Source organism: Lactuca sativa, chromosome 1 (assembly GCF_002870075.4).
Source record: "Lactuca sativa cultivar Salinas chromosome 1, Lsat_Salinas_v11, whole genome shotgun sequence".
Taxonomy (NCBI): domain Eukaryota; kingdom Viridiplantae; phylum Streptophyta; class Magnoliopsida; order Asterales; family Asteraceae; genus Lactuca; species Lactuca sativa.
Genome location: NC_056623.2, coordinates 54,269,164 through 54,413,342, shown reverse-complemented (window position 1 = coordinate 54,413,342; position 144,179 = coordinate 54,269,164). Strand labels below are relative to the sequence as shown.

The 144,179-nt window shown below is 34.5% G+C and overlaps 4 protein-coding genes and 1 non-coding gene across 7 annotated transcripts; 4 read left to right on the top strand and 1 right to left on the bottom strand.

Annotated features, from left to right (window-relative positions):
- Nucleotides 1-84,331: 84,331 nt before the first annotated feature.
- On the bottom strand, nucleotides 84,332-84,706 carry LOC128127266 (uncharacterized). The gene has a single exon (XM_052765713.1). The coding sequence runs from the start codon at nucleotides 84,704-84,706 to the stop codon at nucleotides 84,332-84,334; it is 375 nt and encodes a 124-aa protein (XP_052621673.1).
- A 4,504-nt stretch (nucleotides 84,707-89,210) lies between these two features.
- On the top strand, nucleotides 89,211-89,317 carry LOC111915377 (small nucleolar RNA R71). The gene has a single exon (XR_002858156.2). It is a non-coding gene; the product is annotated as a small nucleolar RNA R71 (small nucleolar RNA).
- Nucleotides 89,318-99,806: 10,489 nt separating this feature from the next.
- Nucleotides 99,807-102,870, top strand: LOC111915365 (acetate--CoA ligase CCL3). Its single transcript, XM_023911025.3, has 3 exons — nucleotides 99,807-100,107; nucleotides 100,565-101,161; nucleotides 101,859-102,870. Exons 1-3 carry the CDS (start codon nucleotides 99,871-99,873, stop codon nucleotides 102,753-102,755), a joined length of 1,731 nt encoding a protein of 576 aa, XP_023766793.1. The 5' UTR covers nucleotides 99,807-99,870; the 3' UTR covers nucleotides 102,756-102,870.
- A 5,945-nt stretch (nucleotides 102,871-108,815) lies between these two features.
- LOC111915366 (receptor-like protein kinase FERONIA) lies at nucleotides 108,816-118,446 on the top strand. 2 transcript variants are annotated; one of them, XM_023911027.3, is made up of 6 exons: nucleotides 108,821-110,031; nucleotides 110,318-110,356; nucleotides 114,773-115,650; nucleotides 115,754-115,807; nucleotides 116,013-117,032; nucleotides 117,758-118,446. In XM_023911027.3, exons 3-6 carry the CDS (start codon nucleotides 115,480-115,482, stop codon nucleotides 118,436-118,438), a joined length of 1,926 nt encoding a protein of 641 aa, XP_023766795.1. In that variant the 5' UTR covers nucleotides 108,821-110,031; nucleotides 110,318-110,356; nucleotides 114,773-115,479; the 3' UTR covers nucleotides 118,439-118,446. The 2 variants fall into 2 exon arrangements, 1 of the variants encoding a protein (XP_023766795.1); XR_006189969.2 differs by lacking the exon at nucleotides 117,758-118,446 and having other exon boundaries at nucleotides 108,816-110,031; nucleotides 116,002-116,135.
- A 59-nt stretch (nucleotides 118,447-118,505) lies between these two features.
- On the top strand, nucleotides 118,506-132,099 carry LOC111915367 (F-box protein At2g02240). Of its 2 annotated transcripts, XM_023911028.2 has the most exons (7): nucleotides 118,506-118,655; nucleotides 119,331-119,480; nucleotides 121,427-121,533; nucleotides 130,588-130,954; nucleotides 131,040-131,180; nucleotides 131,276-131,391; nucleotides 131,576-132,099. In XM_023911028.2, exons 1-7 carry the CDS (start codon nucleotides 118,506-118,508, stop codon nucleotides 131,982-131,984), a joined length of 1,440 nt encoding a protein of 479 aa, XP_023766796.1. In that variant the 3' UTR covers nucleotides 131,985-132,099. The 2 variants fall into 2 exon arrangements, with proteins under 2 accessions (XP_023766796.1, XP_042756719.1); XM_042900785.2 differs by lacking the exons at nucleotides 118,506-118,655; nucleotides 130,588-130,954; nucleotides 131,040-131,180; nucleotides 131,276-131,391; nucleotides 131,576-132,099 and having other exon boundaries at nucleotides 119,427-119,480; nucleotides 121,440-130,579.
- Nucleotides 132,100-144,179: the final 12,080 nt, after the last annotated feature.

The following is a 144,179-nucleotide window of genomic DNA, read 5'->3' as shown; positions in this document are numbered from 1 at the left end:
CCTCAAACTACAAGAGCATCTATGGAAAGGACCAAAAACAAGAAGATGAAAGGTTAATGTATGAACTTTATGTTGGATTTGGTGTCTAAGCCCGTAACTATAACTAGTATGTACTTGACCCGTTAGTAACATGGTTCTTCTGGGTTGCCTTCACCAGTGCAATTTGATAGGATGGTTTTATGAGAATAAGGTTATTTACAATTTATTAATATATTATAAGTATAATATATATAAATATGGTTATTTAATTAGTATTGTCCAAGAATTAATTTTGTGGTCATAAGAGACTAATTAAACATGGAGGGATTGATGATGTAAATCAATGATACTTATAGTATGGGCTAAGTGATCCATGATTATGTATGTTGGGTTTTGAGCAATCTAACACTTCCTAAGTGTGCATGCAACCCTAATAAACCTTGGATCTATGTTTGTCTAAATACATGCAAAATAATAATTTTCCAAGGTTCATAACCTATCTAACATGGCATGGGGTACTTTTAAACATAAACGAATTAGATGAGATTACATACCTTTTGATGATGAGTTTGAATCCTAAGGAGTTTGAGGGCCAAGCACCAATAGTGTGAATGCCTCAAATGGAATCACAAATCACCACAAACTCTTGGAAAACTTTGAGAGAGTGTATACACACTTATAAAATCGGCCACACACCAAGTCTCACACAACTAGTGCCACTAGTGGCTATTTCATGCAACATAAGCATGCTTATATAGTGTACATGATTAGGGTGAAACCCTAATAACCCATGACCTTTCCTTTTCCAAGGATCCATGGGTTAAAAGCTCCATGGATCATCCATGGACTTCCATACAAGCATAGCCCATTAACAAATGAGTGTTAGCCCACACTATATAAAACCAATAGCCCATAATCTAATTAGTCTTCCTTTTAATCTCTAAATTAATTCATAATTAATTTAAGACTAAGACTAATTAAATAACATGACTTCATATTAATATATTATAACTTATAATATATTAATAAACATATGTGTATAACTCTCATAAAATTATCCATAAATAGTTTGGATGAAATGCAACCCAAATGGACCATGCCGGGTCGGGTCAAGTATATACCAAATAAGTTATGGACTTAGACACCTTATCCAACAGACTCCCACTTGGATAAGTATAATAACTATATTTGCGTATGTTACTTCAGGAACCAACCAGCAATCGTAGCTCTCAAAAACTCTGTTGAACTATGAAGCGCCATTTTAGATAAGTGATCGTATAATCCTCTGTTCTCATGATATCAGCCGGACAAATACATGGAACAACGTCGTACTTATTGTCTAGCAGTTTGTTTCCCGATTTCCGATTTGTTTGACAAAGAACTTAATCGAACACATCAATTTAGTTCTGACCGGCCGGTACATAGGTCACAACAAAATCATCGAGGGGCCCAGATATCGCTTCTATTTCTAGAAGGAACAGATAAACTTCGACTCATATGCTTGTTCTACTACTTGTTGAATTGTACACAAAGGCACGTTTTATAACATCAAGTTACTGATGCGTTTACGTGCAATCAATGCACAACCAACTCATAGGTAACAACTCATATCTATAGGTTTGAAGATTTATATGATATTATAGTCTCACGATCACTCGATATAAATTCCATGAAGTGATACAAGTGAGCGTGGGTTTATTCCAATACTCATAACTTATGAGCACTCATGAATGTTGTAGCAACCATTGCTATGACTAAACCCATTTAGCCATCTACAAACTCGATTCATGACAGTCTTGATTCATACCTACTTCCAACATATGAACGACTGTGGAGTGTTTAAATAACTTAGTCATTCGGAAAGAATAACCTAGCTATTTTGGAAGTCAAAACATGCAAAGTGAAACACAATAATAATCGAATCCAATATGGTCTCAGAACCCTTTTGAATATAAATAGAACCACCTTTTATTTATCACCATATTGATTACACATTATTCATTGTATAATGTTTCAAACAATCAACTTAAGACTTGAATAAAACAACAGTCGTCCCATGCTCCTAGCATGTACACTTTGTTTTCTAAACAATAGTTATGCCATACTCCTAGTATGCACACTATGTTTGTCTATGATCCTTACATTGTGATGTAGATCAATTGAACATGATTCCATTGATACTCATTTCACAATCCCAAATCCTTATTGTAAATGTGAGAATCCCCGATTCCTATCATTTACCAAAAACTGTTAGATTTTAAACTTTTATGCAATGTTCCTCTTGTAATGATTATGCACAAAGTCACCAAAACCTTGTCACCAGTCATTACAGAGTATTCCAAAGAAGGTCAACTTCTATGGAACGGAAGTCTCATATTCAAAGTACATTGCTTTGAACATCCTTCTTGCATTAAGGTTTTCTAATCTTACATAGATTGAATAACTTCCACCTATGGAGACATTTCCATAGTCCCATTTTGACTATCACTTCCGAACAAGAGTTACTTCTTTTTAGAATATGTCAATATGGTCCTTTCCGACAGCTTACATCATACTTCCAACTTTCCCTGAGCAACCAATCTTTGGCGAACCTCAGATTGTCCACGACAATTGCTTAATCACTTTAGTCATATCCAGTTCTAGACTTTTCCCTTCTCAATGCCTTAAGCATTTAGAAAATTTAGAAAAAATAAATATTATAGCACATGAAATCGATCCTATATCCGAAGCATATGGGACACGATTCATGATGTTTGACATAAAGACATGATACTAGACAAGTCTTTTGCTACAATATTTTTTATTTGCCATGTTTTCAAAATTTAACTATGAAGAGGGATGCCGTAGTCATAATTGAATTTTGAGAACGCAATATATATAGAATTTCCTTAACTCGAACCATTCAGACATAAAATTCATACATATATCCTTGACTAAAGATGATTAAAATCTCAATCTAAGCTTTAGAATTGAAACGAAGTATAATTTCCTCTCCCTTAATTATAGCAAAACACCTTTTCAACCCCTGCAACTTCACGAATTGAAACTTTGTTTTCTATAATTAACATTGCTAGCTTGCAATACTAATCATAATTATCATGCTCCCACTAACATGATGATTATTAGCATAACACTTATGCTCCCACTAGCTCTGACATATTTCCAGAAATCTGCTGGACTTCTGAAATTTAGATTCATACATCCTTTCTTAGATAGCTCACATGTGTGTCTAAACAATTTTCAGAACTGTGAAAAGGGATGCCATAATCATAGTCTCAATTGCTTAGGCATTTGCCATTTTTCATAAGTCCATGTTAGTGTGCCGGTTAACCACACGCGCTCCACTAACGACTTTTGAAAATGCAAATAACACAATTGATATCTACGTAAAATCTACTTAGTGAAAGCGTTTCCTCACCATCATTTTCATGAATCGGAGAGAAACCTTATGACACTTAGATTTTATATTTTATGAGTTCCTATCCATGTGAATTTGTCAAAACCATAATCACAAGATAAGGTTAGTGACAAATTCAACCTTACATGGATTAAACTTGTTCAGTCTTAGTTTCTTGTCACCTTGGTAGCACAAGGCCCACCAATGCTTCCAAGTTGAACTCTGATAACTCACATGCAAATTCAACTTATTTGAAGTAGGTATAGAAATAAGAATTATGTCAACACGATAGGTTGCAAACCTTAAGTCGTGTGCTAGTGATAAATTACAGGTTTTACTCTTGATTAAATCTTGTAACTCTTTCAGGATCTTTAAGGCTCCCACTGTCCCCTTGACATATAAGTTTCCCCAGTCAAGAACCATTCCTTGACAAAACAAATAGTCAAAGGATAGTGCGGATTCTTATCAAGACTAACACTTCACACAATTGATCTTAGTTGGTCTTTGTCTCATCCAAGACATCACAACTTACCAATCTCAAATGTACAAGAGTAGAAAACATTTTACTCTTACATTTGACTAGTGTTAATAAATTTTCCTTTATGTCACTCAAAGTTACAATCTTGGAGTACGACTCTAAGAATTGTTTTGGAACGAAGTATGACTCATCTTCTTGATTTTAACCAATCCAACAATTCATGACCTCTCTTCTTAGTCATAACAATGCACTAAGACGTCCTTAGAGTATGAATTTGTGATATGGTTTCATAATCATTAAGATGATCATGAAATATGATACTAAAGTACTCTCCCATCCTTTCAGATTTGAGAAACTTTTATCTTTCTGCCTAATTTGATTCTTCTTATTTGTTTTGTCATACATTGTAACCTTTCCAATGTTACAGAATTATACTTAACTTCATAAGTATAATCATATTTACTAATCTTTAGTAAATCATGACAAATCAATCTTTGTGGTGGACCTTGACCAGCGCACACCTAGTGTACCTAATTCCTTAGTCCTTCAATTGACTCACATATACATGTGATCAAAGAATTAGTCTTAATTTTTCAAAGATGAAAATTCTCATTCATCATACAATACAACTTGTATGATTCCAAGTTTCCGTCCAATTGAAACTTGGGTGATGAAAAACTTTTTTCATTTGGTAAATTCAGACACTTCCACAAATGAAAGAATCAAATCCACTTTCCAATATTGCTATTACTAGAAATATATAAGCAACAATTTTCCACAAATGTCATTGTAAGGATATTTTTAAAATAAATAAAATTAAAACCTTTTTTTTCTTTTATTTTAAAACTTTGCGGAAAAACTTATCCTTACAATCCACATGAAAACCTTGTTGTTATCTATTCGTAAGCAATATATTATAACTCTTAAGCAACAGCTCAAAATTCTGATTACCGAACCATGCGATCGAAACCCACCTTCGCAATCAGAATCAACATATACTTACTTTAAGCTTCCTATCTTTTCTTTGATTCTTAAAAACATCAACATGTGACCCATTCACATTATGTAATAAGAATCTCCAAATAAGAACTTAATAGAGTTAGATAGTGGACTTTACCCGAAGTAGAGTCAAACCTCTTGACTTGATCAACCTTATGACCTTTCAGGTGAATAGGGTAGCTTCGCAACCAATGCCCCTTCCTTTGGCAGCAAAACACATGGACCCTTTGGTAATGGCACATGAGACTATCTCAGACAACCTTTCTCTTTACCATTTGGTCAACCGAGTTGACTATGGCCGATCCCTTTCCATTGGGAAGAGAAATGCTTTTCTAGATATCCAATGCTACCATTGTCAATGTCCATTTAAGACTTGGGAAGTTGTTCTTTTAATCAAATTTGCTTTACCGGTGTTCTAAATCATTGCTGATTCCACAACACCAAGCAAATAGATAACATCATTAAGGGTCATGTCATAGTCTGTCTCATAGTAGTCCCAAAGAGACTCACTATGTTACTAAGAAAGTGATTGAACATCCAACTTTCACGAGACTTTGACACCCAACTCTCCCGGCTTGTCAATATGTGACTTTATCTCCAAGATGTGAGCACACATAGACTATGCTTGCCAATAGGGATTGAGTGACTTTAAACTTTTCAAGAACTTGTGGGTGAGGGAGAATAATTGGAGGAGGTGGAGGAAGTGAAGCATGATGTTGAGGGACACCATCTTCAAGAGATTTGGGAAGATCATAGTTGTCTGAACCAGACATCTATAATGGGAGAAAATCAAGTTAGCTGATTCAAAATCCTTAATATAACACACAATATGAAATATTAAGGCTAGGACCCAACACAATATTTTATAATTTGGAAGAGGGATGCCGTAATCCAAGCTATAAAATATTTGAAGGTAGGAGAATGACGATTCAACAATTTCCACCATGAAAAACGAAATAATTTATTAGGTTTTAATTGGATTTGAAATTCCTAGATCTTTTGAGATTCATTGAACTTTTCAATGGCATGTTTCAATCTCGAGTGTGCCCTCTCAAATTTTGTGACTGGGATGCCGAGGATCACAAAACAAGGTGTGAATAACCATACCAATTCACTTGGTACCCTTAATATTATCACCCAATCAATGTGCCGGTTAACCACACACGCTCCATTGATCTATGACAAACATTAAGTCACCCTTCGTGATCCTTACTAGTCCAAGTTAGTGTGCCGGTTAACCACACATGCTCCACCAACGACTTGGTAAGGTACAAAGTGTGAATTCCATGGGCTAGCACCAAATTCACATTTTTCCTAAAGTAACTAAGATTGGGAATTAAATAAAAAGAAATATTTAGTTACTTTATAATAATCATTATACTTTTAATGAGAATTTAAAGTCATTGTCCTACCCGTTCGGCTAACGACCCTCCACCAGTCAAGCAAGCGGTGGGTGAGAGTGGACACCCATTAAGTCGCCATTTTATAGGCAACAACCTTATACCCACCTTATAGACCGGATTCGTGAATGAGGCCTATTAACGGTAAAACGACTTGTTCTTATACATATATATATATATATATAATAATTAACCATTAATCTTATAATAGTATAAGGGTAGAATTTTAACTTTTAAAACTTCTAGGGTGTGGAATTAAAGTTTGTGTGAGACTTTACAAATTCCAAAACTTGAGGGCAAGTTTTGAACAATTCATAAACTTTTGGATATTCATAACTTATGAGTTTTAATCAAGTGTTTAATACTTTTAATGAAGAGTCTCTTGGAAATCCATAACTTGAGGACAAGTTATGGAGTCCATAAAAGCATTTATGGGAAAAACTCTTCAAGAAAATGTAACCTACAACTTCTTAAAAAAAACATTTAAAAGAAAACCTCTTGGAATTCCATAACTTGAGGACAAATTAAGAATTCCATTAAAACACATTAAGATCAAGAATTAACTAACAAACAATTTGCAAATAATTCCTATGATCTAACAAAACTCATATGAACATGAACATCCACATCAACAATTTCAAGAATCATATGAACACATACAAACTTGAAATTTTGATTATAACTTTGAAATTGGTCCACCATCATCATTACCACATCAAAAACAGGTTTTATGTGTCCAAAACAGTTTAAGGTAATGATTCTAGACCAATTCCATTACCAAAACTCGAAGATATGCTGTCTGGGGGTCCAACTCGTCGAATGCATGAACCAACTCGCCGAGTTGGATGAGTTTTGCCTTGGACTCGTCGAGTCCCTTCATGGACTCGGCGAGTCAGTTGTGCAGACAGCATAAAATCTTCAATTTTCAGCAATTTGCATCAAGTATTTAAACAAGCAAGCCTAGGCTCTGATACCACTGTTGGGTTTTAAGCAATCTAACACTTCCTAAGTGTGCATGCAACCCTAATAAACCTTGGATCTATGTTTGTCTAAATACATGCAAAATAATAATTTTCCAAGGTTCATAACCTATCTAACATGACATGGGGTACTTTTAAACATAAACGAATTAGATGAGATTACATACCTTTTGATGATGAGTTTGAATCCTAAGGAGTTTGAGGGCCAAGCACCAATAGTGTGAATGCCTCAAATGGAATCACAAATCACCACAAACTCTTGGAAAACTTTGAGAGAGTGTATACACACTTATAAAATCGGCCACACACCAAGTCTCACACAACTAGTGCCACTAGTGGCTATTTCATGCAACATAAGCATGCTTATATAGTGTACATGATTAGGGTGAAACCCTAATAACCCATGACCTTTCCTTTTCCAAGGATCCATGGGTTAAAAGCTCCATGGATCATCCATGGACTTCCATACAAGCATAGCCCATTAACAAATGAGTGTTAGCCCACACTATATAAAACCAATAGCCCATAATCTAATTAGTCTTCCTTTTAATCTCTAAATTAATTCATAATTAATTTAAGACTAAGACTAATTAAATAACATGACTTCATATTAATATATTATAACTTATAATATATTAATAAACATATGTGTATAACTCTCATAAAATTATCCATAAATAGTTTGGATGAAATGCAACCCAAATGGACCATGCCGGGTCGGGTCAAGTATATACCAAATAAGTTATGGACTTAGACACCTTATCCAACAGACTCCCACTTGGATAAGTATAATAACTATATTTGCGTATGTTACTTCAGGAACCAACCAGCAATCGTAGCTCTCAAAAACTCTGTTGAACTATGAAGCGCCATTTTAGATAAGTGATCGTATAATCCTCTGTTCTCATGATATCAGCCGGACAAATACATGGAACAACGTCGTACTTATTGTCTAGCAGTTTGTTTCCCGATTTCCGATTTGTTTGACAAAGAACTTAATCGAACACATCAATTTAGTTCTGACCGGCCGGTACATAGGTCACAACAAAATCATCGAGGGGCCCAGATATCGCTTCTATTTCTAGAAGGAACAGATAAACTTCGACTCATATGCTTGTTCTACTACTTGTTGAATTGTACACAAAGGCACGTTTTATAACATCAAGTTACTGATGCGTTTACGTGCAATCAATGCACAACCAACTCATAGGTAACAACTCATATCTATAGGTTTGAAGATTTATATGATATTATAGTCTCACGATCACTCGATATAAATTCCATGAAGTGATACAAGTGAGCGTGGGTTTATTCCAATACTCATAACTTATGAGCACTCATGAATGTTGTAGCAACCATTGCTATGACTAAACCCATTTAGCCATCTACAAACTCGATTCATGACAGTCTTGATTCATACCTACTTCCAACATATGAACGACTGTGGAGTGTTTAAATAACTTAGTCATTCGGAAAGAATAACCTAGCTATTTTGGAAGTCAAAACATGCAAAGTGAAACACAATAATAATCGAATCCAATATGGTCTCAGAACCCTTTTGAATATAAATAGAACCACCTTTTATTTATCACCATATTGATTACACATTATTCATTGTATAATGTTTCAAACAATCAACTTAAGACTTGAATAAAACAACAGTCGTCCCATGCTCCTAGCATGTACACTTTGTTTTCTAAACAATAGTTATGCCATACTCCTAGTATGCACACTATGTTTGTCTATGATCCTTACATTGTGATGTAGATCAATTGAACATGATTCCATTGATACTCATTTCACAATCCCAAATCCTTATTGTAAATGTGAGAATCCCCGATTCCTATCATTTACCAAAAACTGTTAGATTTTAAACTTTTATGCAATGTTCCTCTTGTAATGATTATGCACAAAGTCACCAAAACCTTGTCACCAGTCATTACAGAGTATTCCAAAGAAGGTCAACTTCTATGGAACGGAAGTCTCATATTCAAAGTACATTGCTTTGAACATCCTTCTTGCATTAAGGTTTTCTAATCTTACATAGATTGAATAACTTCCACCTATGGAGACATTTCCATAGTCCCATTTTGACTATCACTTCCGAACAAGAGTTACTTCTTTTTAGAATATGTCAATATGGTCCTTTCCGACAGCTTACATCATACTTCCAACTTTCCCTGAGCAACCAATCTTTGGCGAACCTCAGATTGTCCACGACAATTGCTTAATCACTTTAGTCATATCCAGTTCTAGACTTTTCCCTTCTCAATGCCTTAAGCATTTAGAAAATTTAGAAAAAATAAATATTATAGCACATGAAATCGATCCTATATCCGAAGCATATGGGACACGATTCATGATGTTTGACATAAAGACATGATACTAGACAAGTCTTTTGCTACAATATTTTTTATTTGCCATGTTTTCAAAATTTAACTATGAAGAGGGATGCCGTAGTCATAATTGAATTTTGAGAACGCAATATATATAGAATTTCCTTAACTCGAACCATTCAGACATAAAATTCATACATATATCCTTGACTAAAGATGATTAAAATCTCAATCTAAGCTTTAGAATTGAAACGAAGTATAATTTCCTCTCCCTTAATTATAGCAAAACACCTTTTCAACCCCTGCAACTTCACGAATTGAAACTTTGTTTTCTATAATTAACATTGCTAGCTTGCAATACTAATCATAATTATCATGCTCCCACTAACATGATGATTATTAGCATAACACTTATGCTCCCACTAGCTCTGACATATTTCCAGAAATCTGCTGGACTTCTGAAATTTAGATTCATACATCCTTTCTTAGATAGCTCACATGTGTGTCTAAACAATTTTCAGAACTGTGAAAAGGGATGCCATAATCATAGTCTCAATTGCTTAGGCATTTGCCATTTTTCATAAGTCCATGTTAGTGTGCCGGTTAACCACACGCGCTCCACTAACGACTTTTGAAAATGCAAATAACACAATTGATATCTACGTAAAATCTACTTAGTGAAAGCGTTTCCTCACCATCATTTTCATGAATCGGAGAGAAACCTTATGACACTTAGATTTTATATTTTATGAGTTCCTATCCATGTGAATTTGTCAAAACCATAATCACAAGATAAGGTTAGTGACAAATTCAACCTTACATGGATTAAACTTGTTCAGTCTTAGTTTCTTGTCACCTTGGTAGCACAAGGCCCACCAATGCTTCCAAGTTGAACTCTGATAACTCACATGCAAATTCAACTTATTTGAAGTAGGTATAGAAATAAGAATTATGTCAACACGATAGGTTGCAAACCTTAAGTCGTGTGCTAGTGATAAATTACAGGTTTTACTCTTGATTAAATCTTGTAACTCTTTCAGGATCTTTAAGGCTCCCACTGTCCCCTTGACATATAAGTTTCCCCAGTCAAGAACCATTCCTTGACAAAACAAATAGTCAAAGGATAGTGTGGATTCTTATCAAGACTAACACTTCACACAATTGATCTTAGTTGGTCTTTGTCTCATCCAAGACATCACAACTTACCAATCTCAAATGTACAAGAGTAGAAAACATTTTACTCTTACATTTGACTAGTGTTAATAAATTTTCCTTTATGTCACTCAAAGTTACAATCTTGGAGTACGACTCTAAGAATTGTTTTGGAACGAAGTATGACTCATCTTCTTGATTTTAACCAATCCAACAATTCATGACCTCTCTTCTTAGTCATAACAATGCACTAAGACGTCCTTAGAGTATGAATTTGTGATATGGTTTCATAATCATTAAGATGATCATGAAATATGATACTAAAGTACTCTCCCATCCTTTCAGATTTGAGAAACTTTTATCTTTCTGCCTAATTTGATTCTTCTTATTTGTTTTGTCATACATTGTAACCTTTCCAATGTTACAGAATTATACTTAACTTCATAAGTATAATCATATTTACTAATCTTTAGTAAATCATGACAAATCAATCTTTGTGGTGGACCTTGACCAGCGCACACCTAGTGTACCTAATTCCTTAGTCCTTCAATTGACTCACATATACATGTGATCAAAGAATTAGTCTTAATTTTTCAAAGATGAAAATTCTCATTCATCATACAATACAACTTGTATGATTCCAAGTTTCCGTCCAATTGAAACTTGGGTGATGAAAAACTTTTTTCATTTGGTAAATTCAGACACTTCCACAAATGAAAGAATCAAATCCACTTTCCAATATTGCTATTACTAGAAATATATAAGCAACAATTTTCCACAAATGTCATTGTAAGGATATTTTTAAAATAAATAAAATTAAAACCTTTTTTTTCTTTTATTTTAAAACTTTGCGGAAAAACTTATCCTTACAATCCACATGAAAACCTTGTTGTTATCTATTCGTAAGCAATATATTATAACTCTTAAGCAACAGCTCAAAATTCTGATTACCGAACCATGCGATCGAAACCCACCTTCGCAATCAGAATCAACATATACTTACTTTAAGCTTCCTATCTTTTCTTTGATTCTTAAAAACATCAACATGTGACCCATTCACATTATGTAATAAGAATCTCCAAATAAGAACTTAATAGAGTTAGATAGTGGACTTTACCCGAAGTAGAGTCAAACCTCTTGACTTGATCAACCTTATGACCTTTCAGGTGAATAGGGTAGCTTCGCAACCAATGCCCCTTCCTTTGGCAGCAAAACACATGGACCCTTTGGTAATGGCACATGAGACTATCTCAGACAACCTTTCTCTTTACCATTTGGTCAACCGAGTTGACTATGGCCGATCCCTTTCCATTGGGAAGAGAAATGCTTTTCTAGATATCCAATGCTACCATTGTCAATGTCCATTTAAGACTTGGGAAGTTGTTCTTTTAATCAAATTTGCTTTACCGGTGTTCTAAATCATTGCTGATTCCACAACACCAAGCAAATAGATAACATCATTAAGGGTCATGTCATAGTCTGTCTCATAGTAGTCCCAAAGAGACTCACTATGTTACTAAGAAAGTGATTGAACATCCAACTTTCACGAGACTTTGACACCCAACTCTCCCGGCTTGTCAATATGTGACTTTATCTCCAAGATGTGAGCACACATAGACTATGCTTGCCAATAGGGATTGAGTGACTTTAAACTTTTCAAGAACTTGTGGGTGAGGGAGAATAATTGGAGGAGGTGGAGGAAGTGAAGCATGATGTTGAGGGACACCATCTTCAAGAGATTTGGGAAGATCATAGTTGTCTGAACCAGACATCTATAATGGGAGAAAATCAAGTTAGCTGATTCAAAATCCTTAATATAACACACAATATGAAATATTAAGGCTAGGACCCAACACAATATTTTATAATTTGGAAGAGGGATGCCGTAATCCAAGCTATAAAATATTTGAAGGTAGGAGAATGACGATTCAACAATTTCCACCATGAAAAACGAAATAATTTATTAGGTTTTAATTGGATTTGAAATTCCTAGATCTTTTGAGATTCATTGAACTTTTCAATGGCATGTTTCAATCTCGAGTGTGCCCTCTCAAATTTTGTGACTGGGATGCCGAGGATCACAAAACAAGGTGTGAATAACCATACCAATTCACTTGGTACCCTTAATATTATCACCCAATCAATGTGCCGGTTAACCACACACGCTCCATTGATCTATGACAAACATTAAGTCACCCTTCGTGATCCTTACTAGTCCAAGTTAGTGTGCCGGTTAACCACACATGCTCCACCAACGACTTGGTAAGGTACAAAGTGTGAATTCCATGGGCTAGCACCAAATTCACATTTTTCCTAAAGTAACTAAGATTGGGAATTAAATAAAAAGAAATATTTAGTTACTTTATAATAATCATTATACTTTTAATGAGAATTTAAAGTCATTGTCCTACCCGTTCGGCTAACGACCCTCCACCAGTCAAGCAAGCGGTGGGTGAGAGTGGACACCCATTAAGTCGCCATTTTATAGGCAACAACCTTATACCCACCTTATAGACCGGCTTCGTGAATGAGGCCTATTAACGGTAAAACGACTTGTTCTTATACATATATATATATATAATAATTAACCATTAATCTTATAATAGTATAAGGGTAGAATTTTAACTTTTAAAACTTCTAGGGTGTGGAATTAAAGTTTGTGTGAGACTTTACAAATTCCAAAACTTGAGGGCAAGTTTTGAACAATTCATAAACTTTTGGATATTCATAACTTATGAGTTTTAATCAAGTGTTTAATACTTTTAATGAAGAGTCTCTTGGAAATCCATAACTTGAGGACAAGTTATGGAGTCCATAAAAGCATTTATGGGAAAAACTCTTCAAGAAAATGTAACCTACAACTTCTTAAAAAAAACATTTAAAAGAAAACCTCTTGGAATTCCATAACTTGAGGACAAATTAAGAATTCCATTAAAACACATTAAGATCAAGAATTAACTAACAAACAATTTGCAAATAATTCCTATGATCTAACAAAACTCATATGAACATGAACATCCACATCAACAATTTCAAGAATCATATGAACACATACAAACTTGAAATTTTGATTATAACTTTGAAATTGGTCCACCATCATCATTACCACATCAAAAACAGGTTTTATGTGTCCAAAACAGTTTAAGGTAATGATTCTAGACCAATTCCATTACCAAAACTCGAAGATATGCTGTCTGGGGGTCCAACTCGTCGAATGCATGAACCAACTCGCCGAGTTGGATGAGTTTTGCCTTGGACTCGTCGAGTCCCTTCATGGACTCGGCGAGTCAGTTGTGCAGACAGCATAAAATCTTCAATTTTCAGCAATTTGCATCAAGTATTTAAACAAGCAAGCCTAGGCTCTGATACCACTGTTGGGTTTTAAGCAATCTAACACTTCCTAAGTGTGCATGTAACCCTAATAAACCTTGGATCTATGTTTGTCTAAATACATGCAAAATAATAATTTTCCAAGGTTCATAACCTATCTAACATGGCATGGGGTACTTTTAAACATAAACGAATTAGATGAGATTACATACCTTTTGATGATGAGTTTGAATCCTAAGGAGTTTGAGGGCCAAGCACCAATAGTGTGAATGCCTCAAATGGAATCACAAATCACCACAAACTCTTGGAAAACTTTGAGAGAGTGTATACACACTTATAAAATCGGCCACACACCAAGTCTCACACAACTAGTGCCACTAGTGGCTATTTCATGCAACATAAGCATGCTTATATAGTGTACATGATTAGGGTGAAACCCTAATAACCCATGACCTTTCCTTTTCCAAGGATCCATGGGTTAAAAGCTCCATGGATCATCCATGGACTTCCATACAAGCATAGCCCATTAACAAATGAGTGTTAGCCCACACTATATAAAACCAATAGCCCATAATCTAATTAGTCTTCCTTTTAATCTCTAAATTAATTCATAATTAATTTAAGACTAAGACTAATTAAATAACATGACTTCATATTAATATATTATAACTTATAATATATTAATAAACATATGTGTATAACTCTCATAAAATTATCCATAAATAGTTTGGATGAAATGCAACCCAAATGGACCATGCCGGGTCGGGTCAAGTATATACCAAATAAGTTATGGACTTAGACACCTTATCCAACAGACTCCCACTTGGATAAGTATAATAACTATATTTGCGTATGTTACTTCAGGAACCAACCAGCAATCGTAGCTCTCAAAAACTCTGTTGAACTATGAAGCGCCATTTTAGATAAGTGATCGTATAATCCTCTGTTCTCATGATATCAGCCGGACAAATACATGGAACAACGTCGTACTTATTGTCTAGCAGTTTGTTTCCCGATTTCCGATTTGTTTGACAAAGAACTTAATCGAACACATCAATTTAGTTCTGACCGGCCGGTACATAGGTCACAACAAAATCATCGAGGGGCCCAGATATCGCTTCTATTTCTAGAAGGAACAGATAAACTTCGACTCATATGCTTGTTCTACTACTTGTTGAATTGTACACAAAGGCACGTTTTATAACATCAAGTTACTGATGCGTTTACGTGCAATCAATGCACAACCAACTCATAGGTAACAACTCATATCTATAGGTTTGAAGATTTATATGATATTATAGTCTCACGATCACTCGATATAAATTCCATGAAGTGATACAAGTGAGCGTGGGTTTATTCCAATACTCATAACTTATGAGCACTCATGAATGTTGTAGCAACCATTGCTATGACTAAACCCATTTAGCCATCTACAAACTCGATTCATGACAGTCTTGATTCATACCTACTTCCAACATATGAACGACTGTGGAGTGTTTAAATAACTTAGTCATTCGGAAAGAATAACCTAGCTATTTTGGAAGTCAAAACATGCAAAGTGAAACACAATAATAATCGAATCCAATATGGTCTCAGAACCCTTTTGAATATAAATAGAACCACCTTTTATTTATCACCATATTGATTACACATTATTCATTGTATAATGTTTCAAACAATCAACTTAAGACTTGAATAAAACAACAGTCGTCCCATGCTCCTAGCATGTACACTTTGTTTTCTAAACAATAGTTATGCCATACTCCTAGTATGCACACTATGTTTGTCTATGATCCTTACATTGTGATGTAGATCAATTGAACATGATTCCATTGATACTCATTTCACAATCCCAAATCCTTATTGTAAATGTGAGAATCCCCGATTCCTATCATTTACCAAAAACTGTTAGATTTTAAACTTTTATGCAATGTTCCTCTTGTAATGATTATGCACAAAGTCACCAAAACCTTGTCACCAGTCATTACAGAGTATTCCAAAGAAGGTCAACTTCTATGGAACGAAAGTCTCATATTCAAAGTACATTGCTTTGAACATCCTTCTTGCATTAAGGTTTTCTAATCTTACATAGATTGAATAACTTCCACCTATGGAGACATTTCCATAGTCCCATTTTGACTATCACTTCCGAACAAGAGTTACTTCTTTTTAGAATATGTCAATATGGTCCTTTCCGACAGCTTACATCATACTTCCAACTTTCCCTGAGCAACCAATCTTTGGCGAACCTCAGATTGTCCACGACAATTGCTTAATCACTTTAGTCATATCCAGTTCTAGACTTTTCCCTTCTCAATGCCTTAAGCATTTAGAAAATTTAGAAAAAATAAATATTATAGCACATGAAATCGATCCTATATCCGAAGCATATGGGACACGATTCATGATGTTTGACATAAAGACATGATACTAGACAAGTCTTTTGCTACAATATTTTTTATTTGCCATGTTTTCAAAATTTAACTATGAAGAGGGATGCCGTAGTCATAATTGAATTTTGAGAACGCAATATATATAGAATTTCCTTAACTCGAACCATTCAGACATAAAATTCATACATATATCCTTGACTAAAGATGATTAAAATCTCAATCTAAGCTTTAGAATTGAAACGAAGTATAATTTCCTCTCCCTTAATTATAGCAAAACACCTTTTCAACCCCTGCAACTTCACGAATTGAAACTTTGTTTTCTATAATTAACATTGCTAGCTTGCAATACTAATCATAATTATCATGCTCCCACTAACATGATGATTATTAGCATAACACTTATGCTCCCACTAGCTCTGACATATTTCCAGAAATCTGCTGGACTTCTGAAATTTAGATTCATACATCCTTTCTTAGATAGCTCACATGTGTGTCTAAACAATTTTCAGAACTGTGAAAAGGGATGCCATAATCATAGTCTCAATTGCTTAGGCATTTGCCATTTTTCATAAGTCCATGTTAGTGTGCCGGTTAACCACACGCGCTCCACTAACGACTTTTGAAAATGCAAATAACACAATTGATATCTACGTAAAATCTACTTAGTGAAAGCGTTTCCTCACCATCATTTTCATGAATCGGAGAGAAACCTTATGACACTTAGATTTTATATTTTATGAGTTCCTATCCATGTGAATTTGTCAAAACCATAATCACAAGATAAGGTTAGTGACAAATTCAACCTTACATGGATTAAACTTGTTCAGTCTTAGTTTCTTGTCACCTTGGTAGCACAAGGCCCACCAATGCTTCCAAGTTGAACTCTGATAACTCACATGCAAATTCAACTTATTTGAAGTAGGTATAGAAATAAGAATTATGTCAACACGATAGGTTGCAAACCTTAAGTCGTGTGCTAGTGATAAATTACAGGTTTTACTCTTGATTAAATCTTGTAACTCTTTCAGGATCTTTAAGGCTCCCACTGTCCCCTTGACATATAAGTTTCCCCAGTCAAGAACCATTCCTTGACAAAACAAATAGTCAAAGGATAGTGCGGATTCTTATCAAGACTAACACTTCACACAATTGATCTTAGTTGGTCTTTGTCTCATCCAAGACATCACAACTTACCAATCTCAAATGTACAAGAGTAGAAAACATTTTACTCTTACATTTGACTAGTGTTAATAAATTTTCCTTTATGTCACTCAAAGTTACAATCTTGGAGTACGACTCTAAGAATTGTTTTGGAACGAAGTATGACTCATCTTCTTGATTTTAACCAATCCAACAATTCATGACCTCTCTTCTTAGTCATAACAATGCACTAAGACGTCCTTAGAGTATGAATTTGTGATATGGTTTCATAATCATTAAGATGATCATGAAATATGATACTAAAGTACTCTCCCATCCTTTCAGATTTGAGAAACTTTTATCTTTCTGCCTAATTTGATTCTTCTTATTTGTTTTGTCATACATTGTAACCTTTCCAATGTTACAGAATTATACTTAACTTCATAAGTATAATCATATTTACTAATCTTTAGTAAATCATGACAAATCAATCTTTGTGGTGGACCTTGACCAGCGCACACCTAGTGTACCTAATTCCTTAGTCCTTCAATTGACTCACATATACATGTGATCAAAGAATTAGTCTTAATTTTTCAAAGATGAAAATTCTCATTCATCATACAATACAACTTGTATGATTCCAAGTTTCCGTCCAATTGAAACTTGGGTGATGAAAAACTTTTTTCATTTGGTAAATTCAGACACTTCCACAAATGAAAGAATCAAATCCACTTTCCAATATTGCTATTACTAGAAATATATAAGCAACAATTTTCCACAAATGTCATTGTAAGGATATTTTTAAAATAAATAAAATTAAAACCTTTTTTTTCTTTTATTTTAAAACTTTGCGGAAAAACTTATCCTTACAATCCACATGAAAACCTTGTTGTTATCTATTCGTAAGCAATATATTATAACTCTTAAGCAACAGCTCAAAATTCTGATTACCGAACCATGCGATCGAAACCCACCTTCGCAATCAGAATCAACATATACTTACTTTAAGCTTCCTATCTTTTCTTTGATTCTTAAAAACATCAACATGTGACCCATTCACATTATGTAATAAGAATCTCCAAATAAGAACTTAATAGAGTTAGATAGTGGACTTTACCCGAAGTAGAGTCAAACCTCTTGACTTGATCAACCTTATGACCTTTCAGGTGAATAGGGTAGCTTCGCAACCAATGCCCCTTCCTTTGGCAGCAAAACACATGGACCCTTTGGTAATGGCACATGAGACTATCTCAGACAACCTTTCTCTTTACCATTTGGTCAACCGAGTTGACTATGGCCGATCCCTTTCCATTGGGAAGAGAAATGCTTTTCTAGATATCCAATGCTACCATTGTCAATGTCCATTTAAGACTTGGGAAGTTGTTCTTTTAATCAAATTTGCTTTACCGGTGTTCTAAATCATTGCTGATTCCACAACACCAAGCAAATAGATAACATCATTAAGGGTCATGTCATAGTCTGTCTCATAGTAGTCCCAAAGAGACTCACTATGTTACTAAGAAAGTGATTGAACATCCAACTTTCACGAGACTTTGACACCCAACTCTCCCGGCTTGTCAATATGTGACTTTATCTCCAAGATGTGAGCACACATAGACTATGCTTGCCAATAGGGATTGAGTGACTTTAAACTTTTCAAGAACTTGTGGGTGAGGGAGAATAATTGGAGGAGGTGGAGGAAGTGAAGCATGATGTTGAGGGACACCATCTTCAAGAGATTTGGGAAGATCATAGTTGTCTGAACCAGACATCTATAATGGGAGAAAATCAAGTTAGCTGATTCAAAATCCTTAATATAACACACAATATGAAATATTAAGGCTAGGACCCAACACAATATTTTATAATTTGGAAGAGGGATGCCGTAATCCAAGCTATAAAATATTTGAAGGTAGGAGAATGACGATTCAACAATTTCCACCATGAAAAACGAAATAATTTATTAGGTTTTAATTGGATTTGAAATTCCTAGATCTTTTGAGATTCATTGAACTTTTCAATGGCATGTTTCAATCTCGAGTGTGCCCTCTCAAATTTTGTGACTGGGATGCCGAGGATCACAAAACAAGGTGTGAATAACCATACCAATTCACTTGGTACCCTTAATATTATCACCCAATCAATGTGCCGGTTAACCACACACGCTCCATTGATCTATGACAAACATTAAGTCACCCTTCGTGATCCTTACTAGTCCAAGTTAGTGTGCCGGTTAACCACACATGCTCCACCAACGACTTGGTAAGGTACAAAGTGTGAATTCCATGGGCTAGCACCAAATTCACATTTTTCCTAAAGTAACTAAGATTGGGAATTAAATAAAAAGAAATATTTAGTTACTTTATAATAATCATTATACTTTTAATGAGAATTTAAAGTCATTGTCCTACCCGTTCGGCTAACGACCCTCCACCAGTCAAGCAAGCGGTGGGTGAGAGTGGACACCCATTAAGTCGCCATTTTATAGGCAACAACCTTATACCCACCTTATAGACCGGCTTCGTGAATGAGGCCTATTAACGGTAAAACGACTTGTTCTTATACATATATATATATAATAATTAACCATTAATCTTATAATAGTATAAGGGTAGAATTTTAACTTTTAAAACTTCTAGGGTGTGGAATTAAAGTTTGTGTGAGACTTTACAAATTCCAAAACTTGAGGGCAAGTTTTGAACAATTCATAAACTTTTGGATATTCATAACTTATGAGTTTTAATCAAGTGTTTAATACTTTTAATGAAGAGTCTCTTGGAAATCCATAACTTGAGGACAAGTTATGGAGTCCATAAAAGCATTTATGGGAAAAACTCTTCAAGAAAATGTAACCTACAACTTCTTAAAAAAAACATTTAAAAGAAAACCTCTTGGAATTCCATAACTTGAGGACAAATTAAGAATTCCATTAAAACACATTAAGATCAAGAATTAACTAACAAACAATTTGCAAATAATTCCTATGATCTAACAAAACTCATATGAACATGAACATCCACATCAACAATTTCAAGAATCATATGAACACATACAAACTTGAAATTTTGATTATAACTTTGAAATTGGTCCACCATCATCATTACCACATCAAAAACAGGTTTTATGTGTCCAAAACAGTTTAAGGTAATGATTCTAGACCAATTCCATTACCAAAACTCGAAGATATGCTGTCTGGGGGTCCAACTCGTCGAATGCATGAACCAACTCGCCGAGTTGGATGAGTTTTGCCTTGGACTCGTCGAGTCCCTTCATGGACTCGGCGAGTCAGCTGTGCAGACAGCATAAAATCTTCAATTTTCAGCAATTTGCATCAAGTATTTAAACAAGCAAGCCTAGGCTCTGATACCACTGTTGGGTTTTAAGCAATCTAACACTTCCTAAGTGTGCATGCAACCCTAATAAACCTTGGAACTATGTTTGTCTAAATACATGCAAAATAATAATTTTCCAAGGTTCATAACCTATCTAACATGACATGGGGTACTTTTAAACATAAACGAATTAGATGAGATTACATACCTTTTGATGATGAGTTTGAATCCTAAGGAGTTTGAGGGTCAAGCACCAATAGTGTGAATGCCTCAAATGGAATCACAAATCACCACAAACTCTTGGAAAACTTTGAGAGAGTGTATACACACTTATAAAATCGGCCACACACCAAGTCTCACACAACTAGTGCCACTAGTGGCTATTTCATGCAACATAAGCATGCTTATATAGTGTACATGATTAGGGTGAAACCCTAATAACCCATGACCTTTCCTTTTCCAAGGATCCATGGGTTAAAAGCTCCATGGATCATCCATGGACTTCCATACAAGCATAGCCCATTAACAAATGAGTGTTAGCCCACACTATATAAAACCAATAGCCCATAATCTAATTAGTCTTCCTTTTAATCTCTAAATTAATTCATAATTAATTTAAGACTAAGACTAATTAAATAACATGACTTCATATTAATATATTATAACTTATAATATATTAATAAACATATGTGTATAACTCTCATAAAATTATCCATAAATAGTTTGGATGAAATGCAACCCAAATGGACCATGCCGGGTCGGGTCAAGTATATACCAAATAAGTTATGGACTTAGACACCTTATCCAACAGACTCCCACTTGGATAAGTATAATAACTATATTTGCGTATGTTACTTCAGGAACCAACCAGCAATCGTAGCTCTCAAAAACTCTGTTGAACTATGAAGCGCCATTTTAGATAAGTGATCGTATAATCCTCTGTTCTCATGATATCAGCCGGACAAATACATGGAACAACGTCGTACTTATTGTCTAGCAGTTTGTTTCCCGATTTCCGATTTGTTTGACAAAGAACTTAATCGAACACATCAATTTAGTTCTGACCGGCCGGTACATAGGTCACAACAAAATCATCGAGGGGCCCAGATATCGCTTCTATTTCTAGAAGGAACAGATAAACTTCGACTCATATGCTTGTTCTACTACTTGTTGAATTGTACACAAAGGCACGTTTTATAACATCAAGTTACTGATGCGTTTACGTGCAATCAATGCACAACCAACTCATAGGTAACAACTCATATCTATAGGTTTGAAGATTTATATGATATTATAGTCTCACGATCACTCGATATAAATTCCATGAAGTGATACAAGTGAGCGTGGGTTTATTCCAATACTCATAACTTATGAGCACTCATGAATGTTGTAGCAACCATTGCTATGACTAAACCCATTTAGCCATCTACAAACTCGATTCATGACAGTCTTGATTCATACCTACTTCCAACATATGAACGACTGTGGAGTGTTTAAATAACTTAGTCATTCGGAAAGAATAACCTAGCTATTTTGGAAGTCAAAACATGCAAAGTGAAACACAATAATAATCGAATCCAATATGGTCTCAGAACCCTTTTGAATATAAATAGAACCACCTTTTATTTATCACCATATTGATTACACATTATTCATTGTATAATGTTTCAAACAATCAACTTAAGACTTGAATAAAACAACAGTCGTCCCATGCTCCTAGCATGTACACTTTGTTTTCTAAACAATAGTTATGCCATACTCCTAGTATGCACACTATGTTTGTCTATGATCCTTACATTGTGATGTAGATCAATTGAACATGATTCCATTGATACTCATTTCACAATCCCAAATCCTTATTGTAAATGTGAGAATCCCCGATTCCTATCATTTACCAAAAACTGTTAGATTTTAAACTTTTATGCAATGTTCCTCTTGTAATGATTATGCACAAAGTCACCAAAACCTTGTCACCAGTCATTACAGAGTATTCCAAAGAAGGTCAACTTCTATGGAACGGAAGTCTCATATTCAAAGTACATTGCTTTGAACATCCTTCTTGCATTAAGGTTTTCTAATCTTACATAGATTGAATAACTTCCACCTATGGAGACATTTCCATAGTCCCATTTTGACTATCACTTCCGAACAAGAGTTACTTCTTTTTAGAATATGTCAATATGGTCCTTTCCGACAGCTTACATCATACTTCCAACTTTCCCTGAGCAACCAATCTTTGGCGAACCTCAGATTGTCCACGACAATTGCTTAATCACTTTAGTCATATCCAGTTCTAGACTTTTCCCTTCTCAATGCCTTAAGCATTTAGAAAATTTAGAAAAAATAAATATTATAGCACATGAAATCGATCCTATATCCGAAGCATATGGGACACGATTCATGATGTTTGACATAAAGACATGATACTAGACAAGTCTTTTGCTACAATATTTTTTATTTGCCATGTTTTCAAAATTTAACTATGAAGAGGGATGCCGTAGTCATAATTGAATTTTGAGAACGCAATATATATAGAATTTCCTTAACTCGAACCATTCAGACATAAAATTCATACATATATCCTTGACTAAAGATGATTAAAATCTCAATCTAAGCTTTAGAATTGAAACGAAGTATAATTTCCTCTCCCTTAATTATAGCAAAACACCTTTTCAACCCCTGCAACTTCACGAATTGAAACTTTGTTTTCTATAATTAACATTGCTAGCTTGCAATACTAATCATAATTATCATGCTCCCACTAACATGATGATTATTAGCATAACACTTATGCTCCCACTAGCTCTGACATATTTCCAGAAATCTGCTGGACTTCTGAAATTTAGATTCATACATCCTTTCTTAGATAGCTCACATGTGTGTCTAAACAATTTTTAGAACTGTGAAAAGGGATGCCATAATCATAGTCTCAATTGCTTAGGCATTTGCCATTTTTCATAAGTCCATGTTAGTGTGCCGGTTAACCACACGCGCTCCACTAACGACTTTTGAAAATGCAAATAACACAATTGATATCTACGTAAAATCTACTTAGTGAAAGCGTTTCCTCACCATCATTTTCATGAATCGGAGAGAAACCTTATGACACTTAGATTTTATATTTTATGAGTTCCTATCCATGTGAATTTGTCAAAACCATAATCACAAGATAAGGTTAGTGACAAATTCAACCTTACATGGATTAAACTTGTTCAGTCTTAGTTTCTTGTCACCTTGGTAGCACAAGGCCCACCAATGCTTCCAAGTTGAACTCTGATAACTCACATGCAAATTCAACTTATTTGAAGTAGGTATAGAAATAAGAATTATGTCAACACGATAGGTTGCAAACCTTAAGTCGTGTGCTAGTGATAAATTACAGGTTTTACTCTTGATTAAATCTTGTAACTCTTTCAGGATCTTTAAGGCTCCCACTGTCCCCTTGACATATAAGTTTCCCCAGTCAAGAACCATTCCTTGACAAAACAAATAGTCAAAGGATAGTGCGGATTCTTATCAAGACTAACACTTCACACAATTGATCTTAGTTGGTCTTTGTCTCATCCAAGACATCACAACTTACCAATCTCAAATGTACAAGAGTAGAAAACATTTTACTCTTACATTTGACTAGTGTTAATAAATTTTCCTTTATGTCACTCAAAGTTACAATCTTGGAGTACGACTCTAAGAATTGTTTTGGAACGAAGTATGACTCATCTTCTTGATTTTAACCAATCCAACAATTCATGACCTCTCTTCTTAGTCATAACAATGCACTAAGACGTCCTTAGAGTATGAATTTGTGATATGGTTTCATAATCATTAAGATGATCATGAAATATGATACTAAAGTACTCTCCCATCCTTTCAGATTTGAGAAACTTTTATCTTTCTGCCTAATTTGATTCTTCTTATTTGTTTTGTCATACATTGTAACCTTTCCAATGTTACAGAATTATACTTAACTTCATAAGTATAATCATATTTACTAATCTTTAGTAAATCATGACAAATCAATCTTTGTGGTGGACCTTGACCAGCGCACACCTAGTGTACCTAATTCCTTAGTCCTTCAATTGACTCACATATACATGTGATCAAAGAATTAGTCTTAATTTTTCAAAGATGAAAATTCTCATTCATCATACAATACAACTTGTATGATTCCAAGTTTCCGTCCAATTGAAACTTGGGTGATGAAAAACTTTTTTCATTTGGTAAATTCAGACACTTCCACAAATGAAAGAATCAAATCCACTTTCCAATATTGCTATTACTAGAAATATATAAGCAACAATTTTCCACAAATGTCATTGTAAGGATATTTTTAAAATAAATAAAATTAAAACCTTTTTTTTCTTTTATTTTAAAACTTTGCGGAAAAACTTATCCTTACAATCCACATGAAAACCTTGTTGTTATCTATTCGTAAGCAATATATTATAACTCTTAAGCAACAGCTCAAAATTCTGATTACCGAACCATGCGATCGAAACCCACCTTCGCAATCAGAATCAACATATACTTACTTTAAGCTTCCTATCTTTTCTTTGATTCTTAAAAACATCAACATGTGACCCATTCACATTATGTAATAAGAATCTCCAAATAAGAACTTAATAGAGTTAGATAGTGGACTTTACCCGAAGTAGAGTCAAACCTCTTGACTTGATCAACCTTATGACCTTTCAGGTGAATAGGGTAGCTTCGCAACCAATGCCCCTTCCTTTGGCAGCAAAACACATGGACCCTTTGGTAATGGCACATGAGACTATCTCAGACAACCTTTCTCTTTACCATTTGGTCAACCGAGTTGACTATGGCCGATCCCTTTCCATTGGGAAGAGAAATGCTTTTCTAGATATCCAATGCTACCATTGTCAATGTCCATTTAAGACTTGGGAAGTTGTTCTTTTAATCAAATTTGCTTTACCGGTGTTCTAAATCATTGCTGATTCCACAACACCAAGCAAATAGATAACATCATTAAGGGTCATGTCATAGTCTGTCTCATAGTAGTCCCAAAGAGACTCACTATGTTACTAAGAAAGTGATTGAACATCCAACTTTCACGAGACTTTGACACCCAACTCTCCCGGCTTGTCAATATGTGACTTTATCTCCAAGATGTGAGCACACATAGACTATGCTTGCCAATAGGGATTGAGTGACTTTAAACTTTTCAAGAACTTGTGGGTGAGGGAGAATAATTGGAGGAGGTGGAGGAAGTGAAGCATGATGTTGAGGGACACCATCTTCAAGAGATTTGGGAAGATCATAGTTGTCTGAACCAGACATCTATAATGGGAGAAAATCAAGTTAGCTGATTCAAAATCCTTAATATAACACACAATATGAAATATTAAGGCTAGGACCCAACACAATATTTTATAATTTGGAAGAGGGATGCCGTAATCCAAGCTATAAAATATTTGAAGGTAGGAGAATGACGATTCAACAATTTCCACCATGAAAAACGAAATAATTTATTAGGTTTTAATTGGATTTGAAATTCCTAGATCTTTTGAGATTCATTGAACTTTTCAATGGCATGTTTCAATCTCGAGTGTGCCCTCTCAAATTTTGTGACTGGGATGCCGAGGATCACAAAACAAGGTGTGAATAACCATACCAATTCACTTGGTACCCTTAATATTATCACCCAATCAATGTGCCGGTTAACCACACACGCTCCATTGATCTATGACAAACATTAAGTCACCCTTCGTGATCCTTACTAGTCCAAGTTAGTGTGCCGGTTAACCACACATGCTCCACCAACGACTTGGTAAGGTACAAAGTGTGAATTCCATGGGCTAGCACCAAATTCACATTTTTCCTAAAGTAACTAAGATTGGGAATTAAATAAAAAGAAATATTTAGTTACTTTATAATAATCATTATACTTTTAATGAGAATTTAAAGTCATTGTCCTACCCGTTCGGCTAACGACCCTCCACCAGTCAAGCAAGCGGTGGGTGAGAGTGGACACCCATTAAGTCGCCATTTTATAGGCAACAACCTTATACCCACCTTATAGACCGGCTTCGTGAATGAGGCCTATTAACGGTAAAACGACTTGTTCTTATACATATATATATATAATAATTAACCATTAATCTTATAATAGTATAAGGGTAGAATTTTAACTTTTAAAACTTCTAGGGTGTGGAATTAAAGTTTGTGTGAGACTTTACAAATTCCAAAACTTGAGGGCAAGTTTTGAACAATTCATAAACTTTTGGATATTCATAACTTATGAGTTTTAATCAAGTGTTTAATACTTTTAATGAAGAGTCTCTTGGAAATCCATAACTTGAGGACAAGTTATGGAGTCCATAAAAGCATTTATGGGAAAAACTCTTCAAGAAAATGTAACCTACAACTTCTTAAAAAAAACATTTAAAAGAAAACCTCTTGGAATTCCATAACTTGAGGACAAATTAAGAATTCCATTAAAACACATTAAGATCAAGAATTAACTAACAAACAATTTGCAAATAATTCCTATGATCTAACAAAACTCATATGAACATGAACATCCACATCAACAATTTCAAGAATCATATGAACACATACAAACTTGAAATTTTGATTATAACTTTGAAATTGGTCCACCATCATCATTACCACATCAAAAACAGGTTTTATGTGTCCAAAACAGTTTAAGGTAATGATTCTAGACCAATTCCATTACCAAAACTCGAAGATATGCTGTCTGGGGGTCCAACTCGTCGAATGCATGAACCAACTCGCCGAGTTGGATGAGTTTTGCCTTGGACTCGTCGAGTCCCTTCATGGACTCGGCGAGTCAGTTGTGCAGACAGCATAAAATCTTCAATTTTCAGCAATTTGCATCAAGTATTTAAACAAGCAAGCCTAGGCTCTGATACCACTGTTGGGTTTTAAGCAATCTAACACTTCCTAAGTGTGCATGTAACCCTAATAAACCTTGGATCTATGTTTGTCTAAATACATGCAAAATAATAATTTTCCAAGGTTCATAACCTATCTAACATGGCATGGGGTACTTTTAAACATAAACGAATTAGATGAGATTACATACCTTTTGATGATGAGTTTGAATCCTAAGGAGTTTGAGGGCCAAGCACCAATAGTGTGAATGCCTCAAATGGAATCACAAATCACCACAAACTCTTGGAAAACTTTGAGAGAGTGTATACACACTTATAAAATCGGCCACACACCAAGTCTCACACAACTAGTGCCACTAGTGGCTATTTCATGCAACATAAGCATGCTTATATAGTGTACATGATTAGGGTGAAACCCTAATAACCCATGACCTTTCCTTTTCCAAGGATCCATGGGTTAAAAGCTCCATGGATCATCCATGGACTTCCATACAAGCATAGCCCATTAACAAATGAGTGTTAGCCCACACTATATAAAACCAATAGCCCATAATCTAATTAGTCTTCCTTTTAATCTCTAAATTAATTCATAATTAATTTAAGACTAAGACTAATTAAATAACATGACTTCATATTAATATATTATAACTTATAATATATTAATAAACATATGTGTATAACTCTCATAAAATTATCCATAAATAGTTTGGATGAAATGCAACCCAAATGGACCATGCCGGGTCGGGTCAAGTATATACCAAATAAGTTATGGACTTAGACACCTTATCCAACAGACTCCCACTTGGATAAGTATAATAACTATATTTGCGTATGTTACTTCAGGAACCAACCAGCAATCGTAGCTCTCAAAAACTCTGTTGAACTATGAAGCGCCATTTTAGATAAGTGATCGTATAATCCTCTGTTCTCATGATATCAGCCGGACAAATACATGGAACAACGTCGTACTTATTGTCTAGCAGTTTGTTTCCCGATTTCCGATTTGTTTGACAAAGAACTTAATCGAACACATCAATTTAGTTCTGACCGGCCGGTACATAGGTCACAACAAAATCATCGAGGGGCCCAGATATCGCTTCTATTTCTAGAAGGAACAGATAAACTTCGACTCATATGCTTGTTCTACTACTTGTTGAATTGTACACAAAGGCACGTTTTATAACATCAAGTTACTGATGCGTTTACGTGCAATCAATGCACAACCAACTCATAGGTAACAACTCATATCTATAGGTTTGAAGATTTATATGATATTATAGTCTCACGATCACTCGATATAAATTCCATGAAGTGATACAAGTGAGCGTGGGTTTATTCCAATACTCATAACTTATGAGCACTCATGAATGTTGTAGCAACCATTGCTATGACTAAACCCATTTAGCCATCTACAAACTCGATTCATGACAGTCTTGATTCATACCTACTTCCAACATATGAACGACTGTGGAGTGTTTAAATAACTTAGTCATTCGGAAAGAATAACCTAGCTATTTTGGAAGTCAAAACATGCAAAGTGAAACACAATAATAATCGAATCCAATATGGTCTCAGAACCCTTTTGAATATAAATAGAACCACCTTTTATTTATCACCATATTGATTACACATTATTCATTGTATAATGTTTCAAACAATCAACTTAAGACTTGAATAAAACAACAGTCGTCCCATGCTCCTAGCATGTACACTTTGTTTTCTAAACAATAGTTATGCCATACTCCTAGTATGCACACTATGTTTGTCTATGATCCTTACATTGTGATGTAGATCAATTGAACATGATTCCATTGATACTCATTTCACAATCCCAAATCCTTATTGTAAATGTGAGAATCCCCGATTCCTATCATTTACCAAAAACTGTTAGATTTTAAACTTTTATGCAATGTTCCTCTTGTAATGATTATGCACAAAGTCACCAAAACCTTGTCACCAGTCATTACAGAGTATTCCAAAGAAGGTCAACTTCTATGGAACGGAAGTCTCATATTCAAAGTACATTGCTTTGAACATCCTTCTTGCATTAAGGTTTTCTAATCTTACATAGATTGAATAACTTCCACCTATGGAGACATTTCCATAGTCCCATTTTGACTATCACTTCCGAACAAGAGTTACTTCTTTTTAGAATATGTCAATATGGTCCTTTCCGACAGCTTACATCATACTTCCAACTTTCCCTGAGCAACCAATCTTTGGCGAACCTCAGATTGTCCACGACAATTGCTTAATCACTTTAGTCATATCCAGTTCTAGACTTTTCCCTTCTCAATGCCTTAAGCATTTAGAAAATTTAGAAAAAATAAATATTATAGCACATGAAATCGATCCTATATCCGAAGCATATGGGACACGATTCATGATGTTTGACATAAAGACATGATACTAGACAAGTCTTTTGCTACAATATTTTTTATTTGCCATGTTTTCAAAATTTAACTATGAAGAGGGATGCCGTAGTCATAATTGAATTTTGAGAACGCAATATATATAGAATTTCCTTAACTCGAACCATTCAGACATAAAATTCATACATATATCCTTGACTAAAGATGATTAAAATCTCAATCTAAGCTTTAGAATTGAAACGAAGTATAATTTCCTCTCTCTTAATTATAGCAAAACACCTTTTCAACCCCTGCAACTTCACGAATTGAAACTTTGTTTTCTATAATTAACATTGCTAGCTTGCAATACTAATCATAATTATCATGCTCCCACTAACATGATGATTATTAGCATAACACTTATGCTCCCACTAGCTCTGACATATTTCCAGAAATCTGCTGGACTTCTGAAATTTAGATTCATACATCCTTTCTTAGATAGCTCACATGTGTGTCTAAACAATTTTTAGAACTGTGAAAAGGGATGCCATAATCATAGTCTCAATTGCTTAGGCATTTGCCATTTTTCATAAGTCCATGTTAGTGTGCCGGTTAACCACACGCGCTCCACTAACGACTTTTGAAAATGCAAATAACACAATTGATATCTACGTAAAATCTACTTAGTGAAAGCGTTTCCTCACCATCATTTTCATGAATCGGAGAGAAACCTTATGACACTTAGATTTTATATTTTATGAGTTCCTATCCATGTGAATTTGTCAAAACCATAATCACAAGATAAGGTTAGTGACAAATTCAACCTTACATGGATTAAACTTGTTCAGTCTTAGTTTCTTGTCACCTTGGTAGCACAAGGCCCACCAATGCTTCCAAGTTGAACTCTGATAACTCACATGCAAATTCAACTTATTTGAAGTAGGTATAGAAATAAGAATTATGTCAACACGATAGGTTGCAAACCTTAAGTCGTGTGCTAGTGATAAATTACAGGTTTTACTCTTGATTAAATCTTGTAACTCTTTCAGGATCTTTAAGGCTCCCACTGTCCCCTTGACATATAAGTTTCCCCAGTCAAGAACCATTCCTTGACAAAACAAATAGTCAAAGGATAGTGCGGATTCTTATCAAGACTAACACTTCACACAATTGATCTTAGTTGGTCTTTGTCTCATCCAAGACATCACAACTTACCAATCTCAAATGTACAAGAGTAGAAAACATTTTACTCTTACATTTGACTAGTGTTAATAAATTTTCCTTTATGTCACTCAAAGTTACAATCTTGGAGTACGACTCTAAGAATTGTTTTGGAACGAAGTATGACTCATCTTCTTGATTTTAACCAATCCAACAATTCATGACCTCTCTTCTTAGTCATAACAATGCACTAAGACGTCCTTAGAGTATGAATTTGTGATATGGTTTCATAATCATTAAGATGATCATGAAATATGATACTAAAGTACTCTCCCATCCTTTCAGATTTGAGAAACTTTTATCTTTCTGCCTAATTTGATTCTTCTTATTTGTTTTGTCATACATTGTAACCTTTCCAATGTTACAGAATTATACTTAACTTCATAAGTATAATCATATTTACTAATCTTTAGTAAATCATGACAAATCAATCTTTGTGGTGGACCTTGACCAGCGCACACCTAGTGTACCTAATTCCTTAGTCCTTCAATTGACTCACATATACATGTGATCAAAGAATTAGTCTTAATTTTTCAAAGATGAAAATTCTCATTCATCATACAATACAACTTGTATGATTCCAAGTTTCCGTCCAATTGAAACTTGGGTGATGAAAAACTTTTTTCATTTGGTAAATTCAGACACTTCCACAAATGAAAGAATCAAATCCACTTTCCAATATTGCTATTACTAGAAATATATAAGCAACAATTTTCCACAAATGTCATTGTAAGGATATTTTTAAAATAAATAAAATTAAAACCTTTTTTTTCTTTTATTTTAAAACTTTGCGGAAAAACTTATCCTTACAATCCACATGAAAACCTTGTTGTTATCTATTCGTAAGCAATATATTATAACTCTTAAGCAACAGCTCAAAATTCTGATTACCGAACCATGCGATCGAAACCCACCTTCGCAATCAGAATCAACATATACTTACTTTAAGCTTCCTATCTTTTCTTTGATTCTTAAAAACATCAACATGTGACCCATTCACATTATGTAATAAGAATCTCCAAATAAGAACTTAATAGAGTTAGATAGTGGACTTTACCCGAAGTAGAGTCAAACCTCTTGACTTGATCAACCTTATGACCTTTCAGGTGAATAGGGTAGCTTCGCAACCAATGCCCCTTCCTTTGGCAGCAAAACACATGGACCCTTTGGTAATGGCACATGAGACTATCTCAGACAACCTTTCTCTTTACCATTTGGTCAACCGAGTTGACTATGGCCGATCCCTTTCCATTGGGAAGAGAAATGCTTTTCTAGATATCCAATGCTACCATTGTCAATGTCCATTTAAGACTTGGGAAGTTGTTCTTTTAATCAAATTTGCTTTACCGGTGTTCTAAATCATTGCTGATTCCACAACACCAAGCAAATAGATAACATCATTAAGGGTCATGTCATAGTCTGTCTCATAGTAGTCCCAAAGAGACTCACTATGTTACTAAGAAAGTGATTGAACATCCAACTTTCACGAGACTTTGACACCCAACTCTCCCGGCTTGTCAATATGTGACTTTATCTCCAAGATGTGAGCACACATAGACTATGCTTGCCAATAGGGATTGAGTGACTTTAAACTTTTCAAGAACTTGTGGGTGAGGGAGAATAATTGGAGGAGGTGGAGGAAGTGAAGCATGATGTTGAGGGACACCATCTTCAAGAGATTTGGGAAGATCATAGTTGTCTGAACCAGACATCTATAATGGGAGAAAATCAAGTTAGCTGATTCAAAATCCTTAATATAACACACAATATGAAATATTAAGGCTAGGACCCAACACAATATTTTATAATTTGGAAGAGGGATGCCGTAATCCAAGCTATAAAATATTTGAAGGTAGGAGAATGACGATTCAACAATTTCCACCATGAAAAACGAAATAATTTATTAGGTTTTAATTGGATTTGAAATTCCTAGATCTTTTGAGATTCATTGAACTTTTCAATGGCATGTTTCAATCTCGAGTGTGCCCTCTCAAATTTTGTGACTGGGATGCCGAGGATCACAAAACAAGGTGTGAATAACCATACCAATTCACTTGGTACCCTTAATATTATCACCCAATCAATGTGCCGGTTAACCACACACGCTCCATTGATCTATGACAAACATTAAGTCACCCTTCGTGATCCTTACTAGTCCAAGTTAGTGTGCCGGTTAACCACACATGCTCCACCAACGACTTGGTAAGGTACAAAGTGTGAATTCCATGGGCTAGCACCAAATTCACATTTTTCCTAAAGTAACTAAGATTGGGAATTAAATAAAAAGAAATATTTAGTTACTTTATAATAATCATTATACTTTTAATGAGAATTTAAAGTCATTGTCCTACCCGTTCGGCTAACGACCCTCCACCAGTCAAGCAAGCGGTGGGTGAGAGTGGACACCCATTAAGTCGCCATTTTATAGGCAACAACCTTATACCCACCTTATAGACCGGCTTCGTGAATGAGGCCTATTAACGGTAAAACGACTTGTTCTTATACATATATATATATAATAATTAACCATTAATCTTATAATAGTATAAGGGTAGAATTTTAACTTTTAAAACTTCTAGGGTGTGGAATTAAAGTTTGTGTGAGACTTTACAAATTCCAAAACTTGAGGGCAAGTTTTGAACAATTCATAAACTTTTGGATATTCATAACTTATGAGTTTTAATCAAGTGTTTAATACTTTTAATGAAGAGTCTCTTGGAAATCCATAACTTGAGGACAAGTTATGGAGTCCATAAAAGCATTTATGGGAAAAACTCTTCAAGAAAATGTAACCTACAACTTCTTAAAAAAAAACATTTAAAAGAAAACCTCTTGGAATTCCATAACTTGAGGACAAATTAAGAATTCCATTAAAACACATTAAGATCAAGAATTAACTAACAAACAATTTGCAAATAATTCCTATGATCTAACAAAACTCATATGAACATGAACATCCACATCAACAATTTCAAGAATCATATGAACACATACAAACTTGAAATTTTGATTATAACTTTGAAATTGGTCCACCATCATCATTACCACATCAAAAACAGGTTTTATGTGTCCAAAACAGTTTAAGGTAATGATTCTAGACCAATTCCATTACCAAAACTCGAAGATATGCTGTCTGGGGGTCCAACTCGTCGAATGCATGAACCAACTCGCCGAGTTGGATGAGTTTTGCCTTGGACTCGTCGAGTCCCTTCATGGACTCGGCGAGTCAGCTGTGCAGACAGCATAAAATCTTCAATTTTCAGCAATTTGCATCAAGTATTTAAACAAGCAAGCCTAGGCTCTGATACCACTGTTGGGTTTTAAGCAATCTAACACTTCCTAAGTGTGCATGCAACCCTAATAAACCTTGGATCTATGTTTGTCTAAATACATGCAAAATAATAATTTTCCAAGGTTCATAACCTATCTAACATGACATGGGGTACTTTTAAACATAAACGAATTAGATGAGATTACATACCTTTTGATGATGAGTTTGAATCCTAAGGAGTTTGAGGGCCAAGCACCAATAGTGTGAATGCCTCAAATGGAATCACAAATCACCACAAACTCTTGGAAAACTTTGAGAGAGTGTATACACACTTATAAAATCGGCCACACACCAAGTCTCACACAACTAGTGCCACTAGTGGCTATTTCATGCAACATAAGCATGCTTATATAGTGTACATGATTAGGGTGAAACCCTAATAACCCATGACCTTTCCTTTTCCAAGGATCCATGGGTTAAAAGCTCCATGGATCATCCATGGACTTCCATACAAGCATAGCCCATTAACAAATGAGTGTTAGCCCACACTATATAAAACCAATAGCCCATAATCTAATTAGTCTTCCTTTTAATCTCTAAATTAATTCATAATTAATTTAAGACTAAGACTAATTAAATAACATGACTTCATATTAATATATTATAACTTATAATATATTAATAAACATATGTGTATAACTCTCATAAAATTATCCATAAATAGTTTGGATGAAATGCAACCCAAATGGACCATGCCGGGTCGGGTCAAGTATATACCAAATAAGTTATGGACTTAGACACCTTATCCAACAGACTCCCACTTGGATAAGTATAATAACTATATTTGCGTATGTTACTTCAGGAACCAACCAGCAATCGTAGCTCTCAAAAACTCTGTTGAACTATGAAGCGCCATTTTAGATAAGTGATCGTATAATCCTCTGTTCTCATGATATCAGCCGGACAAATACATGGAACAACGTCGTACTTATTGTCTAGCAGTTTGTTTCCCGATTTCCGATTTGTTTGACAAAGAACTTAATCGAACACATCAATTTAGTTCTGACCGGCCGGTACATAGGTCACAACAAAATCATCGAGGGGCCCAGATATCGCTTCTATTTCTAGAAGGAACAGATAAACTTCGACTCATATGCTTGTTCTACTACTTGTTGAATTGTACACAAAGGCACGTTTTATAACATCAAGTTACTGATGCGTTTACGTGCAATCAATGCACAACCAACTCATAGGTAACAACTCATATCTATAGGTTTGAAGATTTATATGATATTATAGTCTCACGATCACTCGATATAAATTCCATGAAGTGATACAAGTGAGCGTGGGTTTATTCCAATACTCATAACTTATGAGCACTCATGAATGTTGTAGCAACCATTGCTATGACTAAACCCATTTAGCCATCTACAAACTCGATTCATGACAGTCTTGATTCATACCTACTTCCAACATATGAACGACTGTGGAGTGTTTAAATAACTTAGTCATTCGGAAAGAATAACCTAGCTATTTTGGAAGTCAAAACATGCAAAGTGAAACACAATAATAATCGAATCCAATATGGTCTCAGAACCCTTTTGAATATAAATAGAACCACCTTTTATTTATCACCATATTGATTACACATTATTCATTGTATAATGTTTCAAACAATCAACTTAAGACTTGAATAAAACAACAGTCGTCCCATGCTCCTAGCATGTACACTTTGTTTTCTAAACAATAGTTATGCCATACTCCTAGTATGCACACTATGTTTGTCTATGATCCTTACATTGTGATGTAGATCAATTGAACATGATTCCATTGATACTCATTTCACAATCCCAAATCCTTATTGTAAATGTGAGAATCCCCGATTCCTATCATTTACCAAAAACTGTTAGATTTTAAACTTTTATGCAATGTTCCTCTTGTAATGATTATGCACAAAGTCACCAAAACCTTGTCACCAGTCATTACAGAGTATTCCAAAGAAGGTCAACTTCTATGGAACGGAAGTCTCATATTCAAAGTACATTGCTTTGAACATCCTTCTTGCATTAAGGTTTTCTAATCTTACATAGATTGAATAACTTCCACCTATGGAGACATTTCCATAGTCCCATTTTGACTATCACTTCCGAACAAGAGTTACTTCTTTTTAGAATATGTCAATATGGTCCTTTCCGACAGCTTACATCATACTTCCAACTTTCCCTGAGCAACCAATCTTTGGCGAACCTCAGATTGTCCACGACAATTGCTTAATCACTTTAGTCATATCCAGTTCTAGACTTTTCCCTTCTCAATGCCTTAAGCATTTAGAAAATTTAGAAAAAATAAATATTATAGCACATGAAATCGATCCTATATCCGAAGCATATGGGACACGATTCATGATGTTTGACATAAAGACATGATACTAGACAAGTCTTTTGCTACAATATTTTTTATTTGCCATGTTTTCAAAATTTAACTATGAAGAGGGATGCCGTAGTCATAATTGAATTTTGAGAACGCAATATATATAGAATTTCCTTAACTCGAACCATTCAGACATAAAATTCATACATATATCCTTGACTAAAGATGATTAAAATCTCAATCTAAGCTTTAGAATTGAAACGAAGTATAATTTCCTCTCCCTTAATTATAGCAAAACACCTTTTCAACCCCTGCAACTTCACGAATTGAAACTTTGTTTTCTATAATTAACATTGCTAGCTTGCAATACTAATCATAATTATCATGCTCCCACTAACATGATGATTATTAGCATAACACTTATGCTCCCACTAGCTCTGACATATTTCCAGAAATCTGCTGGACTTCTGAAATTTAGATTCATACATCCTTTCTTAGATAGCTCACATGTGTGTCTAAACAATTTTTAGAACTGTGAAAAGGGATGCCATAATCATAGTCTCAATTGCTTAGGCATTTGCCATTTTTCATAAGTCCATGTTAGTGTGCCGGTTAACCACACGCGCTCCACTAACGACTTTTGAAAATGCAAATAACACAATTGATATCTACGTAAAATCTACTTAGTGAAAGCGTTTCCTCACCATCATTTTCATGAATCGGAGAGAAACCTTATGACACTTAGATTTTATATTTTATGAGTTCCTATCCATGTGAATTTGTCAAAACCATAATCACAAGATAAGGTTAGTGACAAATTCAACCTTACATGGATTAAACTTGTTCAGTCTTAGTTTCTTGTCACCTTGGTAGCACAAGGCCCACCAATGCTTCCAAGTTGAACTCTGATAACTCACATGCAAATTCAACTTATTTGAAGTAGGTATAGAAATAAGAATTATGTCAACACGATAGGTTGCAAACCTTAAGTCGTGTGCTAGTGATAAATTACAGGTTTTACTCTTGATTAAATCTTGTAACTCTTTCAGGATCTTTAAGGCTCCCACTGTCCCCTTGACATATAAGTTTCCCCAGTCAAGAACCATTCCTTGACAAAACAAATAGTCAAAGGATAGTGCGGATTCTTATCAAGACTAACACTTCACACAATTGATCTTAGTTGGTCTTTGTCTCATCCAAGACATCACAACTTACCAATCTCAAATGTACAAGAGTAGAAAACATTTTACTCTTACATTTGACTAGTGTTAATAAATTTTCCTTTATGTCACTCAAAGTTACAATCTTGGAGTACGACTCTAAGAATTGTTTTGGAACGAAGTATGACTCATCTTCTTGATTTTAACCAATCCAACAATTCATGACCTCTCTTCTTAGTCATAACAATGCACTAAGACGTCCTTAGAGTATGAATTTGTGATATGGTTTCATAATCATTAAGATGATCATGAAATATGATACTAAAGTACTCTCCCATCCTTTCAGATTTGAGAAACTTTTATCTTTCTGCCTAATTTGATTCTTCTTATTTGTTTTGTCATACATTGTAACCTTTCCAATGTTACAGAATTATACTTAACTTCATAAGTATAATCATATTTACTAATCTTTAGTAAATCATGACAAATCAATCTTTGTGGTGGACCTTGACCAGCGCACACCTAGTGTACCTAATTCCTTAGTCCTTCAATTGACTCACATATACATGTGATCAAAGAATTAGTCTTAATTTTTCAAAGATGAAAATTCTCATTCATCATACAATACAACTTGTATGATTCCAAGTTTCTGTCCAATTGAAACTTGGGTGATGAAAAACTTTTTTCATTTGGTAAATTCAGACACTTCCACAAATGAAAGAATCAAATCCACTTTCCAATATTGCTATTACTAGAAATATATAAGCAACAATTTTCCACAAATGTCATTGTAAGGATATTTTTAAAATAAATAAAATTAAAACCTTTTTTTTCTTTTATTTTAAAACTTTGCGGAAAAACTTATCCTTACAATCCACATGAAAACCTTGTTGTTATCTATTCGTAAGCAATATATTATAACTCTTAAGCAACAGCTCAAAATTCTGATTACCGAACCATGCGATCGAAACCCACCTTCGCAATCAGAATCAACATATACTTACTTTAAGCTTCCTATCTTTTCTTTGATTCTTAAAAACATCAACATGTGACCCATTCACATTATGTAATAAGAATCTCCAAATAAGAACTTAATAGAGTTAGATAGTGGACTTTACCCGAAGTAGAGTCAAACCTCTTGACTTGATCAACCTTATGACCTTTCAGGTGAATAGGGCAGCTTCGCAACCAATGCCCCTTCCTTTGGCAGCAAAACACATGGACCCTTTGGTAATGGCACATGAGACTATCTCAGACAACCTTTCTCTTTACCATTTGGTCAACCGAGTTGACTATGGCCGATCCCTTTCCATTGGGAAGAGAAATGCTTTTCTAGATATCCAATGCTACCATTGTCAATGTCCATTTAAGACTTGGGAAGTTGTTCTTTTAATCAAATTTGCTTTACCGGTGTTCTAAATCATTGCTGATTCCACAACACCAAGCAAATAGATAACATCATTAAGGGTCATGTCATAGTCTGTCTCATAGTAGTCCCAAAGAGACTCACTATGTTACTAAGAAAGTGATTGAACATCCAACTTTCACGAGACTTTGACACCCAACTCTCCCGGCTTGTCAATATGTGACTTTATCTCCAAGATGTGAGCACACATAGACTATGCTTGCCAATAGGGATTGAGTGACTTTAAACTTTTCAAGAACTTGTGGGTGAGGGAGAATAATTGGAGGAGGTGGAGGAAGTGAAGCATGATGTTGAGGGACACCATCTTCAAGAGATTTGGGAAGATCATAGTTGTCTGAACCAGACATCTATAATGGGAGAAAATCAAGTTAGCTGATTCAAAATCCTTAATATAACACACAATATGAAATATTAAGGCTAGGACCCAACACAATATTTTATAATTTGGAAGAGGGATGCCGTAATCCAAGCTATAAAATATTTGAAGGTAGGAGAATGACGATTCAACAATTTCCACCATGAAAAACGAAATAATTTATTAGGTTTTAATTGGATTTGAAATTCCTAGATCTTTTGAGATTCATTGAACTTTTCAATGGCATGTTTCAATCTCGAGTGTGCCCTCTCAAATTTTGTGACTGGGATGCCGAGGATCACAAAACAAGGTGTGAATAACCATACCAATTCACTTGGTACCCTTAATATTATCACCCAATCAATGTGCCGGTTAACCACACACGCTCCATTGATCTATGACAAACATTAAGTCACCCTTCGTGATCCTTACTAGTCCAAGTTAGTGTGCCGGTTAACCACACATGCTCCACCAACGACTTGGTAAGGTACAAAGTGTGAATTCCATGGGCTAGCACCAAATTCACATTTTTCCTAAAGTAACTAAGATTGGGAATTAAATAAAAAGAAATATTTAGTTACTTTATAATAATCATTATACTTTTAATGAGAATTTAAAGTCATTGTCCTACCCGTTCGGCTAACGACCCTCCACCAGTCAAGCAAGCGGTGGGTGAGAGTGGACACCCATTAAGTCGCCATTTTATAGGCAACAACCTTATACCCACCTTATAGACCGGCTTCGTGAATGAGGCCTATTAACGGTAAAACGACTTGTTCTTATACATATATATATATAATAATTAACCATTAATCTTATAATAGTATAAGGGTAGAATTTTAACTTTTAAAACTTCTAGGGTGTGGAATTAAAGTTTGTGTGAGACTTTACAAATTCCAAAACTTGAGGGCAAGTTTTGAACAATTCATAAACTTTTGGATATTCATAACTTATGAGTTTTAATCAAGTGTTTAATACTTTTAATGAAGAGTCTCTTGGAAATCCATAACTTGAGGACAAGTTATGGAGTCCATAAAAGCATTTATGGGAAAAACTCTTCAAGAAAATGTAACCTACAACTTCTTAAAAAAAAACATTTAAAAGAAAACCTCTTGGAATTCCATAACTTGAGGACAAATTAAGAATTCCATTAAAACACATTAAGATCAAGAATTAACTAACAAACAATTTGCAAATAATTCCTATGATCTAACAAAACTCATATGAACATGAACATCCACATCAACAATTTCAAGAATCATATGAACACATACAAACTTGAAATTTTGATTATAACTTTGAAATTGGTCCACCATCATCATTACCACATCAAAAACAGGTTTTATGTGTCCAAAACAGTTTAAGGTAATGATTCTAGACCAATTCCATTACCAAAACTCGAAGATATGCTGTCTGGGGGTCCAACTCGTCGAATGCATGAACCAACTCGCCGAGTTGGATGAGTTTTGCCTTGGACTCGTCGAGTCCCTTCATGGACTCGGCGAGTCAGCTGTGCAGACAGCATAAAATCTTCAATTTTCAGCAATTTGCATCAAGTATTTAAACAAGCAAGCCTAGGCTCTGATACCACTGTTGGGTTTTAAGCAATCTAACACTTCCTAAGTGTGCATGCAACCCTAATAAACCTTGGATCTATGTTTGTCTAAATACATGCAAAATAATAATTTTCCAAGGTTCATAACCTATCTAACATGACATGGGGTACTTTTAAACATAAACGAATTAGATGAGATTACATACCTTTTGATGATGAGTTTGAATCCTAAGGAGTTTGAGGGCCAAGCACCAATAGTGTGAATGCCTCAAATGGAATCACAAATCACCACAAACTCTTGGAAAACTTTGAGAGAGTGTATACACACTTATAAAATCGGCCACACACCAAGTCTCACACAACTAGTGCCACTAGTGGCTATTTCATGCAACATAAGCATGCTTATATAGTGTACATGATTAGGGTGAAACCCTAATAACCCATGACCTTTCCTTTTCCAAGGATCCATGGGTTAAAAGCTCCATGGATCATCCATGGACTTCCATACAAGCATAGCCCATTAACAAATGAGTGTTAGCCCACACTATATAAAACCAATAGCCCATAATCTAATTAGTCTTCCTTTTAATCTCTAAATTAATTCATAATTAATTTAAGACTAAGACTAATTAAATAACATGACTTCATATTAATATATTATAACTTATAATATATTAATAAACATATGTGTATAACTCTCATAAAATTATCCATAAATAGTTTGGATGAAATGCAACCCAAATGGACCATGCCGGGTCGGGTCAAGTATATACCAAATAAGTTATGGACTTAGACACCTTATCCAACAGACTCCCACTTGGATAAGTATAATAACTATATTTGCGTATGTTACTTCAGGAACCAACCAGCAATCGTAGCTCTCAAAAACTCTGTTGAACTATGAAGCGCCATTTTAGATAAGTGATCGTATAATCCTCTGTTCTCATGATATCAGCCGGACAAATACATGGAACAACGTCGTACTTATTGTCTAGCAGTTTGTTTCCCGATTTCCGATTTGTTTGACAAAGAACTTAATCGAACACATCAATTTAGTTCTGACCGGCCGGTACATAGGTCACAACAAAATCATCGAGGGGCCCAGATATCGCTTCTATTTCTAGAAGGAACAGATAAACTTCGACTCATATGCTTGTTCTACTACTTGTTGAATTGTACACAAAGGCACGTTTTATAACATCAAGTTACTGATGCGTTTACGTGCAATCAATGCACAACCAACTCATAGGTAACAACTCATATCTATAGGTTTGAAGATTTATATGATATTATAGTCTCACGATCACTCGATATAAATTCCATGAAGTGATACAAGTGAGCGTGGGTTTATTCCAATACTCATAACTTATGAGCACTCATGAATGTTGTAGCAACCATTGCTATGACTAAACCCATTTAGCCATCTACAAACTCGATTCATGACAGTCTTGATTCATACCTACTTCCAACATATGAACGACTGTGGAGTGTTTAAATAACTTAGTCATTCGGAAAGAATAACCTAGCTATTTTGGAAGTCAAAACATGCAAAGTGAAACACAATAATAATCGAATCCAATATGGTCTCAGAACCCTTTTGAATATAAATAGAACCACCTTTTATTTATCACCATATTGATTACACATTATTCATTGTATAATGTTTCAAACAATCAACTTAAGACTTGAATAAAACAACAGTCGTCCCATGCTCCTAGCATGTACACTTTGTTTTCTAAACAATAGTTATGCCATACTCCTAGTATGCACACTATGTTTGTCTATGATCCTTACATTGTGATGTAGATCAATTGAACATGATTCCATTGATACTCATTTCACAATCCCAAATCCTTATTGTAAATGTGAGAATCCCCGATTCCTATCATTTACCAAAAACTGTTAGATTTTAAACTTTTATGCAATGTTCCTCTTGTAATGATTATGCACAAAGTCACCAAAACCTTGTCACCAGTCATTACAGAGTATTCCAAAGAAGGTCAACTTCTATGGAACGGAAGTCTCATATTCAAAGTACATTGCTTTGAACATCCTTCTTGCATTAAGGTTTTCTAATCTTACATAGATTGAATAACTTCCACCTATGGAGACATTTCCATAGTCCCATTTTGACTATCACTTCCGAACAAGAGTTACTTCTTTTTAGAATATGTCAATATGGTCCTTTCCGACAGCTTACATCATACTTCCAACTTTCCCTGAGCAACCAATCTTTGGCGAACCTCAGATTGTCCACGACAATTGCTTAATCACTTTAGTCATATCCAGTTCTAGACTTTTCCCTTCTCAATGCCTTAAGCATTTAGAAAATTTAGAAAAAATAAATATTATAGCACATGAAATCGATCCTATATCCGAAGCATATGGGACACGATTCATGATGTTTGACATAAAGACATGATACTAGACAAGTCTTTTGCTACAATATTTTTTATTTGCCATGTTTTCAAAATTTAACTATGAAGAGGGATGCCGTAGTCATAATTGAATTTTGAGAACGCAATATATATAGAATTTCCTTAACTCGAACCATTCAGACATAAAATTCATACATATATCCTTGACTAAAGATGATTAAAATCTCAATCTAAGCTTTAGAATTGAAACGAAGTATAATTTCCTCTCCCTTAATTATAGCAAAACACCTTTTCAACCCCTGCAACTTCACGAATTGAAACTTTGTTTTCTATAATTAACATTGCTAGCTTGCAATACTAATCATAATTATCATGCTCCCACTAACATGATGATTATTAGCATAACACTTATGCTCCCACTAGCTCTGACATATTTCCAGAAATCTGCTGGACTTCTGAAATTTAGATTCATACATCCTTTCTTAGATAGCTCACATGTGTGTCTAAACAATTTTTAGAACTGTGAAAAGGGATGCCATAATCATAGTCTCAATTGCTTAGGCATTTGCCATTTTTCATAAGTCCATGTTAGTGTGCCGGTTAACCACACGCGCTCCACTAACGACTTTTGAAAATGCAAATAACACAATTGATATCTACGTAAAATCTACTTAGTGAAAGCGTTTCCTCACCATCATTTTCATGAATCGGAGAGAAACCTTATGACACTTAGATTTTATATTTTATGAGTTCCTATCCATGTGAATTTGTCAAAACCATAATCACAAGATAAGGTTAGTGACAAATTCAACCTTACATGGATTAAACTTGTTCAGTCTTAGTTTCTTGTCACCTTGGTAGCACAAGGCCCACCAATGCTTCCAAGTTGAACTCTGATAACTCACATGCAAATTCAACTTATTTGAAGTAGGTATAGAAATAAGAATTATGTCAACACGATAGGTTGCAAACCTTAAGTCGTGTGCTAGTGATAAATTACAGGTTTTACTCTTGATTAAATCTTGTAACTCTTTCAGGATCTTTAAGGCTCCCACTGTCCCCTTGACATATAAGTTTCCCCAGTCAAGAACCATTCCTTGACAAAACAAATAGTCAAAGGATAGTGCGGATTCTTATCAAGACTAACACTTCACACAATTGATCTTAGTTGGTCTTTGTCTCATCCAAGACATCACAACTTACCAATCTCAAATGTACAAGAGTAGAAAACATTTTACTCTTACATTTGACTAGTGTTAATAAATTTTCCTTTATGTCACTCAAAGTTACAATCTTGGAGTACGACTCTAAGAATTGTTTTGGAACGAAGTATGACTCATCTTCTTGATTTTAACCAATCCAACAATTCATGACCTCTCTTCTTAGTCATAACAATGCACTAAGACGTCCTTAGAGTATGAATTTGTGATATGGTTTCATAATCATTAAGATGATCATGAAATATGATACTAAAGTACTCTCCCATCCTTTCAGATTTGAGAAACTTTTATCTTTCTGCCTAATTTGATTCTTCTTATTTGTTTTGTCATACATTGTAACCTTTCCAATGTTACAGAATTATACTTAACTTCATAAGTATAATCATATTTACTAATCTTTAGTAAATCATGACAAATCAATCTTTGTGGTGGACCTTGACCAGCGCACACCTAGTGTACCTAATTCCTTAGTCCTTCAATTGACTCACATATACATGTGATCAAAGAATTAGTCTTAATTTTTCAAAGATGAAAATTCTCATTCATCATACAATACAACTTGTATGATTCCAAGTTTCTGTCCAATTGAAACTTGGGTGATGAAAAACTTTTTTCATTTGGTAAATTCAGACACTTCCACAAATGAAAGAATCAAATCCACTTTCCAATATTGCTATTACTAGAAATATATAAGCAACAATTTTCCACAAATGTCATTGTAAGGATATTTTTAAAATAAATAAAATTAAAACCTTTTTTTTCTTTTATTTTAAAACTTTGCGGAAAAACTTATCCTTACAATCCACATGAAAACCTTGTTGTTATCTATTCGTAAGCAATATATTATAACTCTTAAGCAACAGCTCAAAATTCTGATTACCGAACCATGCGATCGAAACCCACCTTCGCAATCAGAATCAACATATACTTACTTTAAGCTTCCTATCTTTTCTTTGATTCTTAAAAACATCAACATGTGACCCATTCACATTATGTAATAAGAATCTCCAAATAAGAACTTAATAGAGTTAGATAGTGGACTTTACCCGAAGTAGAGTCAAACCTCTTGACTTGATCAACCTTATGACCTTTCAGGTGAATAGGGCAGCTTCGCAACCAATGCCCCTTCCTTTGGCAGCAAAACACATGGACCCTTTGGTAATGGCACATGAGACTATCTCAGACAACCTTTCTCTTTACCATTTGGTCAACCGAGTTGACTATGGCCGATCCCTTTCCATTGGGAAGAGAAATGCTTTTCTAGATATCCAATGCTACCATTGTCAATGTCCATTTAAGACTTGGGAAGTTGTTCTTTTAATCAAATTTGCTTTACCGGTGTTCTAAATCATTGCTGATTCCACAACACCAAGCAAATAGATAACATCATTAAGGGTCATGTCATAGTCTGTCTCATAGTAGTCCCAAAGAGACTCACTATGTTACTAAGAAAGTGATTGAACATCCAACTTTCACGAGACTTTGACACCCAACTCTCCCGGCTTGTCAATATGTGACTTTATCTCCAAGATGTGAGCACACATAGACTATGCTTGCCAATAGGGATTGAGTGACTTTAAACTTTTCAAGAACTTGTGGGTGAGGGAGAATAATTGGAGGAGGTGGAGGAAGTGAAGCATGATGTTGAGGGACACCATCTTCAAGAGATTTGGGAAGATCATAGTTGTCTGAACCAGACATCTATAATGGGAGAAAATCAAGTTAGCTGATTCAAAATCCTTAATATAACACACAATATGAAATATTAAGGCTAGGACCCAACACAATATTTTATAATTTGGAAGAGGGATGCCGTAATCCAAGCTATAAAATATTTGAAGGTAGGAGAATGACGATTCAACAATTTCCACCATGAAAAACGAAATAATTTATTAGGTTTTAATTGGATTTGAAATTCCTAGATCTTTTGAGATTCATTGAACTTTTCAATGGCATGTTTCAATCTCGAGTGTGCCCTCTCAAATTTTGTGACTGGGATGCCGAGGATCACAAAACAAGGTGTGAATAACCATACCAATTCACTTGGTACCCTTAATATTATCACCCAATCAATGTGCCGGTTAACCACACACGCTCCATTGATCTATGACAAACATTAAGTCACCCTTCGTGATCCTTACTAGTCCAAGTTAGTGTGCCGGTTAACCACACATGCTCCACCAACGACTTGGTAAGGTACAAAGTGTGAATTCCATGGGCTAGCACCAAATTCACATTTTTCCTAAAGTAACTAAGATTGGGAATTAAATAAAAAGAAATATTTAGTTACTTTATAATAATCATTATACTTTTAATGAGAATTTAAAGTCATTGTCCTACCCGTTCGGCTAACGACCCTCCACCAGTCAAGCAAGCGGTGGGTGAGAGTGGACACCCATTAAGTCGCCATTTTATAGGCAACAACCTTATACCCACCTTATAGACCGGCTTCGTGAATGAGGCCTATTAACGGTAAAACGACTTGTTCTTATACATATATATATATATAATAATTAACCATTAATCTTATAATAGTATAAGGGTAGAATTTTAACTTTTAAAACTTCTAGGGTGTGGAATTAAAGTTTGTGTGAGACTTTACAAATTCCAAAACTTGAGGGCAAGTTTTGAACAATTCATAAACTTTTGGATATTCATAACTTATGAGTTTTAATCAAGTGTTTAATACTTTTAATGAAGAGTCTCTTGGAAATCCATAACTTGAGGACAAGTTATGGAGTCCATAAAAGCATTTATGGGAAAAACTCTTCAAGAAAATGTAACCTACAACTTCTTAAAAAAAACATTTAAAAGAAAACCTCTTGGAATTCCATAACTTGAGGACAAATTAAGAATTCCATTAAAACACATTAAGATCAAGAATTAACTAACAAACAATTTGCAAATAATTCCTATGATCTAACAAAACTCATATGAACATGAACATCCACATCAACAATTTCAAGAATCATATGAACACATACAAACTTGAAATTTTGATTATAACTTTGAAATTGGTCCACCATCATCATTACCACATCAAAAACAGGTTTTATGTGTCCAAAACAGTTTAAGGTAATGATTCTAGACCAATTCCATTACCAAAACTCGAAGATATGCTGTCTGGGGGTCCAACTCGTCGAATGCATGAACCAACTCGCCGAGTTGGATGAGTTTTGCCTTGGACTCGTCGAGTCCCTTCATGGACTCGGCGAGTCAGCTGTGCAGACAGCATAAAATCTTCAATTTTCAGCAATTTGCATCAAGTATTTAAACAAGCAAGCCTAGGCTCTGATACCACTGTTGGGTTTTAAGCAATCTAACACTTCCTAAGTGTGCATGCAACCCTAATAAACCTTGGATCTATGTTTGTCTAAATACATGCAAAATAATAATTTTCCAAGGTTCATAACCTATCTAACATGACATGGGGTACTTTTAAACATAAACGAATTAGATGAGATTACATACCTTTTGATGATGAGTTTGAATCCTAAGGAGTTTGAGGGCCAAGCACCAATAGTGTGAATGCCTCAAATGGAATCACAAATCACCACAAACTCTTGGAAAACTTTGAGAGAGTGTATACACACTTATAAAATCGGCCACACACCAAGTCTCACACAACTAGTGCCACTAGTGGCTATTTCATGCAACATAAGCATGCTTATATAGTGTACATGATTAGGGTGAAACCCTAATAACCCATGACCTTTCCTTTTCCAAGGATCCATGGGTTAAAAGCTCCATGGATCATCCATGGACTTCCATACAAGCATAGCCCATTAACAAATGAGTGTTAGCCCACACTATATAAAACCAATAGCCCATAATCTAATTAGTCTTCCTTTTAATCTCTAAATTAATTCATAATTAATTTAAGACTAAGACTAATTAAATAACATGACTTCATATTAATATATTATAACTTATAATATATTAATAAACATATGTGTATAACTCTCATAAAATTATCCATAAATAGTTTGGATGAAATGCAACCCAAATGGACCATGCCGGGTCGGGTCAAGTATATACCAAATAAGTTATGGACTTAGACACCTTATCCAATAGACTCCCACTTGGATAAGTATAATAACTATATTTGCGTATGTTACTTCAGGAACCAACCAGCAATCGTAGCTCTCAAAAACTCTGTTGAACTATGAAGCGCCATTTTAGATAAGTGATCGTATAATCCTCTGTTCTCATGATATCAGCCGGACAAATACATGGAACAACGTCGTACTTATTGTCTAGCAGTTTGTTTCCCGATTTCCGATTTGTTTGACAAAGAACTTAATCGAACACATCAATTTAGTTCTGACCGGCCGGTACATAGGTCACAACAAAATCATCGAGGGGCCCAGATATCGCTTCTATTTCTAGAAGGAACAGATAAACTTCGACTCATATGCTTGTTCTACTACTTGTTGAATTGTACACAAAGGCACGTTTTATAACATCAAGTTACTGATGCGTTTACGTGCAATCAATGCACAACCAACTCATAGGTAACAACTCATATCTATAGGTTTGAAGATTTATATGATATTATAGTCTCACGATCACTCGATATAAATTCCATGAAGTGATACAAGTGAGCGTGGGTTTATTCCAATACTCATAACTTATGAGCACTCATGAATGTTGTAGCAACCATTGCTATGACTAAACCCATTTAGCCATCTACAAACTCGATTCATGACAGTCTTGATTCATACCTACTTCCAACATATGAACGACTGTGGAGTGTTTAAATAACTTAGTCATTCGGAAAGAATAACCTAGCTATTTTGGAAGTCAAAACATGCAAAGTGAAACACAATAATAATCGAATCCAATATGGTCTCAGAACCCTTTTGAATATAAATAGAACCACCTTTTATTTATCACCATATTGATTACACATTATTCATTGTATAATGTTTCAAACAATCAACTTAAGACTTGAATAAAACAACAGTCGTCCCATGCTCCTAGCATGTACACTTTGTTTTCTAAACAATAGTTATGCCATACTCCTAGTATGCACACTATGTTTGTCTATGATCCTTACATTGTGATGTAGATCAACTGAACATGATTCCATTGATACTCATTTCACAATCCCAAATCCTTATTGTAAATGTGAGAATCCCCGATTCCTATCATTTACCAAAAACTGTTAGATTTTAAACTTTTATGCAATGTTCCTCTTGTAATGATTATGCACAAAGTCACCAAAACCTTGTCACCAGTCATTACAGAGTATTCCAAAGAAGGTCAACTTCTATGGAACGGAAGTCTCATATTCAAAGTACATTGCTTTGAACATCCTTCTTGCATTAAGGTTTTCTAATCTTACATAGATTGAATAACTTCCACCTATGGAGACATTTCCATAGTCCCATTTTGACTATCACTTCCGAACAAGAGTTACTTCTTTTTAGAATATGTCAATATGGTCCTTTCCGACAGCTTACATCATACTTCCAACTTTCCCTGAGCAACCAATCTTTGGCGAACCTCAGATTGTCCACGACAATTGCTTAATCACTTTAGTCATATCCAGTTCTAGACTTTTCCCTTCTCAATGCCTTAAGCATTTAGAAAATTTAGAAAAAATAAATATTATAGCACATGAAATCGATCCTATATCCGAAGCATATGGGACACGATTCATGATGTTTGACATAAAGACATGATACTAGACAAGTCTTTTGCTACAATATTTTTTATTTGCCATGTTTTCAAAATTTAACTATGAAGAGGGATGCCGTAGTCATAATTGAATTTTGAGAACGCAATATATATAGAATTTCCTTAACTCGAACCATTCAGACATAAAATTCATACATATATCCTTGACTAAAGATGATTAAAATCTCAATCTAAGCTTTAGAATTGAAACGAAGTATAATTTCCTCTCCCTTAATTATAGCAAAACACCTTTTCAACCCCTGCAACTTCACGAATTGAAACTTTGTTTTCTATAATTAACATTGCTAGCTTGCAATACTAATCATAATTATCATGCTCCCACTAACATGATGATTATTAGCATAACACTTATGCTCCCACTAGCTCTGACATATTTCCAGAAATCTGCTGGACTTCTGAAATTTAGATTCATACATCCTTTCTTAGATAGCTCACATGTGTGTCTAAACAATTTTTAGAACTGTGAAAAGGGATGCCATAATCATAGTCTCAATTGCTTAGGCATTTGCCATTTTTCATAAGTCCATGTTAGTGTGCCGGTTAACCACACGCGCTCCACTAACGACTTTTGAAAATGCAAATAACACAATTGATATCTACGTAAAATCTACTTAGTGAAAGCGTTTCCTCACCATCATTTTCATGAATCGGAGAGAAACCTTATGACACTTAGATTTTATATTTTATGAGTTCCTATCCATGTGAATTTGTCAAAACCATAATCACAAGATAAGGTTAGTGACAAATTCAACCTTACATGGATTAAACTTGTTCAGTCTTAGTTTCTTGTCACCTTGGTAGCACAAGGCCCACCAATGCTTCCAAGTTGAACTCTGATAACTCACATGCAAATTCAACTTATTTGAAGTAGGTATAGAAATAAGAATTATGTCAACACGATAGGTTGCAAACCTTAAGTCGTGTGCTAGTGATAAATTACAGGTTTTACTCTTGATTAAATCTTGTAACTCTTTCAGGATCTTTAAGGCTCCCACTGTCCCCTTGACATATAAGTTTCCCCAGTCAAGAACCATTCCTTGACAAAACAAATAGTCAAAGGATAGTGCGGATTCTTATCAAGACTAACACTTCACACAATTGATCTTAGTTGGTCTTTGTCTCATCCAAGACATCACAACTTACCAATCTCAAATGTACAAGAGTAGAAAACATTTTACTCTTACATTTGACTAGTGTTAATAAATTTTCCTTTATGTCACTCAAAGTTACAATCTTGGAGTACGACTCTAAGAATTGTTTTGGAACGAAGTATGACTCATCTTCTTGATTTTAACCAATCCAACAATTCATGACCTCTCTTCTTAGTCATAACAATGCACTAAGACGTCCTTAGAGTATGAATTTGTGATATGGTTTCATAATCATTAAGATGATCATGAAATATGATACTAAAGTACTCTCCCATCCTTTCAGATTTGAGAAACTTTTATCTTTCTGCCTAATTTGATTCTTCTTATTTGTTTTGTCATACATTGTAACCTTTCCAATGTTACAGAATTATACTTAACTTCATAAGTATAATCATATTTACTAATCTTTAGTAAATCATGACAAATCAATCTTTGTGGTGGACCTTGACCAGCGCACACCTAGTGTACCTAATTCCTTAGTCCTTCAATTGACTCACATATACATGTGATCAAAGAATTAGTCTTAATTTTTCAAAGATGAAAATTCTCATTCATCATACAATACAACTTGTATGATTCCAAGTTTCTGTCCAATTGAAACTTGGGTGATGAAAAACTTTTTTCATTTGGTAAATTCAGACACTTCCACAAATGAAAGAATCAAATCCACTTTCCAATATTGCTATTACTAGAAATATATAAGCAACAATTTTCCACAAATGTCATTGTAAGGATATTTTTAAAATAAATAAAATTAAAACCTTTTTTTCTTTTATTTTAAAACTTTGCGGAAAAACTTATCCTTACAATCCACATGAAAACCTTGTTGTTATCTATTCGTAAGCAATATATTATAACTCTTAAGCAACAGCTCAAAATTCTGATTACCGAACCATGCGATCGAAACCCACCTTCGCAATCAGAATCAACATATACTTACTTTAAGCTTCCTATCTTTTCTTTGATTCTTAAAAACATCAACATGTGACCCATTCACATTATGTAATAAGAATCTCCAAATAAGAACTTAATAGAGTTAGATAGTGGACTTTACCCGAAGTAGAGTCAAACCTCTTGACTTGATCAACCTTATGACCTTTTAGGTGAATAGGGCAGCTTCGCAACCAATGCCCCTTCCTTTGGCAGCAAAACACATGGACCCTTTGGTAATGGCACATGAGACTATCTCAGACAACCTTTCTCTTTACCATTTGGTCAACCGAGTTGACTATGGCCGATCCCTTTCCATTGGGAAGAGAAATGCTTTTCTAGATATCCAATGCTACCATTGTCAATGTCCAATTAAGACTTGGGAAGTTGTTCTTTTAATCAAATTTGCTTTACCGGTGTTCTAAATCATTGCTGATTCCACAACACCAAGCAAATAGATAACATCATTAAGGGTCATGTCATAGTCTGTCTCATAGTAGTCCCAAAGAGACTCACTATGTTACTAAGAAAGTGATTGAACATCCAACTTTCACGAGACTTTGACACCCAACTCTCCCGGCTTGTCAATATGTGACTTTATCTCCAAGATGTGAGCACACATAGACTATGCTTGCCAATAGGGATTGAGTGACTTTAAACTTTTCAAGAACTTGTGGGTGAGGGAGAATAATTGGAGGAGGTGGAGGAAGTGAAGCATGATGTTGAGGGACACCATCTTCAAGAGATTTGGGAAGATCATAGTTGTCTGAACCAGACATCTATAATGGGAGAAAATCAAGTTAGCTGATTCAAAATCCTTAATATAACACACAATATGAAATATTAAGGCTAGGACCCAACACAATATTTTATAATTTGGAAGAGGGATGCCGTAATCCAAGCTATAAAATATTTGAAGGTAGGAGAATGACGATTCAACAATTTCCACCATGAAAAACGAAATAATTTATTAGGTTTTAATTGGATTTGAAATTCCTAGATCTTTTGAGATTCATTGAACTTTTCAATGGCATGTTTCAATCTCGAGTGTGCCCTCTCAAATTTTGTGACTGGGATGCCGAGGATCACAAAACAAGGTGTGAATAACCATACCAATTCACTTGGTACCCTTAATATTATCACCCAATCAATGTGCCGGTTAACCACACACGCTCCATTGATCTATGACAAACATTAAGTCACCCTTCGTGATCCTTACTAGTCCAAGTTAGTGTGCCGGTTAACCACACATGCTCCACCAACGACTTGGTAAGGTACAAAGTGTGAATTCCATGGGCTAGCACCAAATTCACATTTTTCCTAAAGTAACTAAGATTGGGAATTAAATAAAAAGAAATATTTAGTTACTTTATAATAATCATTATACTTTTAATGAGAATTTAAAGTCATTGTCCTACCCGTTCGGCTAACGACCCTCCACCAGTCAAGCAAGCGGTGGGTGAGAGTGGACACCCATTAAGTCGCCATTTTATAGGCAACAACCTTATACCCACCTTATAGACCGGCTTCGTGAATGAGGCCTATTAACGGTAAAACGACTTGTTCTTATACATATATATATATATAATAATTAACCATTAATCTTATAATAGTATAAGGGTAGAATTTTAACTTTTAAAACTTCTAGGGTGTGGAATTAAAGTTTGTGTGAGACTTTACAAATTCCAAAACTTGAGGGCAAGTTTTGAACAATTCATAAACTTTTGGATATTCATAACTTATGAGTTTTAATCAAGTGTTTAATACTTTTAATGAAGAGTCTCTTGGAAATCCATAACTTGAGGACAAGTTATGGAGTCCATAAAAGCATTTATGGGAAAAACTCTTCAAGAAAATGTAACCTACAACTTCTTAAAAAAAACATTTAAAAGAAAACCTCTTGGAATTCCATAACTTGAGGACAAATTAAGAATTCCATTAAAACACATTAAGATCAAGAATTAACTAACAAACAATTTGCAAATAATTCCTATGATCTAACAAAACTCATATGAACATGAACATCCACATCAACAATTTCAAGAATCATATGAACACATACAAACTTGAAATTTTGATTATAACTTTGAAATTGGTCCACCATCATCATTACCACATCAAAAACAGGTTTTATGTGTCCAAAACAGTTTAAGGTAATGATTCTAGACCAATTCCATTACCAAAACTCGAAGATATGCTGTCTGGGGGTCCAACTCGTCGAATGCATGAACCAACTCGCCGAGTTGGATGAGTTTTGCCTTGGACTCGTCGAGTCCCTTCATGGACTCGGCGAGTCAGCTGTGCAGACAGCATAAAATCTTCAATTTTCAGCAATTTGCATCAAGTATTTAAACAAGCAAGCCTAGGCTCTGATACCACTGTTGGGTTTTAAGCAATCTAACACTTCCTAAGTGTGCATGCAACCCTAATAAACCTTGGATCTATGTTTGTCTAAATACATGCAAAATAATAATTTTCCAAGGTTCATAACCTATCTAACATGACATGGGGTACTTTTAAACATAAACGAATTAGATGAGATTACATACCTTTTGATGATGAGTTTGAATCCTAAGGAGTTTGAGGGCCAAGCACCAATAGTGTGAATGCCTCAAATGGAATCACAAATCACCACAAACTCTTGGAAAACTTTGAGAGAGTGTATAAACACTTATAAAATCGGCCACACACCAAGTCTCACACAACTAGTGCCACTAGTGGCTATTTCATGCAACATAAGCATGCTTATATAGTGTACATGATTAGGGTGAAACCCTAATAACCCATGACCTTTCCTTTTCCAAGGATCCATGGGTTAAAAGCTCCATGGATCATCCATGGACTTCCATACAAGCATAGCCCATTAACAAATGAGTGTTAGCCCACACTATATAAAACCAATAGCCCATAATCTAATTAGTCTTCCTTTTAATCTCTAAATTAATTCATAATTAATTTAAGACTAAGACTAATTAAATAACATGACTTCATATTAATATATTATAACTTATAATATATTAATAAACATATGTGTATAACTCTCATAAAATTATCCATAAATAGTTTGGATGAAATGCAACCCAAATGGACCATGCCGGGTCGGGTCAAGTATATACCAAATAAGTTATGGACTTAGACACCTTATCCAACAGACTCCCACTTGGATAAGTATAATAACTATATTTGCGTATGTTACTTCAGGAACCAACCAGCAATCGTAGCTCTCAAAAACTCTGTTGAACTATGAAGCGCCATTTTAGATAAGTGATCGTATAATCCTCTGTTCTCATGATATCAGCCGGACAAATACATGGAACAACGTCGTACTTATTGTCTAGCAGTTTGTTTCCCGATTTCCGATTTGTTTGACAAAGAACTTAATCGAACACATCAATTTAGTTCTGACCGGCCGGTACATAGGTCACAACAAAATCATCGAGGGGCCCAGATATCGCTTCTATTTCTAGAAGGAACAGATAAACTTCGACTCATATGCTTGTTCTACTACTTGTTGAATTGTACACAAAGGCACGTTTTATAACATCAAGTTACTGATGCGTTTACGTGCAATCAATGCACAACCAACTCATAGGTAACAACTCATATCTATAGGTTTGAAGATTTATATGATATTATAGTCTCACGATCACTCGATATAAATTCCATGAAGTGATACAAGTGAGCGTGGGTTTATTCCAATACTCATAACTTATGAGCACTCATGAATGTTGTAGCAACCATTGCTATGACTAAACCCATTTAGCCATCTACAAACTCGATTCATGACAGTCTTGATTCATACCTACTTCCAACATATGAACGACTGTGGAGTGTTTAAATAACTTAGTCATTCGGAAAGAATAACCTAGCTATTTTGGAAGTCAAAACATGCAAAGTGAAACACAATAATAATCGAATCCAATATGGTCTCAGAACCCTTTTGAATATAAATAGAACCACCTTTTATTTATCACCATATTGATTACACATTATTCATTGTATAATGTTTCAAACAATCAACTTAAGACTTGAATAAAACAACAGTCGTCCCATGCTCCTAGCATGTACACTTTGTTTTCTAAACAATAGTTATGCCATACTCCTAGTATGCACACTATGTTTGTCTATGATCCTTACATTGTGATGTAGATCAATTGAACATGATTCCATTGATACTCATTTCACAATCCCAAATCCTTATTGTAAATGTGAGAATCCCCGATTCCTATCATTTACCAAAAACTGTTAGATTTTAAACTTTTATGCAATGTTCCTCTTGTAATGATTATGCACAAAGTCACCAAAACCTTGTCACCAGTCATTACAGAGTATTCCAAAGAAGGTCAACTTCTATGGAACGGAAGTCTCATATTCAAAGTACATTGCTTTGAACATCCTTCTTGCATTAAGGTTTTCTAATCTTACATAGATTGAATAACTTCCACCTATGGAGACATTTCCATAGTCCCATTTTGACTATCACTTCCGAACAAGAGTTACTTCTTTTTAGAATATGTCAATATGGTCCTTTCCGACAGCTTACATCATACTTCCAACTTTCCCTGAGCAACCAATCTTTGGCGAACCTCAGATTGTCCACGACAATTGCTTAATCACTTTAGTCATATCCAGTTCTAGACTTTTCCCTTCTCAATGCCTTAAGCATTTAGAAAATTTAGAAAAAATAAATATTATAGCACATGAAATCGATCCTATATCCGAAGCATATGGGACACGATTCATGATGTTTGACATAAAGACATGATACTAGACAAGTCTTTTGCTACAATATTTTTTATTTGCCATGTTTTCAAAATTTAACTATGAAGAGGGATGCCGTAGTCATAATTGAATTTTGAGAACGCAATATATATAGAATTTCCTTAACTCGAACCATTCAGACATAAAATTCATACATATATCCTTGACTAAAGATGATTAAAATCTCAATCTAAGCTTTAGAATTGAAACGAAGTATAATTTCCTCTCCCTTAATTATAGCAAAACACCTTTTCAACCCCTGCAACTTCACGAATTGAAACTTTGTTTTCTATAATTAACATTGCTAGCTTGCAATACTAATCATAATTATCATGCTCCCACTAACATGATGATTATTAGCATAACACTTATGCTCCCACTAGCTCTGACATATTTCCAGAAATCTGCTGGACTTCTGAAATTTAGATTCATACATCCTTTCTTAGATAGCTCACATGTGTGTCTAAACAATTTTCAGAACTGTGAAAAGGGATGCCATAATCATAGTCTCAATTGCTTAGGCATTTGCCATTTTTCATAAGTCCATGTTAGTGTGCCGGTTAACCACACGCGCTCCACTAACGACTTTTGAAAATGCAAATAACACAATTGATATCTACGTAAAATCTACTTAGTGAAAGCGTTTCCTCACCATCATTTTCATGAATCGGAGAGAAACCTTATGACACTTAGATTTTATATTTTATGAGTTCCTATCCATGTGAATTTGTCAAAACCATAATCACAAGATAAGGTTAGTGACAAATTCAACCTTACATGGATTAAACTTGTTCAGTCTTAGTTTCTTGTCACCTTGGTAGCACAAGGCCCACCAATGCTTCCAAGTTGAACTCTGATAACTCACATGCAAATTCAACTTATTTGAAGTAGGTATAGAAATAAGAATTATGTCAACACGATAGGTTGCAAACCTTAAGTCGTGTGCTAGTGATAAATTACAGGTTTTACTCTTGATTAAATCTTGTAACTCTTTCAGGATCTTTAAGGCTCCCACTGTCCCCTTGACATATAAGTTTCCCCAGTCAAGAACCATTCCTTGACAAAACAAATAGTCAAAGGATAGTGCGGATTCTTATCAAGACTAACACTTCACACAATTGATCTTAGTTGGTCTTTGTCTCATCCAAGACATCACAACTTACCAATCTCAAATGTACAAGAGTAGAAAACATTTTACTCTTACATTTGACTAGTGTTAATAAATTTTCCTTTATGTCACTCAAAGTTACAATCTTGGAGTACGACTCTAAGAATTGTTTTGGAACGAAGTATGACTCATCTTCTTGATTTTAACCAATCCAACAATTCATGACCTCTCTTCTTAGTCATAACAATGCACTAAGACGTCCTTAGAGTATGAATTTGTGATATGGTTTCATAATCATTAAGATGATCATGAAATATGATACTAAAGTACTCTCCCATCCTTTCAGATTTGAGAAACTTTTATCTTTCTGCCTAATTTGATTCTTCTTATTTGTTTTGTCATACATTGTAACCTTTCCAATGTTACAGAATTATACTTAACTTCATAAGTATAATCATATTTACTAATCTTTAGTAAATCATGACAAATCAATCTTTGTGGTGGACCTTGACCAGCGCACACCTAGTGTACCTAATTCATTAGTCCTTCAATTGACTCACATATACATGTGATCAAAGAATTAGTCTTAATTTTTCAAAGATGAAAATTCTCATTCATCATACAATACAACTTGTATGATTCCAAGTTTCCGTCCAATTGAAACTTGGGTGATGAAAAACTTTTTTCATTTGGTAAATTCAGACACTTCCACAAATGAAAGAATCAAATCCACTTTCCAATATTGCTATTACTAGAAATATATAAGCAACAATTTTCCACAAATGTCATTGTAAGGATATTTTTAAAATAAATAAAATTAAAACCTTTTTTTTCTTTTATTTTAAAACTTTGCGGAAAAACTTATCCTTACAATCCACATGAAAACCTTGTTGTTATCTATTCGTAAGCAATATATTATAACTCTTAAGCAACAGCTCAAAATTCTGATTACCGAACCATGCGATCGAAACCCACCTTCGCAATCAGAATCAACATATACTTACTTTAAGCTTCCTATCTTTTCTTTGATTCTTAAAAACATCAACATGTGACCCATTCACATTATGTAATAAGAATCTCCAAATAAGAACTTAATAGAGTTAGATAGTGGACTTTACCCGAAGTAGAGTCAAACCTCTTGACTTGATCAACCTTATGACCTTTCAGGTGAATAGGGTAGCTTCGCAACCAATGCCCCTTCCTTTGGCAGCAAAACACATGGACCCTTTGGTAATGGCACATGAGACTATCTCAGACAACCTTTCTCTTTACCATTTAGTCAACCGAGTTGACTATGGCCGATCCCTTTCCATTGGGAAGAGAAATGCTTTTCTAGATATCCAATGCTACCATTGTCAATGTCCATTTAAGACTTGGGAAGTTGTTCTTTTAATCAAATTTGCTTTACCGGTGTTCTAAATCATTGCTGATTCCACAACACCAAGCAAATAGATAACATCATTAAGGGTCATGTCATAGTCTGTCTCATAGTAGTCCCAAAGAGACTCACTATGTTACTAAGAAAGTGATTGAACATCCAACTTTCACGAGACTTTGACACCCAACTCTCCCGGCTTGTCAATATGTGACTTTATCTCCAAGATGTGAGCACACATAGACTATGCTTGCCAATAGGGATTGAGTGACTTTAAACTTTTCAAGAACTTGTGGGTGAGGGAGAATAATTGGAGGAGGTGGAGGAAGTGAAGCATGATGTTGAGGGACACCATCTTCAAGAGATTTGGGAAGATCATAGTTGTCTGAACCAGACATCTATAATGGGAGAAAATCAAGTTAGCTGATTCAAAATCCTTAATATAACACACAATATGAAATATTAAGGCTAGGACCCAACACAATATTTTATAATTTGGAAGAGGGATGTCGTAATCCAAGCTATAAAATATTTGAAGGTAGGAGAATGACGATTCAACAATTTCCACCATGAAAAACGAAATAATTTATTAGGTTTTAATTGGATTTGAAATTCCTAGATCTTTTGAGATTCATTGAACTTTTCAATGGCATGTTTCAATCTCGAGTGTGCCCTCTCAAATTTTGTGACTGGGATGCCGAGGATCACAAAACAAGGTGTGAATAACCATACCAATTCACTTGGTACCCTTAATATTATTACCCAATCAATGTGCCGGTTAACCACACACGCTCCATTGATCTATGACAAACATTAAGTCACCCTTCGTGATCCTTACTAGTCCAAGTTAGTGTGCCGGTTAACCACACATGCTCCACCAACGACTTGGTAAGGTACAAAGTGTGAATTCCATGGGCTAGCACCAAATTCACATTTTTCCTAAAGTAACTAAGATTGGGAATTAAATAAAAAGAAATATTTAGTTACTTTATAATAATCATTATACTTTTAATGAGAATTTAAAGTCATTGTCCTACCCGTTCGGCTAACGACCCTCCACCAGTCAAGCAAGCGGTGGGTGAGAGTGGACACCCATTAAGTCGCCATTTTATAGGCAACAAACTTATACCCACCTTATAGACCGGCTTCGTGAATGAGGCCTATTAACGGTAAAACGACTTGTTCTTATACATATATATATAATAATTAACCATTAATCTTATAATAGTATAAGGGTAGAATTTTAACTTTTAAAACTTCTAGGGTGTGGAATTAAAGTTTGTGTGAGACTTTACAAATTCCAAAACTTGAGGGCAAGTTTTGAACAATTCATAAACTTTTGGATATTCATAACTTATGAGTTTTAATCAAGTGTTTAATACTTTTAATGAAGAGTCTCTTGGAAATCCATAACTTGAGGACAAGTTATGGAGTCCATAAAAGCATTTATGGGAAAAACTCTTCAAGAAAATGTAACCTACAACTTCTTAAAAAAAACATTTAAAAGAAAACCTCTTGGAATTCCATAACTTGAGGACAAATTAAGAATTCCATTAAAACACATTAAGATCAAGAATTAACTAACAAACAATTTGCAAATAATTCCTATGATCTAACAAAACTCATATGAACATGAACATCCACATCAACAATTTCAAGAATCATATGAACACATACAAACTTGAAATTTTGATTATAACTTTGAAATTGGTCCACCATCATCATTACCACATCAAAAACAGGTTTTATGTGTCCAAAACAGTTTAAGGTAATGATTCTAGACCAATTCCATTACCAAAACTCGAAGATATGCTGTCTGGGGGTCCAACTCGTCGAATGCATGAACCAACTCGCCGAGTTGGATGAGTTTTGCCTTGGACTCGTCGAGTCCCTTCATGGACTCGGCGAGTCAGCTGTGCAGACAGCATAAAATCTTCAATTTTCAGCAATTTGCATCAAGTATTTAAACAAGCAAGCCTAGGCTCTGATACCACTGTTGGGTTTTAAGCAATCTAACACTTCCTAAGTGTGCATGCAACCCTAATAAACCTTGGATCTATGTTTGTCTAAATACATGCAAAATAATAATTTTCCAAGGTTCATAACCTATCTAACATGACATGGGGTACTTTTAAACATAAACGAATTAGATGAGATTACATACCTTTTGATGATGAGTTTGAATCCTAAGGAGTTTGAGGGCCAAGCACCAATAGTGTGAATGCCTCAAATGGAATCACAAATCACCACAAACTCTTGGAAAACTTTGAGAGAGTGTATACACACTTATAAAATCGGCCACACACCAAGTCTCACACAACTAGTGCCACTAGTGGCTATTTCATGCAACATAAGCATGCTTATATAGTGTACATGATTAGGGTGAAACCCTAATAACCCATGACCTTTCCTTTTCCAAGGATCCATGGGTTAAAAGCTCCATGGATCATCCATGGACTTCCATACAAGCATAGCCCATTAACAAATGAGTGTTAGCCCACACTATATAAAACCAATAGCCCATAATCTAATTAGTCTTCCTTTTAATCTCTAAATTAATTCATAATTAATTTAAGACTAAGACTAATTAAATAACATGACTTCATATTAATATATTATAACTTATAATATATTAATAAACATATGTGTATAACTCTCATAAAATTATCCATAAATAGTTTGGATGAAATGCAACCCAAATGGACCATGCCGGGTCGGGTCAAGTATATACCAAATAAGTTATGGACTTAGACACCTTATCCAACAGACTCCCACTTGGATAAGTATAATAACTATATTTGCGTATGTTACTTCAGGAACCAACCAGCAATCGTAGCTCTCAAAAACTCTGTTGAACTATGAAGCGCCATTTTAGATAAGTGATCGTATAATCCTCTGTTCTCATGATATCAGCCGGACAAATACATGGAACAACGTCGTACTTATTGTCTAGCAGTTTGTTTCCCGATTTCCGATTTGTTTGACAAAGAACTTAATCGAACACATCAATTTAGTTCTGACCGGCCGGTACATAGGTCACAACAAAATCATCGAGGGGCCCAGATATCGCTTCTATTTCTAGAAGGAACAGATAAACTTCGACTCATATGCTTGTTCTACTACTTGTTGAATTGTACACAAAGGCACGTTTTATAACATCAAGTTACTGATGCGTTTACGTGCAATCAATGCACAACCAACTCATAGGTAACAACTCATATCTATAGGTTTGAAGATTTATATGATATTATAGTCTCACGATCACTCGATATAAATTCCATGAAGTGATACAAGTGAGCGTGGGTTTATTCCAATACTCATAACTTATGAGCACTCATGAATGTTGTAGCAACCATTGCTATGACTAAACCCATTTAGCCATCTACAAACTCGATTCATGACAGTCTTGATTCATACCTACTTCCAACATATGAACGACTGTGGAGTGTTTAAATAACTTAGTCATTCGGAAAGAATAACCTAGCTATTTTGGAAGTCAAAACATGCAAAGTGAAACACAATAATAATCGAATCCAATATGGTCTCAGAACCCTTTTGAATATAAATAGAACCACCTTTTATTTATCACCATATTGATTACACATTATTCATTGTATAATGTTTCAAACAATCAACTTAAGACTTGAATAAAACAACAGTCGTCCCATGCTCCTAGCATGTACACTTTGTTTTCTAAACAATAGTTATGCCATACTCCTAGTATGCACACTATGTTTGTCTATGATCCTTACATTGTGATGTAGATCAATTGAACATGATTCCATTGATACTCATTTCACAATCCCAAATCCTTATTGTAAATGTGAGAATCCCCGATTCCTATCATTTACCAAAAACTGTTAGATTTTAAACTTTTATGCAATGTTCCTCTTGTAATGATTATGCACAAAGTCACCAAAACCTTGTCACCAGTCATTACAGAGTATTCCAAAGAAGGTCAACTTCTATGGAACGGAAGTCTCATATTCAAAGTACATTGCTTTGAACATCCTTCTTGCATTAAGGTTTTCTAATCTTACATAGATTGAATAACTTCCACCTATGGAGACATTTCCATAGTCCCATTTTGACTATCACTTCCGAACAAGAGTTACTTCTTTTTAGAATATGTCAATATGGTCCTTTCCGACAGCTTACATCATACTTCCAACTTTCCCTGAGCAACCAATCTTTGGCGAACCTCAGATTGTCCACGACAATTGCTTAATCACTTTAGTCATATCCAGTTCTAGACTTTTCCCTTCTCAATGCCTTAAGCATTTAGAAAATTTAGAAAAAATAAATATTATAGCACATGAAATCGATCCTATATCCGAAGCATATGGGACACGATTCATGATGTTTGACATAAAGACATGATACTAGACAAGTCTTTTGCTACAATATTTTTTATTTGCCATGTTTTCAAAATTTAACTATGAAGAGGGATGCCGTAGTCATAATTGAATTTTGAGAACGCAATATATATAGAATTTCCTTAACTCGAACCATTCAGACATAAAATTCATACATATATCCTTGACTAAAGATGATTAAAATCTCAATCTAAGCTTTAGAATTGAAACGAAGTATAATTTCCTCTCCCTTAATTATAGCAAAACACCTTTTCAACCCCTGCAACTTCACGAATTGAAACTTTGTTTTCTATAATTAACATTGCTAGCTTGCAATACTAATCATAATTATCATGCTCCCACTAACATGATGATTATTAGCATAACACTTATGCTCCCACTAGCTCTGACATATTTCCAGAAATCTGCTGGACTTCTGAAATTTAGATTCATACATCCTTTCTTAGATAGCTCACATGTGTGTCTAAACAATTTTCAGAACTGTGAAAAGGGATGCCATAATCATAGTCTCAATTGCTTAGGCATTTGCCATTTTTCATAAGTCCATGTTAGTGTGCCGGTTAACCACACGCGCTCCACTAACGACTTTTGAAAATGCAAATAACACAATTGATATCTACGTAAAATCTACTTAGTGAAAGCGTTTCCTCACCATCATTTTCATGAATCGGAGAGAAACCTTATGACACTTAGATTTTATATTTTATGAGTTCCTATCCATGTGAATTTGTCAAAACCATAATCACAAGATAAGGTTAGTGACAAATTCAACCTTACATGGATTAAACTTGTTCAGTCTTAGTTTCTTGTCACCTTGGTAGCACAAGGCCCACCAATGCTTCCAAGTTGAACTCTGATAACTCACATGCAAATTCAACTTATTTGAAGTAGGTATAGAAATAAGAATTATGTCAACACGATAGGTTGCAAACCTTAAGTCGTGTGCTAGTGATAAATTACAGGTTTTACTCTTGATTAAATCTTGTAACTCTTTCAGGATCTTTAAGGCTCCCACTGTCCCCTTGACATATAAGTTTCCCCAGTCAAGAACCATTCCTTGACAAAACAAATAGTCAAAGGATAGTGCGGATTCTTATCAAGACTAACACTTCACACAATTGATCTTAGTTGGTCTTTGTCTCATCCAAGACATCACAACTTACCAATCTCAAATGTACAAGAGTAGAAAACATTTTACTCTTACATTTGACTAGTGTTAATAAATTTTCCTTTATGTCACTCAAAGTTACAATCTTGGAGTACGACTCTAAGAATTGTTTTGGAACGAAGTATGACTCATCTTCTTGATTTTAACCAATCCAACAATTCATGACCTCTCTTCTTAGTCATAACAATGCACTAAGACGTCCTTAGAGTATGAATTTGTGATATGGTTTCATAATCATTAAGATGATCATGAAATATGATACTAAAGTACTCTCCCATCCTTTCAGATTTGAGAAACTTTTATCTTTCTGCCTAATTTGATTCTTCTTATTTGTTTTGTCATACATTGTAACCTTTCCAATGTTACAGAATTATACTTAACTTCATAAGTATAATCATATTTACTAATCTTTAGTAAATCATGACAAATCAATCTTTGTGGTGGACCTTGACCAGCGCACACCTAGTGTACCTAATTCATTAGTCCTTCAATTGACTCACATATACATGTGATCAAAGAATTAGTCTTAATTTTTCAAAGATGAAAATTCTCATTCATCATACAATACAACTTGTATGATTCCAAGTTTCCGTCCAATTGAAACTTGGGTGATGAAAAACTTTTTTCATTTGGTAAATTCAGACACTTCCACAAATGAAAGAATCAAATCCACTTTCCAATATTGCTATTACTAGAAATATATAAGCAACAATTTTCCACAAATGTCATTGTAAGGATATTTTTAAAATAAATAAAATTAAAACCTTTTTTTTCTTTTATTTTAAAACTTTGCGGAAAAACTTATCCTTACAATCCACATGAAAACCTTGTTGTTATCTATTCGTAAGCAATATATTATAACTCTTAAGCAACAGCTCAAAATTCTGATTACCGAACCATGCGATCGAAACCCACCTTCGCAATCAGAATCAACATATACTTACTTTAAGCTTCCTATCTTTTCTTTGATTCTTAAAAACATCAACATGTGACCCATTCACATTATGTAATAAGAATCTCCAAATAAGAACTTAATAGAGTTAGATAGTGGACTTTACCCGAAGTAGAGTCAAACCTCTTGACTTGATCAACCTTATGACCTTTCAGGTGAATAGGGTAGCTTCGCAACCAATGCCCCTTCCTTTGGCAGCAAAACACATGGACCCTTTGGTAATGGCACATGAGACTATCTCAGACAACCTTTCTCTTTACCATTTAGTCAACCGAGTTGACTATGGCCGATCCCTTTCCATTGGGAAGAGAAATGCTTTTCTAGATATCCAATGCTACCATTGTCAATGTCCATTTAAGACTTGGGAAGTTGTTCTTTTAATCAAATTTGCTTTACCGGTGTTCTAAATCATTGCTGATTCCACAACACCAAGCAAATAGATAACATCATTAAGGGTCATGTCATAGTCTGTCTCATAGTAGTCCCAAAGAGACTCACTATGTTACTAAGAAAGTGATTGAACATCCAACTTTCACGAGACTTTGACACCCAACTCTCCCGGCTTGTCAATATGTGACTTTATCTCCAAGATGTGAGCACACATAGACTATGCTTGCCAATAGGGATTGAGTGACTTTAAACTTTTCAAGAACTTGTGGGTGAGGGAGAATAATTGGAGGAGGTGGAGGAAGTGAAGCATGATGTTGAGGGACACCATCTTCAAGAGATTTGGGAAGATCATAGTTGTCTGAACCAGACATCTATAATGGGAGAAAATCAAGTTAGCTGATTCAAAATCCTTAATATAACACACAATATGAAATATTAAGGCTAGGACCCAACACAATATTTTATAATTTGGAAGAGGGATGTCGTAATCCAAGCTATAAAATATTTGAAGGTAGGAGAATGACGATTCAACAATTTCCACCATGAAAAACGAAATAATTTATTAGGTTTTAATTGGATTTGAAATTCCTAGATCTTTTGAGATTCATTGAACTTTTCAATGGCATGTTTCAATCTCGAGTGTGCCCTCTCAAATTTTGTGACTGGGATGCCGAGGATCACAAAACAAGGTGTGAATAACCATACCAATTCACTTGGTACCCTTAATATTATCACCCAATCAATGTGCCGGTTAACCACACACGCTCCATTGATCTATGACAAACATTAAGTCACCCTTCGTGATCCTTACTAGTCCAAGTTAGTGTGCCGGTTAACCACACATGCTCCACCAACGACTTGGTAAGGTACAAAGTGTGAATTCCATGGGCTAGCACCAAATTCACATTTTTCCTAAAGTAACTAAGATTGGGAATTAAATAAAAAGAAATATTTAGTTACTTTATAATAATCATTATACTTTTAATGAGAATTTAAAGTCATTGTCCTACCCGTTCGGCTAACGACCCTCCACCAGTCAAGCAAGCGGTGGGTGAGAGTGGACACCCATTAAGTCGCCATTTTATAGGCAACAAACTTATACCCACCTTATAGACCGGCTTCGTGAATGAGGCCTATTAACGGTAAAACGACTTGTTCTTATACATATATATATAATAATTAACCATTAATCTTATAATAGTATAAGGGTAGAATTTTAACTTTTAAAACTTCTAGGGTGTGGAATTAAAGTTTGTGTGAGACTTTACAAATTCCAAAACTTGAGGGCAAGTTTTGAACAATTCATAAACTTTTGGATATTCATAACTTATGAGTTTTAATCAAGTGTTTAATACTTTTAATGAAGAGTCTCTTGGAAATCCATAACTTGAGGACAAGTTATGGAGTCCATAAAAGCATTTATGGGAAAAACTCTTCAAGAAAATGTAACCTACAACTTCTTAAAAAAAAACATTTAAAAGAAAACCTCTTGGAATTCCATAACTTGAGGACAAATTAAGAATTCCATTAAAACACATTAAGATCAAGAATTAACTAACAAACAATTTGCAAATAATTCCTATGATCTAACAAAACTCATATGAACATGAACATCCACATCAACAATTTCAAGAATCATATGAACACATACAAACTTGAAATTTTGATTATAACTTTGAAATTGGTCCACCATCATCATTACCACATCAAAAACAGGTTTTATGTGTCCAAAACAGTTTAAGGTAATGATTCTAGACCAATTCCATTACCAAAACTCGAAGATATGCTGTCTGGGGGTCCAACTCGTCGAATGCATGAACCAACTCGCCGAGTTGGATGAGTTTTGCCTTGGACTCGTCGAGTCCCTTCATGGACTCGGCGAGTCAGCTGTGCAGACAGCATAAAATCTTCAATTTTCAGCAATTTGCATCAAGTATTTAAACAAGCAAGCCTAGGCTCTGATACCACTGTTGGGTTTTAAGCAATCTAACACTTCCTAAGTGTGCATGCAACCCTAATAAACCTTGGATCTATGTTTGTCTAAATACATGCAAAATAATAATTTTCCAAGGTTCATAACCTATCTAACATGACATGGGGTACTTTTAAACATAAACGAATTAGATGAGATTACATACCTTTTGATGATGAGTTTGAATCCTAAGGAGTTTGAGGGCCAAGCACCAATAGTGTGAATGCCTCAAATGGAATCACAAATCACCACAAACTCTTGGAAAACTTTGAGAGAGTGTATACACACTTATAAAATCGGCCACACACCAAGTCTCACACAACTAGTGCCACTAGTGGCTATTTCATGCAACATAAGCATGCTTATATAGTGTACATGATTAGGGTGAAACCCTAATAACCCATGACCTTTCCTTTTCCAAGGATCCATGGGTTAAAAGCTCCATGGATCATCCATGGACTTCCATACAAGCATAGCCCATTAACAAATGAGTGTTAGCCCACACTATATAAAACCAATAGCCCATAATCTAATTAGTCTTCCTTTTAATCTCTAAATTAATTCATAATTAATTTAAGACTAAGACTAATTAAATAACATGACTTCATATTAATATATTATAACTTATAATATATTAATAAACATATGTGTATAACTCTCATAAAATTATCCATAAATAGTTTGGATGAAATGCAACCCAAATGGACCATGCCGGGTCGGGTCAAGTATATACCAAATAAGTTATGGACTTAGACACCTTATCCAACAGACTCCCACTTGGATAAGTATAATAACTATATTTGCGTATGTTACTTCAGGAACCAACCAGCAATCGTAGCTCTCAAAAACTCTGTTGAACTATGAAGCGCCATTTTAGATAAGTGATCGTATAATCCTCTGTTCTCATGATATCAGCCGGACAAATACATGGAACAACGTCGTACTTATTGTCTAGCAGTTTGTTTCCCGATTTCCGATTTGTTTGACAAAGAACTTAATCGAACACATCAATTTAGTTCTGACCGGCCGGTACATAGGTCACAACAAAATCATCGAGGGGCCCAGATATCGCTTCTATTTCTAGAAGGAACAGATAAACTTCGACTCATATGCTTGTTCTACTACTTGTTGAATTGTACACAAAGGCACGTTTTATAACATCAAGTTACTGATGCGTTTACGTGCAATCAATGCACAACCAACTCATAGGTAACAACTCATATCTATAGGTTTGAAGATTTATATGATATTATAGTCTCACGATCACTCGATATAAATTCCATGAAGTGATACAAGTGAGCGTGGGTTTATTCCAATACTCATAACTTATGAGCACTCATGAATGTTGTAGCAACCATTGCTATGACTAAACCCATTTAGCCATCTACAAACTCGATTCATGACAGTCTTGATTCATACCTACTTCCAACATATGAACGACTGTGGAGTGTTTAAATAACTTAGTCATTCGGAAAGAATAACCTAGCTATTTTGGAAGTCAAAACATGCAAAGTGAAACACAATAATAATCGAATCCAATATGGTCTCAGAACCCTTTTGAATATAAATAGAACCACCTTTTATTTATCACCATATTGATTACACATTATTCATTGTATAATGTTTCAAACAATCAACTTAAGACTTGAATAAAACAACAGTCGTCCCATGCTCCTAGCATGTACACTTTGTTTTCTAAACAATAGTTATGCCATACTCCTAGTATGCACACTATGTTTGTCTATGATCCTTACATTGTGATGTAGATCAATTGAACATGATTCCATTGATACTCATTTCACAATCCCAAATCCTTATTGTAAATGTGAGAATCCCCGATTCCTATCATTTACCAAAAACTGTTAGATTTTAAACTTTTATGCAATGTTCCTCTTGTAATGATTATGCACAAAGTCACCAAAACCTTGTCACCAGTCATTACAGAGTATTCCAAAGAAGGTCAACTTCTATGGAACGGAAGTCTCATATTCAAAGTACATTGCTTTGAACATCCTTCTTGCATTAAGGTTTTCTAATCTTACATAGATTGAATAACTTCCACCTATGGAGACATTTCCATAGTCCCATTTTGACTATCACTTCCGAACAAGAGTTACTTCTTTTTAGAATATGTCAATATGGTCCTTTCCGACAGCTTACATCATACTTCCAACTTTCCCTGAGCAACCAATCTTTGGCGAACCTCAGATTGTCCACGACAATTGCTTAATCACTTTAGTCATATCCAGTTCTAGACTTTTCCCTTCTCAATGCCTTAAGCATTTAGAAAATTTAGAAAAAATAAATATTATAGCACATGAAATCGATCCTATATCCGAAGCATATGGGACACGATTCATGATGTTTGACATAAAGACATGATACTAGACAAGTCTTTTGCTACAATATTTTTTATTTGCCATGTTTTCAAAATTTAACTATGAAGAGGGATGCCGTAGTCATAATTGAATTTTGAGAACGCAATATATATAGAATTTCCTTAACTCGAACCATTCAGACATAAAATTCATACATATATCCTTGACTAAAGATGATTAAAATCTCAATCTAAGCTTTAGAATTGAAACGAAGTATAATTTCCTCTCCCTTAATTATAGCAAAACACCTTTTCAACCCCTGCAACTTCACGAATTGAAACTTTGTTTTCTATAATTAACATTGCTAGCTTGCAATACTAATCATAATTATCATGCTCCCACTAACATGATGATTATTAGCATAACACTTATGCTCCCACTAGCTCTGACATATTTCCAGAAATCTGCTGGACTTCTGAAATTTAGATTCATACATCCTTTCTTAGATAGCTCACATGTGTGTCTAAACAATTTTCAGAACTGTGAAAAGGGATGCCATAATCATAGTCTCAATTGCTTAGGCATTTGCCATTTTTCATAAGTCCATGTTAGTGTGCCGGTTAACCACACGCGCTCCACTAACGACTTTTGAAAATGCAAATAACACAATTGATATCTACGTAAAATCTACTTAGTGAAAGCGTTTCCTCACCATCATTTTCATGAATCGGAGAGAAACCTTATGACACTTAGATTTTATATTTTATGAGTTCCTATCCATGTGAATTTGTCAAAACCATAATCACAAGATAAGGTTAGTGACAAATTCAACCTTACATGGATTAAACTTGTTCAGTCTTAGTTTCTTGTCACCTTGGTAGCACAAGGCCCACCAATGCTTCCAAGTTGAACTCTGATAACTCACATGCAAATTCAACTTATTTGAAGTAGGTATAGAAATAAGAATTATGTCAACACGATAGGTTGCAAACCTTAAGTCGTGTGCTAGTGATAAATTACAGGTTTTACTCTTGATTAAATCTTGTAACTCTTTCAGGATCTTTAAGGCTCCCACTGTCCCCTTGACATATAAGTTTCCCCAGTCAAGAACCATTCCTTGACAAAACAAATAGTCAAAGGATAGTGCGGATTCTTATCAAGACTAACACTTCACACAATTGATCTTAGTTGGTCTTTGTCTCATCCAAGACATCACAACTTACCAATCTCAAATGTACAAGAGTAGAAAACATTTTACTCTTACATTTGACTAGTGTTAATAAATTTTCCTTTATGTCACTCAAAGTTACAATCTTGGAGTACGACTCTAAGAATTGTTTTGGAACGAAGTATGACTCATCTTCTTGATTTTAACCAATCCAACAATTCATGACCTCTCTTCTTAGTCATAACAATGCACTAAGACGTCCTTAGAGTATGAATTTGTGATATGGTTTCATAATCATTAAGATGATCATGAAATATGATACTAAAGTACTCTCCCATCCTTTCAGATTTGAGAAACTTTTATCTTTCTGCCTAATTTGATTCTTCTTATTTGTTTTGTCATACATTGTAACCTTTCCAATGTTACAGAATTATACTTAACTTCATAAGTATAATCATATTTACTAATCTTTAGTAAATCATGACAAATCAATCTTTGTGGTGGACCTTGACCAGCGCACACCTAGTGTACCTAATTCCTTAGTCCTTCAATTGACTCACATATACATGTGATCAAAGAATTAGTCTTAATTTTTCAAAGATGAAAATTCTCATTCATCATACAATACAACTTGTATGATTCCAAGTTTCTGTCCAATTGAAACTTGGGTGATGAAAAACTTTTTTCATTTGGTAAATTCAGACACTTCCACAAATGAAAGAATCAAATCCACTTTCCAATATTGCTATTACTAGAAATATATAAGCAACAATTTTCCACAAATGTCATTGTAAGGATATTTTTAAAATAAATAAAATTAAAACCTTTTTTTTCTTTTATTTTAAAACTTTGCGGAAAAACTTATCCTTACAATCCACATGAAAACCTTGTTGTTATCTATTCGTAAGCAATATATTATAACTCTTAAGCAACAGCTCAAAATTCTGATTACCGAACCATGCGATCGAAACCCACCTTCGCAATCAGAATCAACATATACTTACTTTAAGCTTCCTATCTTTTCTTTGATTCTTAAAAACATCAACATGTGACCCATTCACATTATGTAATAAGAATCTCCAAATAAGAACTTAATAGAGTTAGATAGTGGACTTTACCCGAAGTAGAGTCAAACCTCTTGACTTGATCAACCTTATGACCTTTCAGGTGAATAGGGCAGCTTCGCAACCAATGCCCCTTCCTTTGGCAGCAAAACACATGGACCCTTTGGTAATGGCACATGAGACTATCTCAGACAACCTTTCTCTTTACCATTTGGTCAACCGAGTTGACTATGGCCGATCCCTTTCCATTGGGAAGAGAAATGCTTTTCTAGATATCCAATGCTACCATTGTCAATGTCCATTTAAGACTTGGGAAGTTGTTCTTTTAATCAAATTTGCTTTACCGGTGTTCTAAATCATTGCTGATTCCACAACACCAAGCAAATAGATAACATCATTAAGGGTCATGTCATAGTCTGTCTCATAGTAGTCCCAAAGAGACTCACTATGTTACTAAGAAAGTGATTGAACATCCAACTTTCACGAGACTTTGACACCCAACTCTCCCGGCTTGTCAATATGTGACTTTATCTCCAAGATGTGAGCACACATAGACTATGCTTGCCAATAGGGATTGAGTGACTTTAAACTTTTCAAGAACTTGTGGGTGAGGGAGAATAATTGGAGGAGGTGGAGGAAGTGAAGCATGATGTTGAGGGACACCATCTTCAAGAGATTTGGGAAGATCATAGTTGTCTGAACCAGACATCTATAATGGGAGAAAATCAAGTTAGCTGATTCAAAATCCTTAATATAACACACAATATGAAATATTAAGGCTAGGACCCAACACAATATTTTATAATTTGGAAGAGGGATGCCGTAATCCAAGCTATAAAATATTTGAAGGTAGGAGAATGACGATTCAACAATTTCCACCATGAAAAACGAAATAATTTATTAGGTTTTAATTGGATTTGAAATTCCTAGATCTTTTGAGATTCATTGAACTTTTCAATGGCATGTTTCAATCTCGAGTGTGCCCTCTCAAATTTTGTGACTGGGATGCCGAGGATCACAAAACAAGGTGTGAATAACCATACCAATTCACTTGGTACCCTTAATATTATCACCCAATCAATGTGCCGGTTAACCACACACGCTCCATTGATCTATGACAAACATTAAGTCACCCTTCGTGATCCTTACTAGTCCAAGTTAGTGTGCCGGTTAACCACACATGCTCCACCAACGACTTGGTAAGGTACAAAGTGTGAATTCCATGGGCTAGCACCAAATTCACATTTTTCCTAAAGTAACTAAGATTGGGAATTAAATAAAAAGAAATATTTAGTTACTTTATAATAATCATTATACTTTTAATGAGAATTTAAAGTCATTGTCCTACCCGTTCGGCTAACGACCCTCCACCAGTCAAGCAAGCGGTGGGTGAGAGTGGACACCCATTAAGTCGCCATTTTATAGGCAACAACCTTATACCCACCTTATAGACCGGCTTCGTGAATGAGGCCTATTAACGGTAAAACGACTTGTTCTTATACATATATATATATAATAATTAACCATTAATCTTATAATAGTATAAGGGTAGAATTTTAACTTTTAAAACTTCTAGGGTGTGGAATTAAAGTTTGTGTGAGACTTTACAAATTCCAAAACTTGAGGGCAAGTTTTGAACAATTCATAAACTTTTGGATATTCATAACTTATGAGTTTTAATCAAGTGTTTAATACTTTTAATGAAGAGTCTCTTGGAAATCCATAACTTGAGGACAAGTTATGGAGTCCATAAAAGCATTTATGGGAAAAACTCTTCAAGAAAATGTAACCTACAACTTCTTAAAAAAAAACATTTAAAAGAAAACCTCTTGGAATTCCATAACTTGAGGACAAATTAAGAATTCCATTAAAACACATTAAGATCAAGAATTAACTAACAAACAATTTGCAAATAATTCCTATGATCTAACAAAACTCATATGAACATGAACATCCACATCAACAATTTCAAGAATCATATGAACACATACAAACTTGAAATTTTGATTATAACTTTGAAATTGGTCCACCATCATCATTACCACATCAAAAACAGGTTTTATGTGTCCAAAACAGTTTAAGGTAATGATTCTAGACCAATTCCATTACCAAAACTCGAAGATATGCTGTCTGGGGGTCCAACTCGTCGAATGCATGAACCAACTCGCCGAGTTGGATGAGTTTTGCCTTGGACTCGTCGAGTCCCTTCATGGACTCGGCGAGTCAGCTGTGCAGACAGCATAAAATCTTCAATTTTCAGCAATTTGCATCAAGTATTTAAACAAGCAAGCCTAGGCTCTGATACCACTGTTGGGTTTTAAGCAATCTAACACTTCCTAAGTGTGCATGCAACCCTAATAAACCTTGGATCTATGTTTGTCTAAATACATGCAAAATAATAATTTTCCAAGGTTCATAACCTATCTAACATGACATGGGGTACTTTTAAACATAAACGAATTAGATGAGATTACATACCTTTTGATGATGAGTTTGAATCCTAAGGAGTTTGAGGGCCAAGCACCAATAGTGTGAATGCCTCAAATGGAATCACAAATCACCACAAACTCTTGGAAAACTTTGAGAGAGTGTATACACACTTATAAAATCGGCCACACACCAAGTCTCACACAACTAGTGCCACTAGTGGCTATTTCATGCAACATAAGCATGCTTATATAGTGTACATGATTAGGGTGAAACCCTAATAACCCATGACCTTTCCTTTTCCAAGGATCCATGGGTTAAAAGCTCCATGGATCATCCATGGACTTCCATACAAGCATAGCCCATTAACAAATGAGTGTTAGCCCACACTATATAAAACCAATAGCCCATAATCTAATTAGTCTTCCTTTTAATCTCTAAATTAATTCATAATTAATTTAAGACTAAGACTAATTAAATAACATGACTTCATATTAATATATTATAACTTATAATATATTAATAAACATATGTGTATAACTCTCATAAAATTATCCATAAATAGTTTGGATGAAATGCAACCCAAATGGACCATGCCGGGTCGGGTCAAGTATATACCAAATAAGTTATGGACTTAGACACCTTATCCAACAGACTCCCACTTGGATAAGTATAATAACTATATTTGCGTATGTTACTTCAGGAACCAACCAGCAATCGTAGCTCTCAAAAACTCTGTTGAACTATGAAGCGCCATTTTAGATAAGTGATCGTATAATCCTCTGTTCTCATGATATCAGCCGGACAAATACATGGAACAACGTCGTACTTATTGTCTAGCAGTTTGTTTCCCGATTTCCGATTTGTTTGACAAAGAACTTAATCGAACACATCAATTTAGTTCTGACCGGCCGGTACATAGGTCACAACAAAATCATCGAGGGGCCCAGATATCGCTTCTATTTCTAGAAGGAACAGATAAACTTCGACTCATATGCTTGTTCTACTACTTGTTGAATTGTACACAAAGGCACGTTTTATAACATCAAGTTACTGATGCGTTTACGTGCAATCAATGCACAACCAACTCATAGGTAACAACTCATATCTATAGGTTTGAAGATTTATATGATATTATAGTCTCACGATCACTCGATATAAATTCCATGAAGTGATACAAGTGAGCGTGGGTTTATTCCAATACTCATAACTTATGAGCACTCATGAATGTTGTAGCAACCATTGCTATGACTAAACCCATTTAGCCATCTACAAACTCGATTCATGACAGTCTTGATTCATACCTACTTCCAACATATGAACGACTGTGGAGTGTTTAAATAACTTAGTCATTCGGAAAGAATAACCTAGCTATTTTGGAAGTCAAAACATGCAAAGTGAAACACAATAATAATCGAATCCAATATGGTCTCAGAACCCTTTTGAATATAAATAGAACCACCTTTTATTTATCACCATATTGATTACACATTATTCATTGTATAATGTTTCAAACAATCAACTTAAGACTTGAATAAAACAACAGTCGTCCCATGCTCCTAGCATGTACACTTTGTTTTCTAAACAATAGTTATGCCATACTCCTAGTATGCACACTATGTTTGTCTATGATTCTTACATTGTGATGTAGATCAATTGAACATGATTCCATTGATACTCATTTCACAATCCCAAATCCTTATTGTAAATGTGAGAATCCCCGATTCCTATCATTTACCAAAAACTGTTAGATTTTAAACTTTTATGCAATGTTCCTCTTGTAATGATTATGCACAAAGTCACCAAAACCTTGTCACCAGTCATTACAGAGTATTCCAAAGAAGGTCAACTTCTATGGAACGGAAGTCTCATATTCAAAGTACATTGCTTTGAACATCCTTCTTGCATTAAGGTTTTCTAATCTTACATAGATTGAATAACTTCCACCTATGGAGACATTTCCATAGTCCCATTTTGACTATCACTTCCGAACAAGAGTTACTTCTTTTTAGAATATGTCAATATGGTCCTTTCCGACAGCTTACATCATACTTCCAACTTTCCCTGAGCAACCAATCTTTGGCGAACCTCAGATTGTCCACGACAATTGCTTAATCACTTTAGTCATATCCAGTTCTAGACTTTTCCCTTCTCAATGCCTTAAGCATTTAGAAAATTTAGAAAAAATAAATATTATAGCACATGAAATCGATCCTATATCCGAAGCATATGGGACACGATTCATGATGTTTGACATAAAGACATGATACTAGACAAGTCTTTTGCTACAATATTTTTTATTTGCCATGTTTTCAAAATTTAACTATGAAGAGGGATGCCGTAGTCATAATTGAATTTTGAGAACGCAATATATATAGAATTTCCTTAACTCGAACCATTCAGACATAAAATTCATACATATATCCTTGACTAAAGATGATTAAAATCTCAATCTAAGCTTTAGAATTGAAACGAAGTATAATTTCCTCTCCCTTAATTATAGCAAAACACCTTTTCAACCCCTGCAACTTCACGAATTGAAACTTTGTTTTCTATAATTAACATTGCTAGCTTGCAATACTAATCATAATTATCATGCTCCCACTAACATGATGATTATTAGCATAACACTTATGCTCCCACTAGCTCTGACATATTTCCAGAAATCTGCTGGACTTCTGAAATTTAGATTCATACATCCTTTCTTAGATAGCTCACATGTGTGTCTAAACAATTTTCAGAACTGTGAAAAGGGATGCCATAATCATAGTCTCAATTGCTTAGGCATTTGCCATTTTTCATAAGTCCATGTTAGTGTGCCGGTTAACCACACGCGCTCCACTAACGACTTTTGAAAATGCAAATAACACAATTGATATCTACGTAAAATCTACTTAGTGAAAGCGTTTCCTCACCATCATTTTCATGAATCGGAGAGAAACCTTATGACACTTAGATTTTATATTTTATGAGTTCCTATCCATGTGAATTTGTCAAAACCATAATCACAAGATAAGGTTAGTGACAAATTCAACCTTACATGGATTAAACTTGTTCAGTCTTAGTTTCTTGTCACCTTGGTAGCACAAGGCCCACCAATGCTTCCAAGTTGAACTCTGATAACTCACATGCAAATTCAACTTATTTGAAGTAGGTATAGAAATAAGAATTATGTCAACACGATAGGTTGCAAACCTTAAGTCGTGTGCTAGTGATAAATTACAGGTTTTACTCTTGATTAAATCTTGTAACTCTTTCAGGATCTTTAAGGCTCCCACTGTCCCCTTGACATATAAGTTTCCCCAGTCAAGAACCATTCCTTGACAAAACAAATAGTCAAAGGATAGTGCGGATTCTTATCAAGACTAACACTTCACACAATTGATCTTAGTTGGTCTTTGTCTCATCCAAGACATCACAACTTACCAATCTCAAATGTACAAGAGTAGAAAACATTTTACTCTTACATTTGACTAGTGTTAATAAATTTTCCTTTATGTCACTCAAAGTTACAATCTTGGAGTACGACTCTAAGAATTGTTTTGGAACGAAGTATGACTCATCTTCTTGATTTTAACCAATCCAACAATTCATGACCTCTCTTCTTAGTCATAACAATGCACTAAGACGTCCTTAGAGTATGAATTTGTGATATGGTTTCATAATCATTAAGATGATCATGAAATATGATACTAAAGTACTCTCCCATCCTTTCAGATTTGAGAAACTTTTATCTTTCTGCCTAATTTGATTCTTCTTATTTGTTTTGTCATACATTGTAACCTTTCCAATGTTACAGAATTATACTTAACTTCATAAGTATAATCATATTTACTAATCTTTAGTAAATCATGACAAATCAATCTTTGTGGTGGACCTTGACCAGCGCACACCTAGTGTACCTAATTCCTTAGTCCTTCAATTGACTCACATATACATGTGATCAAAGAATTAGTCTTAATTTTTCAAAGATGAAAATTCTCATTCATCATACAATACAACTTGTATGATTCCAAGTTTCTGTCCAATTGAAACTTGGGTGATGAAAAACTTTTTTCATTTGGTAAATTCAGACACTTCCACAAATGAAAGAATCAAATCCACTTTCCAATATTGCTATTACTAGAAATATATAAGCAACAATTTTCCACAAATGTCATTGTAAGGATATTTTTAAAATAAATAAAATTAAAACCTTTTTTTTCTTTTATTTTAAAACTTTGCGGAAAAACTTATCCTTACAATCCACATGAAAACCTTGTTGTTATCTATTCGTAAGCAATATATTATAACTCTTAAGCAACAGCTCAAAATTCTGATTACCGAACCATGCGATCGAAACCCACCTTCGCAATCAGAATCAACATATACTTACTTTAAGCTTCCTATCTTTTCTTTGATTCTTAAAAACATCAACATGTGACCCATTCACAATATGTAATAAGAATCTCCAAATAAGAACTTAATAGAGTTAGACAGTGGACTTTACCCGAAGTAGAGTCAGAGTGCAGTTCATGGACTCGTCGAGTTGGCTAATCAGAGTGCAGAAATTCATGTTTTTGGCCAAAATTGGATATAATCATTACCCCAAACTACTTTGAATCATAAAAATATGTTTTTTAAGATATGGTAGTGATCATACTCGTCCAATTGAAAGATAATTTATCAAAGTTTTAAAATAGTTGTTGTTTTATATAATAAACCAAATTGTTTTAACATTGTTGATATAGAATTGCCTTGTATATGAGTTTAGTTAGATAGAGAATTATATGATAATTTAGTTGTTGGAAATATGATCTAATTGATGTTTAATGACCTTCATAACTTGTCCTCAAGTTATGGAAAATGAAAGGTCTCATCATTAAAATCAAATTAAACTCATAGGTTATGAATGTGAAGAGTTTTGACAAGTTTCAAAACTTGCCCTCAAGTTTTGGAATTTGCAAAGTCTCATTAAACGAAACTTTAATTCCAAACCCTAGAGTTTTAAAAGTTAAAATTCAACCCTTATACTTTATAATATTATAAGTTTAATATATATATATATATATATATATATATATATATATATATATATATATATATATATATATATATATATATGACAAGTCGCTCTTACCGTTAGTAGGCCTCATTCACGAAGTCGGTCTATAAGGGGGGTATAAGGTTACTGTCTATAAAATAGTGGTTTAATGAGTGTCCACTCTCACCCACTACTTCCTTGACTTGTGGAGGTTCATTAGACAAACGGGTATGTTAGGACACTAATTCTCCCTCATTAAAAGTATAATGATAAATATACAGTAACTAAACTTCTATTTAATTCCTAATCTAATTTCTTTAGGAAAAATGTGAAAATGGTGCTAATCCATGAAATTACACTTTGCACCTTGTTAATCCGTTAGTAGAGCGTGTGTGGTTAACCGACACACTAATCTGGGACTGACAATGTGTGGCAAAGGGTAGCTTGAGGTTAATCATAGATGAATGGAGCGTGTGTGGTTAACCGGCATATTGATTAGGTGATTTGTAACATTGGTTGTACCATGTTAATTTGCATGGTTATTCACACCTTGTTTGTGATTGACTGATTGTTGACGAAAACGCGTACTCGCAAGTATACGAGGTCGTGCAAGTAATATAGTCGTAAGACCAGATATCGAACCCACAGAGACTATCCTATTATAAGAAAGAGAGAACTAGGCAATTGATTGCAAAAGTGATTGATTTTATTAAACTAAAGAAACTACTAAAATAAAATTAAACTAAATTCAGCAACGTAAAAATGACAACTAGAATAATCGAACAAACAAGGAAAACAATTAAGCGATTTAAAAATTATGAGAAATATGAGGTTTAGTTGACTTATACGGGTTCAACGGTTCTTCTAATGCAACTAATTTGTTAAACCAATTATATAGAAACGAATAACTTAACACCAACAAAAGTTATCAATTACCTCTCGGTTTCATGATTCGATTTAAAAAACATTCAATCATATCTCTATGTAGTTCATGATTTTAAAAAGCATTAAGTCCAATGGTTTTGTTAAAAAAAAGCCCTAACACACGTCTATGTTAAGTTTAAGCGAGATAACAAAACCGCACATTCATATTCAAACGATGTCACAAATAAAGCTTCTCTCGAAGTCAATATAAGCATGTAAATATTAAAATTAAACCAAGTAAATTAACCCTAACCAACGTTGATCAAATGTTAGCCAAAATCAAAGTTACCGGTCAAAACTTCATATTTTTAAAATAAGCACACATTTGAATATGTCATTCAATTTCAACAAAATTGGTTTTAACAAAATCAACTACATTAAAATTACCATCTTACCCTAATCAACCAAACCCACAAGATTACTATTCCATTAAACTAAAATTGAAAAACTATAAAAAATAAAACCTAAACATCATTCTCAAATTAAACTGTGCACACAAAGCTATTAAACATAAGTTACAGTATGATAAATACACAAATAGACAAAAAAAACGATAATAAACGATTAAAACAAAGTTAAGAAATTAACCAATTCATTCGTTCCATTTCCCATATTGTGCGCCTCTCCATCTCATAGCATCCGTGTGTTTATGGATTGTGCAACATCAAAATAATCGAAGGTGGACGGTGGTGAAAAATGTGTGAAGGAATGGCGGCCGTGGTTTTTTTTACTTTGCGTAGGTTTTTTTTCGTCTTATCGTCCCTTTGATCACGTAAACAATTATATATATATATATATATATATATATATATATATATATATATATATATATATATATATATATATATATATATATAAAGCATAAGTGCATGAATGATCCTCCAACTATCAAGAATTGAACAACATTACCCCTAGCCTTCAACTTTCAGCTTAGTACAACTCTAGCCCTTGATCTTCCACTTTAATTCAATTTTTAATTTTCAGCTCTTTTTTTTTTCCTAACAGCAAACTAACTTCAACTTCAACATCGATTATGACCAGGAAAACAACCGATTCAGCGAAAACTCAAAACTTCAAACTTGTAGATACTTGTGTTCAGTTTCCGAAACATCTTGAATCGCCTAAATCGGAGTCCCGAGGAGCCAGATATGATGAAAGCACTGAGACATGGTCAATCTGCCAAACATCTTTTATTCGCCTTAATTGCTCGTGATGAATTTATCTTCTTTCAAATCCGTCAATTCCTTGCCGAAACCATTTGGACATTATAATATGAGTCCAACTCCCACCAAGACTCGTAGAATAAGTGGTGGGGGCCTAAGAAGCCTAGGCAATCTTGTATACACAAGATAAAATCCATCAATTCCTTATAAATTTTTGAACTTCATAAGAGGAAGTCAAACTCCCACCATGACCCGTAGACTAGGCGGTGGGGAACCCATGAAACACAGGTTGCACTTGCATTAACAAGTAAAATGAATACCGTCGATTCCGATGCAAAGCACGATGTGCTATATTATGGATTTCATGCAAGAAAACCATCTCCCACCAACCTGTAGAATAGGAGGAGGGGAACTCAAGAAACTCGAGTTGCACTTGTGATGACAAGTGGTGATGAAAACCGTCAATTCAAATGAGAAGCACGTGGTGCTATATTATGGATTTCGTGCAAGAAAACCATCTCCCACCAACCTGTAGAATAGGAGGAGGGGACCTAAGAAGCTTAGGTGAACTTGTAAAAACAAGTTAATGAGCCGTCAATTCCTTTAAGAATTTTGGACTTCATAAGAAGAAGCCCAACTCTCATCCTCCTATAGAATAAGAGATGAGGAACCCATGCAAGACATGTCAAAAACCCAACTGAATGGGTAGAAAAACACCAACCGAGAAATATTATGTCGATTACACTCACTAACGTAAATTTATCTTTTTAAGCTCAAAAAATGATGTAAACTGTAAAATCTGGGGACAAAAATAAGTTTTTTAGTTCATTTAGAGATCGAAAAACGAGCACTAAACACTTCCCTAAACTTTAAACATTGCTCGTCCCGAGCAATAAAAATAGAATAAAAAGAATACTCCCTGATGGTATGTCGTCTCACATAATATGATAATCCAAGAACTCATATTGTTGACGGCTGATCTCTAAGCATAGTTCGAACTTATTCCTTTCCACGACTCTCACTTCACCACCAACTACCTGGATAGCAAACAAGGGCTGCACACTCGACAGATTTATTAGAACAAAACAAAACAAATAAAATGAAATATGAAACCATGAATAAACAAAAATAAATGAAAATTTCAAAAACAAAAATAAAATAAAACCAAAACCAAAACAAATAATAAAATAAAAAAAAAACTAAAATAAAAATAAAAATTAAAACTAAAACTAAAACAAGAAAAAAAAAATGACCAGATCATTCTCCAACTGGCTTCAGGTGAAGCACAGCCACATCCTCTTTTTCTTCTCCAAAATAATGTTTCACTCGTTGCCCATTCACAAGGAATCTTTCTCCATCCTTCTCATTTATTAGCTCCAATGCACCTCCTGGACAAACCCTGGCAATCCTAAAAGGGCCAGACCATCTTGACTTCAGCTTTCCTGGGAATAACTTTAATCTTGAATTGAAAAATAAAACTAATTGTCCTTCAGTAAATTCCCTTCTCAAGATCTTCTTGTCATGCCATTTCTTAACTTTTTCCTTTTGAATTTTGGCATTCTCATACGCTTGCATCCTAAACTCTTCAAGTTCCACCAACTGCTCCATTCTTTTCTTTCCAGCTGCCTTCATGTCTAAATTCAACTCTTTCAATGCCCAATAAGCTTTGTGCTCCAACTCTAGTGGCAAGTGGCATGCTTTTCCAAACACTAGCTGATATGGGGACGTCCCCAAACTTGTTCTGTAGGCAGTCCTATAAGCCCATAAAGTGTCATCTAACTTTGTTGACCAATCTTTTCTTGACCCATTTACAACTTTTTCAAGAATGGTCTTCAACTATTTGTTATTGGCTTCAGCAAGGCCATTCGTCTGAGGATGGTAAGCAGTGGCAACTCGATGCTTTATCTGGTACTTAGCTAAGATGGCTCCTAACATTCTATTGCAAAAATGAGTGCCTTCATCACTGATGATAGCCCTAGGAGTGCCAAATCTAGAGAATATTTGCTTTTTTAGAAAATTGATTACGGTTCTCGCATCATTTCTCACACATGCTACAGCTTCAACCCATTTAGAGACGTAATCTACTGCAACTAAGATATACATCTTTCCATCAGAAGGCACAAAGGGTCCCATGAAATCAATCCCCCAAACATCAAACAACTCCACTTCCATTATATTACTTAGTGGCATCTCTTGTCTTCTTCCAATATTTCCAGTCCGCTGGCATCTGTTACATCTTTTCACAAACTCATACGCATCTTTAAATAGACTTGGCCAATAAAATCCTGAATGCAGGACACGTATTGCAATCTTTTCACCTTGAAAGTGACCTCCATATTCTGAGTTGTGACATTTTTCTAGAATTTGCTTCTGTTCCATTTCTGGGATACACCTCCTTCACATCTTATCAACATTTAGTCTAAACAAATACGGCTTATCCCAAAAATAGAATTTAGCATCAGACATTAGCTTCTTCTTTTGATGCCAACTAAACCCATCAGGAAATACACCACCAACCAAGTAATTCACAATGTTAGCATACCATGGGTGTTCTCCACTCACTCTCAAAATCCTCTCATCTGGAAAGCTATCTTGAATCACTGGTTGATCATATTTTGTACTCTCTTTATCTAACCTTGATAGGTGATATGCAACCACATTCTCAACTCCTTTCTTGTCTCGCACCTCCAGATCAAACTCTTGCAACAACAAAATCCACCTGATCAGTCTTGCCTTGGCATCCTTTTTTGCCATCAAGTATCTGATTGCTGCATGATCCGTGTATACAATCACTTTTGCACCAATAAGATATGATCTGAACTTTTCAAGTGAGAATACCACAGCTAAAAACTCTTTTTCAGTGGTTGTGTAGTTTAATTGGGCGCCATTCAGGGTGGTGCTAGCATAGTAAATCGTGTGGAAAAACTTTCCTCTTCGCTGCCCAAGTACTGCACCAATGGTTGTATCACTTGCATCACTCATGATCTCAAATGGCTCATCCCAATCAGGTGCAACAATGACAGGTGCACTAGTAAGTCTTCTTTTCAACTCCTCAAATGCTCTTTTGCATGAACCATCAAAGATAAACTCTCAATCTTGCTCCAAAAGTTGGGTAAGTGGCTTTGCTATTTTTGAGAAATCTTTTATGAAACGCCTATAGAATCCAGCATGCCCTAGAAAGCTGCGAATGCCCTTGACATTGATAGGTGCTTCAAGTCTTTCAATAATCTCAATCTTTGCTCGGTCAACCTCAATTCCTTTTTCAGAAACCTTGTGTCCCAACACAATACCCTCTTTTACCATAAAATGGCATTTTTCCCAATTTAGCACAAGATTATGTTGAACACACTTTTGCAATACCGCATTCAGGTTTTTCAAGCAACTCTCAAATGTATCACCATGGACTGAAAAATCATCCATAAAGACTTCAACAAAATTTTCAACCATGTCTGAAAAAATAGACATCATGTACCTTTGGAATGTAGCTGGGGCATTACATAAACCAAAAGGCATGCGTCTAAAAGCAAAGGTACCAAATGGACACGTGAAAGTAGTTTTGTGTTGATCTTCTGGTGCAATAGAAATCTGATTATATCCAGAGTATCCATCCAAAAAGCAGTAAAATGACTTACCAGCAAGACGATCCAACATCTGATCAATGAACGGTAATGGGAAATGGTCCTTCCTAGTTGCGGTATTTAACTTTCTGTAATCTATATAAATCCTCCAGCCTGTCACTGTCCTCTTTGTGATCATTTCCCCAATCTCATTTTGGACTACTGTTGCTCCACCTTTCTTGGGAACACAATGCAATGGACTAATCCACTCACTATCGGCAATCGGGTAGATAATCCCCGCATCTAACCATTTGATGATTTCCCTTTTTACAACATCCTTCATACATGGATTCAGTCTCCTTTGGTGTTCAACATATGTTTTTGCTCCCTCCTCCAAATTTATCTTATGCATACACATTGCCGGACTAATTCCTTTTATGTCTGCTAACGTCCATCCAATTGCTTTCTCATTTTCCTTGAGAACATCAACCAATTCTTTTTCCTGCACACTCGACAATTGAGATGAGATAGTTACAGGCAATGTATCATCATTTCTTAAGTATGCATATTTTAAGTGTGTTGGAAGCTGCTTCAGCTCCAAATCCGGTGTTTTTTCAATAGAGGGTAATGTTGGTGCAGTTACCCTATCCTTTAGGTCCAACTCCTCCTTGACCCATCTCACATCTTCCTTTATTTTCCATTCTTCAATTTCCTCAATATCATGAGTCACTTTACTCAATTGAGCCACTTCTGCATGTACCAAGTTATCTATGACTCGTACAAATGAACACTCTTCCATATTAAAAGGTTGCTTCACAGCCTTAAACATATTGAATGTCCTTTGCTCATCATTCACTCTCAATGTGATTTCTCCTTTTTTCACATCAATCAAAGCTCCAGCTGTAGCTAAAAATGGCCTTCCCAAAATTATTCCACAATCGTCATCGGCTTCATAATCCAAAATGATAAAATCCGCAGGAACAAAGAGATTGTCGATTTTGATAACAATATCCTTGATTTTACCTTCTGGATATACCACTGATCGATCTGCCAGCTGGAGTGAGATAGTGGTTGGCCTAGCTTCTCCAATTCCTAATCTTCAAAAAATAGACAGAGGCATCAAATTTATGCTTGCTCCAAAATCACATAAGCCTATCTTGTGTAACTTTCCAATTCTACAAGGCAGAACGAAACTACCTGGATCATCCTTTTTCACAGGCAATTTGTTTTGGATTATTGATGTGCAACTTTTTGTCATTGCAACAGTCTCAAATTCTCCAAAAACTCTTTTCTTTGTAAGAACATCCTTCATAAACTTTGCATATGTGGGCATTTGTTTCAAGGCTTCAACAAAAGGGATATTGATATGAAGTTGAGAAAGGATCTCTAAGAACTTTTTAAATTGCCCATCATCGACTTTAGACTTACTTTGCCTAGGTGGGAAAGGCAAATTTGTTGGTGCAACTATCGCACCAGTTCGAGCATGTTTTTCTTGGGCCTTCTTTTGATTTCCAGCACTTGGACTTGAACTTGTTGGACCTTCCTTGTTCACTTTCTTCGGCCCATACTCCTCATCAGTTATGTCCTCAATCTCGACATACTCTTTTTCATCATCTTTCAATTCGTGCTTCTTCTTATGAGTCTCAACACTTACCGGGTGTTGCTCATCATCTGTGACTGGTAAGTCATGATTCTTTGGAGCTAACACCTTTCCCGATCTAAGTGTGATGGCATTACATTGCCTCTTATCATTGACATTACTTGGATTTTGGGTGTTACTTGGCAACGTTCCAGGTTCTCGTGAGTTCAGTGCTTGTGCTAATTGCCCTAATTGATTTTCTAAATTTCTCATAGCAATTGCTTGATTCTTTTCACGTGCCTCGGTCTTTTGATCTTGTTTGATCATAAACTCCATCATTGCTTTCTCAAAAGGTGACATCTCTTGATTTGATGAAGGCGTTGCTGGTTTTGAACTACTTCCTGATGCCTGGTGGAATGCACCTCCTTGTGGTCTCACTTGTTGATTTGGCATTTGATAAAACCCCGGCGGGTTTTGAGGCCTTTGCTGAAACTGCTCTTGCGGAGGATGCATTTGTTGTAGTTGTCCACCCCATGAGAAATTAGAATGATTTCTCCATCCTGAATTGTATGTTTCAGAGTATGGATTGTTTTGTCGTGGGAAATTTTGACTTCCCATGAAAAATACAGATTCAGGATTCTGTGGGCATTCACTATAATCATGGACGCCTTGACAAACCGCACAAAAGTCAACCTTCTTCTTTTTCATCCTATTGCTTGACATCATATTCTTCATCATGCTCTTGATTGTGGCCAACTCGGCTGCTAATGCATCATTTTGAGCTACAAGACGAACTTCAGCCGGTGTACTTCCTTTCGAACCACTTGCATGTACCCTATCTGTGGGCCACTGGAAATTATTGGTTGCTATTCTATCTAATATCTCCACGCTCTCCTCATAGCTCTTTGTGAGCAAAGCTCCTCCAGCTGATGTATCTACTAGCATGCGTGTTTGAGCATCCAAACCTTGGTAAAATGTCTCAAGTTTCACATCATCAGGGAGTCGATGTGTCGGACATTTTCTCAACAAATTGTTCCATCTCTCCCACACTTCCCATAACGATTCACCATCCATTTGTCGGAATGATGTGATGACATTTCTTAGATTTGCATTTCGCGTGGGTGGGAAAAATCTTTTTAGGAATTTTTCTCTTAATTCCTCCCAAGTGGTGATGGAATCAGAAGGCAAAGACTCAAACCAGTCTCTAGCTTTCCCTTGTAGTGTGTACGGAAATAATCTTAACCTAAATTCATCAGACGTCATGCCTCTTTGTTTGAAATTATCGCACATCTGGTTAAAGGAACGCAGATGGGACAAGGGCTCATCACTAGACATACCTCCAAAGAGACCATTGTTATTGATCATCTGAAACATCACAGGTTTGAATTCAAAATTGTTAGCATTAATTGTTGCACTGACAATTGGCGGGTTTGTTCCTTCGAAACCTCTGTTTCCATTATTGTTTACGTTATCTCCCATATCTTCTTGAATCTGAAGTCTCCTCAACCCTCTCAAAGTTCTTTCAATCTCCCAATCAAGCACAAATTCAGGTGGTCTGAATCTTCGATCGGCCAGAGTAAAATATCCTCAAGATGTTTAAGAGAATAACAACTACCTAATGTTCTAACTTAAAAGTAAAAATAGTCCCCGGCAACGGCGCCAAAAACTTGTTGACGAAACCGCGTACTCGCAAGTATACGAGGTCGTGCAAGTAATATAGTCGTAAGACCAGATATCGAACCCACAGAGACTATCATATTCTAAGGAAGAGAGAACTAGGCAATTGATTGCAAAAGTGATTGATTTTATTAAACTAAAGAAACTACTAAAATAAAATTAAACTAAATTTAGCAACGTAAAAATGACAACTAGAATAATCGAACAAACAAGGAAAACAATTAAACGATTTAAAAATTATGAGAAATATGGGGTTTAGTTGACTTATACGGGTTCAACGGTTCTTCTAATGCAACTAATTTGTTAAACCAATTATATAGAAACGAATAACTTAACACCAACAAAAGTTATCAATTACCTCTCGGTCTCATGATTCGATTTAAAAAACATTCACTCATATCTCTATGTAGTTCATGATTTTAAAAAGCATTAAGTCCAATGGTTTTGTTAAAAAAAAGCCCTAACACACGTCTATGTTAAGTTTAAGCGAGATAACGAAACCGCACATTCATATTCAAACGATGTCACAAATAAAACTTCTCTCGAAGTCAATATAAGCATGTAAATATTAAAATTAAACCAAGTAAATTAACCCTAACCAACGTTGATCAAATGTTAGCCAAAATCAAAGTTACCGGTCAAAACTTCATATTTTTAAAATAAGCACACATTTGAATATGTCATTCAATTTCAACAAAATTGGTTTTAACAAAATCAACTACATTAAAATTACCATCTTACCCTAATCAACCAAACCCACAAGATTACTACTCCATTAAACTAAAATTGAAAAACTGAAAAAAAATAAAACCTAAACATCATTCTCAAATTAAACTGTGCACACAAAGCTATTAAACATAAGTTATTAAACATAAGTTACAGTAGCAGATGATAAATAGACAAAGAAAACGAAAATAAAAGATTAAAACAAAGTTAAGAAATTAACCAATTCATTCGTTCCATTTCCCATATTGTGCGCCTCTCCATCTCATAGCATCCGTGTGTTTATGGATTGTGCAACATCAAAATAATCGAAGGTGGACGGTGGTGAAAAATGTGTGAAGGAATGGCGGCCGTGGTTTTTTTTACTTTGCGTAGGTTTTTTTTTTCGTCTTATCGTCCCTTTGATCACGTAAACAATTTTATATATATATATATATATATATATATATATATATATATATATATATATATATATATATATATATATATATATATATATATATATATATATATAAAAGCATAAGTGCACGAATGATCCTCCAGCTATCAAGAATTAAACAGCATTACCCCTAGCCTTCAACTTTCAGCTTAGTACAACTCTAGCCCTTGATCTTCCACTTTAATTCAATTTTTAATTTTCAGCTCTTTTTTTTTTTTTTCTTTTTTTTCCTAACAGCAAACTAACTTCAACTTCAACATCGATTATGACCAGGAAAATGACTGATTCAGCGAAAACTCAAAACTTCAAACTTGTAGATAATTGTGTCCAGTTTCCGAAACATCTTGAATCGCCTAAATCGGAGTCCCGAGGAGCCAGATATAATGAAAGCACTGAGACATGGTCAATCTGCCAAACATCTTTTATTCGCCTTAATTGCTCGTGATGAATTTATCTTATTTCAAATCCGTCAATTCCTTTCCGAAACCATTTGGACATTATAATATGAGTCCAACTCCCACCAAGACTTGTAGAATAAGTGGTGGGGGCCTAAGAAGCCTAGGCAATCTTGTATACACAAGATAAAATCCATCAATTCCTTATAAATTTTTGAACTTCATAAGAGGAAGTCAAACTCCCACCATGACCCGTAGACTAGGCGGTGGGGAACCCATGAAACACAGGTTGCACTTGCATTAACAAGTAAAATGAATACCGTCGATTCCGATGCAAAGCACGATGTGCTATATTATGGATTTCATGCAAGAAAACCATCTCCCACCAACCTGTAGAATAGGAGGAGGGGAACTCAAGAAACTCGAGTTGCACTTGTGATGACAAGTGGTGATGAAAACCGTCAATTCAAATGAGAAGCACGTGGTGCTATATTATGGATTTCGTGCAAGAAAACCATCTCCCACCAACCTGTAGAATAGGAGGAGGGGACCTAAGAAGCTTAGGTGAACTTGTAAAAACAAGTTAATGAGCCGTCAATTCCTTTAAGAATTTTGGACTTCATAAGAAGAAGCCCAACTCTCATCCTCCTATAGAATAAGAGATGAGGAACCCATGCAAGACATGTCAAAAACCCAACTGAATGGGTAGAAAAACACCAACCGAGAAATATTATGTCGATTACACTCACTAACGTAAATTTATCTTTTTAAGCTCAAAAAATGATGTAAACTGTAGAATCTGGGGACAAAAATAAGTTTTTTAGTTCATTTAGAGATCGAAAAACGAGCACTAAATAGTGATCCTCTGCATCCCAGTCACAAACTTGAAGAGCACAATCAAGATTTAAACATGCCTTTGAAAATTTCAATGAATCTCAAAGATCTAGGAATTTCAAACCAATTAAAACCTAATAATCTATTTCGTTTTTATGGTGGAAATTGGTAAATCGTCATTTACCTACCTTCAAATATTTTACAATTGGATTACAGCATCCCTCTTCGCAATTGTAAAATATTGTGTTGGATCCTAGCCTTAATATTTCATATTGAGTGTAATATTAAGGATTCTCATCTAATCTAAACTTTATTCTTCTTCCTTTTCAGATGTCTACCCCAAACAATGCTTCAACACCAATTCCTTCAGGCTCTTTCTCCCTTATGTACCTATGTGGGAGGGTCATTTTTGATGGCTCAAATTTCAATGATTGGATTCGAAACATCAAATGGCTATTCATTATGAGGACAATGAATATATCCTTGATAAAGAGCTAAAGGAGATTGATGTCTCCACTGCTACTCCTGAACAAAACGCCGAACACACTATTCTGAGAGGGATGCGACAAAGGTGTCGTGTCTTATGATTGCAACAATGACTGCTGAGGTGCAAAAGTCCTATGAGGACTACTATCCCTATGAAATGTATCATGATTTGATGGAAATATACCATCAAAGTGCTCGACAGGAGAGGTATGAGATCATTGCCTCCATGATCACAACCAAAATGAAGGATGGTGAACCCATCATGGCCCACTTGTAGAAGATGCAGAGATATGTGGATCGCTTGCTAAAATTGAATGTCAATTTTGATGAAGAGTTGGCCATAGATATAATTCTACACTCTTTACCTTTTTGTTATGATCAGTTTCGTATGACTTATCATATAATTCAGCAGTTAGACTTTTGGTAGCTACTTTTCGAGGTGAGTTTCCTTCCAGTATGAACGGGTCTAAGGCACCAAGGCCGGCCCGTATAGACGATATGATAGTATCGGAGTGTGGGCAGAGCCCGTATCTCTTAGTTGAGTCTGATGATGATATATGCTAGTGTGGTAGAATTGTTTATACTCATTGTCTGTGTGATACTTGTATGTTATGGTTAGTAGTGGAGTGTGGGCGAGGCCCGTACCTCCTAGATAGCGGAGTGTGGGCGAGGCCCGTATCTCCTAGCTGTTCATTATATGATTGTATGATATGTGGTATTATGGGGGAACTCACTAAGCTTCGTGCTTACGGTTTTCAGTTTTGGTTTCAGGTACCTCTTCGTCGAAGAGGAAGGAGCTGACGCGGTAGCGGCACATCATACACACACATTGTTTCCGCATTCATGGGATTGTTCTGGGATTTATACTCTGACATTTTGATGGATCACCTGTTTTGGTTTTCAGACTTAGTAAATGTTTATGAAATGGTTTGATTAGACTATGTTTATTTGCAAATGATTTTACTAAATATTGATTGAAAAATGAAATTTTTGGCCCGTATTTTTTGGGATGTTACACACATTCTTGTTTCTGTGCCATTCCATTTAAAGTTGACTATGCATGTGAGTCCTATGAGTTATCAATTGATTGCATAAGGAAAAGCACCTTGATCAATGAAAGTGCATTGACTGGTATAGGTGAGCTGCTAAACAACTTGGAAGACATGGTAGGCCCTTGTGCTGCCAGATGGCAAGAAATTAAGATTGAACAAGTTCAGTCCATATGAGTTTGGATTTGTCACAAACCTTGTCTTATGATTATGGTTATGCCAAATTCACATGGATAGGAACGCATACACCATATTTTCTCTCCGCTTCATCAAAATGATTGTGAGAAAACACTTTGACCAGGAAGATTTTAAGGAGATAGCGATTGCTTTAATTGCATTCTCAAGTTCGATTATGATTACATCATCCCTCTTCATAGTTCGAATTGTGAGATTTGGAAATTAGTTTAACATTTAAGACTTACTGTTGTAAGTTCTGAAATTGTTAGACACACATATGAGCTTTCTAATAAAAGGTGTATGAGCTTAGATAAAGTCTTATAGAGGCATCACATATCAGAAATATGAAGTTTGGTAAGAAAGTCAATAAGTATTGATTTCTAGAAGTCCAATTGTTTTCTGAGTACATGTTAAAGCTAGTGGGATCATAAGTGTTATGTTGGTAAAGATATAATTATCATGTTGGTGGGAGCATGCATATTATGTTGCGAGTTAGCTATATTAATTATAGAAAACAAAAGTTTCATTTTGCAAAGTCGCAGAGGTTGAAAAGTTGTTTTGTTATAATTAAGGGAGAGAAATTTATACTTCATTCCATTTCAAATCTACAAGCTTAGATCGAGAAATTCTAATTAAATTTACTCAAAGGACATATATGAATGTTATGTTGAAAAGATTCAACATAAGGGAATTCTATATATAACAATATTATAGCGAGAGACTGGTAAAGTATCATGTCTTTATGTAAGACATTATGTATCGTATCCCATACACTTCGGGTATAGGATCGATTGCATATGTTGTAATATTCCACCGTTCTGTCTATTCCAAATGCCTAGGGCGTTAAGAGGGAAAAGAGCAGGAATCGGATATGACTAAAGTAAGTTAAACAACTGTCAAGTACAATCTAAGGTTCGCCAATGATTGGTTACTTGTGGGCAGTTGGAAGTATAGTAATGGATGGACCATATTGACATTATTATGAATAGATAGGATCCTATTTAGAATATGTTGTCAAATGGAAAATATGGAAATGTTTTTCATAATGGGAGTTGGATATTAAGAAATTATGTAGATTAAAAACTTTTATGCAAGAAGGAATTTCAAAGGAATGTACTTTGAATGTGAGACTTCATATATGTGGAGTTGTCTTGTAACAATATCCTATAGATCACTTTGTAATATATTTGACAAAAGACTTTGGTGCAATGTCATTACAAAAGGATCATTGCATAAAATGTTAGAATCTAACACATAGCAAGAATTTGGTATTCTTACACTTGTGATAAGGATTGGGAATTGTAAAATGAGCATCATTGGAAATGTGTTCAAATTGATCTATTTCACAAAGTAAGGACCATAGGTAAACATAGTGTGCATGCTTGGAGCATGGGATGACTATTGTTTCAATTCAAGTATTAAGTTGATTACCCGAAACATTATACAATGAATAATGTGTAATCGATTGGTGATTAAATAAAAGGTGTTTTATTTGTACTCAAAAGTGTTGATACCATATTGGATTTGATTATTCTTGTGTTTCACTTCGCATGTTTTGACTTGCCGAATAATAAGATTATTCAAACCAGCCACAATTGATCATACTTAGGAAGTAGGTATTGAGGTAAGACTGTCATGAATCCGACTGTAGATTGTTTGATGCATTTTAGACATAACAAAAGTCTGTTGTAGTGTTCATGAGTGCTCATGAAATAAGATTTAAGTATTGAATTAAACTCACGCTCACTTGAATCACTTCATGGATTTTATCACGAGTGATTGTGAGACAATAATATCTTATATTCTTGAAACGGAGACATATAGTTGCAATTTACAAGTCGGTTTCTCATTGATAATATATAAACACACCAGTAACTTGGTGTTATAAAACATATTGTTGTGTGTGATTTGATGAGTAAATAGAGCAAGCATATGAGTCAAAGTTTTTCCGTTCCTTTTACCCAATGTGGGATAAAAGCGATTATGTGGGCCCCTCGATGACTTAGTGATGCAACCCTAAGCACTTGGCCAAGCCTGGACTAAGTTGATGCGTTCAATTGTAGTATGTTTTCAGTCTTCATATATAAGAATTCGGGAAACAACACATAGACATAGAGAAAGATTATAATCCATGTCTCATGTCTATATGATATCTAGAATGGAGGAATATATGATCCCTTATCTAAAGGACGCGTTGCTGATAAGATCAGAGTTCGACAATGGCTTTTGAAAGCTATGATTGCTAATCAGATTTTGAAGTCGTACGCAATAATAGTTATTAGACTTATCCAAGTGGGAAACTTTTTGATTAGGTATCTAAGTCCATAACTATTTTTGGTATGTACTTGATTTGATTATAAGCATTGTCCTTTTGGGTTGCCTTCACTCGTGCAACTTGATAGGATGACTAGAGGAGAGAGAGTAAAATTTATTATATGAATAATAAATTGGTACTTAAAATGGTTTTATTAATATATTACAAGATTAATATATTATTTGAAAATCATATTATTTAATTAGTATTGAGCGAAAATTAATTTGGAATTAATTTGATGATCAAAAGAGACTGGTTAAATAAAGGGGATTGATATTGCAATTAACTGTTAGTTGCTGGTTGGGCTATGGACTCCTAATAGAAGAGATTGGACGAAATCTATGGGAATCCCATGGATTTCGTCCAAGTGGCTTTTTAGAAGGGCTCCATGGATTGCTTAAGCTCTAAGCAAGGAAATTAGGGTTTCCACCATAAAACCCTAATAGCCTCAACTATAAATGTATCCCTTAGCATATGGAAATCGGCCCTATGTCTTCTTTGAGTTGCTCTAGCCGATTTCACCTCTCTCCTAAGTCATCTTCTTGCATTGAGTGTTTGTGACTCCATTAGAGGTGCAACACTTGGGGCACTAGGCTTTCAGAAGTCAATATCAAGAAGGATTAAAGTTGTTATTGCTACATAACATGAGAGGTAAAGTTTCTAACCCTAATCATATGTCAATTTCGAATTATGTATGCTAGTCATAGGGTTATTGCTTTGGTATTCATAGTTGTATGTTCAAGTTAGAAAAACCTAGACGAAAGCAATTAGGGTTGCATGTATACCACATGAATGATGTTATGCGCAAAACCCAACAGAAATTACACATTGCACTTTATGAGTCGTTGCTGGAGTGCGTTTGGTTAACCACAATCTTTCATATAAGTGTTGTGATCCAACTATAGTCTTTCATATATGTGCTATTATCCAACCACAGTCTTTCATACATGTGTTGTGATCCAATCATAGTCTTTCATGCAAGTGATGTGATCTAATCACATTCTTTCATACCAAAAGTCCCAAAGAAAATCTAACATAACATGACACTAAGTGTCCTATACTTCGCATACATAACAAGAAGATATCGCGGTCAACTAGCATACTTGTATTGTAGCAATACCTCTATCCTACCATGCAAATGATATACAATGGGATACATGACATAGCGAGAAACTCATATGAACTAAACAATCAAAGAAGCACAACAACACTCTCATGTATAACACTGCTCAATCCCGCGAACCGACTAACACCTAAAGAGATAAATCCTCAATCAACAACCCAAATCCTCCAAGTTTGACCCCAAGTCAAACTGGCCAAAAGTCAACGGTCAACCAAGTCAATAACCACCATGATGTGGAAACCTATTGGCAACATCGTGGGCATTACAGGACAAAACAGTCAACATGCAGGACATCGCCATGTCGTGGACCCTCCTTGGCCACGTTGTGGGCATGTCTGGACAATACAATCGTGAAGTTGGGCTGCACCATGTCGTGGTCATTCCTTGGGCAGATCGTGGTTACTGGCAAATTCTACAATTCTTCATTAAGAGCTTAATCCTTATAGATCAAGGCTCAAAACTTCAAATCTAATCCTTCTCATTGACTTAATGGATAAAGTTTCCAACTTTATCCATTAGGACTTCAATCCAAGGAAAGATCTATAACCCTAAGTCCATGAAGTCCATAATATGTCTAAATCTTGCTCATGAACACAAGATAAACCCAAACATGACTCTTGTCTCATTTTCAGAAACCTAATGACCATTTGAGAGTCACAATAAGCTATATAGTTTCTTAAACTCCAAGAGCATCCATGGAAAGGACCAAAAATAAGAAGATGAAATGTCAAGGTATGAACTTTATACCTTTAATACTCAGAAATCAAAAGAGGGTGATGGATCCAAGCAACCTCGTTACTTCCTTGAACCAATATGAACTTCCTCTTTCCTCAAGCTTCACCAAATTCCGAGAATAAGCTCTTCAATCAAGTAAACAAGCTCTCAATCATGCTAGAGGCTAGGGTTTCAAAATAGGAAGATGGAGGCTAATCCATAAATTAAGATGCTTAAATATGGGAGAAAACCTAAAACATCATAGGCTTGGGCTGCAACAGCCACCACGTCGTGGCAACCTTCATGCCACGTCATGGTGCCCATCAGGATATGCGTACGTAACAAGCCATGCCATGTTGTGGTCATCCATGCACCACGTCGTGGCATGAGGTTTTCCTAAAAAACCTTACCTTTGATTCCTTTAGGTCACTAATTGATCCATTATGGAAAATGGATAACGATTCAGAAAGGGTGCGCCTTAATGGACAACTTGATATCTATTATCAATCTTTGTTCCATGATGAGAAATTTGTCAACTTGAATGAAAATACGTACCTATCTTGTTTGTTGGTGGAAACAGGGAAACACCTCTCTTTTTCTTTGGTTTATAAATTATTAAAACTAACTTTGGCTTTGCCTATTGCAACCTCAACCGCAACCGTTGAACTGTGTTTTTCTGAAATAAAGTTGTTGAAGACCGATTTACGTAACTGTATAGGTGACAATTTTATGAATGATGCTTTGATTTGTAGTGTAAAAAGGGAAACACTTGAGAATGTTAAGACTGAAAATGTAATTATTTATTTTCGAAAAATAAAAAAGCGAAGAAGTAAACTTTGAACTTTAAAACGTAATATATATTCTATAGTCTATTTTGTCACTTTGCCATGTCTAATGAAATTGCGGTTTTCCTTTTTTCATATTATATATTACATGATTTTTTTGTGCTATCATTTACTTTGACCTTGGTTCTGCCTTTAAAAAACAAGTCTATTTGTTAGCTAAAGAAAATAATATAAAAATTAAAAAACAAAAGATAAAATAATTCGGTCATTGATGTCAAAATTGGAAAACACTCTAAAGTAGTTTTTTTTTCACCATCTACATCCTTTCTAATAAATGAAAGTTTTTTTGCCACATGTCACAATCTCATTCAATTTGCCAAATATCATTTTTTGGTTATTTTGAATTAATTTTTTTTTTCATATGTCATTTTATGAGTTTTCTGATTTTATTAAATTCCACATAATCTTTTAATATAACAATTACAATAAATGTAGTAATAAATGGATATCAATTTTATTAATTAACTTACCTTCTAATTTTAAAATTACCAAATTAAAACTCATTAATTTATTTTGTTAATTTATTCAAATTAGTTTTTTTACATTTAAAATATAAAAAAACATTTCAATTTTTAATAATTCATTATTTTTTTTAATTTTCTTATAAATTCATGTTCTCAAATATTTATACTTTTATATCTAATTTTTTTTTAAAGTAACCCATGTAATAAATGGATCTTACAACTAGTATCAAATAATCAAATTATATATTGTATTAGTATTTGGGAAGAAAAAGTAATAAACAAAACCAAGAGGGCTAGAATGTAATAATGCTAAACTCAACGAGTGAAAACATGATCGGTCATCTCCTATTTTCTCCACATAAAACAAATTCGACATATCCAACAGAGAAACTGCGAGAGACTCCGTGAAAAAGGGGGAAGATGGCGATGGAGGGAAGAAGACATGAAAAGGAGAGAGACATCGATGATTTGCCGAAAAACGAAGCAAACTACACAGCACTAACTCCACTTTGGTTTTTGAAAAGAGCTGCTCTGGTTCACCCCCACCGTAGGTCGGTTGTGCACGGCTCCGTTCAGTACACATGGCTTCAAACTTACCTGCGTTGCTGCCGATTATCCTCCGCTCTTTCCAAACACTCCGTCGGATTCGGTTCAACGGTATCAATTTCCTCTTCTCATTTACTCGATTGATTGTGATTGTGATTTTATTACTCCATGCGTATGCCGATGACTTTTGAGGTAAACGATTATCTTCAATTTAAAAATTCTACACATGAATCATCGAACGGAATCCTAATAATAAATTTTATTCTCTCACGATCTTGTAATGAATACGTTTGACCAAGCTATAATTTATACGTATTAAGTCTATGTGGCTATTCGGGGTAGCCATTATTGCGCAACATAAATATCATGAATATTGCGAATCACTACAAAACTGTATCAAATCACAGTTTAGCGGATACTTTGAATGTTCATTTTGAAAACGATTATCTAGAAATTTAAGAATCAAGTTCAGATAATTATGATTATTTTGGCCCTAAATCGTAAAAAATCCAGATTTGTGAAATAGGGCAAACTATTTACAATCTTTACTTTATACGATTACTTGCAGGTAGCAGTGATTGCACCCAACATTCCAGCCATGTACGAAGCTCATTTTGGAGTTCCAATGAGTGGAGCAGTCATAAATGCAGTAAACATTCGTCTAAACGCTCCAACAATCGCCTTCCTTCTAGAACACTCAGCATCCGCAGTCATAATGGTGGATCAAGAATATTTCAAAGTAGCTGAAAAAGCTTTAAAGATTCTACAAGAAAAAATAAAAACCAATTTCAAGCCCCCAATTCTAATTGTCATCAAAGACAAAAGCAGTGAATGTGATCCAAACAATCTGCAATATGCTATAGCAAAAGGCGCAATTGAATACGAGAAGTTTCTAGAATCCGGTGACCCTGAATTTATATGGAAACCACCACAAGATGAGTGGCATAGTATTGCTTTGGGGTATACTTCGGGCACAACATCAAGCCCTAAAGGGGTGGTTTTGCATCATCGAGGCGCTTACCTGGCAGCCACTAGTAATGTTGTGGTGTGGGGTATACCGGAAGGAGCCGTGTACCTTTGGACTTTGCCTATGTTTCATTGCAATGGTTGGTGTTTCACTTGGACTCTCGCTGCTATTTGTGGGACCAACATATGTCTTAGACAGGTATCAGTTTCGGTTCCAATAAAACACAAACACAATAAAAGTTTATTCAAAAAATTTCATGTGAAAAGATGGTGGAGAAGCTTGTTTTCTATTGTAAAAGCCATTTCAAAAAGGTTATTTCGAAAAGTGTTATTTCAAAAAAGTTATTTCCAAAAGTGTTTTCTCAAAAAAGTTGAACTTGTGCATATGTAATATGTAAGTGCTTTATCAAAATTTTGAATCTGTGTTTCACTTTTTTTTACTTAAATAAATTGTTATAGGATATTTAAAAATATATAAAAAGTATAGTTGGATACAAAAACGGTTTATATATAGTAACATATTAAAAAATATAAAAAGTAGAAAATTCAAATAGGTAGATACAAATGTTCTCTTTTCAAAAACGTGATAATAGACGTATTTAGAAGTTAAAGATTATGTAACAAGTAAATGGAAAATGTACTTTTTAATTATATATATATATATATATATATATATATATATATATATATATATATATATTAATTTCAAATATATTTGTGGAAATTAAATTTAAATAACTAAACAGTATATATAATGGTTTGTATATAAAATAAAAAAAATTAAGTTAAACTGGTGGAACCAACCATAATAAGCTTACTGGAAAAAAATGTTTTGTCTTGTTCTGTTCTGTCAAGTCTTGTTCTGTTAGCCTTAATTGGTGATATACTTCATGCAGGTGACAGCGAAAGGTGTATACTCTGCAATAGCCAATCACGGTGCCACACATTTTTGTGCCGCCCCGGTGGTTCTCAACACGATAGTCAACGCACCGCCCAAAGACACCATCCTCCCACTCCCCCGCAAAGTCCATGTCATGACGGCTGGAGCGGCCCCACCGCCATCTGTCCTCTTCAAAATGTCCCAAAATGGGTTCCGTGTAACACACACATACGGCCTCTCAGAAACCTACGGTCCGTCAACAATATGCGCGTGGAAGCCCGAATGGGATGACCTCCCGCCCGAAACACAAGCGAAACTAAACGCTCGCCAGGGTGTCCCTTACACAGCCTTGGAAGGGCTAGAAGTAATGGACACCAAGACATTCCGACCGGTCCCGTCAGACGGGACCACAGTCGGAGAAATCGTGTTCCGTGGGAACATCGTAATGAAAGGGTATTTAAAAAACCCAAAAGCAAACACCGAGGCGTTTGCCAATGGTTGGTTTCACTCTGGTGACTTAGCTGTGAAGCATCCGGATGGGTATATTGAGATTAAAGATAGGTCGAAGGATATTATTATATCGGGAGGTGAGAATATTAGTAGTGTTGAGGTTGAAAATACATTGTATCAACATCCGATGGTTGGTGAAGCTTCGGTGGTGGCTAGACCGGATACAAGATGGGGTGAATCACCGTGTGCATTTGTGACTTTAAAAGAAGGGATTGGAGAATATGATGAAGGTAAAATTGCGGATGATATTATGAAATTTTGTCGTTCGAAAATGCCGGCTTATTGGGTGCCAAAATCGGTTGTTTTTGGTCCGTTGCCAAAGACTGCAACGGGAAAGGTTCAGAAACATTTGTTGAGGGCGAAAGCGAAGGAGATGGGGCCTGTTAAGATGAGTAAGTTGTGAAGAAGTTTATGTTTTATTGTGTTGTATATAGATTGGAGAGATGAATAAAAGTGTATTAAACTTGAATGGTTGAGATTTGTTATAAATTGTTGTATTGATGTATTGGTTTGTTTTATGGGTTTGTCTTGTATGATGTTTATCTTGTCGTGTTTTCCAATCGAAGTAAGATTCCATCTTGTAGAAAAACAAAACTAGTATAGTTAACAGTTATGAATTAACTTTTGATTGATACAAAATTATTTCAATAGTAAAACATTGAATTGACCATCTTTCATAGCATCTGAAAAAAAGTCCCTCATATAATATCACAGAGTTTAATTGTTAAATAAAACAAACGCAATTACCTTATTTTGAAACTTTTTTCAAAATCCAAAATGTTGATTTCCAGCAATCTCTACCATTCACACCACTCCAAACCCGAAGGGGTATATGCGACTAAAGTCTTAACTTGGATTGAGAAACAATTATAAACGAGTTCACCTCGAGGAATAGGAGTAAAACGGGGATAGTTGTTATCAATGGACTAAAACACGAGTGTGTTATTTTCCAGATTCCAGAATATCATATCAAAACCAATTGAACTAGTGACGAGTTTTGGGTTGGAAATGTTTTAAACGAGTGGGAGCTTCATTTTTGTAGCTCTAGTGATACCATTATTTGCTGCTAAAATCCAACTATTGCCATTGTCCATTGACGATTGACCTTTTGTGGTTCTATGGTACAACCTTCACTTTTGAAACATCCTAAATTTGAGGATAGAAACTTTTACAATTTATACTATCATAACACCAGACAGATTTGCCATATCTACCTACAACCTCCATATATCTTATATTCATGGAATGCTATCTTTCAAGTAGTCTTTTCATCTAAGGTATCAAATAGGGATGTCAAAAAGTCCCGTGGGACAACATTCCTCGTCACATATTGATTATATTGAAAAGTTTAAAAAATAAAATGATGAAGTAATAGAAACACTTCTCATTATTGATTATATTGAAAAGTTAAAAAAATAAAATGAAATGTATGAATATCTTTAAACCTTGAAGAACCTCTTTATAGACAACATTTTTTGTTTTATTGGTTGGACGACATTCCTCGTCACATATGAGTACCTTCAAACATTTTTTACTTGTTAAACGAGAAACAACTACATATAACTGATCATGAGTGAAGACGGGTTTACACAAATACAATCCAACAGTTGATAATTGTTGTCATTGACTCTTGTTAATGGTCATAGCAAAACAAACATATACGAGGAATTGCCTTCGCTAAAAACGAAAGGGGATTCTTTTATCAGACGAAGTTAACTTCATGCGAAGTATATAAGTAGTCTCATTGAAGAATCTACTAACTATAATTCGTGCCTCAATGACATGTTTTCCAAGTCTAACAATTTGTAACCTAATACCATTGCATAAACATTTGGTTTGGTCGATATTATGAAACAACATGACCAGAACATCCGTTTTTAGAGTAAGTTTATGGTTGGGAATTCCAAATGCCTTAAAATCATTCAATACATCTTAAGAGTAAACTGATTCCTTAAAACAATCTGCTGACCCTGTCTCACATAAAGAATCTGAACTCAAATAAGTTTTCCTTTCATCTTTGATCAATCCTAACATGTGGTCATTGATAACATCGACCTCTTCATTTATAAGGACCAAAATAGCTTTATCTTGTAAATATGATGGATCATCAAGATGGTTTTCAAAAGATGGATAAATGACCGATATAATTGAATGAATATGGTCACTTGTAGAGCGAACGATAACATCTTCTAGAAATTAAACTTCAACTAGAAATTAAACTTCAACTTTAGCATCATTAGGACCACCAACATTACCTTCACCAATTTTAAGAATCTATTCAGCAAATGCTTTTGTCTCATCCAAATCATTAGTTGGACAACCAACCTGAAGCCTCATTAAATAGGATATTAAAAGAAAAAATGACTTATACAAATTAAACATTATAGAAATATATGTATTAAAAAAATTAATGATAACAGTTAATATATTGGGAAATTAAAATTGATGTTATATGATTTAAGATGCGGAGGTAGATATAATATAAAATAAATTAAGAATAATTTACATTGACCGGTTATTTGTGAAAGTGGCGACCTTGACGAAATAAATGTGGATAGCACATTTGGGCGTATGATGTTATGAGACGGGGACGCTGAAGGTAATTCGGTAAGGTTTCGAGTAACTCGACAATTAAGGGGTATGAAGAAATTATTTTCTGAAATGAAAATCTGTATCATAAATGGGGGAAATATATTAAAAAAAAATATTTATAGTACAATACAAAGAAAAAAAGATCCATATCTTATATAATGTATTCATCAACTATATTTTTAGATAATAGTTCCATTAGCCTCCTATTCTTTTTCTTTTATTCATCAAGTACTATTAAAATACAAAAATTTATATTCCATCTTTGTACGTGTTTCTGGGCTAAACATTAGTGTAGTGATGTAATAGTAAGGTCAACCATTATAACCTATTTTGAAGTAATAAAGATGAATTATTTGAGTATTATGTAAATTATGTAAATTTATGTGCTTTATACTTATTTATAAATGTATAATAAATAAAAGATAAAAATAAGCATAAAAATTAAGGTGTTAGATAAACCCAATATCGATGAAAAAAGTTGTAGTGGTCGTGAAAAGGATTCCAGACATATAAAAAGAACGCCGAAATTCGAGTTATAACGAAGAAGTTATGGCCTGTCGAAGTTTCGCGACAAAACCGACACGACGCTGTGTGATGTAAATATTGAATTTACGATAGAGGACTTTTTAGCCTTATTAATCTAAACAAAAATCGTAGTATACGTTAAACCGAGAGCGTGCATAAAAAGAACGCCCAAATCTGACTTTGTATGAGAAAGTTATAGAGTCATAAAAATGAGAGCTTGGACATTCTCATCTATCCATGTATGAGTTATTGAGCAAAAAGTGACAACATGGACTTAGAGTTTGGTTGTGTGTTCATCTTGGTCATGCAAAGGGATGAAGTCATAGACTTTATCCATTAAGGGGTGTTTGGATAAATATGTTTTTAGCCTATTAGCTTATTGCTTATTATCTTATTGCGGTGGGAATAAGCAGTTTTTTAAAAAGTGTTTGGATTAACTTATTTAGCTTATTCCTACCACAATAAGCAATAAGCAATAAGCATTCTCCCCCTTGCTTATTAAAATCAACTTATTTAGCTTATTCCTACCACAATAAGCTGATTTTTTAAGCTTCCTATCCAAACACTTCAACTCAGCTTATTGTGGTGAGAATAAGCGATAAGATATAAGTAGCCACTTTTTTCCCTATCCAAACGCCCCCTAAATCATTTATTATGATCAGATCTAGGAGTTAGAGAGTTTGGCTTGCTGTATTAACAACTTATTAGAAGTTTTTAGGAGCGGGGGTTCTACGCTGGGCGTATCCCTCTCTACGCTTGGCGTAGACTTCTGTACATTGAGCATAGCTCTAAGCTAAGTGTAGCTCTATGCTGGCGTTAGTCAACTAAGGGTTGGTCGTTGACTTTTTGACCGATTTGACTTTTGGTCAACCATGTTGGGACTTTGTATTTGACTTTTAAATGCGAGCATATAGCTTTCGAGAGTTAGTTATTACCTTGATTGTTAATTAGAGTTTTCGTTATGTCTATGTTTAGCAAGAGGAGACTTGATATCGTTGGCTCGAGTGTGTGGTTTGTCTTGTCTTCAAGATTGAGATGGGTCTTATCACTATACAATAGGACACTAGGTGTCATTTTGTGCATGTTGTCTTTGTGACTATTGCTGGTATGCTTGTATGTTATATGTGTGTGAGTTGATACAGACCCGATGGAGTCGATCTGGACTTGGAGTCAATACATACTCGAGGTTGTTATGGACTCGGGGTTGATAGAGACCTGATGGAGTTGATCTGGACTTGGATTCAATACAGACTTGGGTTTATTTCGGGCCCTGGGTTGATACGAACCCAATGGAGTCGATCTGGACTCGATGTTAATACAGACTCGGGGTTGTTACGGGCCCGTTACAACTACGTGATGTTATATATGATGTATGTAGTATTTTGGAGAACTCACTAAGTTTTTTGCTTACAGTTGTGTATTAAATATTTTGCAGATACTTATCGGGCTGCGAAGGCGGGACTGTACATACATCAACAATTTTATGATTCGAGATTCTGCATTGTCTTCTTTATGACTATGATTTCTGAATAATGGTTTATGAACAAATGGTTTGACCTGAATGTAACTTTATTAGAAATGAGTGTTTATTCTATTTTAAAATGAAAATTTTACTCTGGAAATTGGGACGTTACATAAATGCAATGGAATAATGCCAACTAGATCAAGGGGTTTGCATAGGAACCAATTGCGGGGCCTTGTCTGATGATTTGTTCTCCGGTAAAGGTCAGCGCAAGTGTTGTCACTTTATGTCACCATCTCAAATTGGATTGTTCAAGAAAACATAGAATTGTTAATCAATAACTGTTAAATAAATCAATTATTTATAGCTCACCTTGTTGTCTGATAAATATTGTTTTGTCATGTATATCAGGTTCAGGTAGCAAGCCTTAGTACTAGGCCTAGCAATGTAGCGGGTTTTGACCCTGATTCGATCCAAACCCTTAAAAATTATATGGGTTTGGAGCATAGTTTTTAATCCGTTTACCCGTTAACGACCCGTACCCGCTAACCCTTTTATTAAAAGGGTCGGGTATAGATCAGCACCGATCCGCTCCGTTTATAACCCGCCCCATATAAATTTTAGAAATATAAATTTATATTTTATATTGCATAAAGTTTACATTAAATTCCAATCAGAAATCCAAAGATAAAAGGTCAAAGACTAAATTATTTTTACATAGGAGTCAAGGACTCAACTTCTAGACTTCCAGTCTTCTACTCTTCTCCCAAGATTCATGATTTCATTTCATTTATATTTCATCATGTAATCACCAATTTCATTTATAAATCAATAAGGTTATTTATCAACCGGAAGAAAGTTTGTAATTTCTATTCTCTATCAATGCAATTGACGGTCAAAACTTAGTTTTATTTAATAAATGTGATTTTATGATTTAAGTAAAATGTGTTTTATTATTCAAAAAACGTACGGGTTACGGGGCGGGTTTGGATATCTGCTGATTCGGTGGATAAGGATATGAGTTTGATTATTCAAAACCCTGCGGGTTACGGAGCGGGTTTGGATCGGATTTTAAAATTTGTTAAAAGGGTTTGGATCAAGGTCGATTCGCTCCAAACCCGCCCCATTGCCAGGTCTACTTAGTACGAGTGGCGATAGCAACAACAAGACATTTACTAGATTTAGATTTTTACCGTATAATCTTGTTGTTTTAATTATGGTTGTGATATGGTTTGTACACCTGCTAATTTTTTGGGGAAAAATGTTATATGGTTTTTGAAACTTTGGTTTTTGAATAATGTTGTATAATAGTCTGATAAATTCCCAAAAAATAATATTATAAATGTATGTAAAAAGTTTTGGGTGTTACATGATATTTTAAAGATCTAACAATGAAAATCAGTCAAAAGGGCATCCTGCTTTGAAAACTATTTTAGGAAACATGGTTTGGCAATTTTGTCAAAGTAGGATGCTATTTTATAGATTAAACAATCAGCCAAAATAGCACAGGGGTAATTTCTATGGGCAAAATTGACAATTCATATAAATTTCAGTGGACAAAAAGCAAAAGATGCGTGGAAAAATCAACCCCTTCAATTCCATCAAATTCGAACTTGATATTGTTTATGACTGCAACAAGTTGTGGGTCTACTAAAAAAGCAAAAAGGAAAGCAGATATGGGGTAGGCCGGCTATCAATAATTCAATATAAGCATTTCCATTAAATACAAACTCAACGCTGAAAAAATGGCCAACTATTTTGTCTTTTTTCTTTGGTAGATAATACTGTTTGCTGGATGTTGTGTAAATATCAAGATAGTAAAGGGGGCAAAGTGTGCAAAGTAGAAACTTGGAGCTTAATGCGCGACAGTGGACGCGTATGCACTAAAAAACCCAAAACCAAGATACTTTTCTCATTTTTCGTCTCTTCGTTGACTGTGTCTAGATAAGATCTCTGAGTTGTTCCTTAAATCGTTTATAGTTGTTTTCCGTTCGTCTTATTGTCTGCTGATTTGTTTTCACTCACAGTTTAGTTCAAGTTCTTTCTTCAAAATTGTTTGAACTGAGTGTAGATCTTCGGGAATATTTGGTTCATATCTCCAAATATATATACATACGCACGCATCACTGCTTTATATTTCTGTTCCCTTCAATTAAAATTTTGGTACCCGATAAACATGTCTTCCCACAAACAGTTTGATCACTTACGAATCCCGCTTGAAGAGATAGTATCTGCCACCGACAATTTTTCTGATGCAAATTTCATCAGACATGATGGATTTGGAAAGGAGTACAAAGGACAACTCTTGCAGTCCGGTCGATTGGTCGATATCGTTGCACGAAGGTTAGATGATAAGAATGGAATAGGAATCAAAGAGTTTTGGATGGAGGTCTCGATGCTTTTTACACTTGAGCATCAAAATATCGTCTCTATCGTTGGGTTTTGTGACGATGGTGATGATGGCGAGAAGATCGTCATAAACAAGCGTGAGAGTACCCGTGGAAGTGTTTTTAACTATCTAAGAGACCCGAGCTTCACATGGATGCGAAGGTTGCGGATATGTGTTGGTGTTGCGCGGGCATTAAATTACATTCATTATGATGAGGGACGTGATTTTAGCGTCATTCATCGCGATATCAAGAGCTCAAAGATTTTACTAGATGACAACTGGGAAGCAAAATTATCTGGTTTTGAACTTTCCATGAGTCAGGCAGCAGCTGAAAGGAACCGTCCTTGCCAGCCATCTAAAGTTTGTGGCACACCCGGATATAAGGACCCAACATATGTCAAGACTGGAAGTGTGTCCCACAAGTCCGATATGTTTTCCTTTGGCGTGGTATTAATTGAAATACTTTGTCGCAAGGAATACGAGGGTGAGGACTATCTATATGAATTGGCCAAATCACATATTGAAAATGGAAGACTATATGATATGGTGAATCCGGGTCTATGGAAACAAATGGACCCACAATCATTCAAAATCTTTTCAGAAATAGCGTATTGTTGCTTGAAGGCAGAACCATCAGAACGACCAAGTATAGATCAGATTCTCATACAACTTGAGAAAGCACTGGAATCTCAACAGGAACAAGAAAATCATGTAAGACCATTGATGATTCATCCGGTTCCACTTTCTGTTCGTATCTCTGTCATTATAAACTCATGTTTATTGGATATATATTTTTCATTGTAGCAGTTTATATCAAATGATTACTCTGGCTCTGGCCTTTGTTTTGCAAGGATAGAGGGATATGCTAAGACATCAAAGTATGTTGCATACCCTCTCCTAAACCCTGGACTCGAACAATAAACCTCCCATATGGAGAGTGCCTTACCTGCTTAGACATCAACTGCTTAGTGCTTACTCTATGATTTTTTTTGGACAGCAAGAAAAGATTGAAGGCGCAATATCCAAGAGCTTGAAGGTAATCGATCTGTTTTGGGATGAGGCAATTGTGGTCAATATCATATCAAAACTAAGTCTACTCATTTTGGGAAAAAGGGTTAGCTTGATTTGATTCCTTATATGGAAATAGGAATAATAAAAGGGAAAATTACTAATCTAACCAAATTGACTTATCACTATTTAGCTAAAAATTAGGATTTGTCCCAAACTAACCATAGATGGTTAAAATGGTCTACTGTTTCGCCCATTTACCTACTGTTTTGATTTTTGTATATAAAGATTTTTTTTTATTTTTTTTATTTTATTATTATTATTATTATTTTTTTTCATTTTCCACTACGAAACCGTAGACGAAAATATGATCTACTGTTTTCCTCTCAGAAGTCTATTGTTTTCCAAACAAGTGATTAAAAATAATCTATTGTTTCGTCTAAAAAACTACGGTTTTGGTTTTTTTTTTTTTTTTTTTTTTTTTTTTTTTTTTTTAATGAAACAAAAAGACTAACTTTTTGAGTACTATATCGTACCTACTATATATTAAAAGAAACATCTCTTTTACGGTAAAAGTTAGTGTTTTTTTTTCATTTAAAAAAAAACGTAGGTTTTGGACGAAACAGTAGATCATTTTTAATCTACTATTTAGGAAATAGTAGAAGACTTCTCAGAGGAAACAGTAGACCATTCTTTTGTCTACGGTTTCATAGTGAAAAATGAAAAAAAATCTTTATATACTAAAATCAAAACAGTAGACCATTTTTTACAATTTCGGAGAAAAAAATATTAAAAATCATTTTTTTTTTTTGTAAAGATTTTTTTTTCAAATTTTTTTTTAGCGATTTTGACCTAAAAGTTGCGACTTTTTGATAAAAAAAACTCAAAAAACGTTTTGTGATCTCTAATTTTTTTTATGCATTTTAATGAGTTTTAGGGTTTTTTTTGTTTCCATAGAACCTAAACCTATATATATATATATATATATATATATATATATATATATATATATATATATATATATATATATATATATATATATATATATATAGGGAAAAAGGAATATACATTACAGCCCCACCTAAGCTTAGGTAGTAAATCTCTTGAAAATACATTGTTTTACTATATAAAGATTACGATTAATGGATTCACGATTAATACTTCAAGATGTAAATTCAAGATCGACACAATAGGGTTTAGGGTTTAGAGTTTAGGGTTTAGGGTTTAGGGTTAGGGTTTAGGGTTTAGGGTTTAGGTTTATGTTTAGGGTTTAGGGTTTAGGGTTTAGGGTTTAGGTTTAGGGTTTAGGGTTTAGGGTTTAGTGTATAGATTTAGGGTTTAGGGTTTAGCTTTAGTGTTTTGGGTTTAAATTTAGGGTTTAGATTTAGGTTTAGGGTTTAGTAATGTTCACTTGGATGAAGTAATAAACGATAAATGAGGAAAGAAAACGGAGATGATAAAATGATGATGAAGAAAGAAATATTATGGAGAATGATATATTTACCAAGTGAAACCAAATCGGGTATATTTAGCATGTTAAAACGACATTTTTTAGAGGTTTAGTACCTAAGCTTAGGTGGAGCTGTAATGTATATTCCCTATCCCCATATATATATATATATATGGGTTCAACACATAACCAAATAACACCACATAACAACCATCTAAACCATTGGATTAGATTATGTCATTAAGGGTATGACTGTATAATAATCTTTATGAACATAACTTTTTCAGATTCTCTAATCAATTTTTACATGTTCATAATTGAACATATGTTCATTCATAAATGAAAATATGTTCATAAATGAACATAATTTTTTTCAGATTCTCTAATCAACTTTTACATGTTCATATGGTTAATTTTTAGCAATACATAACCAAAAAAGCATTGGCTAACCACTCGTATCACAATTAGATTAAATTAAGGATAAAATTATATAAACATATGTTCATAAATGAACATATGCTAATAAATGTTTGTACGCTAACATAGATTAGATAGGAATTGAATTGGGGAACATATAATACAGAACAAAGATCAGGGGAAAACATATAGAAGACATAAGAATGAAACTTGAGTAGGTTTGGATTAATATGAAAATCTGTTCATATATGAACATATGTTTATATATGAACATATGTTTATATATGAACATATGTGCAAATCTTTCATATAGGAGTTTCAGTCCATCTCTGTTATCAAGTCAACAAAATGAACATTTATAATAACCGTCTCTATACATGCCTCGAGTGCAATGAACTCAATAAAATTGAAAGAGTTTTAGTCCATCTCTGCCATCAAGTCAACATAATGTATTTTGTCGGCTAACAAGATCAGATCCTACAGACTTCTCCACTCTCTATCAACACAATTTGCCTACCCTGTTACAATACACCATTTTACACCAAATTATTAGGATTCATTTATTGCCACTTTCTAATTCTATTTTTTTCTTCTGCTTGATAGCCAACTGTACAGTTTTACAATCACAATAACAGGTAGCTTCTTCTAATTGCATAAGTGCAAAAAAAATTAATAAATATCAATCCTAGAAAACACCAATTCATGATATTTTCTTTTTAAATAAATAGACAGTAAATGGATCTCAGTTGAATTGATCCGATGAACTGTAGATTTTCCACATGAATTACACATTCAGTAAGGAAATAAATAAGAAATCAATAGTACACACAACCACAAGCATGTAAAATTGTTACTTAAAAGATAAAACATCTATCGAAAAATGATTTTAAATATATCAAAATTTATAATTTTTTATTTTCTATAAATAGACATTCACATTGATATAATTTTAAGATAAAATAATTTTTTTATAGTTTCAACCCTTGTTATTAATGAGTGAATAAAAGTACATTAGATCTTTATTATAATAAATTCGTTATTCAGTTATGAATAAAAAATATGTTTAAATTTTTTTACAAATGTTCGTGGCATTTCATAATTCATAATAACAAATAAAAAGAAGACCGGGCTTGTTTTGTCCAAGGCCAGACTAAACAAATATATATATATATATATATATATATATATATATATATATATATATATATATATATATATATATATATATATATATGCTTACTAATGTTCATGATATTTCATAATTCATAATAACAAATAAAAAGAAGACCGGGCTTGTTTTGTCCAAGGTGGGCCAGACTAAACCAATGGACTTTCTGGTCCAAAGTTTCATGCTTAAAGGGGGGACTAGGCCTTTTTAGTCCATGGTGACCGGGTACAACTCTAGGTGTGGGTGTGGGCATGGTTAATTTTGAAGAGCTAAAAAAACAAAGAACAAAAAATTTATTTGAACCAAAATCCAAAAAAAATATTATAACAACAGATCGAATGTGATTTATTCCAAGATTAAACTACTAAATATCAAATATCAAATCTAATAGTAAAATAAATATACACAAAGGATAATACTTTAAATTGTAATTAACTAAAGTTGAACTTGTGAATATATAATTTTCTTAAGTGGAAGGCAACTATCACCATCTCAAACATTGATCACTTGTAAAAAGTACACTCATACACAATATTACCAAACATTGGGCTGTGTTTGGCACGATACAACTAATTTATTTAAGCTTTTATATATAAGTTGTAATGTTTGGCAACCAAAAAGTAATTTATAAGCTAGCTTTTGAAAAAAGCTTCTCACCGTTATTAATTCAAATAAACTTGATTTTCTACAACCCTTTTTTGTCTTTTATATATTTAAAGTAGTTTATTAGCTAGCTTTACCAAACGTCGTTTTTTTATTGGTTGGCTTATCGGCCAACAAATAGATTTTCATCTATCTACTAGCTTTTCACGTGACAGCTTGAGTATAAGCCAGTCTACCAAACATATACCCTAAATTGTAAATTGTGTTCTAAGTGCGACACTATTAGAACTAGAAAACAAAAAGGAAAGTAGAGATGGGAGTTGGCTGTCTATATATACACACACATCATTATTGTATTTTACTAGGGGTGCAAACGAGCCAAGCTAGTCATGAGCTACTCGAGATCGAATCGTTAAAAGCTCGACTCGAGATCGATTTTAAACGAGCCCGAGCCGAGCTCGAGCTTAATATTAAGCTTGTTTATTAAACGAGCTCGAGATCGAGCCTTTGTTACTTGGCTTGATTAGGCTCGCGAGCCTAAACGAGCCTACATATATAATAAAAAAATTATTTTTATTTTTATATATTAAAATAAATAATAATTTAATAAATACCATTTTAGGAAATTAGAGTATACCGTATACGAGCCGAGCCCGAGCCCATATAATTCTTAACGAGCCGATCTTGAGCTTTGCACCATAAGGCTCGAACGAGCCGAGCTCGAGCTCAAGCCTATAAATAGTTAAATGAGCCCTATATCTTACCATTACCTGCTTCTTCATTTGTCTTTGTTTTCTTACAAACAGTTGGCTCACTTACAAATCCCACTTGAAGAGATAGTATCAGCCACCAACAACTTTTCTGATGCAAACCTTATCGGACGTGATGGGTTTGGAAAGGAGTACAAAGGACAACTCTTGGGGTCACATGAATTAGTCAACATTGTTGCGCGGAGGTATTTTGATGATAACTCAAGGAGAGAAAGCAACGTGTTTTTTATGGAGGTTTCGATGCTTTCTAAACTTAAGCATAAAAATCTTGTCTCTATCATTGGGTTTTGTGATGAGAACGGTGAGAAGATCATCATAAACAAGCATGAGAGCCGTGGAAATCTGTATGACTATCTACGAGACCCGACCCTCACTTGGATGCGAAGATTGCAGATATGTGTTGGGGCCGCACACGCTTTGAGTTACATTTATTATGATAAGCGACGTGATTTCAGCATCATACACCGTGATATCAAGAGCTCCAAGATTTTACTGGATGAGCAGTGGGAAGCAAAATTATCTGGTTTTGAACTTTCCATCACTCAGACAGCAAGTCGAAGGGACCGTCTTTGCGTTCTTGCGGATGTTTGTGGTACGATAGGGTACCGTGACCCAACATATGTTCAGAGTGGAATCGTGACCCACAAGTCAGATATTTATTCATTTGGCATTGTATTATTGATGATGATAAGTTGTTAGCTCCATCAGCCAGATCATACTATGAAGAGGGAAGACTAGAAGATATGATAGATCCGGTTCTATGGAAACAAATGGACCCAAAATCATTCAAAATCTTTTCGGAAACAGCATACTACTGCGTGAAGGAACAACGACAACAACGTCCAAATATACATCAGATTGTCATACAACTTGAGAAAGCCTTGGAATTTCAATGGAAACATCAAAACCCTGATGTAAGACGTATACCCTTCATTTACTTTAGCTTTTGTTTTGCGTGTTGGCACTTGGCATAATCACTCATATATATGCTCATTAATTTATTTCCCATTGTTGTAGTTCATATCAAAGGCTCACTCTATGGTTAAGGGCATGACTTCCAAGAGCTTGAAGGTAAGTGATCTGAATAATTTGGTTTTGGTCTAAAAGTAATATTTCTTTTTTCATTTTTGCTCTTCATCTTGATGTTTAATTGCTTCTGCTATTGTACCTAACCATTGCTGATTTATTGGGGTCTTAAATGTTTTCTTTTTGTCATTTAATAAAAGACAGTCTGTTGCAACACCGCATTTTTAATTTGAGTAAAGTGTTGCTGCAGGGGAAAAACTTGAAACACTTAGAGATCCCACTCATTGATATACAATTGGCCACCGAGAATTTTGGTAAAACATACCTCATTGGGTCAGGCGGATATGGTGATGTGTACAAAGCTGAACTTGACCATTTTGATAGCAAAAACTTGTTGCCATTAGAAGAGAAGAAGACAAGGGAACATGCCAAGAAGCGCTCCACTGTAGCTATCAAACGCATATTGAATAGAGAAGACAAACAAGGAATACAAGGGTTCCTAGCAGAAATTGAAATGCTTACAAATTGTAAGCATCCCAACATAATCTCTCTTCTTGGATTTTGCAAGGAAGGTGATCATATGTTACTTGTCTACGAGCATGCTTCTAAAGGAAGCCTTAGTGATTATTTGGGAAGCACCGGTGGTAAGTTGACTAATCTTAGTTGGGTGCAACGTATAAAGATATGTATTGATATCGCACGCGGATTGAATTACCTTCATACCAAGATAGAGGACGATCGAAGGATAATACACCGTGATATAAAAAGCGATAACATTTTGTTAACTGAGAATTGGCAAGCCAAGATTGCTGATTTTGGGCTCTCCAGATTACGCAGTGTGAAAAAAAGTCAACAAGTGAACAAGACTCTCAATACAGAAACTCGTGCAGGCACAGATTTTTATTGGGACCCAGAATATTTTAAAACGGGTAGGTTGAAAAATGAATCAGACATTTACTCTTTTGGGGTCGTTTTATTTGAGATCCTGTCAGGGAAGCTTGCCAATGATGAAATTTACACCAAAGAAAATATCAACGGGATTGCACCTGTCGCAAGACGTCGCTTCAATGAGGGAACAATAAGGGAAATGGTAGATCCTAAGTTGATGGAAGAAACTCATGACAACATTTTCACTTCAAGTAGAGGACCCGACAAAGATTCATTGGATACATTTACAAAAATTGCATACCAATGTGTTGCTGAATCTCAAACTAACCGTCCAACAGCAGAAGTCATAATTAAGGAACTTGAGGAAGCGTTATCTTTACAAGTAAGTCATTATGTAAATCATTAACATTTGCTAATTAGGAGCTCCGTCGATATCATTTTAAAAGAAATGTCGGATGTATGATGCTAGTTTAAGATGCACTAACATTTCCAACTTTTCAAGTTTTCTGTTGAACACATTCATCCCACATCGACACTGTAATGAAAAAGAACAAAGAGGGCCTGCAAAATTTTAAGGGTAGTTTCCACACTAGGGGTAAAAATTGATTTAATGGCTTTTTCCAAGGTTATTACGAAGGACTAATTTAGATCATAAAAAATACTAGTCCAAAAAAGCAACTGTTTTGGCATGGTTTTGTTTGAAAAAACTGTTTTGGACCTCCCGCCCTGAGAAACATGACCTGCCCAAAGCCTGTTAGTATTGATCAGTTTGGCCACTTCAGAAACATTAATTTGTATAATACTTTGTTCCAATTTGGGCATACAGAGAATTTAGATATTTAGGTGTAGTTAGATGATCATATATTAAGTTGCCCTGTTGCATATGATAACTAGTGTCTAGTGTATTTCTAAAGAAAAAAAATAATACAATGTTAGATAGCGAACACGTCCAAGTTAATCAGTTATCCATAAAAAAAAATGGAAAGATTTTGTAAAATATAATAATCTTATACTATCGATAAAAAATATAATATATAACTGATTTTTAATAAGAGGTTCAACTTATTTTTGAATTATTAAGTTCATCTGGTGTTTAATGATTCACAGGAAAACATCAAGGACCACCTCAAATTCTCACTTGATGACATTAAAACTGCCACACAAGACTTCAGCCATAACAACTTGATTGGTCATGGAGGATTTGGGAATGTATATAAAGGAGAAGTTACACATGCTAAGGGACGTTCTACTATTGCTGCAAAGCGGTGGCATGGGGAATATGAACAGGGAGAACACAAATTTTTGATGGAGCTTCAAATTCTCTTGGAATATAAACATGAAAATTGTATTGGTCTTTTAGGCTATTGCAACGAAATGGGTGAAAAAATCATTGCTTATGAGTATGCTTCTAGAGGAAGTCTGGATAGGTACTTGAAGGACAAAGGTCTTATGTGGATGAAACGGCTTGAGATATGCATCGATATTGCAAGCGGGTTGGATTTCCTTCATGGAGGTGGAGTAGCACAAGAGCCGGTGATGCATAGAGACATTAAAAGCTCAAACGTTCTATTAACCAATGATTGGAAAGGAAAAATTTCTGATTTTGGGCTTTCGTTAATAAGTCCATTAAATAAGGATATTGACTTTGTCATTGATAATTTATGGGGCACAATAGGCTATATTGACCCACTATACCTGAAATTGGGTTTCTTAACCAAAGAATCTGATATATATTCACTCGGCGTTGTTTTATTTGAGATATTGTCTATCATGAAATGCATATGTTGATTACAATACGCATGGGCATCTATCTGTATTGGTTAAAAACAACTTCAATGAAGGAAAACTTGATGAGATGGTGTTCGAAGGTATAAAAGAACAAATTGCCCCAAAATCATTGGCTACATTTCAAATAATTGCCTACCAATGCTTACATGATGATAATAAAAAACGACCAACATCACGCGATGTGCTACTACAACTCAAAAAGTCGTTGGAATTCCAAGTAAGTTTCATACACTCGTAAGAATGTATCAAGACATAACTAAACAAACAAAATGTACCTTCTTTAATAAGTATAAACAATAGTTCTTTTCTGATAATAACGAATGAAAATTCATTGTCAATGAATAAGGTCCAAAATTTTTTAAGAACCATTTTTGGTTGGATATTTTTATGTATTATTGAAAGTACAAAACAAATAGATATCTAAATGATAAAGGATTTCACATATTTCAATATATTTCATTTGTCAAGTGTCTTTTGTGTTTAGAATTTTAAGAAATGGTATAAACCGTTTAGCTTCATTAGTCAATAGTTATTGTCATGCTAAATTAAAACACAAAATTCTTTGGTAAATATAAAGAATTACTTAACTAATTTCTTTACTAAACGAAAAAGTTATCTTATGCCCTTGTTCGTCTTTAACTTTTACAATAGAAAAATATAAAGAAGTTGGTATATACCATTACTAATTTTACAAACCAAACTTTAGCCAGAGAAGTTGGTATCAAGTATACTTGGTATAATATTGTTGTACCGTTAGCAAAGTTTTTGTACCAAATACAACTGGTACGGTATATAGTTAGGGGAAAAAAGGATTGTTGTCGTACCATGTTCACCCAGATAAATGATGAGTGAATTGATATATAAATTTCTGATTTGTTTAACTAATATACAGGAGGACTACGAAATATGGGAGCGCAAATTGCCCAATGATTATGAACAAATATTTAAAATGTCAAAATTTTCGGAGATCTACTCTACTGAAAAGAAAAAAGACCTCCACAACTTGCTCTCCAAAGGAATCATCCTTCAAAAAGGCACAGAGGTATAACTCGTTCGCTTATGCAAGTCATTGTGTTTTTTGTATTCCTTGCATCCTTTCTTGTAAAACGTTTATGAAAACCAATTGACTTCTTTAATTTGTTAGTTTTCATACTTCCCCTTGATATTTTTTAATATATTAAAAAATTACCCCTTCGACTTCAGAACTTAAATACCCGCACATGATCAATCACAATTTTCCATGACTAGCTAGAATTTTTGCTTTACAAAATTTAGTATTCATTGATTCATGTTATTTGTTGATTCTTTTGGTCTAAATGAATTTTTTTCTGACAAAGTACCTTGATTTATGTACACACACACACACACACACACACATATATATATATATATATATATATATATATATATATATATATATATATATATATATAGGTTCAAATGTTTTTCACATCTATTGTGTGCTAGAATGCACCAATAAGAATTTACTAAAAATTAAATTATTATTTAATCAAATAAAGATATATATTAAATATTTCCATAATTATATGTATATTAAATGATATCCATAATTTTTTTTGAACGGCAAATACAAATATACCAAAATACTCCTGAATTATTCCATTTATGTCCACAGTGAGACTTAAATCCTTGACTCAAGGAGGGAGGACAACATCGGATACTGTTGGACTAAAAGCTCTTTGGTAAATGATATCCATAATTATAATTCATTTTTATGGAAATAATTAAATTCGTCACTAATATCAGCAATAATATTCTTTCAGAATGAATTCGCATCTAAGTTTTCATGTATGAGTTCGTATTTTGTTTAATGACCCACTCACTCAAAATACAACAAAGTTGTCTTGAACATGGAAAACGAGAATGAATTCTAGCAGAATGAAAGTTTATTTAGAAGAATAAGAGTATATTCTAACAGAATGTGAGTGTATTCAAGTAGAATACATTATCGTTCTTCAAATTCCATGCAACTTTGTTGTATTTTAAGTGAGTGGACCCATAAACAAAACACAAACCCATACATAGAAACCGAGATGCGAATGCATTCCGAAAGAATGTTATTGCTGACATTACTAACGAATTTAATTAGTTTCCATAAAAAGAAAAATTATAATTATGGATATCATTTAATATATTTACAATTATGAAAATTATTTAATATCTATCTTTATTTAGTTAAATAATTATTTAATTTTACTTGATTCCTATTTGTGAATTCTAGTACAAAACAAATGTAAGAAACACATGAACATATATATATATATATATATATATATATATATATATATATACACACACACACACACATACACACACACACACACACTCACACACTAATAAATAAATATGTTTATTCTCATATTGACAGGTGTCATACTATTAGAACCCTTCATTAATATTATATGTTACTTATCTTTCCACTCGTCAGCCTATTAATTATCAATTTCAAATTTAAAATTTAAATTTCTCATTTTAATTATATTAAATTAATAATTGATTCTCAATTTTAAATTTCATATTTTAAAATTTTTCACTCTAATTATATTACATTAATAACACTAGATTAAACAATAAAATAAAATTAATACAAATTATAAGGTGATATAACTTCATGTATTTATTCAAATCAATGATTATAAATTTATATAACTAACAAAATATACCTTAAGTAATAATTTATTTAAAATAATTGATTCATAATTTTGATTTTTTAACATGAAAGTTTAGTTAATTTTATAATCGTGGTTCTCACGGGTTAAAAACTACAAATATATATATATATATATATATATATATATATATATATATATATATATATATATATATATATATATATATAAACACATATATATGTAAATGAATCTTTCTCTTACGCACGTATGCACTCGCACACACAATACGATACATGTGTGGCCGTGTGGGAAAATAATAGAAATTAGGTTTGATTCGTGTTTATTATTATTACAGTGGTTTTTAGTAGGTGCTAATGGAGAAAGAAATCAAATGATATCAGCATGGAAGTTTTTATACAAACAACGCCAGTCATATAAGTGGGGATATGTTCCATACTCAAGGTCTACTCTCTTTCTCTATTCCACTCTATTCCTTGCCTTACATCTTTGTGTGTATGAACTATGACCATCCATAAACATACAAAAATCTTAAATCAACCACTAAGGATGTGACATATGTGTATGTGGGTCCACACATCCACCAAGACGACCACACATATGTCCAATCAGAGGGTTTTTTTAGCAACACCCAAATGGCTCTCTTTTTTATTATTTAGTTTCTTTTATATTTCAATTACGATGAGTGTCTATTAAATTAACAGTATTATCTTCTTTTTTTTTTGAAATGTCAAATATAATTAATATCTGTTTTGAACTAACATCATGTATGTGATACTCACTTGATTAAAGTGAAGCATATGCCATATAATGGCTTACACAAATAGTCAAACACACATTTAAAGGAGAATATCTACCCACTAACGTTTGACTAAGTCTAGAAAGGAAAATAAAAAATACACATAAAATAACTAACATAAAATAATCAAACTAGCATGCATGCGACACACATGCATGGTAAAAGTGTTGCTTAGTAATGTTAATGTTACCTCTCAGTATCGGCTTCCACAATGTCCATGTCTTTGTGAACATGTCTGGATCTTGATTGACATTGTTCACATATCTTATATTGATCTCTGGTGGCTATCGAGACCACCAAATAAAAACCTAAATACGACAAAAATGAAATGTAGTAGCGCTAACAGGGATCGAATCCACAAGGATTGGTTCGAATCAAATATATGCATTTAGTTTCTACAAAAGAAAATTTTCAAATGAAAGAGGGGGGGTCTTAAAATATCAAGTGCGATAAAAACTAATTTATAAAAAGAAACTAAAATAACAAAATATAAAATCTATAAAACAAAATGTTCCAAAGCCGGGATAAATCGCAATTTCAACCAGTTGACTAACCATCATAATTTTGTGGTGCAATAGGTTTGATGGATCCTACTTGGCTATAACAATTTAATAAGCTTAGGATTACCTAGAATTCTCTTAGTTAATACAATGGTTCGGGAAACTCATAACACAATTTCTTAGTTGAAGTCACAATTTCCATAAATCTTAACTAGCATTAAAATTTAAAAGTCACCAAATCCAAGAAGAGTCAAAAAAGATTCACCACCATGTTGGAAAAAATACTTTCTTGATTGTGTGAAGTGAAAACAAACACAAGAACCATTTGTTGCTTGTTAATTTGAAGGTCTATTACATAATCAAGAAATCTACCATTTGTTGCTTGTTAATAGAAGTTTTACTAGAAAATATTTCCGTAGAATATTATCAAAACCCACACAAAATTATTCCTTTTCATTTAGTTGTTCTATATATTCACCTAACATTGGAATTAAAAACTAATTACTCATAATAATACTAACAATAGCCAATGTGGGACTAGCCCACTTGGTAGATGATTTTGACTCTTAGATTGGAGGTCTCGAGTTCTAACCTCGCGTGAACAATTTCGTTATTCTAACTTCTAACCACTAACCCGGCCGTTCAAAAAAAAATATCATATCCTTGAAATTGTCACTTCTTGTTGCTCCAAAAACAACATCCATAATCAAAATATTTATATAAAATTAACCTAATTTAAATTACAGAAAATGACTAACTAAGAGATACAATATCATATCCATAATTAGTTACAGATAGATTAGTACTTTTTATGTAATTAATCATTAGATTTGGTTTTTGATTTGTGATTCTATCTAGATTTTGCACTTTTACATTTAATGAATGTTTGATTTTGATTCCTTTTATCTTGATCACCTAATCTAGGATTAAATCAATCTAGTTAATCAGTTGTTGAAGTCCGTAATTATTATAATGAACTGGTAATAAGTAGCAAATATAAGATAGGTTCTGTGTTGGGATTTAATTTTGATATAAACTGAAATTTTATATTTTACGCTTCCGAGCTTGTGAGAAGTATTGAATATTGCTTGGAATTTACACAGATCATAATGCTGCTTTTTTTATTTGATTAAGAGCTTGTTTAATTAAGTTAGTAAAAAGTTATGATTAATTGAAGAGCTTGTTTTGGTTAATTAATTATGTAAAAAAGAATATACTAGAGCTTGTTAGTTGTTCTCAATACTAGCTATAATTATGTCAATGTTGATTACATGAATACATGATTAGGAAAGTTGCAGCATAGCTGAATTTGTTTTTTTATTACAAAATTTTATTTAGTTTATTTCATTACTATTTTAGTTTTTAAATAATAATAAAAAAATCGCCCTGTTTTGAACTTGTTGTCTACTATTAGACGCGTCTCCTATTAGATGTCTTCTATTAGTTGTCTCCTATTAGTTATCTCCTATTTTATTTGCAACTCTTTCACGTATTGTATATATAACCCCTTTGGGTTAATTGTTGAATAATTAGAAAGAATACGTTAACCTTATATTTGATTCCTATAATTAATGTCATTAAAAACTATTATGTCATTCTAATATGGTGTGTCTCAATTTCTATGTAGTATGTATACATATATTGTTCATTAATTGATTAAGTCATTGATTCATTGTTAATCAGTTATAAGTCATACCATTCAATTGTTATTATATTATCTACATGTAGCTTATTTATTAGTTATAATTGCTAATTAGGCGAAGATAAAAGTAGTATTAATTTTTTAATAGGCATTCACTAAAAATGAAATAGTCTTCATTATTTCATTGCTATCGCTACATAGCATATAGGTAGGTTGTCGCTATTACCTCACTATTGCTATGGATAACACTAATTTGAGCTTTGTTCCAAATAAATCTGTTGATGAAAAAATTGCTTGTATTCCATGTCATCTTGCAAAACACCAAAGATTACCTTTTCCAATTAGTGATTCTTGTGCTGATTCAATTTTCAAACTCATATATGTGGATCTTTGGGACCATATAGATCAAAAACATTACAAAAGCTTCATTGTTGCCATATTTTGTGACCATTGTTGATGATTTCTCAAGGTCAACATGGACATTTCTCGTGAATGATAAAACCCAAGTCTTTATGACTTTATCTACTTTTTTTCATTCATGTAGCTAATCAGTTCCAAACTTCTGTCAAAATCTTAAGAACTGACAATGGAAGTGAATTCACAAATCACAATTGTCATAAACTTTTTTCCTCTTTAGGAATAGTTCATCAAAGAATTGTTTCCTATCCACCTCAGCAAAATGGAAGAGTTGAAAGAAAACATCATCTTTTACAAATTGCTAGATCTTTGTTATTCCACTCAAAGTTACATGTTTTGTTCATTCATTTATGGGGACATACCATTTTAATGGCTCCCTGTATCATCAACATACTCCCTATATTTATTCTAAATTGGGAAACACCATTCCAAAAGTTACATGGAAAAATTCCTTCCTATGATAATCTCAAGGTATTTGGTTGTCTATATTTTGCAACCAATATAACTCCTCATAAAAGAAAGTTTGAACAAATACCATGTGTTGTTGATTTGGATATCAGAATGGTCAGAAAGCTTTCAAGTTGTATGATTTGCAAAAAAAGAAAATAATCATGTCCATGGATGTTATCTTTTATGATCATTATTTCCATTCAAAGGGAATCAAGAAAGTTGAGAAGAGAAAACAAATGTTATTCCACATGCAATTAATGATGAAACTCAAAGCTTTGAAGTGAATACTCAAGATTTCATTCCTTTTGAGGATTACAACTTTGATAATATTTATTTTATCAATAAGGATGAGAATTTCAATATTCCTCAACAACCAGAAGTCCTTGAAAGTGATACTGATTCTTCAGTTGCAGAAAATGACCAAAATGCCCCTCATGGTCAAAAAATCTCAAAAGTAGTGGAAGAACACGCAAAACTCCATCTTGGCATAATGACTATGTCGTGAATTGTAATACTTCAAAAATATATTCAAGTTCTGAGATTAATTCAAAGAAATTAACTTCTTCTCAGTATCCTCCAACTTATCCATATTTTCATTTTGCCCTTTTAACCGAGACACATAAAAGCTTCTTAACTACCATTTCACAAATCAAATAACCTACAAGTTATAATGAAGCATGTAAAGATTGAACTTCAATGTGTTTGGTTCGAGCATGGAAGGTAGGTTCTCAACAAGTTTGATAGAAGAGAGATTATCACAAAAGAGAGGGATGACATACTCCGAATCTTGGTTTAAATCTTTTATAAGTTGTCTTAGCTATACACTTTTTTGAGCAGTCATGAACTTCAACTATGTCATTAATCACAAGATAACAATACATTAGTTTTTTAATTTCTTGAACTTATCAACTAGAAGTTCAAGTTTTAATCTAATCATTTATTTTCTTCTTACAAAGAACTAGTATATGTGTTCATTAAACATATTATTAGCGATAAGATCACATGATCACATGATATTCAAATGAATAGCTTAGATAAGATTATCCGTGTATTTTAGTTTGTATTAGCTATTCATTGTACTATATATACATCATATATACACGATTACCTCAGAGAGGTTTTATTGAGAGTAATCCCTATATGGTATCAGCTTAGGGTTCCGATTCTTTTTCTTCATCTCCAATCATGACAGACGGCTCCTCTTCCGATACTACTCTCTCTTTCAACACAATACTTCACATGATTACTGTGAAGCTTTCCCCCTCAAATTATCTGATCTAGCGAAATCAACTTATCCCCCTTCTTGCCTACCAAAAACTCTCCTATCACATCCTGGGCACCCCTCCTGTCCCTCCCAAGACAACCGTTTCCACTACTGCTACTCCTCTGGTTCCTAATCCGGCCTATGCCAAATGGGTTGAAGATGATCAGCGTGCGTTCCTTATTATTCATTCATCCTTAACTGAAACAGCCATGGCAGAAATTATTAGACTCACCACCTCTGAAGTATGGCAAAGACTTGAGCGTTCCTATCGTCATGACTCTCATGAACGTATGCAAACCCTCAGAGACTCTCTTCGGTGCCTAAAAAAGGGTAACTCCTCTGTTTCTGAATACAGCTCTAAGTTTCGATCATTTTGTGACCAATTATCAGCAATCGGTCACCCTGTGGATGAACTTGACAAATCACATTGGTTTCTTATTGGTCTTGGCTCCTCTTTTGAGCACTTCTCTGTCACTTATAGAGCAATTAAGCCTGCTCCAACCTTTCTTGATTTAGTCTCTCAAGCTGAATCTCATGAACTGTTCTTGGCCTCACTTCAAGAATCACCACCTATTGCTGCCTTTACAACTCAACAACAACGATCTTCTCAATCCTCTCGTGGTGGCTCTACCTATAGAGGCAGAGGTCGTGGCTCCAATTCTGGTGGTAGGGGACGTGGCAGAAGACCACCACATTGTCAACTGTGTCGTACAAATGGTCACTATGCAAGCTCATGCCCTGACCTTGCATCCTTTGCTCGTAAAGATACTACCCCCGATGAAACTCTTGCTCAAGCTTTCCATGCTCAATGTCACGTCACCAACCGATCTCCTGATTGGTATGTTGACTCAGGGGCTACATCGCACATGATGCCATCTACCACCCACTTGGACTCGTCTTCTCCTTATACCGGTCATGAACAAGTGATTTTTGGAAATGGTAAAGTCTCTCCTATTTCTCACATTGGTACTTCCACTTTACTTTCCAATCTTGTGTTATCTGATGTTCTTGTGGTTCCCAATTTAACCAAGAATCTATTATCAATAAGCAAACTAACCCAAGACTCACCAGTTGATGTGTTATTCTCTAATCCTTTCTTTACTATTCAGAATCGCAAAACAAAGGAAATACTAGCAAAGGGTAGATGTGACAACGGGCTTTATGTACTCAAACATGGTCATCAAGTGTTCTTTGCAGCTTCATCTTCTTCTCAACTTCGTGCCTCTCCAGAACTATGGCATGCTAGATTAGGCCATGTTTCTTTTGATACTCTTTTTGTTTTAAATAAGAATGGTTGTTTGTCGTTGACTTCATTATTACCTAAACCTACGATTTGTTCATCTTGTCAACTTGCCAAAAGCAAGCGTTTACCTTTTACTCTCAATGACAAACGGTCTTTAAATGTGCTTGATTTGGTTCATTGTGACTTATGGGGACTGCACCGGTTCCCGCAACAGATGGTTATTCATACTATTGCATATTTGTGGATGACTTCTCACGCTTCACTTGGTTTTATCCTTTGAAATCCAAATTAGTTTTTTCTCATGTGTTTGAAGCTTTTCTAGCCTTCATTCAAACCCAATTCAATTGCAAGATGAAGAATTTTCAATCTGATGGTGGCACCGAATTCACAAACTTACGAGTACGCACGTTATTAATGCAAAATGGCACTCACCATAGGATCTCTTGCCCTTACACACCGGAGCAAAATACCCGTGCTGAACGTAAGCACTGTCACATTACAGAAACAGGTCTCGCCATGCTTTTCAATGCTCGGGTTCCTGCTCGTTTTTGGGTTGATGCATTTAGTGCTACTGTTTACACCATTAATCGTTTACCTACTCCACTACTTCAACACAAGTCACCATATTAACTTCTATTTAACATACGCCCAAATTATGCCATATTCCATCCCTTTGGTTGTCGAGTGTTTCCTTATCTACGCAAATATTCATCTAATAAACTTGAACCTCGCAGCGCTCCATGTGTTTTTCTTGGATATGGTTCTCAATACAAAGGATATATTTGCTTCGATCCTTCCACAAATCGCGTTTACATTACAAGGCATGCAGTATTTGATGAAGCCTCCTTTCCTTTCACTGGTACTCCTTCTACATCAAAAGAGGCCGTTATGGTTTTTTCTGACTTTGATGAATCTGCACCGCTGCACTCATCGTCTTTTACACTGCCAACCACACCACCACCTTCATCATCATCACCATGTCACATCTGCTTACACGATGACCATGGAGCGCCATTTGCTGCCCCTATGACTCCCACTGATCATGAGTTGCCACTTGCCTCATCACCACCATGTCCGGATGTGCCACCAGTCACTCACCCCATGGTCACTCGCTCCCAAACAGGCGCACCCAAACCAAGAAGAATCTTGGATTTGCTGGCTAGTCAAATCTCGTCTCCATTGGTGCATTCTTTACTGACAATCAAGGAACCGCGAGGATTCAAATCCGCTGCCAAAAATCCCAAATGGTAGTTAGTTATGGAAGAAGAAATGTCCGCTCTTCGTTCTAATAATACTTGGGATCTTGTTCCACGACCTCCACAGACTAATGTAGTTGGCTCTAAGTGGATCTATCGCACGAAATACAACTCTAATGGTTCCATTCAGCGGCTCAAGGCAAGTTTGGTTGCTCAATGGTTCACCTAAATTCCAGGCCTTGATTACACTCATACTTTTAGTCCTGTTGTAAAGGCAACCACAGTTTGTATTGTTTTAACCTTAGTTGTTATGCATCGATAGCCCTTGCATCAGTTAGATGTTAATAATGTTTTCCTCAATGGGCATCTTACTGATACGGTTTTCATGGAGCAACCACCTGGTTACCAAGATCCTCGTTTTCCAGATCATGTTTGTCGATTAAAAAAGGCGTTATATGGGTTAAAGCAGGCTCCTCGCGCCTAGTTTCAACGCCTGAGTGCTTTTCTAATCACTCTTGGCCTCGTATGTAGTAGAGCAGATACTTCTTTGTTCGTTTTTAAGCGACAATCCCACATTCTATATTTGTTGGTCTACGTGGATGACATAATTCTTACCGGAACTTCATCATCTCTCATTCAACGATTTATTTCTAAACTCCATGATGAATTTGCCATCAAAGATTTAGGTCGCTTGAATTATTTTTTGGGACTTGAAGTTTCATATCTTCCCGGTGATGGTGGTTTGTTTCTCACCCAAACCAAGTATGCTCATGATATACTGGATCGTGCTGGTATGCTCGACTCTAAACCAATCTCTACTCCTTTATCCACTTCTGAGTATTTGGTATCCACTGGTTCTCCCTTTTCGGATCCTACCCTCTACCGCTCTCTTGTGGGCGCATTGCAGTATCTTACAATTACTTGTCCAGACTTGTCTTATGCAGTCAATCAAGTCAGTCAATTCTTGCATTCTCCCACAACTGATCACTTTCAAGCTGTTAAACGGATCCTACGATATGTTAAAAGAACCATGTCTTATGGTATTCTCTTCACACCACCTCCCACTTCTTCATTGGTGGGCTACTCGGATGCAGATTGGGCACGATGCATTGACACACGACGCTCTACTTATGGCTATTCTATATTTCTTGGTGGCAACCTTGTCTCCTGGAGTGCTAAGAAGCAACCCACTGTCTCTCGTTCAAGTTGTGAGTCAGAATATAGGGCAATGGCTAACACAACAGTTGAAATAGTATGGATAACTCATTTACTGCGTGAACTTTATGCACTTCCACCTGATCGGCCTACCTTATTGTGTGACAATCATAGTGCTTTATTTCTTAGCCAAAATCTCGTCTCTCACAAGCGTGCAAAACATATTGACATTGACTATCATTTTGTACGCGAACTGGTTGCATCTGGACGCTTGTACACTCGGTTTGTTCCTACATCTTTACAGCTTGCAGATATCTTCACCAAGAGTCTACCACGTCCACTATTAGAAGCGTTTCGTGCCAAGCTTCGTGTTGCTCCACCACCACTTTACTTGAGGGGGGTATTAGCGATAAGATCACATGATCACGTGATATTCAAATGAATAGCTTAGATAAGATTACCCCTGTATTTTAGTTTGTATTAGTTATTCATTGTACTATATATACATCATGTATACACGATTACCTCAGAGAGGTTTTATTGAGAGTAATCCTTATACATATAATTTACTGTGGGTTTAACAAGTTAAATATGATTAATACTCACTCATCTATGATATATAGAAATTTTATGGAAAAAAAAGAATCATAATTAAAGGTTAATGTTTCTTGATATATACAATAAAAGTAAATGTGAATTTGAACTCTTGTTAAATAATTTACTTTGGGTGAAAAGTAAACTGAAAAGAAACATAAAATCCAAAAGTAGAAGTGTGTATTCGCGGCATAGAGGCTATTCCTAATTTGGACTTTGATATTTTTAACACGCACAGGTTTCAAAAGGTAGCAGAGATGCTAGATTTTTCGAATCTAAAGATCAAAATGAAGATAAAAACTCAATTATTATCTTCGGGCGTCAATTATGGGATTCATCTCATCTTTAGAATTTGTGGTCCAAGAAAATCTCTAGCTAAGCAGATGTACGTAAACCTTAAGTACAAAAAGGGGAGAGGGAGCGAAACCTTACATGCATATTTCGCAACATGGAGAGAAGATGATTGGATGATGATTGAACTGTGTCGATTCTCAAATGACAAGGAAAATATTGACTTGGAGTTTCTGCTAGAAAGCCTTTCGCGATACTATTGTGGAAGCCATGGCATATATGTTGAAGGCATTGAGTTTCGAGCCATTGATAATGTAAGTTTGAAAATACTCTTTAATTCCCTTTCTTGATATAGGTTACACGTATGTTTATAACAGTGTGTTACAAATTCTTGTACAGGTGAAACATGAAGAAACGGATGAAATACAAGAAGTGCAACAAGTCCTGAAATCAGACTCAAACATGAATCTCATGCAACAATTGCCAACTAACCTTGAAGAAATATTTAAGAGATCTGAAAATGAGGATGGAGATGAAAAGGTTATTCTTTAATTATTAACTAATTTTAATTATCCGTAGGACGAATAATTCCTTGTGGGGTTTTGATAAATTCTCTCTGAACGTATGATGAATAGCTGTTTTTGCTCAACGAAGTGAACGGAAAGAAATATCTTATGCTTTCTGCAAAGGCTGCTGTTTACAACTATTCTGATGTGAAGCTTTTCAAAACAAAACCATCAATTCAATCCAGGTTTGCTTTTTGAACTAAATCCTAACCATGATTACAATGTGTTTAGCTATGCTTACCATATATTTGAAATTTTCTTATAATAAACCAGATTTCATAACTAGAAATCCTATTCATGTGTATTGAATTTTACAATACCACAACAAAAGCTTCATCTCATAAGTACACAACCATATTATATATGTAGATTTCTAGAGGTGATTGAGCTTCTACCACAACAAGTGCTTCGTATCAATTGCAAGATTAAAAGTCAAATGTTATCACAAGATACAGACTACGCGTGTTATCTTGTGTTCAAGCTTTCAGAAAAGTGTCGCGGGCTGCATTGCCCTGTGAAAGTACGAAATCTACTTCACCGGAACAAGAAAGAGGTTGAAATTATTTATTTTAGATCCCCAAAACCATGGAATTTACATGATACTAATCAAGCTCCACAACAAAGGCCAGATGGATGGATGGAAGTTAAGGTCTGGAAATTCAACCTAAATCATGAACTCATAAAAAATGATAGTTTTCGTGTGAATTTGAAGTTAATTAGTTATGAAGGGACTCTATCCGGCCTTATTTTATGTGGCCTTGAATTTCGGCCACTGTAAGAGCGTATATGTATGAAGTTGTTTGTTAAATCAATTGTATATATATAAATTTTTTATTAAATTGAATTAGCTATTGTTAATTCAGTCAACAAAGTAAGTATTGAATTGTTAATCATTGCTCTGTTATACAAGCTGTTGATTGTTATTGCAGTTAGATTTTGTGAAGCAGGTATATAGAGGATTTGTATTTTAATTGTTAAAATTAAGCAATGATTCCTTCACTCTCATGCAATTAGCCTACTTGTTATAAATATGATAATATAAGAGTCGCTAAAGCACAAACTAGAACACAGGTATATGGGTGATAACCAGGGAAAACCACGAGGCACTATACTATTGTCTTGATAAAACTGACTGTGAAAAGGTATTATAAGGTAGGGAAATTTCGATGGTGTTGAGAGAGAGAGCCTTATAGAAAAATCTTGAAAGTGATACAACTCGACGATTAGGTCAACATTATTGACTAACTAGGTGTAAGACCCATGTATTACATGGGTTCATTAAAGAAAACAAAATATAAATTTCAAAACATTTGAGAAGTTTGAATTTATAAGAAAAATTAAAAAAATATTGAATTATTAAAATTAAAGTGTTTTTTCTCTATTAAATTTAAACAAATAATTGAGATAAATAAACAAAGAAAACTAATGTGCTTTAATTTAGAAATTTTGAAATTAGAAGGAAAGTCAATTAATGTAATTGAAATGCATTTATTATAATTAATAAATTTAATTAAGTATTATGTAAAATTTAATAAAAATGAAACAACCATAAAATGCCACATGGAAAAACTTTAATTGAAAATAACCACAAAATGACATTTGGCAAAATCAATAAGAATGTGACATGTCGCAAAAAATTCTTTATTTATTAGGGAGGATTAGTAATTATTTAATTATTTATTCAAATTAGATGGTAGCTATCTTTATTTAAAATTAGGATATCTATTAGTATCTTTTACGTTAGGATAGGATTATCTAGTAACACTTATATATAGGGTTTCGATATGTCTTTTTGATTATGGAATAAGAATTATAGAGTTTTACTCTGTTTTGGGAGAATCCATGTGTTTCGAATAGCAGGTCTTATCAGAAAGAATCCAATAACTTCTAAACTTCATAAGTAAAATAAAAATATCCTAATTCCTAGCTAACTTGGTAGCCAAGTACCACACTTCCAATGCATGGGGAAATTGGCTCACACCATGCAACAAACTCCACCATGAGATGAATTTCATATTTAACATCTCAACGACAGTGTTGTGCAATAGCATAAGTAATAACAAATAATTAGGATGAAATGTAAGAAGAATCAACAAGAAAAAACACAATAATCGAATCCTTATTAGTAAAAATACTACAGAGGCAAAAAAAAGTTAACTACAATAAAAATCCTACACAAACCGAATATGACCAATTTTATAAATTTTTGCTTATTGACACGTTCTTTTTGGACTTGAGTATTATTGTCACATTTTAACCTAAAATCTCCACCTTGACAAACATACTAAGTCAACTGTTGTTTTCGACGCAAAACGTGGCCATGAAAGTCCTAACGGATCTTGCAACTATAACTTTGGACAACCAACTCATATCCACTTCAACCTTTCAATTCGATTAAATCGTTCACACCAAACCAAACACCTAGAAGTTTACCAAACTTCAAATCTGCTGACGAAAAAGTGTACACGCAATTATAAGAGGTCATACAAGTAATACATTCGTAAGACCATATATCGCAACATAGATTATCCTTTCCTTACGGTAGACGAACTAGTTAATTGTTTGCAAAAAGCGATTTAGAATTGATTAAACCAAGGGAACTAATTTTAAAAGTAAAATGAAGCAAGTAAACATACAAATAAAATACTAGATTTTAAAAATATGATAAACATAGGATTTAGTTGACTTTAATGGTTCAACCATCTAATGCATCAACTTATCAATAATTATTTTATGTAATGAATCTCGAACCGACTAACGTTATCATTTACCTCGCGGTCTTATAATTCAGTTTAAAAACACCAACTCATATCTCTATGCCACTCACAAATTAAAAAAACAATAAATTTAGTGATTTTGTTAAAAGTGTCCAATACATGTCTATATTCGTTTTAAGTAAGAAATGAAACCAAATACTCATCTTTAATTGGGTTCCTAATGAAGTTCCTCTTAAAGTCAATATGCAAAATAATACTAAATCTAAAAGCATTAGGTGTGGGCAACTAATCATAACACCAAATTGGTATCACCTCACATGTCACATAAACAATGAAGTTCTAACACCAAGTGGGAAAATGGTTACTATGTTATAACAAGATGTAACACAAACTTTTTTCCATGTCATAAATTTTTTTTAGTTAAAACAAATATATTTTAAATATAACATAATGTTTAAAAAAATAACATAGCATTTAAATTACACATAACATTCAAACTGAAAAAAAAACATTACAACAAACAAAAATATTTTATTTTTCCTAAACAACGTTATTCGTTATCGTTAACGTGGAAGATATAATCCGTCAAGTGCTCTGAAAGTTGTTTATGTTTATTTGCGTCCAGAATGTCAACGACTCTATGCAAATACTCGGCTGTTCCTGGTTGAAATTGAACGTGTCTGGGCTCCGTTGGGATATAATGTGCAATATTTCATCATTTATCTTCTACTACCATGTTACGCATTATGATACATGCATACATGATATATCGTAGAGTACCTAAGTCTAATGGATGTGTCGCATGTTCAACTATGTGCCACTCCGCTTTTAGCACTCCAAAAGCACGTTCCACATCCTTATGTGCTCCTTCTTGTCTTCTCTTGAAAAATTTAGCTCTTTCTTCAACCAGGTGTCAGAATGTCTTCAAGAATGTGGAATACTGAGGATATATTTCATGTAGTAAGGTAATACTCATATTTGTATTTGTTTCCATTCATTGTAAAAGGAGTATCCGGGGCCTTTCCATTCAAAAGATCGTCGAATATTGGCGACTAATCAATAACATTGACGTCGTTGTTGGAACTCGCAACCCCAAAAAATGCATGCCAAATCCATAAATCTAGAGAGGCAATAACCTCTAAAACTAACGAAGGTAATCCGTGATGACCACTTGCGTATTGCCCTTTCCATGCTACTGGACAGTTTTTTCATTTCCAATGTGTGCAATCAATGTTTCCAATCATTCTGGGAAACCCATGGTGTTCTTCATGCGCCGCATACAATTCTTGCAAATCATGTAAGAAGGTTTCCGCAAATATACGTCTCCAAATGTTTCAATAACACCTCTTAACAATGTATAAAAACTCTACCTTGCACTTCTTTCGGTCATTCTCATATAGTCGTCCATGGTGTCGGGTGACTCCCCCATAACCATTAAAAGAATGGCCGCAACACATTTCTGCAACGTTGTAAACCCTCGTCTACCTTTAACATCATATCTCAATTAAAAAAATTCATACCTAAAACATAAATTAACTACAGTTAAAAAAATATAGTACATTTGTATTTATTTTGTATAAAAGTATAATAAATATGTATTAAGATGAAAGAAACGATACCGACTTTCCAAGGCATTGGTGATCTGTAGGAACACATTCCTACTAAAAAAAATCTTCTTTTGAAGTCCTTCAACCCGTATACATAATTATCCACAAAGTAATCGTGATATAGATGTTCATGTCCTTCCTCGTGATTTATGTTTAACATCGCACGTCTTGTTAGTAGCGAGTCTAGGTTTGGTTGTAGCAGATCGTTAGTGTAATAATGATACATCATCCTGAAGAATATATCGTCATCGGAATCATCGGATGAGTCGAAAGGATCCATAATTTTTTTTGAAGATAATTGAAATTATATAGAGAGAAAGAGAGAAATTATGTGTAAAAAATTGTATAGATAATAGGTATTTATATAGGAAAAGAATAATTAATTTTAAAGTTTTTTTTTATTAAATTGAGCGTTTAAGTTTAAATTCAAACGGTATAATTCCTGTTTTGCTCGGTGGTAACGAGCATGACGTTTAACACAACGAGAAGGGGGGTGTCCCCCCCCCCCCCCCCCCCCCCCGCGTTACAATGCCGTTATGGCGGTCCACGTCAGGCCATAACGAGCAAATCCTGACCCATGCCGCATCGTCTAAAGGAAAGATCAAGCATCAAATATGATGTAAGAGGTAAAAGTATTAGTACGTATACTTGTTGGATTAGGTGTCTAAGCCCATAACTATATTTGCTATGTACTTGACCCGGTTGTAGCATGGTCCTTTTGGGTTGCCTTTACCAGAGCAACTTGGATGAATAATGGAGAAAAAGGTTATTATTGTTTATTAATATATTATATGAATAATGTATTAAATGAGAAATCATATTTGTTAATTAATATTGGTTAAGAATTAATTAAGAATTAATTTTGTGGTCAAAAGAGATTAATTAAACTAATGGGACTGATATTGTAATTATGTGAGAATTGTAATATAGGCTGAGGAACCCTAAAGAAGGGATGAACGAATTCTATGGGAAAGACCACATAGAAATCATCCATAGGAGGCCTTCTGGAAGGATCCTATGGATTGTTTAATGCCTAAGCAATTTATTAGGGTTTTGACTGAACCCTAGCAGCTCACCTATATAAAGGGACCCTAGGCTTCACAATTTCGGCTACCACTTGAACTCTAGAGATCATCGAACTGACTTTGAGCCCTTCCCCTCTCTCCAAGATCATCCAACTTGCTTTGGTGTTTGTGATTCATTAGAGACATCGCATTTTGAGGTGCTAGGTTTCTCAAAAGCTCAAGATCTTCAAGCAACAATCAAAGGTAACATTCTTACTAGCTTACTTATGTTGATTTCGATTTTTGTTGTATGCTAGATTAGGGTTTTCAAGCCTTGGATAATTATTGCATGTACGCATAGAAAAACTAGATCCAAGCATTAGGGTTTGCATGTATACCATATGATTGATATATTGCTCATAACCCAACAGTGGTATCAGAGACATAAGTCGTTTTCCTTTTGTATTTGATGCATAGCTAAATTGTTCAAAGCTCAAAAGTCGAAAATCTAGCCTCTGACAGATGAACTCATCGAGTCACTTGATGAACTCGATGAGTCCAGTCTGTGACTCGGAAAGTCGGGCAGTCTGGGGGCTGGTTTTTCGGGATTTTGGCTGAATTTGAATTAGGATAATTACCAAAAACGTTTCTGGCTGATAAAATCCGATTTTTTCGATAAGATATTGATTATCCTAATGCAATTCAAAGATAATTGTCATAAATAAGATAATTACTTGTTTTTTATGATAAAGATTAATTATTTGTATTTTGATTTGAATTATCTTGTCAAGAAAATAGATTAGGTCAAATTGTGTGATAAATATTAATAATATGATTAATTAATTATTTTTTTCAAATTCGATCTAAAAGATGTTTTGAAAATTTTCAAAACTTGTCCTTAAGTTTTGGGATTTAAATTTTAATTAAAAGTTTTAATTTTGAAATATTTAAATTCCAACCCCTAGAATTTTACAAGTTTAAAATTCAACCCTTTTACTATAGTATTATAAGATTAATATGTATGTATATATATATATATATATATATATATATATATATATATATATATATATATATATATATATAGATGTAGCTAGTCTTACCGTTAGTAGGCCTCATTCACGAAGTCGATCTATAAGGGAAGTATAAGGTTGATGCCTATAAAATGGCAGTTCAATGGGTGTCCACTCTCACCCACCGTTTCCTTGATTGGTGGAGGTTCGTTAGCCGAACGGGTAGGATAGGGTAACTAATTCCTCATTAGTAAGTATAATGATTTAATAAAGTAACTAAATGTTTTATAAAATTCTCAATCTTAGTTACTTTAGGAAAAATGTGAAAATGATGTTATTCCATGAAATTACACTTTGCACATTGCCAAGTCGTTAGTGGAGCGTGTATGGTTAACCGACATACTAATTTGGCACTAGCATAGGCGGCAAAGGGTAACTCGATGTTTATCATAGATGAATGGAGCGTGTGTGGTTAACCGGCACATTGATTAGGTGGTAAATGACATCAAGAGTACCAAGTACACTTGTATGGTTATTCACACCTTGTTTGTGATCCTCGGTATCCCACTCACAAACTTGAAGGGAATATCGAGATTTAAAGATGCCATTGAAAAGCTCAATGAATCTCAAAAGAATCTAGGAATTTCAACTTATTTAAAACTTAATTGTCTTTTTCGTTTTTCATGGTGGAAATTAGTGAATCGTCATTCACTTACCTTCAAATTATTTGCAATTAGATTACGACATCCCTCTTCTGAATTGTAAATAATTGTGTTGGGCCTTAGCCCTAATTTTTCATTTGGTTGTTAAATTGGGGACTCTTATATAATCTAAACTTTGCTCCTTTTCTTTTTCAGATGTCTGCTTCGAACAACAACAACAATGCTTCTAGCTCGACCCCTTCCAGATCATTCTTACTCATGAACTTGTGTGGGAGGGTGATATTCGATGGGTCCAACTTCAATGATTGGATCCGAAACATTCGCATGGTCACCCGTTACAAGGACAAAGAGTATGTTCTCGACAAGGAGCTTAAAGAGGTTAATGTAAACACTGATACTCCCGAGGAGATTACTGCTTATGAGGCTCATGAGCGAGATGCCACGAAGGTTCATTGCATCATGCTCGCAACAATGTCTGTTGAACTCTAAAATTCCTAGGAGGACTACTATCCATACGAAATGCACTAAGATTTGATGGATAGGTACCATCAAAGTGCCATGCAGGAACGATATGAGATCATTGTTGCAATGATCAGTACCAAAATCAAGGATGGAGAGTCCATCACGGCTCACTTGCAGAAAATGCAGAGATACGTTGACCACTTACTGAAGTTAAATGTTAACTTCGATGAGGAGCTGGCCATAGATATTATTCTACACTCCTTACCTCCTTGCTACGACCAGTTTCGTATGACCTACCACATGAACAAGGAGGAGGTCACTCTGAGCAAGCTTCAAGGACTGATAAGGACTACTGAGAGTAGTCTAAAAGGAAAATCCGTTGCATCCACTCCTACTGCTGTTGCCCCTATTTTGGTTGTTAGGCAAGGAAAGGGAAAGAAGATGAAGGATCCTTCTAAGAGCCACCATAAGGAAAGATTCTTGTCGCCTGAGTTTCAATTGGACAGAAACTTGGAATCATACAACTTATATTGTATGATGAATGAGAACCTTCATATTTGGAAAATTAAGACTAATTCCTTGACAAGAGTCAAGTGAAGGACTAAGAGAACTAGTACACATTGTTGTGCACTAGTCAAGTCCACCACAAAGAACAATAAGATTATTCGTCATGATTTACTAAAATTCTAGTAAATGTGGTTATGTTTACAAGATTGAATATAATTCTAAATCACTGAAAAGTTTTAATGAATGGCAGAACGAATAAGAAGAATCAAATAGGCAGAAAGATAAAAGTTTCACCAATCTGAAAAGATGGGAGAGTACTTTAGTATCATGTTTTATGATCGTCATGTTGATTATGAAACCATATCACAATTAATCCTCTAAGGACATCTTAGTGCACTAGTATGGCTAAGAAGAGGAATCGGAAATTGTTGAAATGATTAAATCAAAAAGGATGAGTCATAATTCGTTCCAAAATCAAGTCTTAGAGTCATACTCCAAGATTGTGACATTGAGTGACATGTCTTTAGCAGGTTTATAACACTCATCAAATGTGGAGTTTGAAAAAGGATTCTTATTCTTGTGCATTTGAAATTGGTAAGTTGTGATGTCTTGGATAAGACAAAGACCAACTAGGATCAATTTAGTAAAAGTGTTAGTCTTGATAGGATTTCGCACAAACTCTTGAATATTTGTTTTGTCAAGGAATGTTTCTTGACAAGAGAATCATATATGTCAAGAAGTCAGTGGGAGTCTTAATGATCTTGAAATGGTTCAAGAACAAATCAAGAATAAACCTAGTTGATTATCACTAGCACACGACTTGAGGTTTATAACCTATCGTGTTGGCATATTCCTTGTTTCTATGCCATTCCAGTTGAGTTAATTGTGCATGTGAGTTCTATGAGTTCTCATTTGAATGCATAAAGGCAAAGCACCTTGACCAATGGAAAGTACATTGATATGTAACGGTGAGTTGTTGAACAACTTGGAAGACATGGTGGGCATATGTGCTACCATGAGGCAAGAAATCGAGATTGAATAAGTTCAGTCCATATGAATTTGGATTTGTCACAAACCTTGTCTTACGATTAGGGTTATGGAAAATTCACATGGATAGGAACACATACACTATAAAATCTAAGTGTCGTAAGGTTTCTCTCCGCTTCATGAATGATTGTGAGGAAACGCTTTCACTGCGAGAGATTTTAAGGAGATACCAGTTGTGTAAATTGCATTCTCAAAATTCGATTATGATTACGACATCCCTCTTCATAGTTCGAATTGTGAGATTTGACAATTAGTTTAAACATTTAAGACTTATTGCTATAAGTGTTGAAACTGTTTAGACACACATATGAGCTGTTTAAGGAAAGGTGTATGAGTTTGAGAAGCTTAGATAAAGGATTATCGAAGCATATCATATTAGAAGTATGAACTTTGGAAGTCAATAAGTATTGATTTCTAGAAGTCCAGTTGTTTTCTAAATACATGTCAAAGCTAGTGGGAGCATAAAAGTTATGCTGATATGGATATAATCATCATGTTAGTGGGAGCATGATTATTATTTTAAGTGTTGCAAGTTAGCAATATTAATTATAGAAAAAAAAAAGTTTCACTTTGCAAAGTTGTAGGGGTTGAAAAGTTGTTTTGCTATAATTAAGGGAGAGAATATTATACTTTGTTTCAAAATCTAAAAGCTTGGATCGAGAAATTTTAATCGAATTTAGTCAAAAGACATATACAAATATTATGCTGAAAAGATTCAACATAAAGGAATTCTATATATGGCAATATTATAGCAAGAAACTGGTAAAGTATCATGTTTTTCATTATGAATCAGGTCCTATACGCTTCGGGTATAGGATCGCTTGCATATGTTGTAATATTCGAATGTTCTAAAATTTTCAAATGCCTAGGGCATTAATAGGGAAAAAGGACTAGAACCGGATTTGACTAAATTAATTAAACAACTGCCAAGGACAATCTAAGGTTCGCCAAGGATTAGTCGCTTGTGGATAGCTGGAAGTATAGTAATGGATGGACCATATTGATATTATTATGAATAGATAAGACTCTATTTAGAATGAGTTGTCATATGGCAAATAGGAAACATTTCCATATTGGGAGTTAGATATTAAGAATCTATGTCTAGATTATAAACTTTTATGCAAGAAGGATGTTCAAAGGAAATTAATTTGAATGTGAGACTTCATATCTATGGAATTTTCTTGTAACAATCTCCAATAAAGGATTTTGTAATTTCATTGGCAAAGTCTTTGTGATTTTGGTGCTATGAAATTACAAAGGGTCATTACATAGAATGTTAGAATCAAACATATTTGAATAGTGGGAAGAATTTGGTATTCTTACACTAATGATAAGGATTAGGAGTTGTGAAATGAGTATCATTGGAAATGTGTTCAATTGATCTATTTCACAAACTATGGACCATAGGTAAACATAGTGTGCATGCTTGGTGCATGGAACAACGATTTTTATAATTCAAGTAATAAGTTGATTACCTGAAACAACGAATAATGAGTAATCAATATGGTGATTAAATAAAGGTGTCTTATTTATACTCAAAAGTTTGGGGCCCTCTAGGATTAGTATTATTCTTATGTTTCACTTTGCATGTTTTGACTTCCAAAATAACTAGGTTATTCAAACCATCCACAGTCGATAAATACTTTGGAAGTAGGTATTGAAGCTAGACTGTCATGAATCTGACAGTAGATTGTCTAAAGCAATTTAGACATAGCAAAAGTTTCTTTCACGGTTCATGAGTGCTCGTATAAGATTAGAGTATTGGATTAAACTCACGCTCACTTGAATCACTTCATGGATTTTATCATGGGTGATTAGTGAGACGATAATATCTTATATTCTTGAAACCGAGATGTGTGAGTTGTATTCTGCAAGTTGGTTGCATATTGATAATATGTAAACACACCAGTAACCTGGTGTTATAAAACATATTGTTATGTGTGATTTGATGAGTAGGTACAAGCGAGCATTTAAGTTGAAGTTTATCTCTTCCTTTTACCCAAAGTGGGATAAAATCGATATACGTGGGCCCCTCGATGATTTAGTGATGACACCCTAAGCGCTTGGCCAAGCCGGGACTAAGTTGATGTGTTCAATTGTAGTCTGTTGTCAGTCGTCATAAATCAGAAATCGAGAAATAGAACATAGACAGAGAGAATGATTAAAATCCATGTCTCATGTCTATACAAAATCTATAATGAAGGAATATATGATCCCTTATCTAAATGACGCGTTACTGATAAGATCAGAGTTGACAACAACTTTTGAAAGCTACGATTGCTAATCAGGTTCTGAAGTCATATGCAAAATCGTTATTAGACTTATCCAGGTGGGAGACTATTGGATTAAGTGTCTAAGCCCATAACTATTTTGATATGTACTTGACCCGATTAGGAGCATGGTCCTTTTGGGTTGCCTTCACCATAGCAACTAATAGGATGAACTAAGGAGAAAGAGGATTAATTATGATTTATTAATATATTAGAAGAATAATATATTAAAGGAGAAATCATATTGTTTAATTAATATTAGTCAAGAATTAATCAAGAATTAGTTTTGTGACTAAAAGAGATTAATTAAATAAATGGGACTGATATTGCAATTATATGATAGTTGCAATTGGGATATGGATTCCTAATGGGAAGGGGATTGGACGAAATCTATGGGAAGCCCATATTGATTTCATCCAAGGGCTTTCTAGAGGGACTCCATGAGTTGCTTAAGGCGTAAGTAGAGAATTAGGGTTTCACCTGAAACCCTAGCAGCCCTCACAAGTATATAAAGACCCCTAAGGCTCCCAAAAATGTGGCTAACTTTCTAAGAGAACCGTAGGAAATTTTTGGAGCTTCTTCCCTCTCTCTTTGTTCATCTTGTTGCTCATGGTGTTTGTGATTCCATTAGAGGTGCAACATTTGAGGCACTAAGTTTTCAAGAGTCAAGATCAAGAGGAATTGTGATTGTTATTGCTACATAACAATCAATGTAAGACCTAAACCCTTTATTATGATAATATCGATTATTGTATGCTAGATCTAGGGTTTATGAGCTTTGGATGATTATTGCATGTTTATTAGACAAACTAGATCCAAAGCTTAAGGGTTTGCATGTACACCATAGGATTGATGTTTTGCTCAAACCCCATCATAATCCCACTACACCATGCGGTGGGAATGATGTGGTAGTGAGGGGCGTGAAGTAACACCCACCATAGGGTGTGAGGTGTGAGCCAAGGATCACCACACGATGTAAATCCAATGCATTATCTTTCTTCTTATTTTTTCTAGTGTTTTAGCTATTTGTACGATACAATATACTATTGCTTCATATTTATTAAAAAATAATATAAAAATTATGGAAGTGAGATATGACCATTTTAAGTTTAGGGGAGTGAAGGGAATATGAGGTGGTGTTTAATGTGGTGAGGCCACATCCTCTAACCTTATAGTGGCTTCAATGTCGTTATTCTCTTATTTTAATTTGTTTTTTGTAATGTTCTTGTTCTAGTAGGGATGAGCATGGAACGGAATCAGTCGCTACATGAGATTACCAAATTGGGTGGAAAGTCAATACCAACATCGAACCAAACTAATATTACTACTACCGGTACCGGTTTTTAGTGTTAGCGTCTGTACCGACGATACATAATCCCAAATTTCCTGATTTTGGAGTACTGAGTATCGTCCTATATTAGTATAAGCGGTACCAATATTGGCCCGGATCAGGAATTTTGGTACTATAGTGCCTTGTTAGTTTTCCTTTTTAGCTAATATATCCGAAGTTCCAAAAGAAAATGAAAATATAAAAAAAATTAACATAAACGATACCAATACCGACTCAGACTAAAGATTTCGATACTTATGTTGATCGATATGTTCTAGTGCCTTCTTTTTAACTAATATATCTAGATTTCCAAAAGAAATATAAATAATAATAATAATAAAGTACATACTAAAA

Bases quoted from the DNA above. Each gene is read 5' to 3' on its own strand.
- LOC111915365 (XM_023911025.3), top strand. From the start codon at position 99,871: ATGGCGATGGAGGGAAGAAGACATGAAAAGGAGAGAGACATCGATGAT. The intron at 100,108-100,564 runs GTATCAATTTCC...GATTACTTGCAG, and splicing joins CCGTCGGATTCGGTTCAACG to GTAGCAGTGATTGCACCCAA. The intron at 101,162-101,858 runs GTATCAGTTTCG...TACTTCATGCAG, and splicing joins CCAACATATGTCTTAGACAG to GTGACAGCGAAAGGTGTATA.
- LOC111915366 (XM_023911027.3), top strand. From the start codon at position 115,480: ATGATAGATCCGGTTCTATGGAAACAAATGGACCCAAAATCATTCAAA. The intron at 115,808-116,012 runs GTAAGTGATCTG...GTGTTGCTGCAG, and splicing joins TGACTTCCAAGAGCTTGAAG to GGGAAAAACTTGAAACACTT. The intron at 117,033-117,757 runs GTAAGTCATTAT...AATGATTCACAG, and splicing joins AGGAAGCGTTATCTTTACAA to GAAAACATCAAGGACCACCT.
- LOC111915367 (XM_023911028.2), top strand. From the start codon at position 118,506: ATGGTGTTCGAAGGTATAAAAGAACAAATTGCCCCAAAATCATTGGCT. The intron at 119,481-121,426 runs GTATAACTCGTT...TTATTATTACAG, and splicing joins TCCTTCAAAAAGGCACAGAG to TGGTTTTTAGTAGGTGCTAA. The intron at 121,534-130,587 runs GTCTACTCTCTT...TAACACGCACAG, and splicing joins GGATATGTTCCATACTCAAG to GTTTCAAAAGGTAGCAGAGA.
- LOC128127266 (XM_052765713.1), bottom strand. From the start codon at position 84,706: ATGAAGGCAGCTGGAAAGAAAAGAATGGAGCAGTTGGTGGAACTTGAA.